This window comes from Scyliorhinus canicula, chromosome 1 (assembly GCF_902713615.1).
Source record: "Scyliorhinus canicula chromosome 1, sScyCan1.1, whole genome shotgun sequence".
Lineage (NCBI taxonomy): Eukaryota > Metazoa > Chordata > Chondrichthyes > Carcharhiniformes > Scyliorhinidae > Scyliorhinus > Scyliorhinus canicula.
The window spans coordinates 301834950-301977174 of record NC_052146.1 but is presented as its reverse complement, the minus strand read 5'-3'; the positions used below and the strand labels follow the sequence as shown (position 1 = coordinate 301977174).

Genomic DNA, 142225 nt, shown 5'->3' with positions numbered 1-142225 from the left:
TGGTACACTTGATTGGATATTACTGTGATGTAAAACACTCTTTGAAACCTCTCACCATATAATTTACGTCAAAGGCAGAAAAGTCAGCCCTCACTTTTACATTGATTCCTTCTTTTTGCCTGCAAAGCTCGGAGGGATGTTTTGCTATGTTAAAGCAATATATTTTGACAAGTTGCTAATTAAAGCCAGGCTGGGGGCAGGTATCATCTTAGATTTGTCCCCCCCCACTTTGGGATGGGAGCAGTTGAATTGGATGCAGAAGTAATCCTGGGTGCAATAATTGCCCTCTAACCCTACACTTGGGCTCGAAACTCAAGAGGGGAGGGTGATTGCTACAGTGTTGGCGGTGATATCTTTCAGATGAGATATTGGACTGAGATCTTGTCTGCCCTCCCAGCTGGGCATAAAAGATCCCCTGGTATTGTTTCAAAGGGGAGGAGGAGAGTTCTCCCCAGTGACCTGGCCAATATTTATCCCTCAATCAACATCAGAAAAACACATGCTGTGGGATTCTCCCTCGGCGGGACCCTCTGCTTCCCGGCAACGCCTCACAGGTTTACTGACGGCGTGGGGTCACTACAGTGGGGAACCCCATTGGCCGGCTGTGTGAATGGAGAATCCCGCTGTCGGTGGGGGCGTGCCGCGCAGGAAAATGGGGCTGGCGGGATGGCGAATCCCGCCCGAGATCCAGAATGTGGCGACTAGGGGCTTTTCACAGTAACTTCATTTGAAGCCTACTTGTGACAATAAGCGATTTTCATTTAATTTAATTTCATGCGCAAAACACTGTTTTGCCGGTAAGCTTCTTTTGGGGAACCGCGCAAGTGCAGCTCCTTTCTCAAGATGGCTGCCAATCAAAATTCCTGATTTCTGTATTTGCAGGTCTACCTTTGCCTCGTGGTATGTATTGGCGCCTCTTTTACTGTTTTTTCTTGTGTCTTCCTCGCATAATTCTTTAAACCTGTACAGGACTGCCTGGAAATCGTTACTGTTTTGCCCTTTGGAGTACTTGAAGGTCTTGAAGATTTCTGCTGCTCTTGCACCCGCGATGGTGAGTAGCAGTTTTATTTTCTCTGCATCCGCCACGCCATCTAGGTTGGACGCTACCAGGTAGCTCTCGAATCTCTGCCTGAACGCACGCCAGTTTGCACTGAGATTTCTGTGGTACCTGAGCTGCTGTGGAAATGGAATCTCGAACATGTTGAATGGGTGCTGTTGCTGGTTGTCACGGATTTGTTGAGTTGAACTATAGGGATTCAACAGGTCACTAACCGGTACCATGTTGTGTTATGCTTCTTCACGTAGCACAAGCTGCTTCCTTGATCTGCCCCTGTCTCTCTGAGTGTCGCCTGAGGAAAGAGAAAGAGCATGCGTGCCCTGTCCTTTGAAATGGGTAGCCCCCTTGTGGTAGTGTCACCTCTGGGTGTGAATTGACTGCCCATTGGTCGTGTCCTATCTTACTGACGTATTGGTTGAATGTCTGTGTGTCATGATGCCTCTGATGCTCCCTCTAGTGTTTACTTAGTCCCAGTGTATTTACATTAACCCCTTGTGTATTTACAGTGTCCTAGTGTATCTACATTAACCCCCCGTGTATCTACAGTGATGCACATCACCACACACGACATTTGTTCCTCTTGATCTCCTCTGTCTAAGTCTCCTTGCTGACTGCAGTTATGTTTCTTTCTGTCTCTCTGTCCCCAGTCTCCTCTTCTCTCTCTCCAACACATCTGTCTCGCCCTGTCACCAGTCTCTACTTCTCTCTCTCCAACATGACAACTGTCTCTCTATTTTTCTCTCACTTCCTAAAAAGTCTATGGAGCATGAAAAAGGATGCATTAAGTGTCATCAGCTGTAATTTTCTTTTTCTCATATACATGCGTACACAGATACAATGATACGCAGTCTCTTCAATAAAGTCTCAATACGAATACATGATGACAAAAAAATAAAAATCTGTCAAGCAGAAAGTACAAGGCAGGAAAGGAAATATTCCTCAGTATTGCCGACTGATCGGACTGATGCATTCTCGGCTCAGTCTGCACAATACTAATTCATCTCACAGCAGCATAGCTGTGGGAATATATTTCATTTCCAAACCCAGGCTTTCAGGTGCGGCTGACGTCTTCAAAATAATAACTATAACCAAGGTACTAAAAGACACACAAAGCAACTCAATGAATACATGGAATCAAATTATTGTGAAATATGTGATTATTTCAACATTTAACGTTGTTTTGATTTTGTTTGCACATCGGGGCGGGATTCACCGATCCCTGACGTCGAAATCGGGTACGCTGCACGCCGTATGCAGGAGGGTAACTGAGGCCCTCCCCTCGATGCTCTGCCCCCGAAGGGCCGAGTTTCTGACAGTGTCGGTCGCGTGTGGTATGTATTTTCACGAACTCGGTGTGGCGGCTGCAGACGAAGACCAGCGCGCCACAGTCGGGGGGTGGGGGAGCCAATCGGCGGGCAGGGGGACTTTTGGGGGGCTGGTGGGGGGCTGGGGGCACTGGTGGGGGGTGTCTGGGCATGGCGAGCCTGGCCAAAGCGGGTCACTATTTGGCAGGCCGGGTCCGTTGATGTTGCACGGCGCAGCCGTTACAGCCCACCGCCATGCGCATGCACAGCACGGACCCGGCAATTCTCCGGGCTTCTCCATAGCTAGAGCTGGGTGCTCTATGTTGCGTGTCTGCTAGCCCCCAATTATGGGAATCCACTGGCCAGATTGCACTGCGATAGTTTATTTACATAGGGAGACACAACAGAAATTCATTCCAAGGAGGAAGAAACATGCACTGGGAGGACAAGGCATCCATGGTTGATGGGGGAATTCAAGGACAGCATAAAAGCTAAAGAAAAAGCATACAGAGTGGCGAGGATTAGTGGGAAGCCAGAGGATTGGGCAGCGTTTAAAAGCGAGCAGAGGACAACCAAAAGAGGAATTAGGAGAAGATGAAGTATGAGTGCAAGTTGCTAGTAATATAAAGAAAGATGGGAAGAGTTTTTTCAATATATAAAAGGTAACATAGAGGCAAAAATAGCCATTAGACCATTGGAAAATGTGGCTGGAGAAGTAATAATAGGAAACAAAAAAATGGCAGACGAACTGAATCGTTACTTTGCATCAATCTTCACGGTGAAGGACACCAATGGGATGCCAAAGCTCCAGGAGAACCAGGGGGCAGAGGTAAGTGCAGTGACCATTACTAAGGAGAAAGTTCTGGGCAAACTGAAAGGTCTGAAGGTGGATAAATCACCTGGACTGGATGGACTACACTCCAGGGTTCTAAAAGAGATAGCTGAGGAGATTTTGGAGACATTGGTGGTGATCTTTCAGGAATCACTGGAGGCAGGAAGGGTCCCGGAGGACCGGAAAGTGGCTAATGTAACCCACCTGTTTAAGAAATGAGAGAGGCAGAAGACAGAAAATTATAGGCCAGCTAGCCTAACTTCGGTCATTGGTAAGATTTTAGAGTCCATTATTAAAGATGAGTTCTCAGAGTACTTGGAAGTGCATGGTAAAATAGGACTGAGTCAGCACGTCTTCGTCAAGGCGAGGTCATGTCTGACAAATCTGTTATTGTTCTTTGAGGAGGTAACAAGGAAGTTAGACAAAGGAGAACCAGTGGACGTGATTCATTTAGATTTCAGGAAGGCCTTTGACAAGGCGCCGCATAGGAGATTGTTAAATAAATTAAGAGCCCATGGTGTTCAGGGTAAGATCCTGGCATAGATAGAGGATTGGATGACTGGCACAAGGCAGAGAGTGGGGATAAAGGGATCTTTTTCAGGATGGCAGCCGGTGACTAGTGGTGTGCCTCAGGGGTTGGTGCTGGGACCACAACTTTTCACAATATACAGTAATGATCTGGAGGAAGGAACTGAAGGCACTGTTGCTAAGTTTGCAGATGATACAAAGATTTGTGGAGGGGCAGGTAGTTTTGAGGAAGCAGGCAGGCTGCAGAAGGCCTTGGACAGGCCAGGAGAGTGGGCAATGAAGTGGCAGATGGAATACAATGTGGAAAAGTGTGAGGTTATGCACTTTGGAAGGAGGAATGGAGGCATAGACTATTTTCTAAATGGGAAGATGCTGAGGAAATAAGAAGCACAAAGGGACTTGGGAGTCCTTGTTCATGATTCTCTTAAGGTTAACGTGCAGGTTCAGTCGGCAGTTAGGAAGGCAGCGAGTTCCAGGCACCCACGACCCTCTGTGTAAAAAACTTGCCTTGTACATCTACTCTAAACCTTGCCCCTCCCACCTTAAACCTATGCCCCCTAGTAATTGACTCCTTTACCCTGGGGAAAAGCCTCTGACTATCCACTCTGTCTATGCCCCTCATAATTTTGTAGACCTATGTCAGGTCGCCCCTCAACCTCTGTCGTTCCAGTGAGAACAAACCCAGTTTATTCAACCTCTCCTCATAGCTAATGCCCTCCATACCAGGCACTATCCTGGTAAATCTCTTCTGCACCCTCTCTAAAGCCTCCACATCCTTCTGGTAGTGTGGCGACCAGAATTGAAAACTATATTCCGTGTGGCCTAACTATGGTTCTATACAGCTGCAACATAACTTACCAATTCTTATACTCAATGCCCCGGCCAATGAAGGCAAGCATGCCGTATGCCTTCTTGACTACCTTCTCCACCTGTTGCCCCTTTCAGTGACCTGTGGACCTGTACACCTAGATCTCTCTGACTGTCGATACTCTTGAGTGTTGCCCCTTTCAGTGCTGAAGGAGGCTATTCAGCCCATCGAGGCTGCACCAGCCCTTGGAAAGAGCACCCTACTTAAGGCCCAAACCTCCACCCTATCCCCTTTACCCCGGTAATCCCACCTAACCATTTTGTTCACTAAGGGGAATTTAGAATGGTCAATCCACCTAACCTGCACATCTTTGGACTGTGGGAGGAAACCGGAGCACCCGGAGGAAACCCACGCACACACGGAGAGAACGTGCAGACTCCGCACAGTTAGTGACCAAGCCAGGAATCGAACCTGGGACCCTGGAACTGTGATACAACCATGCTAACCACTGTGCTACCGTACTGCCCTGTTTAGCTTCCCCAATCAAATTAATTTTGATGGATTTTTAGTTTGCTTACTTTCTGAAAAGTTGACAATTCAGATGGTTTTGTTACAGGCCTACCTTTTGAGGGCAGGTTCTGCCTTCACAATTGAATTAATTTCACTGGATTTTGTGCTCCGCCCAGGGACAGTGATGGAATGCCTCATTTCAAAGCACATATATGTTTTGAGTCGGACCTTAACAGAAAGGGAAGTTGACATTCAGGCTCTGGGGAAACTAATATTGAAACTTCAGGTGTCTGGGGAAACTGATGCTGGTTTAAACCAGATAAAAGACACAAGAGCCACCTGAGCTCAGATCACCCAGTGATACAGTGCAGGCAGGCTCGAGAAAATTAAGGTTGGATCCAGGCCCTGGCACTAGGCAACCCACAGGGCTGGAATGGCTGCTTCTATCATCAAATTCAGCCATACAGTTCACAGGATTGTTACAGAGGGTTCAGATAAAGTTGAGTCTGGTGGATCCACTCCATCAAGACTACCAGGAGCAGAGTTGAGGAGGTTTTGCAGTAATATGCCGTTTTGCTGAGGACCATCCCCATCAAAATCAGGTTGATTGGGAGCTGAACACTGAATCATAGAATTGTTATGGCACTGAAGTTAACCATTTGGCCCAACATGTCTGCACCAGCTCACCAAATGAGCATCATAACTTAGTGTCAGTCCGCTGGCCTATCCCTCTTCCCCTGCACATTACTTGAATAGAAACAATCATTTAATGCGTTCTTGAATGCCATTGATTGATGCCAGAAGAGAACTGGTGACTAAATCATAGATTGAATCTCTACAGTCAGAAGGAGGCTATTCGACCCATCAAGTCTGCGCTCACCCTCTGAAACAGCAGCAGGCTCACTCCCCATCCTTTCTCCATAATCTTTGGATGCTAAGGGATAATTTAGCATCGCCAATTCACCTGACCTGAACATCTTTGGACTGTGGGAGGAAACCGGAGCACCCGGAGGAAACCCACGCAGACACGGGGAGAACGGACAGACTCCTCCACACAGACAGTTGCCCGGGTCACATTGAGATCCAAAAACGACAAGGGGCGGGATTCTCCCCTACCCGGCGGGGCGGGGTGTCCTGGCGTGATGGAGTGGCGTGAACCACTCCGGCATTGGGCCGCCCCAAAGGTGCGGAAGTCTCCGCACCTTTAGGGGCCAAGCCCTAACATTGAGGGGCTAGGCCCGTGCCGGAGTGGTTGGTGCCCTGCCGGCCGGCGGGAACGGCCTTTGGCGCCACGCCAGCCGGGTCCGAAGAGACTTCGCTGGCCGGCGGCTGCTGACGTCATCCCCGCGCATGCGCAGGGGAGGAGGTCACTTCAGCCTCCGCCATCGTGAAGACTATGGCGAAGGCGGAAGGAAAAGAGTGTCCCCACGGCACAGGCCCGACCGCCGATCAGTGGGCCCCGATCGTGGGCCAGGCCACCATGGGGGCACCCCCCGGGGCCAAATCGCTCTGCGCCCCCCCCAGGACCCCGGAGCCCGCCCGCGCCACCTGGTCCCGCCGGTAAGGTAGGCGGTTTGATCCACGCCAGCGGGACCGGCATGACAGCGGCGGGACTTTGGCCCATCGCGGGCCGGAGAATCGCCGGGAAGGGGGGGAGGGGCCACCAACAGCCACGGCGCGATTCCCGCCCCTGCCAAATCTCTGGTGCCGGAGCCTTCGGGACACGGCGGGGGCGGGATTGACGCCGGCCCCCGGCGATTCTCCGACCCGGCGGGGGGTCGGAGAATCCCGCCCCAGGTGTTGGGCACCTTGAAAAATATTAAGGTGGATCAGTCCCCAGGGCCTGATGGGATCTACCCCAGAATACGAAGGAGGCTAGAGAGGAAATTGCTGAGGCCTTGACAGAAATCTTTGGATCCTCACAGTCTTCAGGTGATGTCCCGGAGGACTGGAGAATAGCCAATGTTGTTCCTTTGTTTAAGGAGGGTAGCAAGGATAATCCAGGGAACTACAGGCCAGTGAGCCTTACGTCAGTGGTAGGGAAATTACTGGAGAGAATTTTTCAAGACAGGATCTACTCTCATTTGGAAGCAAATGGACGTATTAGTGAGAGGCAGCATGGTTCTGTGAAGGGGAGGTCGTGTCTCACTAACTTGATAGAGTTTTTCGAGGTCACAAAGATGTTTTTTTTTAATACATTGAGAATACCCAATTCATTTTTCCAATTAAGGGGCAATTTAATGTGGCCTATCCACCTTACCCTGCACATCTTTGGGTTGTGGGAGCGAAACCCACGCAAACACGAGGAGAATGTGGAAACTCCACAGGGACAGTGATCCAGAGCCAGGATTGAACCTGGGACCTCAGCGTCGTGAGGCTGCAGAGCTACCACTGTGCCACCATGCTGCCCCTGTCACAAAGGTGGTTGATGCAGGAAGGGCAGTGGATGTTGTCTATATGGACTTCAATAAGGCCTTTGACAAGGTCCATCATGGTAGACTGGTACAAAAGGTGAAGTCACACGGGATCAGGCGTGAGCTGGCAAGATGGATACAGAACTGGCTTGGTCATAGAAGGCAGAGAGTAGCAATGGAAGGGTGCTTTTCTGATTGGAGGGCTGTGACTAGTGATGTTCCGCAGGGATCAGTGCTGGGACCTTTGCTGTTTGTAGTATATATAAATGATTTGGAGGAAAATGTAACTGGTCTGATTGGTAAGTTTGCGGATGACACAAAGGTTGGTGGAATTGCAGATAACGATGAGGACTGTCAGAGTATATGGCAGGATTTAGATTGTTTGGAGACTTATGCAGGTAGGGAATATGCAGTGAATGGTAGAACCCTCAAGAGTATTGAAAGTCAGAGAGATCTGGGTGTACAGGTCCACAGGTCCCTGAAAGGGGCAAGAGAGGTGGAGTAGGTAGTCAAGAAGGCATACGGCATGCTTGCCTTCATTGGCCGGGGCATTGAGTATAAAAATTGGCAAGTCATGTTAAAGCTGTGTGGAACCTTAGTTAGGCCACACTTGGAGTATAGTGTTCAATTCTGGTCGCCACACTCCCAGAAGGATGTGGAGTCTTTAGGGAGGGTGCAGAAGAGATTTATCAGGATTTTGCCTGGTATGGAGGGCATTAGCTGTGATGAGAGGTTGAATAAACTCGGTTTGCTCTCACTGCAACAACGAAGGTTGAAGTGTGACGTGATAGGGATCTACAAATTTATGAGGGGCATAGACAGAGTGGATGGTCAGAGGCTTTTCCCCAGGATAGAGGGGTCAATACTAGGGGCATAGGTTTAAGGTGTGAGGAGCAAGGTTTAGAGGATACCCAGAGGGTAGTGGGTGCCTGGAACTTGCTGCCAGAGGAGATGGTGGAAGCAGGGACGATAGTGACATTTAAGGGGCATCTTGACAAATACATGAATAGGATGGGAATAGAGGGATACGGACCCAGGAAGTGTGGAAGATTTTAGTTTAGACGGGCAGCATGGTCGACACAGGCTTGGAGGGTCGGAGGGCTGTTCCTGTGCTGTACCTTTCTTGATGTGGAGGTGCCAGCTAATCAGGAAGGAGCAGTGCTCCGAAAGCTCGTGTTTCAAACTAACCTGTTGGAGTTTAACCTGGTGTTGTAAGACTTCTTACTGTACTTTTCTTTGCTCATTGTTCTTCTTTGACTGAGGAGGTCCCTGTCTGGGGAGTTAATGTGATTTTGCAGCCTGCAGAGATATATGTCTTTGAGAGAGTGAGAGAGAGCGAGAGAGAGACAGAGAGAGAGAGAGAGACAGAGAGAGAAATCTGCCTGACTCGGAGTCCAAAGTAGTCTTGCCTGAAGACAAGGGGCTGAAACAATCAATTTCTTTGTTCTTTGAAAGTTATCAAAAGTGAAATCTTGTCCATTTGTTCTTTGTCAGGGTTCATTCGGTAAATTTGGTTCATTGATTTACATGAGAATCAAAACACAATGCAGAAATTGTTCCTTAATCCAGCTGATCTGAAATGAGTTATGTAACTGATTTCTGAAGCTATCCACCCTCAATTTACTTGAACAAGCAGTTATTTTGATCCGATTGGTTCTAAGTGCTGTACAGAAATTATCCCTTAATCTATCAGATCCCAAGAGTGTTTCAAAATTAGTTTTTTTCATCCGGCTAACACCAAGCACACTCCAGAAGCAGTCTTTTAATTCATCTCATCATAAATGCTTTATTGGAGATGATTCTCTAATCTGCAGTGCATTACAGAAATTGCTCCTCATTCCAGCATGCCCCAGGTACTTTGTGAAGCTGAATTAGTTCGCCACCTGTATCTCTATGGTAACATTCTTAACTCTGAGTCAGTGTGTTGTGGGTTCAGATTCTGAGCAAGAGGTTTGAGCATGAAAATCGAAGCTGGGCACATCAGCGTAGGACTGAGGGAGTACAGCTTTGGTAACTGTACAGTCTTGGGAAGAAATGTCAAACAGGGGCACCATCTGTTCTCTCAAGTGGATATAAAAGATTCTCTGGCACTATTGTGAAGATGAACAGCAGAGTTATCTCTAGCATGCTGACCGCCAATTATTGTCAGCACTAAAAGCAGGCTATCACTGCTATATGTGGGACGTGCTGTGCCCAAATTAGTTGCTGCATTGCTGAATGCCACGGCACCCTGGGTTCTTGTGCGGTCAAGTCCAGCTCCTCGTGACCCACAGTCGCAATATAGGTGAAATTAAATTTTATTTAAAATACCCCAAATCCTTGGTGGAGCCCAATAAACTACAGTCACTAGGTTTGTAATTTTAAAACACAAGTAATCTTTTATTATGTACAGTATCATAACTAAATGGAGAGAAAACATAACTGACGATTTACTATCCCTTTCCCAACCCTCTCCTTTCTAACACACCCCACTCTCTCTACACACACACAGACAAACAACACAGAGGGGAAAGGATGGTGGAAAGGGAAGTAAAATATTCATAAAATAAAAGGATAAGGATCTACGATGCTCTGGGATGACTTACGGTCAATGTCTTTCTGAAGTTCAGGCTTTCGTTTTGGTACTTCTTCTTTCTAGGTTTGAGATGTTTTTTCTGGCAAGGTTGGCTACCTTCTCTGCAGACACAGCTTCATTTCAGGTTCACAGCAAAGGATGTGCCAGGTACTCACTGCTTTCAGAACAACAGAGCAGTTGTTACACTTCAGCAAGCAGGAGGGAGAGATAGAGAGAGAGAGAGCATTCCTTTCACTTCCAAGGTCAAAACACTTCTGCCGAATTTTCTCAGAAAGCATCATGCAGCAAACAATCGTTGGCCGTTATCAGGCAGGACACTGTCCCTGGCCAGCCCACCGGTTGCCAGTTAACCAATCAAACCAATTTCCTCCAAAGCCAGTTCCTAAGGTCCAGTCAGTGCCTAAGAGATTGGCTTCGCCTTTCTCAAACACAAAACCTGGGAACACAGTGTCCTGTTCAACTTTGTGTCTTCTACTTAAAGGCACATCCCGATTATGGGTCCACGTACCAAAACAATGAAAGAACAGAAATGGGAACAAAGGAAATAAACAGGAAGAACTCTTACATTTGCACTATGTTATAACAACAAAGACATTCCAAAAATACTTCATTGGCAAGAAGGTGCATTGGGACATCTTCAGCACATGAAAGGCCCTGTATGGATCCAAGTATTTATTGGAGGAAGAACACAGCCTAGCTTTTCTGGATACTGAACACATGTCATAGTCAAGCACAATTGAAACAATTAAGTTAGTAAACTAAAGAACTAACAGGAAAAGAGGGAGAGAAGAAATGGAACCTGCAGGCCAGTTAGACTGACATCAGTGATTGGGAAAATGCTGGAATCTTATTAAGGAAGGTCGTAGAAATGCAATCTGTGTTCAGAGTCTAGATGACCAATACCGAGGAAGATTAACACTGACCTCTTACCAGATATAGGAATGTATGATATATGAACTGTACAATGAAGATGCCATTACACTTTCACTCGAAGTGTCAGCTTTCCTTTCCTGTGCTAGGAAATATATTACAGCCTCAGAACTCACTTATTCATCTGTGCTTAGGAGAGCAAGTCAGAGGCTGGGAGTTCTGTGGCGCGTAACCCACCTTCTGACTCCCAAAGTCAAATACCTCTGTGGCATAAGCCAGGAGTGTAGTGAAATACTTTCCACGTGCTCACTCGAGTGCAGCTCCAAACAATGCTTAAGAAGCCTGACACCATCCAGGACAAAGCAGTCTGCTTGATTCACAGCCCACCTTCTAAATATTCCCTTCCCCTCCCCCCCCCCCCCCCCCCCCCCCCACAACCACCCAGTGCCCAATGTCAGAAGATGCAGTAAGTCGTCAAAATCTCCTTCAAAGACTCTTTCTCTAAGTTTAGATCCAGGAGTCACAGATGACCCAATAAGCATGTCAAAAACCTAAGTGATTTTAAAACGGTATATTAAGAAGGAACAATTGAGATGTGGCATATCATCTAAGTAGGCAGAAAAGGCACTCAACCTGTAATAAATGAGAATGATTTACTAGATCCAGGGGGATATTGATCTCTGTGATTGACTGACTGCACAGTCTCCTCACGCATCAGACAAACAGATGGATGAAGTTGATGTTCGTAGCTGGTGGTGAAATTCTTTGTCTGCTTGAACTTGCCAAAGTTTTACTCGGAAAGCAACATGGAGGACCTGGAAGTCCTTTTCTGCCAAAGTGTTTTTTTTCCCTCTTGTGTGCCAGTTTTGGAAACTTACTTTTAGGAGCATGATGGTTGCCTCATGTCATCAGTTATTCAATTGTCCATTAGCAAGGGTCAGATATTCAAGGTAGTCCTCCTTAAGCCCAACTGAAACCCATGAAGTCAACTCTGCCCTTATCAAATCCACTCCGGTTTTCCTTAATTAAACCACATTTGTCCAGGTGACTGTTACTTTTGTCATGTTTACATGGATCTACAAGCTATCACACCATTAAGGTTAAAATCGGTTTGATTGATTGGCTGGCGTCCAATGAATTTGCCCAACAGGCTGTTCGCCACCCAGTAACAGGTGATGATTGGGTCATGGGACGTGGGCGTCACAGGCTGTGCCAGCATTTATGACCATCCCTTTCCCTTGAGGGGCGCAGTTAAAAGGGCAGCACGGTAGCCTTGTGGATAGCACAATCGCTTCACAGCTCCAGGGTCTCAGGTTCGACTCCGGCTTGGGTCGCTGTCTGTGCGGAGTCTGCACATCCTCCCCGTGTGTGCGTGGGTTTCCTCCGGGAGCTCCGGTTTCCTCCCACAGTCCAAAGATGTGCAGGTTAGGTGGATTGGCCATGCTAAATTGCCCTTAGTATCCAAAATCGCCCTTAGTGTTGGGTGGGGTTACTGGGTAATGGGGATACGGTGGAGGTGTTGATTTCGGATAGGGGGTAGGGTGCTCTTTCCAAGAGCCGGTGCAGACTCAATGGGCCGAATGTCCTCCTTTTGCACTGCAAATTCTATGTAAAAAAAAAAAGTCAACTACATTTCTGTGGGTCTGGAGTCACATGTAAGCCAGACCAGGTAAGGACAGCAGATTTCCTGCCCTGAGAACATCAATGAACCAGATGGGTTTTTATGACAAACGACAATGGTCAACATTAAACTTTTATTTAAATTTCAGATTTTTATTGAATTCAAATTTCACCATCTGCAGTGGTGGGATTTGAACCTGGGTCTGCAGAGCATTACTCTTGGTCTCTGATTTACTAGTCCAGTGACAATACTACTACACCACCGCCTCTCCACTCATGTTTTTCAGAGTCCCAAGGCTTGAGTTTGGTTTCAGTTTTGATGCTAGCAGCCCAATGGAGAGATCTAACAAACTCTCTCCAAAAAGATCCAGCTAATTGGCTACAATGAGGGCTGACTCTCTCTCCAGAAAGTCTAGGTGCTGTACTCTTGAGATTGCAGTGACCTGAAGTCAACCATGAGCGGAAAGCAAAGTTTAATTTGAAATATATTGTCTCTCCAGAAAGATAGAGGCCTGAATGTGAACCGCGAGCTGAAGGTCCAGTCTGATGAGAAATAAGGTGTCTCTCCAGAAAGCCTGCTGCCTGTGAGTACTGTATTTTCTGGACTACAGGGACCCTGAATGAAGGGATCTGCAAAGAAGACAGTTACCAGCTGTAAGCCAGGAACTTTAATCATCAAGCTTGCTGTGAAGAAAGCCTGCTATGAACCACAATCTGGAGCAAAGACTCTTATCTTTTGACCTTCATCCTTATTATTTTACCCCTTTCCACCCTTCTGTGTTTGTCTGTCTTGTGTGTGTGGGGAGAGGATGGGACAGTTAAAGTGTGAAGTAGGTATTAGCTTATCATTAACAAGTTCTAATTACTGCATATTTCACAATAGTTCTTGGTATAAATAAAAAGTAATCATATTTACATTTACAAACCTGGTGATTATAATTATTGGGCACCCAAGAGCCATAGACATTAACTTGTGTATGAGAATCATTCACTTGTGTTGTGACTCTGAGGCATGTGGGGTTGGAGTTGACCACATACTGGCCCAGGGCGTCGTAACTCATTGGATGCATATTGCCTGGCCTTGATGATTTATAAACTTCAAGGACAGAATGGAATTTACCTTTTGAATATTTCCTCTTTGTTAAATTTTTTAGTCCATACAGTATCGCAACTACCTCCTCTTTCACTATAACTGTGGCAGTAGCCTCTTCTTTGGTAAAAACAGGTGGAAAGTAGTTATTTAATACTTCAGTCATGCCCTTTGTCTCCATGTATAAATCTTCATTTAGGTCCCTAATCTGTCCAAACCCTCCTTTTACCACCTTTTTATTGTTTATGTGCATAGAGAAGACTTCTGTGTTACTTTTCTCGTTAGCTCCACTCTCTTCTCATACTCTCTCTTTGTTTCTCATTTCTTATTCACTGCTCCTCTGAACTTTCTGCATTCAGCATAAGAACAAAAGAACAAAGAAAATTACAGCACAGGATCAGGCCCTTCGGCCCTCCCAGCCTGCGCCGATCCAGATCTTTTATCTAAACCTGTTGCCTATTTTCTAAGGATCTACTTCCCTCTGTTCCCCGCCCGTTCATATATCTGTCTAGATGCATCTTAAATGGTGCTATCATGCCCACCTCTACCACCTCCGCTGGCAAAGCGTTCCAGGCACCCACCACCCTCTGCGTAAAAAACTTCCCACGCACATCTCCCTTAAACTTTCCCCCTCTCACCTTGAAATCATGACCCGTTGTAATTGACACCACCACTCTTGGGAAAAGCTTGTTGCTATTCACCCTGTCCATACCTCTCATAATTTTGTAGACCTCAATCAGGTCCCCCCTCAACCTCCGTCTTTCCAACGAAAAAAACCCTAATCTACTCAACCTTTCTTCATAACTAGCACCCTTCATTCCAGGCAACATCCTGGTGAACCTCCTCTGCACCCTCTCCAAAGCATCCACATCCTTCTGGTAATGTGGCGACCAGAACTGCACGCAGTATTCCAAATGTGGTCTAACCAAAGTCCTATACAACTGTAACATGACCTGCCGACTCTTGTACTCAATACCCTGTCCAATGAAGGCAAGCATGCCTTCTTGACCACTCTATCCACCTGCGTTGCCACCTTTAGGGTGCAATGGACCTGAACTCCCAGATCTCTCTGTACATCAATTTTCCCCAGGACTCTTCCGTATAGTTCGCTCTTGAATTAGATCTTCCAAAATGCATCACCTCGCATTTGCCTGGATTGAACTCCATATGCCATTTCTCTGCCCAACTCTCCAATCTATCTATATTTTGCTGTATTCTCTAACAGTCCTCCTCGCTATCTGCAACTCCATCAATCTTAGTATCATCTGCAAACTTGCTAATCAGACCACCTATACCTTCCTCCAGATCATTTATGTAGGGGCTGGTTTAGCTCACTGAGCTAAATCACTGGCTTTTAAAGCCAGACCAAGCAGGCCAGCAGCACGGTTCGATTCCCGTACCAGCCTCCCCGGACAGGCGCCGGAATGTGGCGACTAGGGGCTTTTCACAGTAACTTCATTGAAGCCTACTCGTGACAATAAGTGATTTTCATTTCATTTTCATCACTTCGTATATCACAAACAACAGTGGTCCGAGCACGGATCCCTGTGGAACACCACTAGTCACCTTTCTCCATTTTGAGACACTCCCTTCCACCACTACTCTCTGTCTTCTGTTGCCCAGCCAGTTCTTTATCCATCAAGCTAGTACACCCTGAACCCCATACGACTTCACTTTTTCCATCAACCTGCCATGGGAAACTTTATCAAACGCATAGTTCACACTTGTTCACTCCTTCATGATTTTCTCTCTCTTTGTTGTATCACTGAACTGATCCTCAGCACTGTTTGAACACTGAGACTCAGCACCTGTTTCCATATATCGGAACATTACTAGTCATTTATACACATCCAAGATCAGTTCTGAAATAGTCTGATAAACTTTTCACTGAGAAGTGTAGATAGTGTAGATAGCATCTGCCTATGTAACATTGCATTTGTCTTGTTATGCCAAAAGATCCTGATGGGTTGGTGGTTGCAAACTTTTATTCTTGCAAGTTCCTGATATGTCACTTGCTAAATTCAAAGCGTATTACTGTTCTTGAGAACCCGGCACAATTCCTGCAGTATGGTGATCAAGCTAAGATTGAAAAGGTGAAGGCTTTGTTCAAGGTAAATCAGAACCATTTATACAAGACCTTTCATGGTCTCAAAACAGCTTTGAATGCTTCACAACATTCAATAAAGGACTTTTGAAGTGCAGTCGCTATTGTAACATAGCCAGTTTATGAACAATGGGGTTCCAAAAATAGCAACATGCCAAACGGGTTTTATTGTTGTTCCCACTGCAATATTGGAGTGCCAATTTTTGACGTTGTGAGTTGACACAAGTTTGTTGGCATGGCCTGTTTCTCTGAGTTTTCAATCTCAGCCACACTATAGGCGGCAAGTACCTCAGGGAGGCCAAGAACTTCCTTGAAAAAATAGGAGTAGCACCTTCAGGCAAAAAGAGGTGAACAGCTAGAAGCAAATCCATCCCTCTCAGATAGGCAGGAGGAGCAAGTTCCATTTCGGGAAAGGGCGATAAATCTGTCAAAAGCTTTGGGAGTGAATGGTTGAGTCTGAATCTATAATCGGAATGATTAAATGCCGATCTCTTTCTGTTAGCCATGAGAGAATAAAATCACAGCCCCAAAATAATTTGTCATCATAATCTAAAAATGATATTTATTATTGTCGCAAGTAGGCTTCCATTAACAGTGCAATGACGTCACTGTGCAAATCCCCACGTCGCCACACTTCGGGTACACAGAGGGAGAATTCAGAATGTCCAAATTACCTGACAGGATGTCTTTCGGGACTTGTGGGAGGAAACCGGAGCACCTGGAGCAAACCCACGCCGGCACAGGGAGAACGTGCAGACTCCGCACAGACAGTGACCCAAGCTGGGAATCGAACCCGGGTCCCTGGCGCTGTGAAGCAACAGTGCTAACCAGTGTGCTACCGTTCTGCTAGATGCAGAAAATGGAAACATCAGCATGTGCAAGCCTTGTTTTTGTACTCAACTCATGTTGGTGTCCACCATTTGTGTCATCTTCAGCTTCACTAATGTTCGACTATGATTTCTGATGAAAAGTATCAACATTAAACATGAATTTAAAAAAATTATTCAAGGAATTAACCAAGTCGGTTGATGAAAATGCTTTGGATAACACGGATACAAATCAAAGAAGGGCAACAGGCAGATATTTCTGCAGCGGAGCGCATTGCGCCAGGGTGGTATGTTCCTCCCTGGCACAAGGGTCAATGATGTTATAGAGTGGCTGCAGGACATTCTTTTGGGGCAAGGTGAACAGAGGTCATCGTCTACATTGGTATTAGTTACTTAGGTAGGAAGGGGGATGGAGTGGGGACCGGTAATCAGAATTTAGAGAGCTAGGTAGACAATTAGCAAGCAGGACCTCAAATATAATAACGTCCACACTACTCCCAGTGCCACATGTAAGTGACTACAGAAATAAAAGGACAAGGCAGGTGAATGCGTGTCTGGACGTTTGGTGGAGGCAAGTTCAATCGAATCGTTCAAGAGAGCATTGATGATAATTTGAAAATAAACAATGTGCATGGGGTACGGGGAAAAGGCAAGGAAAGGGCACTAAATTATGATGCTCATTTGGAGATCCGGTTCAGACATGATGGCCGAATGGCCTCTTTCAATGGCGCAGAAATTCTGTGATTCCTTGATGACAGGAATCAACGTTTTATTTCTACACAAAGTATATAGGTTTTCAGAAATAAATTGTACGGTTCAGTCATTGGAACGAGCAGCATAAATAAGTTAAAGGGTCAACTCTCCCAGTGGGCGGCACAGTCGCACAGTGGTTACCACTGCTGCCTCATAGCACCAGGGACCCGGGTTTAATTCTGGCCTCAGGTGACTGTCTATGCGGAGTTTGCACTTCCTTCCCGTGTCTGTGTGTGTTTCCTCCGGGTGCTCCAGTTCCCTCCCACAGTCCAAAGACGTGCAGGTTAGGTGGATTGGCCAGGCTAAATTGCCCTTAGTGTCCTAAAGGTTAGGTCGGGTTACTGGGCTGCAGGGATATGGTTGGGACGAGATAGGGTACTCTTTTCAAGGGTCGGTGCAGGCTCAATGGGCCAAATGGCCTCTTTCTCCACTGTAGAGATTCTATGATTCTCTGGTGACTGAGGAAACTGAGGGATATATTAAAAGGTGAGTTTTTGAGGTTGAGACTGACGGAATGGGTGGCATGGTAGCACAGTGTTCAAAGCGCCAGGGTCCCAGATTCGATTCCCGGCTTGGATCACTGTCTGTGCGGAGTCTGCACGTTCTCTCAATGTCTGCGTGAGTTTCCTCCAGGTGTTCCGGTTTCCTCCCACAAGTCCTGAAAGACGGGCTTGTTAGGTGAATTGGACATTCTGAATTCTCCCTCAGAAGTGTGGCTACTGAGGGATTTTCACAGTAACTTCATTGCAGTGTGAATGTAAGCCTACTTGCGACAATAATGAGGATTATTATTATTATAAATAAATAAGTATATTTTGTCGACATAAACAGACCTAAAGTGCTCCCCATTGACTGGATAACTCAGGGAATGATAGAGGTAAAAACCAAAATGTACTTTGTAGTTTATCATTGCCACAAACCCCTTGCAGACTTAGATAATACTGGGGTTCCACAAGATTGGACATCAAATGAGCGGCTGCCAATATCCAAATCAGAATTGGAAGCCAAAAGGAAGGGAGACTTAATGAACTTGATACTGTTCTTTTTTATTCATATTAAAGAGAATCGCCTTGCCGGCAAGCATGTTTAGCTCATACTGTGAAAAATCCTGCAGGATTACCTTTGTCCAAGTTGTGGCCTGTTACTGAAATCCTCACAACAATCTTGTGCTGTCCCCCTGGTCAATCATTAGGAGACAGGCCGAGGAGCAGCCGCAAATTAAGAATAGGACCAGTTCCTTGCTAACTTCCCTGTTATCCATAACCAGCTATTGATTACTCTGTGCCCTTATTATTCAAAGCCTTTTCTACAATCAACTTTGTTTATTATGCTGAGAGTCTATAAAACCACCGCTTGGTGTCGATACTTCTGAGCAGAAATTATAGCCTACCAGCCCCGCTCCAGCTGAGGGCGGTATTATTGCTACGTTGAGCATGAAGAATGTTAATGAGGGAAGGCTTCCAGTGGCAGGAGGCCCTGTAATCCACAGATTTAAAAGAAGCCCAGACTTTTGGACTTTCAGAGCAAACAGTTGTGATCTGCGAGGCGCTGCATGAAAAGCTGCTGGAAAAAAATTCAATTGTAGTTTTAGAAAAAAAAAACTTTTAAGGGTGGGTGAAGCCGGCTTATGGAAAAAGAGGGAGCAGTGGGGGAAATAATAACTTTTTCGAAGATGCTGGCACTGGTGTTAAGGCTCGAATGGACTCTATCGGTGCTGTAACACTAGTCAGTTGTCCTTAATAACCCCTCATAAAGGATGAGGTTGGGTTGTGGATAATAAATTTGTACAATTACCATTATATTATTATATTATATAAGAATTTAGTTTCCAATGAACACTGAAGAATCCCATCAATAACAGATCGCAAGTTGTTGATGAGGGCTTAGGAAAAGAGAGTTTTGCTCCCAATGATCTCTAAAGGCAGCAGGCTAGGTAGATAAAGTGGTTAGGAAGGCAAAATGGATTGCTTGCCTTTATTAGCAGAGGCACAAAATGTAAGAGCAGGAAGTTATGATGAAGTTGCATAAAACGCTCCTTATGCCACAGCTAGAACACTGTGCAGTTCTGGTTGCCACATTATAGGAAGGATGTGATTGTACTAGAGAGGGTGCAGAGGAGGTTCGCCAGGATGTTACTTGGGTTTGAGCATTACAGCTATGGAGAGACGCCGGATAGGCTGGGGTTGTTCTCCTTAGAGCAGAGAAGGCTGAGAGGTGACTTATTCATAGAATTTACAGTGCAGAAGGAGGCTAGTTGGCCCATCGAGTCTGCACTGACCCCCTGGAAAGAGCACCCTACACAAGCCCTTGCCTTCACCCTATCCCTGAAACCAAACCTTGTGGACACTAAGGGTCAATTTAGCACAGCCAATCAACCTAACTGTGGGATGAAACCAGAGCACCTGAAGGAAACCCACGCAGACATGGGGGGCAAGTGCAAACTCCACACAGACAGTCCCCCAAGGCCGGAATTGAACCCAGGACTCTGGAGCGGTGAGGCAGCAGTGCTAACCACTTGATTGAGTTGGACAAAATTTTGAAGGATATAGATAGGGTGGATAGGAAGGAACTTTTCTCTTTATAATAATAATCTTCATTATTGTCACCTGTAGGCTTACATTAACACTGCAATTACGTTATTGTGAAAATCCCCTCGTCGCCACATTCCGGCGCCTGTTCTGCAACACTGAGGGAGAATTCAGAATGTCCAATTCATGATACAAGCATGTCTTGTTGGAGGAAACCGGAGCACCCGGAGGAAACCCACACAGACATGGTGGGAATGTGCAGACTTCGCACAGACAGTGACCCAAGTGGGAATTGAACCTGGGACCCTGGCGCTATGAAGCAACAGTGCTCACTACTGTGCTACAGTGCTTCCCAGTGAGGAAGATCAACAACATAAGCATAGATTTAAGCCTAGTGGCAGAAAATTTAGAGGGGATTTGAGGAAATCTCTTTACACCCAGAGGGCAGTGGAAACCTAAAACTCGCTGCCTGAGAGGTTGGTAGAAACGGAACCTTCACAGCACTTAAGAAGCATTTAAACCAGCACCTGAAACCCCAGAGCGTACAAAGCTACGGACAAACTGCTGGAAAAGGGATGAGAAGAGATAGGTGTTTGATAGCCGATGCAGAGGGGCCGAAATACCTCTTTCTGTGCTGTAAATCTCCCCAAACGCCATGATTATGGCTCGACCTGTCCAAGTGACCCAGGGTGTATGCACAGAATAAGCAACCAACACCTTGAAGGTACAATGTCTTCCACTGTTATTGTTTTACAATGATTGCCAGATTGAGGGTGAAAATAGAATGATGATTTGGAAGGAAATACTGCCTAGAGATAACCAAAGAGAAAATGCTGGAAAATCTCAGCAGCACTGGCAGCATCTGTAGGGAGACAAAAGGTCTAACGTTTCCACTCCAGATGACAAAGGGTTTCAGATTCCAGCATCCGCAGTAATTTCCTTTTATTACCTAGAGGTATATCGGCAGGCGCTCTCTGTGTGGTGGTTCTGTCAGGAGCAGAACAGCCTCCTAAATGATTGGACGGAGAGCATGAGTGGTAGGGCTCGAATCTTTCGTTCGCTCTTTCTCCCGCGGGGCAGGGGTTTGACACTCCGCAGAATGAGGACATGTGATTCACTCGTTTAGGTGTCTAGGGGGTTGGTGAAGACTGGGATCCTCAATCCCACCCTCCCCTCCATCCATACCGTCCGCATGGTCCAACCCCAAAGAAGCAAGGTCGCTGCCTGCAAAAATCTCCCTTTGAAGTGACCGCGTCTACTGCGGATAGATGCAAATTTGACAAAATACCAATTTTCCTCCGAAATTCAAAGGGGTTCAAGGTGAATTGAAACTGCTGCATAGAACCACGCGTCAATTTAAAAACAAACGCGAATTCTTTTTCTATTTCTCCAGTTCTGGCGAAGAAGTTAACTTGTTTCAAAGAATTCGACTTGCTCTAGATGTTAGTTGGAAGAGTGAGTGTGCGATGAGTATCGATCGGTGTGTGTCTGACCTGAGCCGGTTAATCAGCTGGGGAAAGGCGATTCTCCCAGAACCGGGGTTATAGATTTTAGACACTTTAGTCCCACACAGCTCAAATCAGAAACACTTTTCCTCCCAACACCCCCCGCCCAATGCAGAACAGGAATTGAGCGGGCGATGGTATTGAAGGTATTGAAGAGTTAAACATCCTTTGGAGGAAAAGGACAGAAAATGATGAGATCTCAGCAATAGGTTGGTGATGGTCGAATGACTTGCTGTGTGGGAGCAGACTGCTTATTGTTGGATAGGTGGAGGCGCCCCCCCCCCCCCCCCCCTGAGATTTATCTCATTGGACTCAGCAGTAAATCTCGTCACCCTCCCAGTCACCTAGTCCGCCCTTCGATGAAATGGTCACTTTTTTGTTACGGCAGAAGTAGACAGAACGGGGAGCTCTCCGAGAACTGATGAGTAGGAATTGCGAAAGCACCGTGAGAGAGCAGGCGCAAAACCCCGGGAAGAATCTTCAACAGAGGAATTAAGAGGAAGCATCAAAGGAGAGATCGAAAGAAAGGTAAAGAGGGGGGAGAGAGGGGGGGGGGGGAGAGAGAGGAGGAAGAACATGTGTGAGCGAAAGAGCGAAGATTGCAGGAGTGAAAGATAATTTCAATTGGGTGAGAAGAGAGATTCTTCAACTTAAAGGAAGGGGGACAAAGTGCTGGGGAAGGGGAGAGTCAGGGAAAGAAAACATGGATAAGGAGAAGGTCAGAAGGAATGAGGAGGAAAACCCATCAGGACAGGGAAACCTGCCAGGCTGAGACAGAAAGGATGGGAGTAGCCGATTGAGAAGCAGCGATTTCAGCACCGTGTGTCAGGAACAGCTCCCTTCCCAGTGCTGCTACTGGATACAGCCAACCTCGCAACTCCCGCAGCCCAGACCCATCCGGACTCACCCCCAGGTACTCTCCGACCCCTGACACACTTCTAACTTTTGTCAGAATGTTAGACAGAATATTTAAAAACTTGTGGCTGTTGGTTATCAAGGAGTATCGTTGAGAGTGTGTGTCCGAAATATTGACTGATTTTTTTTTCTTCTGTTCCTCTTTCCATAAAGAAAATGCTGGAAAATCTCAGCAGGTCTGGCAGCATCTGTAGGGAGAGAAAAGAGCGAATGCCTTTGTCTGGACTCGAAACGTTAGCTCTTTTCTCTCCCTACAGATGCTGCCAGACCTGCTGAAATTTTCCAGCATTTTCTCTTTGGTTTCAGATTGCTCAGTAATGTGCTTTTATTCCTCTTTCCATTGTGTCTTTCAGATAACTTGTGAATTGGCCGAAGGAGAAAACTTGGTCAATATCGCGACCAGACATTGCAGTCACTGTCTGTTGGGGAGCAGGTCCTCGCCGGGGGGGTTTGAGGCGGGAGAGGAACGTGCCCTTTTTGCACGTTTGGCTTCCCTCTGGGAAGTTGAGGGGCGCTGGTGCAGGATGGATAGCGGACTGCTGTACAACAGCACCTTGCTCTCCCCAGAGCATGGCGCTCTCACTAACTTCACCGAGGAGATCGTCTACCTTGACACCGTGTTCTTCGTGATCAGATGCATCGTCCCACCCATTTACCTCCTCATCATCACGGTAGGCTTGTTGGGCAACATCACCCTGGTCAAGGTCTTTGTGGCTAACAGCGCGATGAGGAGCGTCCCCAACATTTTCATTTCCAGCTTGGCCGCCGGGGACTTGCTGCTTCTGGTGACCTGCGTGCCCGTGGACGCCGCGAGGTATTACTTTGAGGAGTGGATCTTTGGGATAGTGGCTTGTAAACTCATCCCCCTGATCCAACTCACTTCGGTCGGAGTGTCTGTGTTCACACTAACAGCCCTCAGTGCAGACAGGTAAGAGGGAGCATCCTCCAGACAGTCCCACTGGCATCTATCCAGCCTGTTTGTTGATCGATCTATTGAACCTTCTATCTGTCCATCTCGTTAATATTTCTAGTTCTGATTGATAAAATGAAAACAATTGGATAAAATGTACCATTATCAGCATTGAATATTTAAAATTGAATGAAAGGGCACAGGCAAAAGATGCACAAAAACGACTTGTCTCTTTTGAGGGATTGGGAATTTCAATTTCTTTACAAGGGGTGAAAGAACACTTCTGATAGATAGTGCCCCAAGGAACACAACCATCTTCAGAATCATCACAGTGGGGTCCTTAATGATGAAATAGCACTGCTCCCAAATCCCTGTTATCATGCTCCCTGTTAGAAATAGAAGGCTCTCAGGCCATTTGTGTGATACAATTAGAACAAATCCACCAGACATGAAAAGGCAACTTCAAAATCCTGTGCCAGGCAGCAGCTGTTTTTCCACAATTAACCTTTTCAGTAGGATATGCCTTTGTGGTTTTCAGATATATGTCTAGGATCTTCAATAATCCATGTCAGTAATTAAAATTTAAAACGCGCACTAAGGTGGGACTTCCACTTCACTCATTAGGTGGAATCTGGAAATGAACATGAAGATAAATGCGATTTCATGACGTACAGCCTACATGATCTGGGAAGTGTCGCTCGGACCTGAATGTTTTTAACCCTCTTTTCTTCCACAGGTGCTGGCCGAACTGCTGAGTATTTTCTTTTATCTTTTTCTGTTTTTATTGTCAACCTTCTGATCTGTTCCAAAGCCTTTTCAAACTCTACTCCTGCTTTTGGTCACCTCCTAACTTCATTTAAAAAAAATGCAATTCTAACCCCTGTTGACTATTTTGCGACATTTTACGTCAATCACAGCATAATGTACATGCATAGAAACATGGAAAATAGGAGCAGGAGAAGGCCATTTGGCCCTTTGAGCCCACTCTGCCAGTCATTATGATCATGGCTGATCATCCAACTCAATAACCTAATCTCACTTTCCCCAATATCCTTCGATCCCCTTTGCCCTAAGTGCTATATTTATCTGCTTCTTGAAAATATACAATGTTTTGGCCTCAACTACTTCCTGTGGTAGCGAATTCCACAAGCTGACCACTCTCTGGGTGAAGACATTTCTCCACATCTCTGTCCTAAATGGTCAACCCCATATCCTCAGACTGTGACCCCTGGTTCTGGACACACCCACCATCGGGAACATCCTTCCTGTATCCACCTTGCCTCGTCCTGTTCGAATTTTATAGGTTACTATGAGATCATCCAAATATGTGTATATGTGTAATAAATATTCAACAGGCAACACAATCGGGGCATCAAGTGTATTTGTGCCAATATGTTGTTGTGACATTCCTCCAGCAGCTCTTTGTAACACTCAATATACATTGAAAGATTTCACCTTCGTCCTCTCCTTCTATTCCTTGATGTGTTGACTGATCTGCCAGCTCCTATTGTAGCATTATCCTGCAGGAGCATTAGATTATTTGAATCAGAGGAGGCACAGACCCAACTTGAATCCCACCACACATGAGGGACATTTGCCATTGTACCCAATCTGGCCTATGAGTGACTCCAGACCCATAGCAATGCCGTTGACCACTAACTGACTTCTGAAATTGCCTGAGATTTATTCAGTTGAATTCAAACAAATGAGTTTATTCAAATAAATGAATTTAAACAGTGCATTTGCCTAATTGAACGAAAGGAGGCGCCGGAACCCTGGTTCTTTGGACCATTGTTAACATCCAGCTCCCGAGATTAGACTGTGTCTGGGCTGTAAGAATATTCTATTTCCAGGTTAGGCATTAGCTTTATGGACTAGATGTGCCTGCTGTCAATAACAGTGTCAAATCTTTAGTGCATTTGATGTGATATTCTTTGGATGCATTTAAAGCAAAGAGAGATAAACACGTGAAGGAGCAGGGAAAGATGGATATGCTGATAGGGTTGATGAAGAAGGGCAGGAGCAGAAAAATATTAGCTTTGACCAGCTTTGACAAAGAGTCATCGGACTCAAAACATTAGCTCTTTTCTCTCCCTACAGATGCTGCCAGACCTGCTGAGATTTTCCAGCATTTTCTCTTTCGGCAAGAACAGAAACACCAGTATAGACCAGTTGAGCTAGATGGCCTATTTTGGGCTGTCAATTCCATGATGTTAGATCATTTCAACAGCATCCTTAACCTGTTTTACAAATGGACAGAAACATAAAATTTGACAGCTGTTGATAATATTGTTGGCAACAACCTCCAGCCATATATGCTTCCATTGCATTCCTGATATGAGGTGCGAATGAAACCGAGATACATGCACATGATAATTTACCTGCTCGCAGCCTGGTTTTCTTTTGTTTGATTTGGCTTTATCTTCAATGGCACCAATAACACATTCATTCTTTAATTTTATTTTGCACTTACCTCTTTTGCTGCAAGCATTTTTTGATCCCCCTTTCCATCCAGATTTATCCTTAGTACCTGCCTCTATTACTTAACTATGCTAATATCCTCCTAGCCCACCTTCCAGCTGGTACCTCCTGAAAGCTTGAGGTTATCCAAACCTCTGCTATCTGCACCCTAACTTGCATCAATTCTTATTCACGGAGCACCCTTTTACTCACTGATCTATATTGACTCCTGGTTAATTAGCACCTCAATGTTAAAATTCTCATCAGTCCATGTCTGTCCCCTCCCTATCTCTGTAGTCATCTCCAGCCCCATGGCGATACAGTGGTTAGCACTGCTGACTTATTGCATCAGGGACATGGGATCAATTCCGGCCTTGGGTGACTGTGTGGAGTTTGCACGTTCTCCCCGTGTCTGCGTGTGTTTTATCCGGGTGCTCTGGTTTCATCCCACAGTCCAAAGATGTGCAGGTTAGGTGGGGTTATAGGGTAAGGGCAGGGAGGGTGCTCTTTCAGAGGGTTGGAGCAGACTCAATGGGCCAAATGGCCTCCTTTTATACCATAGTGATTCTATTGCCATTTCTTTGTTCCTTCATTTCTGACATCCCCAATTTTAATACCTCTACTACCATTCACAGCCAATATACCAAGCTCTCTCCCTGTACCCCAATATGCCCAAACCCCTTTCGCATCCCTCACCTTGTTCTACATCATTAAGAAGTCTTACAACACCAGGTTAAAGTCCAACAGGTTTGTTTGGAATCACTAGGTTTCGGAGCGCAGGTGATGAAGCTCCTCCACTATGGTTGGCATATCCACATCATGGCTACATCATTAAGAAACTCCTAGATCTAAAACCGACCTCTTTGACCCATCTTTCAGTCACTTGTCTAGGCTCTCTATAGCTTACTATGTGGCTTGGTGTCAACTATTGCTTTGTAACTCTCCTGCAAAGCACCTTGAGATGTTTAATCACATTAAATGTATTTAATACAAATTGTTGTTGCACTAACTGTGAAAAATCATGTTTACATATTCGCACTGTTAGTTGGATTTGTGTGGCAGTTTGTCACCAGTCACCTGTTGGGTTATGTTGTGACTGGGATATAAATGTGATCTACTGTTTGTGTAAAGGTAAACTCACCATAGTCCTAGATGACCATAGGCTGCTTTTGCCATTGGGGGAGGGGATGGGGGGGGGGGGGGGGAGCTGACTGGTGGTGATTTGATCTGAGGGTCACCACACCTCAGGTGAGGGGCAAGGTTGAGAAGTTGGGTCTTCATGAATAACTTCAGCCGGTATGGGAATTGAACCCATGCTGCTGGCCTTGTTCTGCATCACAAACAAGCTGTCTAGCCAAGTGAGCTGAATCGCCCCCCCCCCCCCCCCCCCCCCCCCCCCCCCCCCCCCCCCCCCACTGCCTTCTCAATCTTGCCCATCACCTGAGGTGTGGTGATCCTCAGGTTATGCCTCCACCAGTCAGCTCTCCCCGTCAATGGCGAAACCAGCCTATGCTCATCTTGGACTATGGCAACTTTACCTTAGGTTTACCTTTATTATTTGTTAGCCCCAGTGTCTCATGGTTTGCAATGATCCCTAGAGCTGTAAAGCATTGTGAATTAGCTGTTTGTTGATTGAATACGTGGTTGGTTTATTTTGGTTTCCTTCTCAACCAAATGATGATCTACAGTGACAACACGTGTAGTAACAGGGTTAACTTCCACACATACACTGTTGAAGTTAAGCTCTACCTCTCAGGATTATTAAAGGATTTAGAAAGGATATTGTTAAACATAGCAAGCGCACAGAAGAGATTTACAAGGATGATTCCAGGAATTGATGGTTATAAGGGCAGGCTGGATAGGCTGGGACTTTTTCCCCTGGAGCGCAGGGGGCTTAGGGGTGATCTTATAGAGGTCTATATGTTAAGGAGGAGCATAGATGAGGTAGAAGTTGACATCTTTTCCCAAAGGTAGCGGAATCTAGAATTAGAGGGCATAGGTTTAAGGTGAGAGATACAACAGAGACCAGAGGGGAAATTGTTTCACCCAGAGGGTGGTGAGCATCTGGAACGAGCTGCCAGAGGGAGCGGTAGAGGCGAGTACGATTTTGTCTTTTGAAAAGCAGTCAGACAGTTACATGGGCAGGTTGGTATAGAGGGATGTGGGCTAAATGCGGGCAAGTGGGACTAGCTTAGTGACAGAAACTGGGTGGCATGGACAAGCTGGGCTGAAGGGCCTGTTTCCATGCTGTAAACATTTATGACTGTATAAAACCGCCTCCAGCTTTGCAGGCTTACCAGCTGCTTCCCACCAAGGTTGTCATGGGCATCTAAACAGTATAAGGATCATAAAAGCAGTGGGGTCCATTTGGGATCAAAAAGGGAATGTACACATGGAGACAGAATGATTAGTTGTGGTATTAAATGAATACATTTCAAAGATAATCATAGACCATAGAACATAGAACAGTACAGCACAGAACAGGCCCTTCGGCCCTTGGTGTTGTGCCGAGCAATGATCACCCTACTCAAACCCACGTATCCACCCTATACCCGTAACCCAACAACCCCCCCCCCCTTAATTAATACACTAGAAGGCTTTAAAACTGAAAAGGAAGAGGTATTGGACAGGCTATCTGAACATAAACTTGATAAGGCACCAGGGCAAGATGAGATGGATACTAAGGAAAGTGAGAGTGAAAATTGCAGAGGCACCGGCTATAATTTTCCAGTCTTCCTTTCATGCATGGGTGGTTCCAGAGAACATGAGAATTGAAATGTTCAAAAAAGGGTGCAAAGATAAGCCCAGCAACTACAGCCCAGTCAATTTAACTTTGGCGGTAGGTAGACCTCGAAAAGTATAGGGTACGATATCCCTCCCCCTCTGCAGCATGTTCTGTAACAGGCACTGATCCCGCCATTATCAACGGGATTTCCCATTGAACGCACCCCTCGCTGCTGTGAAACTGGAAGTGGGGGTATGCCAATGCGAATAGCCAGAAAATCCCCCCCCCCCCGCCCATAATCCAGGACAAAATTGTCATATGGACAAATGGGGGTTAATTAAGTAAAGCCAGCATGGATTTGCTAAGGGAAAATAATTGCTAATCAGCTGGCTCGAATTTTCTGATGTGATAATTGCGAGGGTTGATGAGGGTGATGCTGTTGATGCAGTACACAGGGACTTCCAAAGATATTTAATACAGTGTTGCACAATAGACTTGTGAGAAAAGTTATAACCCATGGAATAAAAGGGATAGTTTTAACATGGATACATGTTTCCGAGGTGACAGGAAATAGAGTGTTGTGGTTAATGGATATTTCAGACTGGAGGAGGTTTATGGTGGAGTTACCCAGGGGTCAATGTTGGGACCCATGCACATTAATGATCTTGACCTTGATGTACATGGCATGATTTCAAAATGCATGGATGATATGAAACTTGGAAGCATTGTGAACTGTGACGAGGATAGTGTAGAACTTCAAACGGACATAGAGAATTTGATGGAATGGGCAGACAAGTGGTAGATGAAGTTTAATGTGGAGAAATGCCAAATGATTCAGTTTAGTAGGAGGAACATGGAGGGACAATATAGAATAATATGCAATGAGGAGGGATTAATTAATGACCTCATAGTTAAGGATTCTTTAGGGAAGAGTGATCATACCATCTTAGAATTTTCAATTCAGTTTGAGGGCAAGAAACTGGAGTTCCACACTCACGTTCTGGAGTTAAACAAAGGTAATTATGTTGGCATGAGGACAGATTTGGCCCTAGTAGACTGGGAAGGAAGACTAAAGGGTGGGACAGTTGATGAACAGTGGCAGTTGTTGAAGGGGATGTTCATTTTAACCCAACTAAAATATATTCCAGAGTGGAAGAAGGAAGAAAGAAAGATTGTAAGTGGAGGAACATCATAGCGAAGCAAGGAAGTTAAAGATCACATAAATACAAAAATGAAGGCATATCATATTGCAATGGCCAGTGGCAGGCTGGTAGATTGGGAAACTTAAAGATCAACAAAGGGTTACTAAAAAAATAATAAAAAGAGCAAATTAAATTATAAAAGAAAACTAAAGCAAAATCTAAAGAATGAGAGCAAAAGCTTCTGTAAGTATATCAAAGAGAAGAGAATAGCTAAAGTGAATGTTGGTCCCGAGATGGATGAGACCGGGGGATTAATCGTGGGGAACGCAGAAATGACGGAGACGCTAAATCAATACGTTGCTTCAATTTTCACGGTGGAGGACACGAGTGCCATCCTAATAGTACCAGGTAATGCAGAGGTAACCGAGGAGGAGATGGTTGACAGCTTCAAATTCCTGGCTGTACACATTACCAACAATCTGTCCTGGTCTACCCACATCGATGCTATGACCAAGAAAGCACAACTGCGCCTATTATTCCTCAGGAAACTAAGGAAATTTGACATGTCCACATTGACTCTTATCAGTTTTGACAGATGTACCATAAAAAGCATTCCATCTGTGATGAACACAGCCCAGTCCATCACGCAAACCCACCTCCCATCCATTGACTTTGTCTACACCTCCTGCTGCCTTGGGAAGGCGGGCAGCATAATCAAAGACCCTTCCCACCTGACTTATTTTCTCTTCCAACCTCTTCCATTGGGCAAAAGTCTGAGAACATGAAGTAACAGATTCAAAAACAGCTTCTTCCCCTCTGTTGCTAAACTCTTGAATGGCCCTCTTATGGACTGAACTGACCTCTCTATGCATCTTCTTTACTGTGGCAGCACTATACTCAATATGCTTTACCCGATATCTATGTATTTAAATTGTGTATTTATCGTATGTCCTATGTTTTTCATGCATGGAACGGTCTGTCTGGACTGTACGCAGAACAATACCTTGTACTGTACCTTGGTACACCTGACAGTAAATCTAAATCTTATTTTTTTAAAAATTTAGAGTATCCAATTATTTTTTCCAATTAAGGGGTAGTTTAGCGCAGCCAATCCACCTACTCTGCACATTTTTGGGTTGTGGGGGCGAAACCCACTCAGACACGGGGAGAATGTGCAAACTCCACACGAACAGTGACCCAGAGCCGGGATCGAACCTGGGACCTCAGCGCCGTGAGGCAGCTGTGCTAACCAGTAGGTCACCGTGCTGCCCTATAAATCTAAATCTAAGGGAAGAACTTAGAAAAATCATCATCGATAGGAAAAAAGTACGAAACAAACCATTGAGAATGAAGGCAGAAAAGTCCCCAAGGCTTGATGGCCTACATCCAAGGGTCTTAAAGGAAATGGCAGTGGAGATGGATCTACTGATTATAATATTCCAAAATTCCCTGGATGCAGGAAAGACTCCAGTGGATTGTAAAAATGCAAATATAATGCCCTTATTCAAAAAGCGAGGGAGGCAGAAATGAGAAAACTATAGACCAGTTACTTTCACATCTGTCATTGGGAAATTGGTTGAATCCATTATGGAGGGAGTAATAACATGACATTTAGAAAGTCAAAGCCTAATCCATCAGAGTCAGGATGGTTTTATGAAGGGTAAATCGTATTTGCCAGAGTTCTTTGAAGATGTAACAAGCAAATGGATAGTGGACATTTGTAGATGTTGTGTATCTGGACTTCCAGAAGGCATTTGATAAGGGTGCCACACAAAAGGTTAATACACATGGATTAGGGGTAATTTATTAGCCTGGATAATAAAGAAGACTGGCTAAGCAACAATAGGCAGAGAGCCGGGATAAATGGGTCCTTATCTTGTTGGTAAGATGTAACTAGAAGGGTTCAGTCCTTGAGCCCCAATAATTTACAATATATAGTAAAGCCTTGGATGTTGGGATAGAAGGTACTAGAAGGTTTGCAAATGACTCTAAAATAGGTGGGATAGTAAGTTGCAATGAGGAAATAAGAAATTTACAAATGGATTTAGATAGGTTAGGTGAGTGGGCCAACCTTGACAGTTGGAGTTTAAATGGATGAAGGCGGTCCACTTTGGAAAAATCTAAAGAGAACTTATTATCTAAATGGAGAGAAACCTCAGATTGCTTTGGTGCAGAGGGATCTGGGTGTCCTTGTGCATGAATCTCAGAAAACAAGTACAATAGGTGATAAGGAAGGCAAGTGGAATTTTGGCCTTTAAAGCGAAAGGAACAGAGTGTGAAAGTGGGGAGGTGTTGCTGTACTTATACAACTATACATGGCAGCACGGTAGCGCAGTGGTTAGCACTGTTGCTTCACAGTACCATAGACCCGGGTTCGATTCCCGGCTTGCATCACAGACTGTGCGGAGTCTGCACGTTCTCCCCGTGTCTGCGTGGGTTTCCCCCGGGTGCTCCGGTTTCCTCCCACAAGTCCCAAAAGATGTACTTGTGAGGTGAACTGGACATTCTGAATTCTCCCTCAGTATACCCGAATAGGTGTCGGAATGTGCCGACTAATGAAGATTATTATTATTACAAGGCTTTGGTGAGACCGCACCTGGAGTATTGGGCACAGTTGTGGAACCCCTTATTTAGAACATAGAACATAGAACATAGAACATAGAACAGTACAGCACAGAACAGGCCCTTCGGCCCTCAATGTTGTGCCGAGCCATGATCACCCTACTCACACCCACGTATCCATCCTATACCCGTAACCCAACAACCCCCCCCCCCCTAACCTTACTTTTATTAGGACACTACGGGCAATTTAGCATGGCCAATCCACCTAACCCGCACATCTTTGGACTGTGGGAGGAAACCGGAGCACCCGGAGGAAACCCACGCACACAGGGGGAGGACGTGCAGACTCCACACAGACAGTGACCCAGCCGGGAATCGAACCTGGGACCCTGGAGCTGTGAAGCATTTATGCTAACCACCATGCTACCCTTGAGGAAAGATGTAGTGGCATTGGAGGCAGTTCAGAGGAGGTTCACCAGATGGATTCCAGAGATGAGGAGTTTGTCTGTTGAGCATTTCAGGTCGATGCTCTCTTGAGTTTAGAAGAATGAAAGGAGACCTAACTGAGATATAAAAGATGATAAAAGGTATTGACAAAGTCGACGTAGAGCGGATGCTTCCCCTTGGGGTAATCTAGAATGAGAGGTCACAGTTTTAGGTTAAGGGGTAGCAGATTTAAAACCGAGATGAGAAGAAGTTACTTCTCTCAAAGGATCGTGAGTCTATAGTATTCACTGCCCCAGAATGCATTGGATGCCGGGATATTGAGTATATTTAAGGAGGAGATAGACAGATTGGGTTGAAGGGTAAACAGACAGGGAAGGGGAGTTGAGGCTGAGAGGAGATAAGCCATGGTCACATTGAGATATAGACATACAACATACAGTGCAGAAGGAGGCCATTCAGCCCATCAAGTCTGCACCGACCCACTTCTGCCCTCACTTGCACCCTATCCCCGTAACTCAATAACCGCTCCAAACCTTTTTGGTCACTAAGGGCAATTTATCATGGCCAATCCACCTCACCTGCACATCTTTGGACTGTGGGAGGAAACCGGAGCACCAGGAAGAAACCCACGCAGGCATGGGGAGAATGTGCAGACTCCGCACAGAGTGACCCAGCGGAGAATCGAACCTGGGACCCTAGTGCTGTGAAGCCACAGTGCTATCCACTTGTGCTACCGTGCTCTCCTAATAAGTATTGAATGGCGGAGTGGGCTCGAGGGGCTGAATTGGCCACTCCTATTCCTAGTTCTTAAGTCCTTCTAAGTTGGTGCTGGAGTAGAAGTGGATATAGGTGCTTAAGATATTGAAGGTGGCAAGACGAGCCTGCACTGTCTCAGACTTAGTAGTGGCTTAGTGCAAGGAGGTAACGCTGAACAAGGTCCGTTTCCCCCCCCCCCCTCCGCCCCCCACATCAGCGTGACGGCCCCTGCCAGAGCCCCCTCCCCCACATCAAAAAGAAAACCACCCCACTCCCAAAGGCCTCCTCACCCTCCAAAACCCCTGTACCCTACATCACATCAAAACCCTCACCAACCTCAACAACCACAGTGCGGGTTAGGTGGATTGGCCATGCTAAATTGCCCGTAGTGTCCTAAAAAAAAGTAAGGTTAAGGGGGGTTGTTGGGTTACGGGTATAGGGTGGATACGTAGGTTTGAGTAGGGTGATCATTGTTTGGCACAACATCGAGGGCCGAAGGGCCTGTTCTGTGCTGTACTGTTCTATGTTCTATGTAACCCTGAGTCTCAAACCACCATGACATCAAATACAGAGTTAACCATGACACCCATACACGAAAAAAAACCCAACCTAAGACAACAAAGAAAAACTCAGTCAGAAACTGGCAAAAGTCCAAATTCAGTCCAGCCCCATGCCCTCTGCCTTCACAAACGCCTCCTCTGCCGTCTCAAAATAATAGTCTCTGCCATTGTGCGTGACCTGCAACTTTGCTAGGCAGGCCATACCAAACTGCACGTTGTGCTTGTACAGCTCAACCAAAGGCCGCCCACCTCCTTGCCAGCTCCACCATCAAGTCCTGGTATAGGCGTATACCCTAGCCTTCCCACGCCACCTTGCGCTTCTGCTTCACCCACCTCAGCCCTTTCTCCTTCACCTGGACATTATGGAAACAGCCAATCACTGCCCTCGGTGGTGCGTTCTTCCTCGGTTTTCGACGGAGCGACCGGCGGGCCCAGTCCAACTCACACTGGGAAGTGACGTGTTGGGTAAGCTGGGTCTGCGAGGACTGCGTTTACTGCAGTAGTGAGAGAGACAGGCTGCCAACACTTGAAGAAATGCAACTCGATTTTATTGAACTCTTAACTATCATACATACTTTAACTGTGGGTTGACACTATGCTGAATTGACTGGAGACCTGAGGCTAACCTGACCAGACTATCTTACTGCCACATGGTGGATGTTCTAGTTGCTGCTCACGGGCTCTGACTGTCTCAGAGGCTGCATCCCGAGAGAGCGGGACAACTAGTGCCCTCTGGCTTTATAGTGGTCGTGTCCTGTCTGATGATTGGCTGCTGTGTTCTGTGTGTTCACTGGTCATCCTGTGTGTCAATCACTGCCTGTCTGTGCACCATCATATACTTGTGTGTATATTATGACAGGAAGCCCCCTCCCCCATCAACTTCGCTAGCATATCGGAAAAGCATTCTGTAGATCTCCGACCCTCCACCCCTTCAGGGCCACCCACGATCCTCAGGTTTATGCCTTTACGATCTGTTCTCCAGGTCTTCCACCTTGTCTCTCTGCCCTCCGTTAATATCTGCCACCCTCCGCAGCTCCTTATCCATTGAGGTAAACTGGTCACTGTGTCACGACAAGGCCTCCTCCATCCCCTTTGTTTACTCCCCTGCTCCAGCACCGCCGTCAAAGTTTTCACCAACTCCCACCCATGCCTTAAGCGAAGCCATCATCACTCTCTGATGCCTTACGTAATGCTTCGAAAACAGCCGTTCGAACTCTCCAGCCATCACCTCCATACTTTCTTCCACCGTGATTGGCGCGGCCCAACCTACCGGGCTATTTCCCGCCATGTTTGCGCCTGCTGCACCTTTCACCCCGCTCAGCAGCGGATTTCTGCTCACTGCTTTCTTCCCTGGATTCTTCTTTTCGGTTTTTGACATTCAATAAATGCCCCAAACCTTCCCACAGCTCTTCACAGATAAATCTTCACAAAAGACTGGGCTAAAAGGGCCAAAGAAGCCAGCACTGGCAGGACCAACCAAGCATGGGATCTCCACCAACATGCCGCAACCGGAAGGCAAGAATGTGCAGGGTTACAGTGGGAAGGTGGGAAAATGGCACCAGGTGAAGTAGTCTATGCCAAAATGCAGCAAAACCTGGACAATATCCATGCCTGCACTGACAAGCGGCAAGTAACATTTGTGCCACACATTGCCAACAATGCAGAATCTAACCATTGCCCTTCACCTTCAATGGCATCACCATTGCTGAATCCCCTCCACTATTAACATCCTAGGGGTTTCCATTGACCACAACTCAACTGGACTAGTCATATAAATACTGTTTAGCTCAGTTGGCTGGGCAACTGGTTTATGATGCAGAGCGAGGCCAGCAGCCCGGGTTCAATTACCGTACCGACTGAGGTTCTTCATGAAGGCCCCGCCGTCTCAACCTTGCCCCTTGCCTGAGGTGTGGTAATCCTCCTTCAAAGATGAAAGCAGCCTATGGTCTTCTGGGACTTTAAAAAAAATTAATTTAAGGGGGCGTGGGCATCACTGGTTAGGCCAGCATTTATTGCCCATCCCTAGTTGCCCTATGGCAACTCGACTTTATAAATACAGTGGCCTCAAGAATAGGTCAAAGGCTAGGTATCCAGTGGTGAATAACTCACCTCCTGACTCCCCAAAGCCTCTCCACCATCTACAAGGCACAAGTCAGGGATGTGATGGAATATTCTACACTTGGCTAGATGACTGCAGCTCGGAAAACCCTCAAGAAGCTCGACACCATCCAAGGCAAAGCAGCCCGCTTGATTCCCCTTGATTCCTCTGCCACCGTGCATGGTAGCAGCCGTGTGTACATTCTACAAGATGCATTGCAGGAACTCACCAAGGCTCCTTTGGCAGCACCTTCAAAACCCACGACCATTACTATCCAGAAGGACAAGAGCAGCAGATATATGGGAACACCACCATCAAGAAGTTTCTTTCCAACCCACCATCCTGATTTGGAAATATATCGCCGTTCCTTCACTATCGCTGGGCCAAAACCCTGGAACTCCCTCTCTAACAGCACTGTGGTTGTACCTACACCACATAGACTGTAGCGGTTCAAAAAGGTGTCTCACCACTACCTTCCCAAGGGCAATTACAGATGGGCAATAAATGCTGACCTGGCCAGCGATGCCCACATTCCTTGAATTATTTTTGTTTTAAACGTTCATAGAGGATCCAGTGCAGACCCAAAGGCCGAATGAGCTCCTCGTGCACTGTAACGATGATGAGATTGCGAAATCAGGAGAATGCTCTGGTAAACTCCCACTCCGCTACTGCAACATCGGTGCAACCCGCACTTCTAGACATAAAATACTGCAAACGTCTTTGTGGAGGGTTTGCTGAACAAATGAATCTGTGTGTTTTAGGAATCAGATTATTGAACTGAGTTGGTGAAAAGATTCTGCACCCATTCAGATAACGTTTTATTTTTGTACCTTCCTTTAATTGTGATGCATTAGTCCATGGAGTCCAGATATGTTTTCTTGTTAATCAATCGAGGTGAAGTTGACCATTTGGCAGCACGATAGCATTGTGGATAGCACAATGGCTTCACAGCTCCAGGGTCCCAGGTTCGATTCTGGCTTGGGTCACTGTCTGTGTGGAGTCTGCACATCCTCCCCGTGTGTGCGTGGGTTTCCTCCGGGTGCTCCGGTTTCCTCCCACAGTCCAAAGATGTGCAGGTTAGGTGGATTGGCCATGGTAAATTGTCCTTAGTGTTGGGTGGGGTTACTGGGTTATGGGGATAGGATAGGGGTGTTGACCTTGGGTAGGGTGCTCTTTCCAAGAGCCGGTGCAGACTCGATGGGCCGAATAGCCTCCTTCTGCATTGTAAATTCTATGATAATCTATGATAATCTATGATGAATTTGATCACCTGGTGTGCTTGGTAGGGCTGCGATTGGTCCATGGGTGACTGCTGAGACCAACCTTCACTGGGAAGGTTCCACCAGGTATAAGGCAGGGCACCACAATTGACTGAGGTTTGGATGAGCTGCTGCTTCAGAATTTCCTTTTGTGTTTTCTCTGCCTGGATATGCACTTGCTTTTTGAAAGAGGCTGCGTCTATTATTTTTGGTTCGCCAGGTGGGAGATCCTGGATGAACATCACCCAGCAATCCAAACCCCAAGGGCAGCCTTCAGAGTGTCCTTGAGCGCCAAGAGAGCCCACCTCAGACTCTAGCGCACTGTAGGAGATTCGCTTGAGTAAGTGACTGTCAGGCATTCCAATTACATGCCCTGCCCTAGTCATTGGTGACCATCTAAATGTGGTGTAGATACTTGGCCTGTCAGCTCACATGCATGCTTCAGTAACTGGACGTTGGTCCAGGAAGAGATCCCAGAGAGAGAGAAAGACTAATATCAGGTTAATTTCCCTCGAGCATGTTCACTCTTGCTCTCAAAGCAGCGAATTTTAACTTTAATCAAGTAAGGACTTTGGAGCAATCTGCCTGTGACAATAAATAGACCGAGGCGTGTTCATCCCCACACCCCACATGTTATTTTTGTAAAAAGCAAATTCATTGTGGAAAAAAAGTCATTAAACGCCAGTTCACAGATCTCTCTGGATAACTGATGAAGCTTTGATTCCCCGCGGAGTATGGAATGTGGACTGCTGCTGTGAGTACCTGCTGGTCTCTGAGAGACTGCAAAAGTGGTGTTATTCTGCCAGATGTCAGCCTGTCATTCTTTCATATTGTTTATAGTTTGCTGATGTCAGTGTGTGTGTGTGTGTGTGTGTGTGCGTGTAGCAGGGTGAACCTAAATTTTAAGGGCTTTAGGTGAGTATGTTTCCCATGGGGGGGGGCAGACCGCACATAAAATGGGGGTGGGCGCCCACAGTCCGGAGGGGTGAATTCTGCAGCCCGTCTGCCATATTGAAATGACCAAATACAGGTCAATTCGGCCTGTTACCAAACCACTGACTCTATCAATACACCATAACATGTCTGCTGCTGGCGGCAGGGCAGGAGAAGGAAGGTTGATTTTTAACCTCGCATTGGGGAGGGATTGCACTTCAGGAACTTCCCTTTGCTGATTGCCGTCTCCTAGACCTTGGACTGAATCCTCCCCACTTTGTTCCTACCCATTCCCTCTCCCGGCCACTGCCCTGCTCCCTAACGCTCCGAAACCTTCCAATTTGAAGACTCCGGATGGAACCGGTCTGGGATCCTAAGCCTTGGCCTCGTCTCTTCAGCTGCATTTTGTCAGCTGCCACCAACACCCTCCTGGCTCTGCCAGGACTGATGGATCAGAGGGCAGGACTTTGGCCCAATGAGCGGGTGGTAGATGCACTCAAATCTCATTAACGAGCCTCACAGCACTCCATTGTCACAGGGCTGCTCAGGGAGGAGTTGGGCCTGTGTGTATGCTGGTGCAAGTATAGGATTAGTGCATGGTGGGTGATGTGTTGGGCACTCTGGATCCGTGAAGCACATACAGGCCACCAACACTGAAGATGGTTCAACACTTTTATTAACTCTTATAAATTGCTAGACATACTATTACTGTGGGTTTGCACGATGCTAGATTAACTAGAGACCTGTGCCTGTCCTAACCAGTTGAATCACTCAGCACGTGGTGAGAGTCTGTACTGTAACTGATAAGCTCTTGTGCTTCTGAGAGGCTGCATCCTGAATGAGTGGGAAAAGTGATGCCCTCTGTCTTTATAGTGAGTGTGTTCTAACTGGTGATTGGCTGCGGTGTGTGTGCATGTTGATTGATCCTAGTGCATGTCCATCAGTGTGTGTGTCTGCACTATGATATACTGGTGTATATTATGACAGTGGGGGGTGTGTGAAATATGTGTCTGTTGTGTTTGGATTTGTGTATGCAAGTGTGAATCAATTAAGATGGATCTCGGCACTCCAAAGAGGTACTGGAGGGGCTTAAAAATGGACAATCCTTATCCCAGGCTGCTGCGTGGTGTGTGTGTGTGTGTGTGTGTTTGTGGAGGGGCGGGGGGGGTGGGGGGGGGGGGGGGGGGGCAGCAAATTGCAGGGGCTCGGCTGAAAGTTTTTAATTCCTCTCTGGCCTTGGGGTGGTGGGTGGGGGGGGGGGGGGGGAGAATCCCAGAGGTCTGGAAAACAGGTAATGTTGTTCCACTTTTCAAGAAGCATGCTGGAGATAAACCAGGGAACTACAGACCGGTGAGTGTCATGTCCGAGGTAGGGAAATTATTGGAGAAAATTCTGAAGCAGGTAATTAATTTGCATTTGGAAAGGCACGGATTGATTAGGGGTAGGCGGCAATGATTTGTCAGAGGGTGGGCATGTCAAGCAGGTTTGATAGAATATTTTAATAAAGTGACCGCGTGTATGGATGCAGTTGATGTGGTTTATATGAATTTTAGCAAAGCCTTTGACAAGGTCCCACATGGAATTCATGCAACCTATCGAGATGGATCAGAAACTGTCTTAGTGATTGGACACAAAGGGTAGCGGTAGAAGGCTGTTTGTGTAACTGGAGGCTGGTGTCCAGCAGTGCACCACAGGGATTAGTGCTGGCTCCATTATTGTTTGTTAAATATATCTGAATGATATGGACAAGAACGTTGGGGGGGAATGATAAGTAAGTTTGCAGATGACACCAAGATTGGTAGGGTGGGTAACAGTGAAGAAAAGGTTGATAGTTTACAGGAAGATATAGATGGGTTGGTCAGATGGGCAGAGCAGTGGCAGATGGTATTTAATCCTGATAAGTGCGAAGTGATGCACTTTGGAAGGAGAAACAGGACAAGGGAGTGTGTAATGAATGGCAGGACACCAAGAAGCTCAGAGAAACAGATGGATATTGGGTTCTTATTCACAATTCTTGATGCTGGCAGAGTGGGTGAATAGAGTAATTAAGAAAGCTTTTGGGACATTTGCCTTTATGAGTCCTTGCATAGAATATAAGGGCAAGGAGGTTATGTTGGAGCTGCACAGGAGATTGGTTAGGCCACAGCTGGAGTACTGTGTGCAGTTCTGGTCACCTCACTATCGGAAGGAGGAAAAATAGGTGATTGCACTGGAGGAGGAACTTCTTCACCCAAAGGGTTATGGAATTCCTTGCCCAGTGGAGCAGTTGAGGCTCCTTCATTAAATGTTTTTAAGATAAAGATAGATCGTTTTTTGAAGAATAAAGGGATTAAGGGTTATGGTGTTCGGGCCAGAAAGTGGAGCTAAGTCCACAAAAGATCAGCCATGATCTCATTGAATGGCGGAGCAGGCTCGAGGGGCCAGATGGCCTACTCCTGCTCCTAGTTCTTATGTTCTTATGTTCTCAAGTTCCCTTGCATCTCAGACACCATCCTGACTTGGATCTGTATCAACTTGCTCTTCACTGTCATGAGATCAGAATTCTGGAACCATCTCCCTCACAGCATAGTAGATGTACCTACACCACCTGGTGTGCAGCGGTTCAAGAAGGCAGCTCACCACCATCGTCTAAAGGACGATTAGGGATGGGCAATAAATGCTGGCCTAGCCAGCACAGTCCACATCCCCTGAAAGAATTAAAAAAATGTCTCATTAGTTGCAAACTTTTCCCCGCAGCCATGGCAATTTTCTTTTTTAATATCTAGTTTGAACTATCTTTCAATGCTACGGGCCCTTTACAAGTGACATCCTTATGTTGTCACATCCAGGCTCTCATTACACTAGTTGGGACCTGTGGCCATGATATCAGTGGGAACATAAATCTATACTCAGAGTAACTCCACATTGCTAGAGACATATCAATGCATACCAGTTGCTGCCAAAGACAAGGACACAATACATCTAAGGATACAAACATAACCTCCTGTATTCATATAGAGCAGAGGCAACTTGGGAACATCGACACACACATTATGACACCCTGGGAAATGTGCAGTCAATTCCAGCCCCATTGAGTCACAACACAAGTTAATTAACCAACAATTCTTCTAAAAATACCCAAAGTTGTTGGCCTGAAGCTGCACAACAATTACAGTCACCAAGTTTGTAAGCTTAAACACAATTACTGTTTATTTATAACAAGAACTACCATGGAAAAGTACTGTATGTACGATAAACTAATACCCACTCTAACTGTTCCACCCTCTACCCCACACAAATAAGGCAGACAAACACAGATGGATGGAAAGTGGTGAAAATAATAAGGATGAAGGTCGATCGAAGGTTTACAGCCGGTGATGGTCTTCTCAGTTGAATCATTAATTCAGGGTCCCCGCATGTTAGAAGATACAGTACTCACAGGCAGAAGGCTTTCTGGGGACACCTTATTGCTCATCAAATTGGGTATTCAGCTCGAGGTTCGCATTAGGGCCTATATTGTTCTGGAGAGGGACTTTATTTTACACCAAACCTTGCTTTTAGCTCATGGTTTGATCTTAGGCCTCTGCAATCAAAAGAGAGCATCACCGAGACATTCTCTCAAACACATTCTCACACACAGATAAATATGTTTCCCTCTCTCACACACATAAACACACACGTCTCCTTCCCTCTCACAAGCATACACACATGTGCCCCTCTTAGAACATAGAACACACAATGCAGAAGGAGGCCAATCGGCCCATCGAGTCTGCACAGCCCCACTTAAGCCCTCATTTCCATCCTATCCCCGTAACCCAATAACCCCTCCTAACATTTTTTTATGGACACTAAGGGCAATTTAGCATGGTCAAGCCACCTAACCTGCACATCTTTGGACTGTGGGAGGAAACCGGAGCACCCGGAGGAAACCCACACATACACGGGGAGAACGTGCAGACTCCGCACAGACAGTGACCCAGCGGGGAATCAAACCTGGGACCCTGGCACTGTGAAGCCCCAGTGCTAGCCACTGTGCTACCGTGCTGCCTCGCACATTCATCCCTTCTCTAACACAGTACCTCCTCACGCACTCACTCCCCACATATTCACCTCTTTTCTCATACACTCAATCCCCCCCACACTCATCTCCCCTCACACGCTCATCTCCCACAGTGATTAACGTGGCTGCCTCACAGCGCCGAGGACCTGGGTTCAATTCCAGCCTTGGCAGACTGTGCAGAGTTTGCACATTTTCCCTGTGTCTGCGTGGGTTACCTCTGGGTGCTGCGGTTTCCTCCCACAGTCCAAGGATGTGCAGGATGGGTGAATTGGCCATGCTAAGTTGGCCCTGGCTGGAGATACGTGGATAGTGTGAAGTTTGGACCTAGGTAGGGTGCTCTTTCAGAGGGCTGGTGTAGATGTTGTAACATTATGTATAATGTCTGGCATATTAAGGGTTAATGTAATATTTTATCCTCCCACCAGATGGAGCTGGGGAGCAGGCCTATATAAAAGGAATGCCTCTCATGCTTCTGGGAGAAGGCGGAGGAGAGCAGAGGACAAGCAGGGATATTGTGTGTGTGAGATAGGTGTTAGTATGGTGTAGATTGTAATTATAGTTGATAATATTGCTAGTTTTAGGAATAGTGTTCGAACTGTATAATAAGTTGTGTAATAACATTTAGCTTTGTTAATTTAACTTAGCTTTGTGATCATTCTGTACACTCCATCCAGAATCCACCCTGGGTATTAGCAACACAAAGAAACCCACGACTTGATGTGCTGAATGGTCTCCTTCAGCACTGTAGGGATTCTATGATAGTCTATGATAACCCTTGCAAGTTTCCTTTCATAATTCCTTTTAGTTGCTCTTATCAGCTGCTTTGTGACCCCTTTCTGGTCTTTGTATCTGTCCCATTCATCCGGATCTGTGCTGTGTTTTGTATTTTTCAAAGCCCTTTGTTCTAGTTTTCTGCTGTCCCTAACCTCATTAGTTGTCCATGGCTGTCTTTTTTGTGAAGTGGAGCCTTTTCCGCTCAGGGGCACACACTTGCCCTGTATCTTGTTAAATGTTTCTTTAAATATTCTCCACTGATCTCCAGTGGCTTGACCCATTAATCCAGAATCTGCTTCACTACCACTGTTATTTGATATGTGATCAATGACACATTGTTTCTTTCTTTGAGTTATTTAATGCCCAATGAGTTTTCCTGACTGTCACATGCCCCACTATTGGTATCTCATGTGCAATCCGTAGTGCCTCCCTTGGACTCTCTGTAAACATGGGTTAAGCTACCACCTACACCCCTGCCAAATCATTCCCCAAAAGTAAGAATCCTTACAATGCAGAAGGAGGCCATTCAGCCCATCGAGTCAACACCGGCCCTCTGAGGGAGTACCCTTTCTAGACTCCCTCCACTGCCCGAGCCCCATAACCCAGTGACCGCACATAACCTTTGAATAATGAATAAATAATCTTTATTGTCACAGTAGGCTTACATTAACACTGCAATGAGGTTACTGTGAAAAGCCCCGAGTCGCCACATTCCGGCACCTGGTCGGGTACACAGAGGGAGAATTCAGAATTCTCAGCTGGTCTGGGAATTGAATCCGCGCGGTATCACAAACCAGCTATCTAGCCCACTGAGCTGAACCAGCCCCCAACCTTTGGACACTAAGGGGCAATTTTAGCATTGCCAATCCGTCTAGCCTGCACCTCTTTGGAGGAAACCGCAGCACTCAGAGGAAATCCACACAGACAGGCAGGAGAACATTGAAATCCAACACAGACAGTCACCCAAGGTCAGAATCCAATCCGGGTCCCTTGCGCTGTGTGGCAGCAGTGCTAACCACTGTGCCACCGTGCCGCCCTATTCCTTCCGCTGGGAGTTCCTTGACCACTCGAAAGCTACTGAACTTGACACTAAACCACACTCCAATTGTACTTTATACAATGGAACTGGGATTATAATTTCCACCTATCCCCTTCACTAATACCTCAGCTTTCATTGAGCTCTCTGGAGGGAAAACCGAATCCTTCTCCAGTAACAGAGTCGAATAGCCTCTGTGTCCCTGAAGAGAGTTATGGAGTTGGCTACATCAGTTGTTAAAAATGGAGTGACCTTCCCCTTAGACATAAATCCGGTGTATCTCCCATCAAACTCATTCCTCACACCTGCTCCCACAGTAGTGTTTACCTCAGGTCCCTGAAGTCCAGTTTAAGCTACAGTCTTCTCTGTAGCATTCTCTAACAATGCCACCCCTCCCCCTCTCTTACCACCTTCCCTGAGCTTACTGAAATATCTAAACCCCGGCACCTGCAACAGCCATTCCTCGCCCTGCTCTATCCATGTCTCCGAAATGGCCACAACATCGAAGTCCCAGGTACTAACCCACCTTATTCCGGATGCTCCTGGCATTGAAGTAGACGCACTTTAGACCACCTTCCTTCCTGCCGGTACACTCCTGCAACTTTGAAACCTTACTCATGACCAGGAAGGAAGGACCCTTACGACATACACTCATACATCCATGCTCATATACACATACAAGCATACACATAGACACACACACATAGTTACTCACAGAGGACAAGCACAAGAAAATAAAAACATTCTTCCATCTTCCATTAGGGCAGCACGGTAGCATTGTGGATAGCACAAATGCTTCACAGCTCCAGGGTCCCAGGTTTGATTCCGACTTGGGTCACTGTCTGTGCGGAGTCTGCACATCCTCCCTGTGTTTGCGTGGGTTTCCTCCGGGTGCTCCGGTTTCCTCCCACAGTCCAAAGATGTGCGGGTTAGGTGGATTGGCCATGATAAATTACCCTTAGTGTCCAAAATTGCCCTTAGTGTTGGGTGGGGTTACTGGGTTATGGGGATAGGGTGGAGGTGTTGACTTTCGGTCGGGTGCTCTTTCCAAGAGTCGGTGCAGACTCGATTGGCCTATTGGCCTCCCTCTGCACTGTAAATTCTATGACCTGCCTCTTGGATCACTAGGAAATCTGAGAGCGCACCTACTCTCCAGTTGGGAATATGGTTTCAACCCTTTCCCCACTGGACCATCTCCGAAAATGAACTGCACCTCTATCCCCATTTCCCCCCAGCCCCACCCGACCAAAGCCCCGACACATAGATCAGCCAAGTGAATTAAATTCCAGACATACTTTACCCAATGTGTGCCTCCCGTGCTGTGCCAACACATTCAAACGTTTATGCTGATGCGGATTATTAGAAAGCAGGTCACTGGGTCCTCTGATGTATTTCCTATCTTGAGCAAAATATAAACTGTTTGTAATAAACTCAGAGAATGCTTGGGATGCACAGTGAGTCTGTCGGTTCCAGGCTGGGTGTGGAACCAAATTCTGATGGAGGGTGTTTGCCAGAGATATCAAACTCTCTTTTCATGTTCTGATCCTCGCTGACTGGCTGTACGACTCCAGGATTTTCTCCCAACATTTCAGATGTCCAGCACCCAACTCTTTTTAAAAACACTCTTATTTGTCTGAATATGAATAATTCATCCTCCATCTCTTCATCGTTATCTTTATTTTAGATTAATTAAATCTTATCTCACCGACAATTTCGGCAACGTCTATTGCACAGAAACAATGCATTTGTTTCAACTTGTTCAGGTCAGTAGTATGTCACACATGGACTGTGCGTGCTGTCTTATTGATCAGTGTGTATTTTATGGAAACAGGTGCCTTCTCTTACCCTGTCTGGATAGATATTCCAATGGGCGGCATGGTAGCACAGTGGTTAGCACTGTTGCTTCACAGCGCCAGGGACCCAGGTTCGATTCCCAACTTGGGTCATTGTCTATACAGAGTCTGCATGTTCTCCCCATGTCTGTATGGGTTTCCTCGAGGCGCCCTGTTTTCCTCCCACAAATCCCGAAAGACGTGGGGCTGGATTCTCTGCACCCCGATGACGAAATCGCGTCCGGCGCCGGAGCGGAGAATCCAGTTTTCTGCATGGAATCGGGACCGACACCAGTTCCCCGATTCTCCGGCCCCCGAAAAGCGGCGTACTCTCCGAGTAGCGCCTACCTGCGGCCATTGCTGCAGATCTGTCCCGCCATTCTACGTCCCCGACCGGCCGAAGTCCTGAAGGCCTGGATCTAATGTGGTCCAGCTGGTCAGGATACTAGCGTGGCGGCTGCGGACTCAGTCCCCGGCCGCCATGGTCGGGACGGCCCCATCGGAGGTCAGGGGGTGACTTAGACGGCACCGCGCTAATTTTGGGCCGGGTCCGGGTCGGGCATGCAGCCGATCGGGGCACTATTTGGAGGGTCCAGCTCTGCGGTCTGAGTCCGCCATGGAGCATTACATGGCTACTGGAGGCCGCTGCTGTGCGTATGCGCTGCCTCTGACCCGGAAATGCGGGGGCCTGTATATGCAGCAAAAGCTGCTAGTCTCACGATGCTTCACTGCTAGCCCCCTACAAGGCTGTGAATATGTGGTCCTTTCACACCATTTGTCTGACGTGAAAGGGCCACAGTGTTTACGACAGCGAGGGGGCATAGTCCCAATAACAGAGAATCCAGCCTGTGCTGAATTGGACATTCTGAATTCTCCCTCTGTGTACCCGAACAGGCACCGGAATGTGGTGACTAGGGGATGTTCACAGTAACTTCATTGCGGTGTTAATGTGAGCCTACTGGTGACAATGAAAAAGATTAAATCATTCAGCAGCAAGATTTTGTAAATTCAAAAATGAAGAAGGGTTATTTATTCTTGGATACTTACATCAAATGAAACGCAACATCAGACATGCACATTCTCATGCAAGCACTTAATATTAGATACAGATTAAGGTCCTGCGCTTCTGCTGGTTACAGTTATCTTAGTGTCTGGTTTACAATCTCTGGTCTCTGCATTGCTAGCATGTCGTTTGTTGAATGGTTTCAAGTTGAAGGGAGGGTTTTGTAAAGCGAACGGCAGGTTCTGCGGTTTCCAGGTTGGAGAAGATACCCTGGCTGCCTGATATCTCTCAGATTGTTCCCCAGTCTGTTTCACAGACTGGCTGAACTGATGTTTCTGGTGATTTGAGTTGAACGGCCTGCACGCAGCTCTTAGCTGACTTTTCAAAGCTGACCATGGTATGGCTGCCTCACCACGTGACTTTCCAAAAGTTCAAGCCCTTTTCTAAATAAGGGCTGGTATTTCTGTTGATTATTGATCCTGTGTTGAGAATTAAAAGCTCGAAGGTGTCAGAGAGAGTGGGTACCTTTCTTTTAGAAAAACCCCATTCAAATCAGATAATGCCCTGATTATTGGTCTCAGGGAAGGGAATCGACCCACATCAGTCTGGAATGTATATTTTGTTCCATCTTGAGAGGGGTAAGTGGTTCTAGTCTACGGAAGAAGTCAAGTTGAGTGGTCATCCTTTTCAAACTTTGCGTCCTGTACTATTAGAATTTAAAATTAATTTGAAATTCAGAACATGACATGCTGGTTTTGGACATTACAGATGAACACCGGAAAATACTGGAAACATTTAGCAGGTCTGGCAACGTCTGTGGAGGGAGAGACAGAGTCATATGTGCTGGAGTTTTCTCCAAAATTAGATTGACTTGGGAGCCCTTTAAAAATGGCAGGGAAGGTCCTGATTCCAGGATTCCTGACCCATTCCCGGGCTGTCTGATTTTTGGGACTGTCTTTAAAGGGAGCGGGCTGGTTCTTGTCAGTAACCTTCAAAGGGCACAACAGACCTCACCAAATCATTGTGTTGCACCCCGCTGCAGGTTTGATGGAGTCGGACCTGGTTTTTAAAGAGTAATTGTTCAACTCATTGGAGGTCTTGTGACAACGTACATGCGTGAGGGGACATTTTGAAAAGGCCCCCCCCCCCCCCCCGCCCACACATGGCCCTATGTCAATTTCTGCCCTTCCACCCACCCCCTCAGGGGCCTCATGTCCCAGTGCCAAGCTCTGCCCATTATGAATCCATGACTGTGAACGCAAACAGCCATTAGAATACTGGAACAGCTGCTCTCAAGAGGAAACGTAATTTGATTGACAGTTCAGGTGCTCTGATCTTTGCAGTTAATCTCATAATACTTGCTGATGAGAGTTAAATAGTTTCAAGGGTTTGTAGTTGATGGCTTTTGAAACCTCAAAGGGCCTGGCTGATTGATACTTTTATTTGCTTAATCCAGGCTTTTGTTCTCAAACATTTTAGAAATTGATCAATGGATTACATTTGTTCAAATATGTTTTTTACATATGCCACTATACACTGTTGCGTTCATTGGTTCTACAATTGCAGGTGGGTGGGGCAGAGCTTGACATTGGGGGCATTAGGGTACATGGGCATGGGTGGCAAATGAGATGGTATGTATGGGGCATAGAGCGTATGTGAACGGTGATGGAGATGTGAGGACCAGAGACCTTTGAGTTTTTATTTTAACTGTGACAAAGACCCACAGCATCAAGGCATCCCTTTAAACAGGCAGTCCCCACACTCGTCAGCCCCTCTGACTGGTTCCACACGTATTCCCAGGTCGGTTGGCTTGACTCGAGCCCGCACCAGACCCTGACAATGAAGATTCTGCCTTGGTGGGCACTTTCTCCTGAGGCAGTCGGGCCAAGCTGGGAATTTTCCTGACCCCCCCCCCCCCCCAACCCGCCTCGAGGATGACCATCCAGGCCAATGTTTCAGGTCAATGACTTGTCATCGGAATTGGTGAAAGTTGTGATGGAAGCTCCTTGACCTGAATTGTAGGGATGAATTCTAACCTTATTGTCATTTGAGTTTCCATTTAAACTCTGCCTGAGCATCAAGAAACCTGACAGCATCGTGGAGACAAAGTCTTGGTGGAATCGGCAGATAAATGCCTTCACATCCCTAGATCCCTAGAGAGAAGTCTTCATGATAGGGCACCCCATGTCGACTTTACCCCTGATTTTGCCCCCCCCCGCCCAACACAAGATGTCTAACCAGTTACCCCTATCCACCACACGCCCCCCCCCCCCCACTCAATGGATCTCCAGACTTCACTTTCTTCCAAACCCCCCCCCCCCCCCAAGCCACCGAACTTTCACCCCACCTGGAATTACTAGCCACCCAACTTCCCCTGTCAATCAACTCCTTTCACATCCCCACCTTGGGTTTGCTGGTGGTAGCCTCCATAGATTGCCTCCCAAATTGACTGAATGTTCTGCCTCTCAGCACCAGGGATCCGGTTCAATTCCGGCCTTGGGTGACTGTTTGTGTGGAGTTTGCACTATCTGCCCGTGTCTCAGTGGGTTTCCTCCCACAGTCCACAGACGTACAGGTGAGGTGGATTGGCCATGATAAATTGTCCCTTAGTGTACAAAGATGTGTAGGCTGGGTGAGATTATGGGGATAGGGCAGGGGGAGTGGGCATAGGTGGGGTGCTCTTTCGAAGGGTCAATGGAGGCTCAATGGGCCGAATGGCCTCCTTGTGCACTGTAGGGTTTCTATGATTCTATGGACAAGGCTAAGAGTCTGGATGGGAAACCAGCCAGTGACCTCAGTGACATGGCTTGGAGTTAAATCTCCAAAACCTTACGGGGGGCATCACGGATTGTGGGCCCCCATGACCTTCCGACTGACCCCACCGGTCAGTAAGTAACAATATCATTCCCCTGCTGCCGACCCCTGTGACTCTGATCTCCCTCCTGACCCGCTAGTTCAGGGGTGGGCAAACTACGGCCCGCGGGCCGCATGCGGCCCGCAAAAGGTCTTTATGTGGCCCACCAAGATCAAATCATTAAAAAAAAAAATTTATTCAAAAAAAAAACATTTAAAAAAAAAAAATTTTATATTTTTTTTATGAGGTTAATGGGGGGGGGGGGCTGTTGGGTTACTGGTATAGGGTGGATACGTTGACTTGAGTAGGGTGATCATTGCTCGGCACAACATCGAGGGCCGAAGGGCCTGTTCTGTGCTGTACTGTTCTATGTTCTATGTTCTATATGAGGCGCCCAGAATCATAACCGGGTGAAGCGCCATTTTTGAAAAGTAGAGAAAAAGAGGGCTAAAGGCAGGATACCGCCGGGGGAAGCGCTGAGGTATATGCCGCACGCTAATTGGTTACAACCGGGACTATTAATTAATATACTATGCGGCCCTTTAAAATTGTGAATTTCTGAATGTGGCCCTTGCACGGAAAAGTTTGCCCACCCCTGCGCTAGTTCCTGTTTTTAATTCGGGTTTCCAGCACCTGCAGCATTTTGCTTCTGAGCATGCCGGTGTTAATGCTCCACCTGGTGCTTCTCCCATTTATCTTCATCCCACCTGATCAGCGTCGCCTTCTATTTCTTTCCCCCTCATACTTGTTAAAACCTCTTGGATGACATCAGTAATTTGAATGACTTTTAATAGATTGGTAACTGTAGGGAAATATCTTGTCAACTGCCTACAATGTTTCAAATTAAATCAGTGCTTAAACTGAAACCCAACAGACTAAAACTAATTAGGGCTGTAAAATCTCGAATATAGGAATCCAGGTTCTCCATTGACGATGGAAGACACAGATCTGCAGATAGGTTTCTATTAAAAGGTGTAAATGGGTCATACTATATTTGGATCCATGTAAGACCCTCAGTTTGGAACATATTGGGGAGCTTTGGAGGAGTGTTAGGTCATGCCATCTCTTATTAACTATTGAAGGTTGTTAGTCGGGCTTGCTATGTGTGCTCGAAGCGACACACATTCATAAGCAGACACCAAGCTTTGCAGGCAAAAGGAACATGTTCACGGATGGTATCCTGTTTTGAATTAAAACAATAAAGTGTGAGGAACAGTTGTACCCTGTTGCATTCTCCATGGTAACATCTCATCCAATCACAGTTGACTTGGCAATCAGTCGGCACAGTTTTCTCATGCAATATAAGTTGTCGCTCCCTTTGAAATTTGGCACTCTCGAGTCTTTCCTGATGAGTACAAAGGAAAAGCTTCAACAGTGTGTTTCGTTTTTTGATGTGGAGATGCCGGCATTGGGCTGGGGTGGGCACAGTAAGAAGTCTCACAACACCAGATTAAAGTCCAACAGGTTTGTTTCCAATCACTAGCTTTCGGAGCACTACTCCTTCCGAGATGTTTTAAGACCTCTTACTTTCTTTTTTTGGCAATTCTCAAGTTCTGTACTATCAAGCGACCATAACTTTGATATGTTCACGGACGAGACATGGGTGTGAGATATGATTGTCACTTAAAAGGTCAACTTTGCCGAGCCTGGGTTGGAAGTGTGCTGAGAAGAATCAAACTGCAACCAAGACGAGGATTGGATTTGTTTATTGTCACGTGTACCGAGGGACAGCGAAAAGTATTTTTCTTCAAGCAGCTCAAACAGATCATTAAGTACATGAAAAGAAAAGGAAATAAAAGAAATACATAACAGGGCAACACAAGGTACACAATGTAATTACATAAGCACTGGCATCGGGTGAAGCATCCAGGGTGTAGTGTTAATGAGGTCAGTCCATACGAGGGTCGTTTAGGAGTCTGGTAACAGCAGAGAAGAAGCTGTTTTTGAGTCTGTTTGTGTGTGTTCTCAGACTTCTGTATCTCCTGCCCGATGAAAGAAGTTAGAAGAGTGAGTAAGCCAGGTGGGAGTTGTCTTTGATTATGCTGCCCGCTTTCCCCAGGCAGCAGGAAGTGTAAATGGAGTCAATGGATGGGAGGCAGGTTCATGTGATGGACTGGGCTGTGTTCACGACTCTCTGAAGTCTCTTGCAGTCCTGGGCCGAGCAGTTGCCATACCAGGCTGTGATGCAGCCCGATAGGATGCTTCCTATGGTGCATCTGTAAAAGTTGGTAAGGGTTAATGTGGACATGCTGAATTTCCTTAGTTTCCTGAGGAAGTATAGGTGCTGTTGTGCTTTCTTGGTGGTAGCGTTGAAGTGGGTGGACCAGACAGATTTTTGGAGATGTGGAGAGCGAGGTTATGGATGGCAGATATTACAGTTATAAGTCAGGTATTGGTCTATTGCAACTTGTTGGGATTGAGGAAGGTGGAATTAAAGGCAGCTGCTTCGGATATGGTCACTGGTCAACAGAATGACTTCAGAGAATTTGAGGGACATGGCTAACCCTCAACGCAGAGAAGTTGATCGCTTGTTGTCCCACAAACAGTCACCATTGGTGAAAGGAAGTCAAGCCGCCAACTCATTCACACGGAGAAGGTCAGATCAGCTCTGGAACATTGCTGGGCAGCTGCACATTGATTCTACTCTATTAAAAAGGCTCCAATCCCAAATTAATCTCACAATTGTAATAACCTCAGTCACTGAGCTCAATTATAATTTAATAACCAATTAACGCAGAGTTGGGTGAAACAGCAAGCTGTCCGTGTAGACTTTGCTATTCAAATTACTGGGTGACCCTGACTATATTTCTATTTGCTAATTATTTCTACATTTGATGTGTTCAGAAATTAATAAACAATTGCAAGTGCTTCAGTGGCTGTGTGAAATCTGGGATGATTTGTTGAGAAATGGTTGATGCGTTCACTGAGAATCTTGTGGGTATCCCATGACGAGGTGAGCAAGGCGATCCTAAATTCAACTTGAACTGGGTGGCATAAGGCTGTATGATGAGTCTAAGTCAGGCAACAATGATGCTTGGACTTAAGCTGTCTGATTATGCATATGCAGGGCAGATACAGTATAATGTGGCTAATTGTGAGTTTAACCGCTTCACTAGCAAAAATAGGAAGGCAGATTATTATTTGAATGGGTGTAAATTGAGAGAGGCGGATACTCAGTGAGACCTTGGTGTCCTCGTGCATCAGTTGCTGAAAGTAAGCGCGCAGGTACAGCAGGCAGGGAAGAAGGCAAATGGTATGTTGGTCATCATAACGAGAGGATTTCAGTATAGGAATCGAGATGTTTTACTGCAGATGTAAAGGGCATTGGTGAGGTCACACCTGGAGTATTGTGTGCAGTTTTGGTGTCCTTATCTGAGGAAGGATATTCTTGTTATGGAGGGAGAGCAGCAAAGGCTTACCAGGCTGATTCCTATGAAGGCAGGACTGTCATATGAGGATAGACTAAATCATTTTGATTGTATTCATTGGAGTTTAGAAGACTGAGAGGGGATCTCATAGAAACGTACAAAATTCTAACAGGGTTAGACAGGATAGATTCAGAAAGAATGTTCCCGATGGTGGGGGAGTCCAGAGATAGGGATCATAGTTTGAGGATGAGGGGTAAATTAGGACTGAGGCGAAGAGAAATTTCTTCACCCAGAGAGTGCCATTCGCGACTACCTAAAGCAGTTGAGGCCAAAACGTTGTGTAATTTCAAGAATAAATTAGATATGGCTTTTGGGGCTGAAGGGATCAAGGGATATGGAGGGGAAGGCGGGATCAGGGTATTGAACTTGATGATCAACCATGATCATAATGAATGGCGGGGCAGGCTCAAAGGGCTGAATGGCCTCCTCCTGTCTATGATTAAACACTAGACGGGCCCCTGACAGGGGTTTAAGATAAAGGATTTCTTTGACTTCTTCACACAGATATTCCGGAATACGGTGCCCAGCATTCTAACAGCTCTTTACTATAAGGAAAGAAAGACTGTGGGCGGGATTCTCCGGAATATTTTTAAGTGTGCTAGCGAGCGGGAATTGCCGTGAGCTTCCCGCCGCTCAGCCCAACGAGGCCGGCAATGCTATTCACCGTTAATTAATCCACTTAACGAGGTCCTCCGGGCTTCTCGCTGCAAATGCCGGCTGGCCAGCTGATCCATCGGGATCGCCATCTCCCCGCTAACAAGGTCGAGCAGCACTTAAGCTGCCCTTGCTCAGCCAACCCCAGTCAGCTCACAACAATGGCGCCGAGGAGACGGGCTCCAATATTCGGGGATGCGGACGTGGGGTGGCTCCCAGACACAGTGGAGGCCAGGAGGGATGTGCTGTTCCTCCGAGGGCCGCGGAGGGTGAACCACAAGGCAGCCAGTGCTGCCTGAGACGTGGTGGAAGTGGCTGTAAGCTCTGGGTGTGTGACCAGGAGTTCTGGCCTCCAGTGCCGGAGAAAGGTCAACGACCGACACCGGGCAGCATGAGTCAGTTGACACCAATAGCAACATCCATGCCCCCCCCCCCCCTCGCCCATAAGACCTTTTCACCCCCAAACTCTCCATGCTGCCCAACCCTCCCTTCAGCCTCCCTTCTCCCTACAACCCTTTCTTCTTCACACCCCCCCTTCTGTGTTCTGTGAACAACGCATCTGTCTAACGATGCCCTCTCTGTGTCTCCTCAGGAAAAGTTCTCCCACAACCCATCAGGAGAGGCCCAAACTGGTGGTGATGTGCCAGACTTAAGGATCCTCACCACCTTCAAGGTAACGGGCCCTGGAGGTGACTGGGGTGGCCTAAAACCGGACACCCACGCAGAGGTTTGTGGAATCCACAGAGATGAGGAGCCACCGGGCTTTACCTGGAGGACCTGTCAAGTGTGAGTTCTTATGCCTTACTGACTGATCCATCCCTCCCACTGACCACGCATCCATTCACATGCAGGTCCTCCAGCCGATGGAGCCGGCCCATCCTGGTTGGCGCCCTCTCCAGCCACCAAGGAGAACCACCTCGGAGGGCAGCTCCGAGGAAGTCACGATCGAGGCATCACAGCTGTCATCCCCACCCTCCACCAGCGCAGATACACGCACTTCGGTGGGAAATGTTAGGGGCCAGGCTTTTGAGGCACAATCTGGTGAGCACCACACAGTTGCTGATGTACATCAGGTGAAGGCAGGAACCCCCAGGCGAGACATCAGTCGGAGGTCTGCTGGATCTCAGCCTGGTGCTGAACCTCTGGGACAGGGTTACCTAGAGCTGAAGGAGACACATTCGGGTCCAGTCAGGACATTCAGAGGGAGATGTCAGAGACACTCCAGCAGGTCCATAGCGATTATGATAAGAATCACAAGTCACAAGTGGGCTTGCATTAACACTGTAATGAAGTTACTGTGAAAAGCCCCCAGTCGCCACATCCCGGCGCCTGTTCGGGTACACAGAGGGAGAATTCAGAATGTCCAATTCATCTAACAAGCAAGTCTTTCGGGACTTGTGGGAGGAAACCAGAGCACCCGGAGGAAACCCACGCAGACACGGGGAGAACGTGCAGAGTCCGCACAGACAGTGACCTAAGCTGGGAATCGAACCTGGGACCCTGGCACTGTGAAGCAACAATGCTAACCACTGTGCTACCGATTGGAGGAATCCGAGAGACTACTGGCACAGGAGATGCCGTCGACATTGGGTGGCACCGAGGCCACACTGCTCGGGTGGCGACCGCAGCGGAGATCCTGGTGCACGACGTTGGCACCATTAGTTACAGGTGTCCAAGGCTTTGCGGTGTTGGTGGCAGCCACGGCTCGGCATAACGTCCGATACGCTGGGAAATATCACCAATACCAGGCTAACCTTGATGAAGTTCTGCGGGACATGTCCCGCTCTCAGATGGGAATGGCCGAGGTGTTGCGGAGCCTGACCCAGTCACTGAGGAGCATCACCAGGGGCGTTGACACGATGGGCTGGCAGAGCCAGATGACACAGCAGCAGTCGGGGCTCGAACCAGCTGCCGCTCCGTTCCAAGGTGACCCGAGGGCTCTATGGGCACCGAGCGGGAAAAGTGAGGGCGCTGAGTGCCAACATGGATGTGTCTCATGGAGTGGCGATGGTAGCCACCAGCTCCCCCGAGTTCCACCTCTCTGATAAAGCTGCATCTCACAGCCAGCACATGGGACAGGGTGGCACAGCTATGCATGTGTAACAGACAAGTGAGCCGGGGCCCTCCAGCCCAGAGCCTCCAGAGGACATCTTGCAGAAGCATCGAAGGCCACGGGATGAGGTAAGCAACCGGCAGCCCCCACTTCTGATGTGTATCCTGGGGACACACCTAGACTTAGCGGTAGAGCTGGGAGGGCCAAGAACATCGAGGATCACTGAGGGCACCGGGGGAGGGGGTAGGTAGGATGTGGGTGGGCGGGGTGAGCTGGGGGTGGCACCATCTGGAGAGTGGGGAATTGTATAACACATTTATGCACAATCAATGACTACTAAAGCGAGGTTGTAGTCCAACTGAAGGCTTTAATAAGCTAGATGTTTCCCCCAGCACCTCAGGTACAGAATGGAAGCTGCTGGGGCGGCACGGGCTCTTATACCCCGCCTTGCAGGGCGGAGCTGCCACACAGGCTCGACCAATAGAAAACATACATTATCTACCAACAGTGTTCCAGCATTACTAGGTACCGTAATACCTCTACACAGACTACCACATTCACTCCCTGTTTAAAAAAAAAGAGTCCGACGGGGGTGGTGGCTTGGTATTACGACATGGTAACGTGGTAGAAGTTATGGTTATGGAGGTACCGTAATGCCTCCATACAGCGTTTTGCCTTATTATCGTAACTATTTACAATTTTACAATTGACTATATACACGTTAAAATTAAGCAATCAGTTGATCGGGGGCCCTGGTCGTCCTCTGTGATCGTTGAAGCTTCGGTGGTGACGCCGGTGGATGTTCAGGCGTCTGCGACTCCGGGAGCGTGGTTTTGATCTCTGTGGCAGCTTCAACACCCCTAGACGGCCTTGGTGGGGGAGCTGATTGACCAGGGAAGGGAGCGTCTGCGGGGTGCGTCGGTGGGATGGTGGGTTGGACTGGTAGCGGGGGTGTGCGCGGGGATCCAGCGGGCGCCAGGTCTCGTAGGGAGACCGTGTCTTGTCGGCCGTCGGGGTACGCCACGTAGACGTACTGGGGGTTAGCATGGAGAAGATGGACCCTCTCGACCAACGGGTCCGACTTCTGCGCCCGCACGTGTTTTCGGAGCAGGGTGGGTCCGGGGGCTGCCAGCCAGGTCGGGAGCGAGGTCCCAGTGGAGGACTTCCTGGGGAAAACAAGTAGACGTTCGTGAGGTGTTTGGTTGGTCGTGGTGCAGAGCAGGATGGATTGGAGGGCATCCGGGAAGACTTCCTGCCAGCGGGAGACTGGGAGATTTCTGGACCGCAGGGCCAGTTGGACGGTCTTCCAGACCGTTCCGTTCTTCCTCTCTACTTGTCCGTTACCCCGGGGGCTGTAACTGGTCGTCCTGCTCGAGGCAATGCCCTTGCTGAGCAGGAATTGACGCAGTTCGTCGCTTATAAAGGAGGACCCCCTATGACTATGTATGTAAGCGGGGAACCCGAACAGTGTAAAGATACTGTGGAGGGCTTTGATGACAGTGGTTGAAGTCATGTCGGGGCAGGGGATGGCGAATGGGAATCGGGAGTACGCGTCAATCAAGTTCAGGAAGTACGTGTTGCGGTCGGTGGAGGGGAGGAGACCTTTGAAGTCCATGCTGAGGCGTTCAAAGGGACGGGAAGCCTTTATCAGGTGCACTTTCTCTGGCCGGTAGAAGTGCGGCTTGCACTCCGCGCAAATTTGGCAATTCCTGGTGGCTGTCCTGACCTCCTCGATGGAGTAGGGCAGGTTGCGGGTCTTGATGAAATGGAAGAATTGAGTGACCCCCGGGTGGCAGAGGTCCTCGTGGAGGGTGCGGAGTCGGTCCGCTTGTGTGTTGGCACATGTGCCGAGGAACAGGGCATCAGGAGGCTTATTTAGCTTCCCGGGACGATACAAGATCTCGTCGTTATAGGTGGAGAGTTCGATCCTCCACCGCAAGATCTTATCGTTTTTTATCTTGCTCCGCTGTGCATTATCGAGCATGAAGGCGATCGACCGTTGGTCAGTGAGGAGAGTGAATCTCCTGTCGGCCAGGTAATGCCTCCAGTGCCGCACAGCTTCTACTATGGCCTGGGCCTCCTTTTCGACTGAGGAGTGGCAGATTTCGGAAGCCTGGAGGGTACATGAGAAGAAGGCCACGGGGCTGCCTGCTTGGTTGAGGGTGGCCGCCAGAGCTACGTCGGACGCGTTGCACTCGACCTTGAAGGGGAGGGACACATCGATGGCGTGCATCGTGGCCTTTGCAATATCTGCTTTGATGCGGCTGAAGGCCTGGCGGGCCTCTATCGACAGGGGAAAGACTGTGGATTGAATCAGAGGACGGGCCTTGTCTGCATAGTTGGGGACCCACTGGGCGCAGTAAGAAAAAAACCTAGGCAACGCTTCAGGGCCTTGGAGCAGTGGGGGAGGGGGAGCTCCGTCAGTGGGCGCATGCGTTCAGGGTCGGGGCCTATAACTCCATTTCGCACTACGTAGCCGAGGATGGCTAGGCGGTCGGTGCTAAACACACATTTATCCTTGCTATTCGTCAGGTTAAGGATTTTCGCCGTCTGGAGGAATTTTCGAAGGTTGGTGTCGTGGTCCTGCTGGTCTTGGCCGCAGATGGTGACATTATTGAGATACGGGAATGTTGCCCGTAAACCGTATCGGTCAACCATTTGGTCCACCTCTCGTTGGAAGACCGAGACCCCGTTAGTAACACCGAAAGGAACCCTTAAAAAGTGGTAGAGTCGCCCATCTGCCTCGAAGGCAGTGTACTTGCGGTCACTCGTGCGGATGGGGAGCTGGTGGTAGGCGGACTTAAGGTCCACCGTGGAGAAGACCTTGTATTGCGCGATCCTGTTTACCAGGTCAGAGATACGGGGGCGAGGATACGCGTCCAGCTGCGTAAACCTGTTGATGATCTGACTAGTCTATGACCATCCTATTCCTCTCCCCGGTCTTTACCACCACTACTTAAGCTCTCCAGGGACTGTTGCTAGCTTCAATGGCTCCTTCCCTCAGTAGCCATTGGACCTCTGACCAAATAAAGATCCGGTCCTGGACACTGTACCGTCTGCTCCTGGTAGCGACGGGTTTGCAATCCGGGGTGAGGTTCGCAAACAGGGAAGGCGGATCGACCTTGAGGGTCGCGAGGCTGCAGACAGTGAGACGGGGTATAGGGCCGCCAAATTTGAAAGTTAGACTTTGGAGGTTGCACGAGAAGTCTAACCCTAGGAGTGTGGCTGCGCAGAGGTGGGGAAGGACGTAGAGACGGTAATTTTTGAACTCCCTTCCCTGGACCGTGAGATCTGCTACACAGAACCCCTTTATCTCTACTGAGTGGGAACCGGAGGCCAGGGAGATTTTTTGATTAACAGGGTGGACGGGGAGAGAACAGCGCCTTACCGTGTCAGGGTGTATGAAGCTCTCCGTGCTCCCAGAGTCGATTAAGCAGGTCGTCTCGTGTCCGTTGATTAGCACCGTTGTAGTAGCAGTTGAGAGCGTTCGAGGCCGAGACTGGTCCAGGGTCACCGAGGCTAATCGTGGCAGCAGCTGGGTGTTCTCGTCGGGCAGTGTGTGGTCATCGGCACTGAGGTCCTGGGAGTCCATCCAAGATGGCGGTGCCCACTGGTCGCACGTGGCTGTGGGTGCACAAAATGGCGGCTCCCATCCATCGCACGCGGAACAAGGTGGCGGTGCCCGGAGGCCGCACGTGGCCCTGGAGGAGGAAGATGGCGGCATTCGATGGCCGCACGGGGCCCGTGGAGAGGCGGTCCGCATTCGCTTCCGGAGACCGCAGCGACCGCCCGGGCCTGGCATACCGCCACGAAATGGCCGTTTTTGCCGCACCCTTTACAGGTGGACGAACAGGCTGGGCAGCGCTGTCGGGGATGTTTGGCTTGCCCGCAAAAATAACAGTGGGGCCCCCCGGGGTTGCTGGGCCGTCTTGCAGCGCAAGCTTGTGGGGGAGTGTGGGGCATTGCCTCGGAGTCGGCTGCAGAGGGTTTTCACGCTGCCCAGGGAGCTGCCGTGCGGTCGGGGGCGTAGGCGCGGGCATTTTGGGAGGCCACATCCAGGGAGCCGGCAAGGGCCCGAGCCTCCTTGAGGCCTAGAGTTTCTTTCTCCAGCAAACGCTGGCGGATTTGAGAGGACAGCATACCCGCAACGAAAGCGTCCCGAATCAACAGTTCAGTGTGGTCGATTGCTGAAACTTGCGAGGAGTTGCAGTATCTCCCCAACTCTAGGAGCGCACGGTAGAATTCTTCCAGTGACTCACCAGGAATTTTTCGCCTCGTTGCTAGTAGATGCCGGGTGTAGACCTGATTCACAGGGCGAATGTAATGTCCTTTCGGCAACCCCATCGTGGCATCGAAGTCGTCCGCGTCCTCGATGAGGGTGTAGACTTCTGGGCTCACCCTCGAGTGCAGGATCTGCAGTTTTTGTTCTCTTGTGGGTATGTTTTCTGCCATTCCGAGGTAGCCGTTGAAGCACGCTAGCCAGTGCTTGAAAGTCGCTGCTGACTTTACTGCGTAGGGGCTGATTCGGAGCTCCATTCTTTAAATCTAGCTTATTAAATTGATGCACAATCAATGACTATTAAAGAAAGGTTGTAGTACAACTGAAGGCTTTAAAAAGCTAGGTGTTTCCCCCAGAAGCTCAGGTACAGAAAGGAAGCTGCTGGGGCGGCACGGGCTCTTATACCCCGCCTTGTAGGGTGGAGCTACCACACAGGCTTGACCAATAGAAAACATACATTATCTACCAACAGTGTTCCAGCATTACTAGGTACCATAACACCTCTACACAGACTACCACACACATTAAACACACTTGAGCACAGGGTTCTTCTGCAAGGTGGGCCGACCTCCGAACCCTTGGCCACCTCTCCAGGAAACTCCCCCCTGGCACACCATGTCAGGGGATGGGTGTGAGTGAGTATTCAGCAGACAGGCAGGCGTCAGACTATGGCATAGATTGAGGAGCACCAGCTGGTTATCAATACTCCCCTGCCCTCGACAGTGACCCGCTGACAGTGCCAACACAGTCCCAGCACCCTGGTGATGTGACACAGATCTGGATGTTCAGGTGTGTGGTGTTGCCTCCTGTGTGTTCAAGCACACAGTGTCCAGGCATCAAGGGGTGATTGGGATGCTGGGGAATGACTCCCCACATGCTACATGGTCCACCCACCCACGGGAATCCACTTGGGATGTGTGAAGTGCTCACTTTTTAAAAGAAATTTAGATTACCCAATTATTTTTTCTATTAAGGGGCAATTTAGCGCGGCCAATCCACCTATTCTGCACATTTTTGGGTTGTGGGGGCGAAACCCACGCAGACACGGGGAGAATGTGCAAACTCCACACGGACAGTGACCCAGAGCCGGGATCGAACCTGGGACCTCGGCTCCGTGAGGCGGTTGTGCTAACCACTAGGCCACCGTGCCGCCCTCCGGTGAAGTGCTCACTTAACCACGATTGCCAATTCCCTATTAGCTATAGCCTTCACTCGCACGCCCAGAGGCCTCGGCAATCGTGAGTGGGGTGTGTGGGGTGGGGTGGAGGGGGTGGTGGGGGGTGGGGGGGGGGGGGGGGGCGCTCATGGGTGGTCGGTGGGGCAGATGGGCAGGGACAAGATTTGCCCCCTGACCGGATTTACGTGTTGGTGCCATGCGCGGTTGCGCACCTCCCGGTTGTCCACCATCCCCAGTGCCTCCCCCCACACTCTCATGGCAGCCCACAATGCGGAGGGCGCAAATGCCCTCCCCACACCATCCCCAGCTGAGGGTCCCCTACCCCCACCGAGCAATGGGGTGGCAATCCCAGCGCCCCTGGGCTCTTAGCCCATGTGAGCAAAGGTGGGCACTCATCTCCTCGACTCCCCACAGAAGCCCCTCTGCCAGGTTCACAGTTTTCAAAAGGATTACTAATCTGGGCCAGCGTCACCACTTGCTGGGGAATGACGGGAGGCTATTGGATATGGGGTCGGTCCCGTTAATTATATGGAAATAGAACTTAAGTGATGATAATTGGTTCCTCGCCACACTATGGCGGGTTCCCGGTTTCACCTACGGGAGCGGGCCGGTTGCATCGCTCGCTGTTTGGCGCCTGTCGTGCTTCTCGTTTTCGGCCTCTCCCGCTATTTATCGGCCTTGTTTGGCTCGAGTGAGAGCGCTAAGAGGCCGGAAAATCGCGCCCTGTAAATTAGCACGCTCTGCTGTTGATGCACAGGCTATTTGGCTCATATCAGCAATGAGGGGGGCTGGCGGTGTAGTGGTATTGTCATCAGTCTAGTAATCCAGAGGCTCAGGCTAGTGCCCTGGGTTTCTGGGCCCAGATCCCATCGTGGCATTTAAACTGTAGTCATAACAAAACTGCATTATTTCAGTCATGGGGAACTCTTGTGGGACAGTCAATAGCATCCTGGCCTCTGAAGCCAGAGGTTTCAGGTTCAAGTCCCACTCGAGGACTTGATGGCAATGAAGGACACAGAGTATTCAAATAATTCAATGGCAAGAACCTGAGTAATAAAATTTACATCTGTGGCGGGCAATGAGAGTGGGAGATTTACTTCTCCACTCACTGAGCTGGTCCAGATTAGGTTCTTCACTTTGAGAGTCCTATCATGGGACAGCCAACTTTGCAAACCTTGTGTCACAACCCCATGGGGGTTTATAGCCAAGAAGGAGGCCATTTGTCCCATTATGTCTATGCCAGCTATTTCTGCTGGACTAGAACCCAATGACCTTCCCTACCCTTTTTCTTCTACCTCCTAATTTTCCCTGGTTCATGGTTCATCCCATGACCGCTTCCTCTGGCAAAGTTTCACTGACAATTCTTTGCATTTCTCTCAACCTCCCTTAAAACATCTTCTCATCAAGTCTCTCCCCTTCCCTTCTTTGGGAGCTCTTGCCTCTCCATTGAGACATGGTTTCATGAACACTGGTTGCCTCCTGGCACTTTGACAATATTAGCAGGCTATTCTACCGTAGAGGCATCACATCACAGCACAGTTTGATGCTATCTGTACTGGATGCCAGTACAAAATGTAATGAAGGGGAGGGATTTGGTTGTTGGATTGAATCTCTGGCATGAACCACGGTGATCTTTTCCCTTCCGTATTCCAGAGATCCTGAGGACAACTGTACCACCCCTACTGTTGCCCGATTGGTACGAGGTAGCCACATATCCAACCTAGGACCTCGCTGGTCTGTACTTTTAACTAACTCAACATGGGCAGCACGGTAGCATAGTGGTTAGCACAAATGCTTCACAGCTCCAGGGTCCCAGGTTCGAACCCCGGCTTGGGTCACTGTCTGTGGAGTCTGCACATTCTCCCAGTGTGTGTGTGGGTTTCCTCCGGATGCTCCGGTTTCCTCCCACAGTCCAAAGATGTGCAGGTTAGGTGAATTGGCCAGGCTAAATTGCCCTCAGGGTCCAAATTGCCCTTAGTGTTAGGTGGGGTTACTGGGTTATGGGGATAGGGTGGGGGTGTGGGCTTGGGTAGGGTGCTCTTTCCAAGAGCCGGTGCAGACTCGATGGGCCGAATGGCCTCCTTCTGCACTGTAAATTCTGTGAAATCTATGAAACAGATGTTAAACCCTTCAGCCACCTGAAGTTTGTTCCTGCAATGTTCACCTTTTGGAACTTGAATTTGCTTCTCGAATTGTAGAATAATTGAATAGGGAAGGAGGGCATTTGGCTCACTGTGATTGTGGTAGCTCTTTAAAGGAGCTAGTCACTCTGCTGCTCATTCACCACTGCCCTGCAACTTCTATTTTCCATTTTCAAGTATTCAGAATGTTTCTATTGACTCTGCTTCAGATGCCAGGGCCCGAAGATGGTGTTGGCAACCATGGACTTCCATTGGATTGGTCAAGCATAATGCTTAGCAAAGCACCGCAGTGCTTTGCCATTGCCTTCTGTTGTGTGGCAACTCTCTTGCTCTTATCACCCACTTTCAAACATATTGGAAGGATTTACAGGCTGAAGATCAACCTTCATTGTTTGACTATATTACGAATGCACCTTCGTGACCATCAAGTCCTGAAGTGGGACTTGAACTCAGAGCTTCTTGTTAAGCTCCGATGGGGGCTGTACAATAAGAACTACGATGTGGAGATGCCGGCCTTGGACTGGGGTGAGCACGGTAAGAAGTCTTACAACGCCAGGTTAAAGTCCAACATGTTTGTTTCAAACACTAGCTTTCGGAGCACTGTCCCTTCCTCAGGTGAAATCACCACCATCGCCTGAGGAAGGAGTAGTGCTCCGAAAGCCAATAATAACGAGGAAACCTTCACTTCTTCGACTCCAAGTTTATTGTGTTCTGTAATTACTTCTCCAACAACAAAACAGTGCCACCTGTATCCCATTTATATATTGTTGCAGTCTATTAAATAATAAGTGCACTCTATTAAAAAAATTGAAATCCCAATTCCAACTTAAGTAGCAGGAAACATTAACTCTTTCCGAACACTTATGCCCCAGAGATGACAGCACCACACTGCCATATTACCGCCTATTTAGGCAGTCCAACTTGCCCCATTAAATAAATCCCCACCACCCCTCAGGTCCTCTTGCCAATTAGTTTCGATCCATGCCCTCTGGTAATTGACCTTCCTCCCTTTGGAACCCCTCCATTATTAGTTACTCCATAAGAATTCCGTTTTGAATTTGAACACCTCTATTTAAGTCTCTTCTGGGCCTTCTTGGCTGAAAGGAGAACACGCCCAGCTCCTTCAGCTTACCACAGAATCATAGAATTTACAGTGCAGAAGGAGGCCATTTGGCCCATCGAATCTGCACTGGCCCTTGGAAAGAGCGCCCTACCCAAGCCCACACCTCTACCCTATCCCTGTAACCCAGTCCCACCTTTTTGGACATGAAGTGCAATTTATCATGGCCAATTCACCCAACCTGCACGTCTTTGGACTGTGGGAGGAAACCGGAGCACCCGGAGGAAACCCACACAGACACGGGGTGAACATGCAGACTCCGCACAGACAGTGACCCAAGCCGGGAATCAAACCTGGGACCCTGGAGCGGTGAAGTAACTGTGCTACCCACTGTGCTACCGTACTGCCCATACAACTGCAGCCGCACGACTGAAGTCCCTCATCTCTGGCAGTGTTTTGCTGTGCTTCTTAACATGTGGTGGCCAGAAATGGACAAGGGGCCTCCAAGGAGCACAAACGGTGGTTTTAAAAAAAAGATTTATTCTTCGCATAACAATTACTGAGGCAGCCTTTCCTCAATCTCACAAAAAAAAAGATTCACACTGCCTAATAAGCAGCGTGCCCCTCAGTGGAGTTTTACCCACCATTTTCGATAGATAGAACAGTACAGCACAGAACAGGCCCTTCGGCCCTCAATGTTGTGCTGAGCCATGATCACCCTACTCAACCCACATATCCACCCTATACCCATAACCCAACAACCCCCCCCTTAACCTTACTTTTATTAGGACACTACGGGCAATTTAGCATGGCCAATCCACCTAACCCGCACATCTTTGGACTGTGGGAGGAAACCGGAGCACCCGGAGGAAACCCACGCACACAGGGGGAGGACGTGCAGACTCCACACAGACAGTGGCCCAGCCGGGAATCGAACCTGGGACCCTGGAGCTGTGAAGCATTTATGCTAACCACCATGCTACCCTGCTGCCCCATTTTATGGAAGGTAGCTCTGGGCTCATTACAAAAGTCTGTTTCTCATTGAGCTTTTTCATTTGCCTGATTACATCTGATGTTCCAACCACCGACTTAACTAACTGCAGGCGGTAAATTGAAATGAGTGGTGAATCAGGCCGTCATGTTTGGGCAGGAGATCATTTTAATTACCCTGCATCTACCACCTGTGTGGCGCGATTGGCTGCAACACATTCACTTTGCCCCAGGAAGTGTGCAAAGAAAGTTCCGTTTATTGAGTGTATATTTATTAACTGCTTCAGTGCCTGGCTGTCTGAACTTACCTTGCAATAGAAAAATTATCAAGAAAGTGTGAATCCCACAGGCTAATAACTTAATAACTCCAGAGACTCTCATAGTTGGAAGGATTAAGGGAGGTGAGGTAAGTTAAAGAATGGGTAGGTAATTCTAAAGCTGGGATCTCGAAGGGCTGCACCAGTTCGATAAGAAGCAGTGCCTTTGAATCACTTTAAGACAGAGAGGGGATAGATTTGTGATAACCAAGGGGGTGATAGGTTATTGGAAGGAGGCAGAGTGCTGATGTGAGGTCACTATCACATCAGCTATGATACTGAATGATGTGGAGATGCCGGCATTGGACTGGGGTGGGCACAGTAAGAAGTCTTACAACACCAGGTTAAAGTCCAACAGGTTTGTTTCAAACACTAGCTTTTGGAGCACTTCTCCTTCCTCAGGTGAATGAAGAGGTAGATTCCAGAAACACATATATAGACAAAGTCAATGATGCAAGACGATACTTTGAATGCGAGTCTTTGCGGGTAATTAAGTCTTTACAGGTCCAGACAGGTGCGACTGGAGGGAGGGATAACCACAGGTTAAAGAGGTGTGAATTGTCTCAAGCTGTCGCACACATGAGTACGGCCTTAATCGGGACCTGGGATTCATGTCGCATTACATTCATCCCCCACCATCTGGCCTGGGCTTGCATACTCCTACCAACTGTCCTGGCTTGAGACAATTCACACCTCTTTAACCTGGGATTACCCCTCTCTCCAGTCGCTCCGTCTGGATCTGTAAAGACTTAATTACCCGCAAAGACTCGCATTCAAAGTATCGTCTTGCATCATTGACTTTGTCTATATATGTGTTTCTGGAACCTACCTCTTCATTCACCTGAGGAATGAGCAGTGCTCCGAAAGCTAGTGATTCGGAACAAACCTGTTGGACTTTAAGCTGGTGTTGTAAGGCTTCTTACCATGATGTTGAACGGCAGGGCAGGCTCGAGGAGCTGAATGATCTCCTCCTGCTCCTTGTTCGTATATTTCACCATCACCTTCTTAAAAAAGCAACTATAGTTGGGCAATAAATTGCCAATATTGTTCCTATCCCAAGGACAAATGTAAGCTTGCAGGTGAAACAGGAAAGCAGCACAAGTATTTCTTAGAACTACAGAATCATGCAGTGGTTACAGCACAGAAGAGGGTAACTTAGCCTGTCAAGCTCCTGCTGGCTTAATTAGTCCCACTTCCCTGTGCTTTCCCTGTAAACCTGCAGTGCCTTTCTCTGCCGATAATTATTCAATTCCCTTTTGAAGGACACAATTGAATCGGCCTTTAAACAGTACACATCAGATCCGAACCAGTCGCGTAAAAAGTATTTTCCTCCTTTGGCTCTATCGCCTTAAATTGCATCCTTTGGCTCAATGGAATGGTGACTAGGTCGTTGTAAAAAGAGAGAGGAGAAAGGGGGGAAGGGAGAGATTAGTAACTGGACAACATGCCAGAGGAAAGCTACCGAGGTGGTTTTGAAATTGTTTAGTTGAGGCACCAGTGACCCAAACTGTGGGGGAATTAATTACTGCCCCCCTCCTGATGACAGTACCACCCCCTCAGAGTTAACTGGCTACAGGCATCCTCTCGTTTGGTGCCAGATCTGACTACTATTCAAACCAGGATCCTTTGATGTTTCTAATATTGCTACACTGACTACACTTCCAAAGTATTTTATAGAATCGTTGAATGGTCAGAGAAGAGAGTCCATTCAGCCTTCCAAATCGGCAAGAGCAGATTAGTTAGTCTCTCTCCCCTGTGCAATTGCTTGTTCCTTTCAATTCCCATTTGAAAGACCTTGATTGAATCTGCTTTCATCGCGCTCTCAGGCAGGGCATTCCCGATCCTGGCCGTAAAAAGGTTTCCCCTCAACTGGTTCTTTTGCGAATCACGCAATCCGTGTCTTCCGGTTCTTGACCCTTCTGCCAGTGGAAACAATGGCCGGAATTCTGTGGATATCGGGATTCGCTGGTGCACTGCCAGTGGGTTTGGATCATGGACGTGGTTTCAATGACAAACCCCATTGACAAGCAGCAAGCAGAGGGAGTAGAGAAGCCCGCCAGCAGCGAACGACGCGCAGATGAGGAAAACGCGGCTGCGGGACCGGAGAATCCCATCCAGTTCTCCCAATAGACTCTCTCCAGACCCCTCACGATTTTGAACGTTTCATTGACTGTAAAACACTTTGCGGCATCTTGATACCATGAAAGGCGCTGAGTAAATGCAAGTCCCTTCCTTTCTTGTTCGAGATTAAGACAGAATGGCTGAAGATGCAGTCACTGGGGTGAAGTGAGTGGGGCGATTGGGCAAGAGCCCCAGAAGTGGTGGGATTTCTGAGATCAGAGGACAGCCAGGCATTACAAGCATGAGATTCGGATCATCAGGTTCCACCGAACTGAACGGGACTTGACTGGGTCACCGCATTCACCACAGGAAAACCCACCGCCGTGGACCCAGAAGGTCCCGGCATTCACCTGAGGACTTAGTTCACTGACACGTTTTGAGTAATTGAAAAGCCAAGTCATTTAAAATTGAAAAGGGGCTGGTTTAGCACAGTGGGCTAAACAGCTGGCTTTGTAATGCAGAACAAGGCCAGCAGCGCGGGTTCAATTCCCGTACCAGCCTCCCCGAACAGGTGCCGGAATGTGGCGCCTGGGGGCTTTTCACAGTAACTTCATTGAAGCTAACTTGCGACAATAAGCGATTATTATTAACCAAAAACTGTTGGATGTTCTTGATCGATGGATTGGTCATTGCGATAACCTTGGCTCAGCAGCTAGGTATGGGGTGAGCCAAAGTTATTCCAACCATCCTACATGCTTTTGTGGGGAAGTTAATTAAGTAAATAGGGTTGCCAACTCTCATTGAACATATATCTGGAGATTTTATCATGTGACCTCCTACTTCCAGCTGCTTTGTCCAATCGAACTGAGGTTTTAACCCATTGCTAATATTTTTATGACGAACAAACAAAAGAGTTCAACAAAAACAAGAAATCGTTCTTTATTTAATGTCTCAAGTTGTATACAGCAACGATAGAACAATAGAACATTACAGCGCATTACAGGCCCTTCGGCCCTCGATGTTGCGCCGACCTGTGAAACCACTCTAAAGCCCATCTACACTATTCCCTTATCACCCATATGCCTATCCAATGACCATTTGAATGCGTTTAGTGTTGGCAAGTCCACTACTGTTGCAGGCAGGGCATTCCACACCCTTACTACTCTCTGAGTAAAGAACCTACCTCTGACATCTGTCCTATATCTATCTCCCCTCAATTTAAAGCTATGTCCCCTCATGCTGGACATCACCATCCGAGGAAAAAGGCTCTCAATGTCTACTCTATCTAATCCTCTGATCATCTTGTATGCCTCAATTAAGTCACCTCCTAACCTTCTTCTCTCTAACGAAAACAGCCTCAAGTCCCTCAGCCTTTCCTCATAAGATCTTCCCTCCACGCCCGGCAACATCCTGGTAAATCGGTAGATATTTAAATCCTGGTATCTCCGGGCCATTGCCGGAGGGCAACCCTGTGTCAGGAGGGATGAAAGAACTGAAGGATATGCAGACTGGGTGAGACAAGATAGTATCAGAGGAGCTTTGTGTGGAGCAATAGAAAACAGCATGAGTCAGGTGAGTGCAATGAGTAATTTCTCAGACGTAAATTCATGTCAGATTATGTAAGGGTCTGATCGGATAGATAAGGAAAAGATATTTCCACTTTGGGCACGGAGGGGAAACTAGAACTAGGGGGCATCCGTATAAGACAGCTATCAATGCATCCAACAAGGAATTCAAGAAGGAATTTCTTTAACCAGAGTGCGATGAGAATGTGGAACTCGCTACCACCAGGAGTGGTTGAGGTGAATTGCATTGATGTATTTAATAATCTTTATTATTGTCACAAGTAGGCTTACATTAACACAATGAAGTTACTGTGAAAATCCCCTAGGCACCACATTGCGGCGCCTGTTCGGGTACACAGAGGGAGAATTCAGAATGTCCAATTCACTTAACAAGCGCATGTTTCGGGCCTTGCGGGAGAAAACGGGAGCACCTGGAGGAAACGCACGCAGGCACGGGGAGAACGTGCAGGCTCCGGGACACTGGTGCCGTGAAGCAACAGTGCTAACCATTGTGCTAAGGGGAAGCTGGACACATGAGGGAGAAAGGAACAGAAGGATATGTTGATGGGGTTAGAAAAAGGGGGGGAATGGGGGGAGGCTTGTGTGGAGTAATAACACTGGCATGGACCATTTGGGCTGAATGGCCTGTTTCTGTGCTATAGAGAATTTGAATAAAGACATTGTTTGTGCATTTATTGCTGTTTCAGGTACAAAGCGATCGTAAACCCGATGGACATTCAGGCATCCAGTGCAGTCGTACACACGTGTCTAAAGGCCATCACCATCTGGATGATCTCCATGATCCTGGCCATTCCTGAGGCTGTGTACTCACAGGTGGTGCAGCATCACAATGGGGAGAATGAAAGTTTCAGTGCCTGCGTCCCGTATCCGCTCTCTGACAAGCTGCACCCTAAAATCCACTCGGTGATGATATTCCTGGTGTACTACCTGATACCGCTCATCATCATCAGCATCTACTACTTCCACATCGCTCAGAGCTTAGTCAAGAGCGCACATGACATGCCTGGAGAAAGCAGTGAGCATGTCAGGCGACAGGTAAGCTAACAGAAAGCTATCAGAAACTACTGCTGTCCACGCATAAAGAGAGGTCTCCTAACCTTCCACTGACAATCCGCGTTCCAGGGGAACAAACAGACCAATTTAGGAGATGGCGGGGGTATGGTAATGCTCCCGAGATATTGGACCTCTCCATGGCAGCTGGGAGAATTTCACTTCAATTAATACTGCTGGAGTACAAAGCTAGCCATGACCATGACAACTATGATTGTTGTAAAACCTCGTCTGTTTCACGAATACATTTAGGGATGGAAATCTGCCACCTTACCTGGTCTGGCCCACATACGACGCCAGACCCACAGCAATGTGGTTCACTGTCCTCTGAAATGACCTCGCAAGCCAATCAGTTCAAGGATTTGGTGGCACAGTGGTTAGCACTGCTGCCTCACAGTGCCAGGGACCCAGGTTCAAGTCCAGCCTCGGGTGACTGTCTGTGCGGAGTATGCACATTCTCCCCGTGTCTGCGTGGGTTTCCTCCGGGTACTCCAATTTCCACCCACGGTCAAAAGTTGAGGGGGTTAGGTGGATTGGCCATGATAAATTGCCCTTAGTGCCCAGACAAATGCAGGTTAGGTTCCGGGGGTAGGTCGGCACAGACTCGATGGACCAAATGGTCTCCTTCTGCACTGTAGGGATCATTTTTGATTCTATAAATTAAAGATGGAAAAGAACTGTAAGAATGAAAAAAAACCTATATACTGCATCCAACAGAGTAAAATGTTCCAAGGCACTTTGCAGGAATGTTCATGACAAAATTTGGCGGAGAGCAACCTGAGGTGTTATGAGTGGTCAAAACCTTAGTTAAAGGTAGGTTTTAAGGAGTGTTTTAATTTGAGGATAGGCAGGTTGCAAGATGGAGGGTTTTATGGAAGGAATTTCAAAGATTAAGGTTTGGTGGCTGAAGGAATGTCTACCGTAGGTGGAGTCATGAAAATTGACACCAGAAATGGATGAGCACAGATATGTTGAAGGAGGTTCCAGTTTGAAACTCTTCCCACAACTAGAGGTGCACAAAGCAGACTTTCATCCATTTCTATCGTTAATAATTCTTGGAACAGGTCACTCATCTGTTGCCAGAGGCTTATAGGCTGAGTGACGCCACTCCTCATCAAGCCTGGCTGCCCAGGAGTCTCTCCCGTTCCCACTACCAGCTATTGGTTTGTTTGGAAGGATTTGCAGGTTGACACACTCAACCTGCTTGGCTGCATTTATGAACGCACCTTCCGTAACCATCAAGGCCTGGGGTGGGAATCAAACTCAATTCCCGGCTTAGGTCACTGTCTGTGTACGGAGTCTGTACGTTCTCCCCGCGTCTACATGGGTTTCCTCCGGGCGCTCCGGTATCCTCCCACAGTCTAAATGTGTGCAAATTAGGTGGATTGGCCATGATAAATTGCTCTTTGTTGTCCAAAAAGGTTACGTGGGATTACGGGGAGGTGTGGGCTTAAGTAGGGTGCTCTTTCCCAGAACCGGTGCAGACTCGATGGACCAAATGGCCCCCCTACTGCACTGCAAATTCAACGATTCTATTACCTCGCAAGGTGGAGTGAAGATCTTTGTCACACCTTGTTTCTTTTTAATTTATTGCTTGGAAGCTTATGTCAAAGTATCTAATGAACAGTTGAAATTGTAATTCAGACAGAGCAGACTGCAGATTGTGCATTCCATTGACACACATCAAGAAGAGATGCTCACTGGACTGGATTATTGCATAAATACAGTAAACTGGGAGCTAGCTGCAAAATTAGTAGAAGTGCCATCAATGTCTCATTGGGTACCACTTCAAATGCCACTCCGGAGATTGTGCACAGACATGATCCAGGCTGGCATTTCCAGTGCAGCAGTGATGGAGAACTGCACTGTTGAAGGTGCCAGCCCCCCATGGAGCCAAGTCAAAGCTCCTGTCTGATCTCAGAGGCACATATCCCTTGACACCACTTGAGGAAGAGTGTGGGAATCCTACCTAACATCCATCCCTCAACCAACATCACTAAAAATGGTCATTTTATCCCATTGCTTTGTGTGGGATCATACTTTGCGCACATTGGCTGCGGCATTTCCTGCACTGCAACGGTGACTGCACAACAAAAGTCCTCCATTGGCCTTTTAAAAATGAGTGTGGCCGTTGCTGGCCGGGCCATCATTTATTGCCGATCCCTAATTGCCCTTGGACTGAGTGGCTTGCTCGGCCACTTCAGAGTCAAACACATTTGTTCAAGGGTCACATGTAGGGCATGTTGTGTTATGCTTCTTCATGTAGCATAAGCTGCTTCCTTGATGTATACTCTGACAAAGGAAGGTTCAGACTTGGAGATAGGTTTAACACATTTATTGAACAGCGAACAATTCTCCTACTTGAGTTTGACTCTCCTGCTAATCTTGCTATAGTAACTCAATCTGACTAACAAGTCTGCTCTAAGCCATGTGGTGGGTGTGATGCTTCCTGATCTGCCCCTGTCTCTCCGAGTGTCGCCTGTGGAAAGAGAAAGAGCATGTGTGCCCTGTCCTTTTATATGGGTAGCCCCCTTGTGGTTGTGTCACCTCTGGGTGTGTCTTGGCTGCCCATTGGTTGTGTCCTATCTTACTGACCTATTGGTTGAATGTCTGTGTGTGATGATGTCTCTGGTGCTCCCTCTAGTGTTTACTCAGTCCTAGTGTATCTACATTAACCCCTTGTGTATTTACAGTGATGCATATCACCAAAGGGCAGACAAGGTAAGGATGACAAATCTCCTTCCCTAAGGGATATTAGTGAACCAGATGGGTTTTTAACGACAATCGACAATGGTTTCATGGTTGTCATTAGACTTTTAATTCCAGAGTTTTCTTGAATTCAAATTTCACCATCTGCTATGGTGGGATTTGAACCCAGATTCCCAGAACATTACTCTGGGTTTTTGGATTATTAGTCTGGTGATAATACCAGCACCCGACTTGGGGGCATCTTAAGATTGAAAAATGTAAATGATTGCAATTTTTTGCAAGATCTTTGTAAAATTGTCCCCCATGAACATCAGGTCATAACTCTATCCACGTGGAAATACAATACTCCGAATTCTTGTAATGCTAACTTGTGAATAAGAGATGGTTTAATTTCCTTATCAAGTAGATGAGTTTATACAGTAAAAGATCAAAACTAAAGAACTCGCTGCTTATTTGATTTAAAAATGCAAAATGGAAGCACTGCAAAAAAAAAACAATACTTCACCAAACGACAAGGCATATCACTCTTCAAAAATGTCTTATCTCTTCAAATCCAATATTGTTCTCCCCACCAAAAAATTGAAAGTGCAAAGTTAAAAACAATTTCTCTTCAAGCATCAGTGGAGATGTTGTAGAGCCAGCTATCCATCCTGTCTTGCTGTCCATTACCAGGGACTCCTTGACATTACGGCTGATTCCTCATCCGTACGGTCCATCGGTGAATGGTATCTCAAAATAATGTCTGCCTGTGGAATTTACAGAATATACAGTGCAGAAGGAGGCCATTCGCCCCATCGAGTCTGCACCGGCTCTTGGAAAGAGCACACTATCCAAGCCCATACCTCCACCCTATCCCCATAACCCAGTAACCCCACCCAATACTAAGGGCAATTTTGGACACTAAGGGCAATTTAGCATGGCCAATCCACCAAACCTGCACACCTTTGGACTGTGGGAGGAAACCGGAGCACCCGGAGGAAACCCACGCACACACAGGGAGAACGTGCGGACTCCGCACAGGCATTGACCCAAGCCGAGACTCGAACCTAGCACCCTGGAGCTGTGAAGCAATTGTGCTAACTGCGCTGCCCAATGTAGTCCATTGTTGTTAGGGTCAGCAACCTGGAGATGCAAGGTGATTACTATTATATTAGTGTTTGGAAGCCCAATAGCTCATGAGGAAAGGTTTGTTTTATATCGAAAGAGAACTCAAATAGGCAGCAAGTCCTTGGAGGGAAGTGGGGGATCTGTGTCCAAATAAATGTTCAAATAAATAACCTTTATTAGTGTCACAAGTAGGCTTACATTAACACTGCAATGAAGCTACTGTGAAAACCCCTATTCGGCACACCCCGGCGCCTGTTTGGTTACACGGAGTGAGAATTCAGAATGTCCAATTCGCTTAACAAGCACGTGTTTCGGGACTTGTGGGAAGAAACCGGAGCACCTGGAGGAAACCCATGCAGACACGGGGAGAACGTGCAGACTCCGTGCAGACAGTGACTCAAGCACGAATCGAACCCGGGACCCTGGCACTGTGAAGTAACAATGCTAACCACTGTGCTACCGTTTCGCCCTTGTACCGTGTCAGTTAATAGTAGAGTTGATGTGATCGAACCTGAGGTTCTTAGTGGGGTCCAAACACTAATATAATAGTAATCACCTTGCGTCTCCAGGTTGCAGACCCTAACAACAATGGATTACATCTTTATGGCACCTTTAACATCGGAGAACATAATGTTTATTAAACATTGAGCCCCAGAGAGATATTACGCCTGAATTTTAATAGGACCCAATATGATTGGTGAAGCCAAAGCCAAGACACAGATTGGTTCTTTATTAAGATTGTTTGTAGACTTTTTCAGTCTTACAGATCTCCTCCCAAACAACCCAGTGCCCCAGCGTTTCCCTATTTATACTCTTATCGCAAACCAAAAACAAGAATTTAAACAAAAATCAGGAACTGAGAGAGAGTGACAACCCCTAATGGGCTTTAAATGAAATGTTAGAAATCAAATTGAAATGTGTTTGGCAGGGGTGACCTATCGGTCTCGGAAGGCCTGAAGCGAGATGATGGACACTGCATGCCAGCCACTGATGTTGCCGCGGTAGAGGGGCAGACAGTCAGGCCGCATGTCCCTTTGACCACCTGTACAGGCCTGGACCTGTTAATGGCCAAATTGGCTGGGCCCAGGAACAGGCTGGCGAGGTGGTCCTCCTCCATCGTTGCCCTCCTCTGCGCTGGGTGACCAAAGATTACGAGCGTGGGAATGAAGCGCGACCACACATGTTGAGGGGCAGCCCCTCGGAATAACTACGAGGGGACTGCAACCTCGGGAAAACTGAATAAACGTCAAACACAAACTCCCCTTGGTCTCAGAAAAGTCATCAGGTCTGGGAGTCCGTGAACCACCTTACTCTACAGTTGCCCTGGCACTGCTGCATGCAACACCCTCCGCGCCGGGTCCCTGATGGAAAAAGGGAGGACTGCCACAAAGAGAGGCCTCCGCTGGGACCTCTCCAGCCGGCAGACAGTAGAACAGAACGCCACGTCCTGGCGTTGGAGGAAGGCAAGGTGGGCGTTCAGCAGCAGGCCCTACAGGAAACCCCTCTGTGCCGAGTGGAACGGTAAGGAAGGAGTTTCTGTCAGACGGATCAAATTGTGGGTCTACGGAGTCCGAAGGAGGTGTCAGGGCGCAGGACCAATGTGGAACGGGGCGTCCCCTATTTCTACGTGCTGAAAGATAATCAATATCCATCACTTGTTTCTTTGAACAATGTAGCTGACATTAAAAGATCTTAACAGTGTACTTATCAAAAAACATCAACACTTTCGTCAGCCACAAGCGAATCTGGACTGAGTTCGGAAAAGCAAAGCAATTATATTTCCAATAATAATAATCTTTTTTGTCACAAGTATGCTTACATTACAATGAAGTTATTGTGAAAAGCCCCGAGTCACCACACTCTGGCGCCTGTTCGGGTACACAGAGGGAGAATTCAGAATGCCCAATTCACCTAACAACACTCCTTTCGGGATTTGTGGGAGGAAACCGGAGCACCCGGATGAAACCCATGCAGACACGGGGAGAACGTGCAGACTCCGCACAGAGAGTTACCCAAGCCGAGAATCGAAACTGAGACCCTGGAGCTGTGAATCCACAGTGCGAACCACTGTGCTACCTTTCTGCCCCCGGGTTTGCTGGGTCTGCTCTGTCAGTCCCACACCTGGCTGACTTTATACTGATCTTAATCATGAATTATCTCGGACTTTGCGAGGGAGCTGGTATTTGGCAAGACTCACGAGGTGACTGATTGCTCCAACCCTGTAGACTATAACAAACACAGATCATCAAAAAGTGTCCAAAGTGAGACAGGATAGAGATGGAGAGGTTTAGGGCACTAATTCCAGAGTTGGGGTCCAGGTAGCTCAAGGCATGGCGAATAATGGTAGAGTCTAGAATTGGAGGGTTGCAGAGAATGAGAAGGGTTGTAGAGTTGGAGGAGATTGCAGAGGTGGAGAATGAAGCGTTGGCTAGTGTAGACTTGTGAGATGAACAGACACTTCCAACACTGATGAAGGTTCAACTCAATTTTTGTAACTACTTCTAACTAACTAACACACGGTGACTGTGGGTCTAAATGATGGTAACTTAAACTAGAGACCTAAGCCTTGTCCAAACCAGTTGATTCTCTCAGCACGTGGTGTAAGTCTGTGCTGGGCTGGATGAGTTCCTGTTACACTGAGAGGCAGCACCCAGAATGAACGGGAACCGTGGTGCCCTCTGCCTTTATAGTGTGTGTATTCTAACTGGTGATTGGCTGCGGTGTTTGTACATGTTGATTTGTCCCTGTGTGTGTCCATCAGTGTGTGTCTGCACCATGATATACTGGTGTATATTCTGACAGAGAAGGGTGAGACCATGGAAGGACTTGAAAACAAGGGTGAGAATTTGAAATTTGAGACCTTGCTGGACCGGGAGCCTATGAAGGCCAGTGAAGACAGGGGGGGTGATACGTGACTGGAGCTGATGTGTGCTACCATTTAAGTAGCAGAGGTTTGGATGCGATTAAGTGCAGGGTAGGTGGAAGATGGACATTTGCCTGGAAGAGAATTGGTAAAGTCAAATCTACATGGACAAATGTATCACAATGTGATTGCCTTGAAAGCCAAATGTGATGGTTGTGCAATGTAGTTACACTTGATGTCGAACCGTTCCTTATTGTAGTTGAACAGTTCTGTATTCCTCTTTCTTTCCTTCTATTATTCCCCTTTTAGTCCACTTTGGCAGGGAGATTTGAAAAATGATTTAAATGGGGAGAAGTTGCATAACTCTGAGGTGCAGAGGGATCTGGGAGTCCTGGTACATGAATCACAAAAGCTTAGAATAAAGATACAGTTATTAGAAAGACAAATGGAAATGTTGTTAAGTACAAGAGGAATGGAATATAAACTAGGAATGTTTTTGGCGTGGCACGATGGCACAGTGGTTAGCACTGCTGCCTCACAGCTCCAGGGTCCCAGGTATGATTCCCGGCTGGGTCACTGTCTGTGTGGAGTCTGCAATTTCTCCCCGTGTCTGCGTGGGTTTCCTCCGGGTGCTCCAGTTTCCTCCTGCAGTCCAAAGATGTGCAGGTGAGGTGGATTGGCCATGCTAAATTGCCCCTTAGTGTCCAAAAGGTTAGGTTGGGTTACGGGGATGGGGTGGAGGCATGAGCTTAGGTAGGGTGCTTTTTACAAGGGTCAGTGCAGACTCAATGGCCTCCTTCTGCACTGTAAATTCTATGATCTATGATTAAAACGCCTTGATCCCAGGTTAGGGGGCAGCATGGTAGCATGGTGGTTAGCAAAAATGCTTCACAGCTCCAGGGTCCCAGGTTCGGTTCCCGGCTGGGTCACTGTCTGTGTGGAGTCTGCACATCCTCCCCGTGTGTGCATGGGTTTCCTCCGGGTGCTCCGGTTTCCTCCCACAGTCCAAAGATGTGCGGGTTAGGTGGATTGGCCATGCTAAATTGCCCATAGTGTCCTAAAAAGTAAGGTTAAGGGGTGGGGGGTTGTTGGGTTACAGGTATAGGGTGGATACGTGGGTTTGAGTAGGGTGATCATGGCTCGGCACAACATCGAGGGCCGAAGGGCCTGTTCTGTGCTGTACTGTTCTATGTTCTATGTATCGGTTGGGTGAACCTTCTCTGAACTGCTACTGATGCATTTATGGCTTTTCTTGAACAAGGAGACCAAAATTGTACACAGTCTAGTTAGCCTGCGGGAAGGCAAATGTCATGTTGGCTTTTATTGCAAGGAGATTGGAGTACAAGGATAAATCAATCTCACTACAGTTCAACAGAGATTTTGTGACACCGCATTATGCGCCGTTTTGGTTTTCACATTTGAGGAAGAATATACTTGCATGAGGGTGGTGAAGCGAAGATTCACTACATTGGTCCCTGGGATGAGGGGGTTGCCCTCTGAGAGGCTGAGAAAATTGTGTCTATATTCTCTGGGGTTTAGAACATAGAACATACAGTGCAGAAGGAGGCCATTCGACCCATCGAATCTGCACCGAACCACTTAGGCCCTCACTTCCACCCTATCCCCGTAACCCAATAACCCCTCCTAACCTTTTTTGGTCACTAAGGGCAATTTATCATGACCAATCCACCTAACCTGCACATCTTTGGACTATGGGAGGAAACCGGAGCACCAGGAGGAAACCCACGCAGACACGGGGAGAATGTGCAGACTCCGCACAAATAGTGACCCAGCCGGGAATCGGACCTGGGACCCTGGCCCTTTAAAAGATTGGGAGGCAACCTCATTGAAACCTACAAATTTCTGTTTGATCAATTTAGTGTACCCAATTCTTTTTTTTCCAATTAAGGGGCAATTTAGCGCGGCCAATCCACCTAACCTGCACATCTTTGGGTTGTGGGGGCGAAACCCACGCAGACACGGGGAGAATGTGAAAACTCCATACGGACAGTGACCCAGGGCCAGGATCAAACCCGGGTCCTCATAGAATTAGAATTATTATAGAATTTACAGTGCAGAAGGACGCCATTCGGCCCATCGAGTCTGCACTGGCCTTTTGAAAGAGCACCCGACTGAAGCCCACACCTCCACCCTATCCCCGTAACCCAGTAACCCCAACCAACTTTTTTGGACACTAAGGGCAATTTAGCATGGCCAATCCACCTAACCTGCACATCTTTGGACTGGGGGAGGAAAACGGAGCACCCGGAGGAAACCCACGCAGACACGGGGAGAACATGCAGACTCCGCACAGACAGTGACCCAAGCCGGGAATCGAACATTTCGGCGCCACTACCTCTACCCAGGAAGCATCAACAACAGGGTTAATGACCACTTAGGACTTGCCCAGCCATCAAGGCACCCGCCCCTTTATTGGTTCAGATCAAATACAGTGATTGGGAACTTCTCAATTAATGAGGTCCAAATCGAAGGACCGCCCAAAAGAGTGTGAAACTCCCCAAGGATAAAGAGAGACACTGCCATGTGTTTGATCTCTCTTGGACCGGGCGCTCCGGCAACGTCAACCTCCAATCGCAGCACCATCAGAAGCAAGTTCAAGTTCAACGCTCGCTACCTGACGGATGAGCTCAGCTGAGCAACAGTTACTTCTCCAGACCCAGTAGATCCAGATTCAAACAAAGGCCACTGTTCCTCTGACCTGAGCCGGGTGCCTGAAGTTAAGTACAGGTTGTCATAGTTGATAGGTGTAGTTTGACTAGTAGTGTTTATGTTGCATGATTAATCTTGTGTTTGGCTAACTGGTGTTTGGCTCTTTGATCGATATCCGGTTGACCATGGAGCTGTGAAGCAACTGTGCTAACCACTGTGCTACGATGCCGCCTCGAAACCTACAAAATTACAGAGGGGTTTGATAGGGTGGACGCTGAGAGGCTGTTCCCGCTGGTCCGGAAATCTAAAACACGGGGGAGCAATCTCAGGATAAGGAGGCCGATTATTTAGGACTGAGATGAGAAGAAATGTCTTCATTCAAAGGGTTGTAAATCTTTGGAATCCTGACCGCAGAGGGGTGTGGATGCTCCTTCGTTGAACACATTTCAGGCTGGGATGGACAGACTTTTGGTCCCTGAGAATTAAGGGAAATGGGGCGTGGACGGGAAATGGAGCCAACATCATATTCAATGGCGGAGCAGGCTTGAAGGGCTGTGTGATCGATTCCTGCTCCTATTTCTTGTGTCCCAGTCCAATAAGTGTAGCTGTGGAAATTATTACTAAAAAGAGTAGATGAAGGAAATAGCATTGATGCATGTAAGGAGAAGCTAGATAAACCCATGGGAGAGAAATGAATAGAAATGTGTAGTGAAAGAGTGAGATGAGATGGAGCTATTTCAGCGTCATACACACTATGTAATATTACATAAGCTTGGTATTGAACATAAATCCAGGTTTAAGTTAAGGCCTAATGCCAAATTTACTCTGAGAAATCTTAGCATTAATATGAAGTGGAAAGTGCTTCACAGCACTTTGTACTATTAATATGTCCCAAAGCTTTGCAATGCAAATGGAGCCTCTCTCTATCTGGCTTTATGACATGGTTTGTATATCCATAGTTTTATTTATGCGCATATTAGACAGGTACAAATGTCCAAACCTGCAGCTTATAATTAAGCTGAATAATATCATATGGCAGCTCCCTGGCTGTCTTTTGCAATGTTTTGAGGGTAGATGGAGTTTTAACAGGGGAGTTATTCATTACAAATATTGGCCTGGAGCATGTATTAATCAAAAAGGAAAGCTTGATGGGATTTTCTAAAGCCAGTTGTCTCTCAAGGGACTGTCGCACAATAAAACATAACACACTGTGTCCAGAATAGTTCTGTATTCAGATATTTAAACACCATGGGCTGGATTCTCCATTTGGGAGACGAAGCCCCCACGCCGGTGTGCAAACGGTGGTATTTAACGGCAGGAACACTGGCCCAAAACGGCCACTGATTCCCCGTTTAGCTGGGGGCTAGCAGGGAGGCAGAGTAGCTGGGGGCTAGCAGGGAGGCAGAGTAGCTGGGGGCTAGCAGGGAGGCAGAGTAGCTGGGGGCTAGCAGGGAGGCAGAGTAGCTGGGGGATAGCAGGGAGGCAGAGTAGCTGGGGGCTAGCAGGGAGGCAGAGTAGCTGGGGGCTAGCAGGGAGGCAGAGTAGCTGGGGGCTAGCAGGGAGGCAGAGTAGAGCTCCCAGCTCTAGCTGCCAATACGACCTGCAGCATTTCCGGGTCCGTGGCTGCACATGTGCACGGCGGAGGCCTGCAGCTGCCGGGTCATGCTTCATAGATAAAACATACAGTGCAGAAGGGGGCCATTCAAGTCTGCACCGATCCACATTATGCCCTCACTTCCACCCTATCCCCCGAACCCAATAATTCCTCCTAACCTTTTGAATGAAAATGAAAATCGCTTATTGTCACGAGTAGGCTTCAATGAAGTTACTGTGAAAAGCCCCTAGTCGCCACATTCCGGCGCCTATCCGGGGAGGCTGGTACGGGAATCGAACCGTGCTGCTGGCCTGCTTGGTCTGCTGTAAAAGCCAGCGATTTAGCCTTGTGAGCTAAACCAGCCCCTTGAGCTAAACCAGCCCCTTTTGGATGCTCAGGACAATTTCTCATGGCCAGTCCACCTAATCTGCATGTCTTTGGACTGTGGGAGGAAACCGGAGCACCCGGAGGAAACCCACGCAGACACGGGGAGGACGCACAGACTCCGCACAGGCAGTGACCCAGCAGGGAATCGAACCTGAGACCCTGGTGCTGTGAAGCCACAGTGCTAACCACTATGCTATCGTGCTGCCCCCATGGCGGACTCAGCCCGCAGACCCGGACCGCAAAAATAGTCACCCCCCTTTGGCCGCCCCGCGCCCCGTACCGCCTGCCCACAGTGCCCCCAGCCCCGAATGAAACCCCCCCCCCGGCCGCGGATCGGCCCTCCCCTGACTGTGGCTGCACCGGACTGAGCCCAAAGCCGCCACCTGAGGTTCCTGAACGGTGTGAGCCCACGTAATCCACGCTGTCGGGAACCCGGCCGGTCGGGGACGGAGCATCGCGGGGTGGCCTCAGGCAATGGCTTGAGGCCTGTGGCACGCGTACTCCGAGAGTACACCGCTTTTCAGGGGGGCGGAGAATCTGAAAGTCGGCGCCGCTCCTGATTTTGTCTTCAAAACGGATTCTCCGCCCCATATGCTTACATTCTGGGTCAGTGATGGCAAGTTTGTGTGGTTGTATATTTCAGTGGGACAGCTATTATAGTTGGGGTGCGTAGCACATTGGTCAATCCAGAGGCTTTGACTGATGACCCGTCAGCTTGAGGTTCAAATCTTACCAAGCCGCTGTGGTGTCATTCAAATGGATGAAATAAATCTGGAGTTCGAAAGCTGGCATCAGAAACATTTGTGTGGTGTTACTGGATCATAAGACATAGGAGCAGAAGTAGGCCACTCGGCCCATTGGATCTGCTCCTCCATTCAATGAGATCTATAAAATAATGAGGAGCATGGATAAGGTAGATAGTCAACATCTTTTCCCAAAGGTAGAGGAGTCTAGAACTAGAGGGCATAGGTTTAAGGTGAGAGGGGAGAGATACAAAAGGGTCCAGGTGGGCAGTTTTCTCACACAGAGGGTGGTGAATGTCAGGAACGAGCTGCCAGAGGCAGTAGTAGAGACGGATACAATTTTGCCTTTTAAAAAGCATTGAGACAGATATATGGGTAAGATGGGTATAGAGGGAAATGGGTCAAATGCGGGCAATTAGTGGTAAAAACCGGGCGGCATGGACAAGCTGGGCCGACGGGTCGGTTTTCATGCTGTCGACCTTTATGACTCTATGATCAGATAATCCTCAATTCCACTTTCCTGCCTGATCCCCATAACCCTTTACTCCCTTACTGATTAAAAATTTGTCTCTCTCAGCCTCGAGCATACTTAATCTCTTCAGCAATCTTCCAGAGGAGGATGTCCCATCTGTGTGGATGATCACATTCGCCACAGTTTCCTTGCAAGTTAAGCAACGTCTGCTGCTAAATGGACACTTCTGATAATGCAAAGATCACAATAATTGAGGCAATCCCTTCTCCCTTTGATTGTACCATCTTGATTTTCTAATCTCCCCGTTCTGGTCAGTGAACAGCCCATGTATTGTGAGCGTCCTTTCGGCTTATTCCCATATTTTCCCTTTCTTTTATTTTGAAATTACATTTTTGATCCATGGATGATAAGTGGGCATGTCTCTTTAAGGCAGGCAGCCTGGATCTTTAATTCAAGCGGAAGAATCCAGAAGGCTTCTGGGAGGGCTTCTCAGTGCTGGTTTAGCACAGTGGGCTAAACAGCTGGCTTGTAATGCAGAACAAGGCCAGCCCGTGCGGGTTCAATTCCCGTACCAGCCTCCCCGAACAGGCGCCGGAATGTGACGACTAGGGGCTTTTCACAGTAACTTCATTGAAGCCTACTTGTGACAATACGTCATTATTATTATTATTATTATTAGAAGTTACATGGGAGATCACTTAGCCAGCATGTGCTGTTTAAATGGAAGTTGCAGAGTTGTCAGCACCAGAAAGAGAGATGGGGTTGGAACTCGGTTTGATTGATTGGCCGGTGGCCAATGAAAGGGCCCATTAGGCTGTACTCTGCCTGGTAACCGGCGGTGATTGATACCTATCCCAGTGGAAGGATTTTCAGAGTCCTAAGGAGTTTCAGTTTTGATTCTGGCAGCATACTAACTCTCTCCAGCATAGCTGCTGTGAGTGCTGTATTTCTGAACTTACAGGGAAAGCATTACAGGCTGCGCAAACAAAGACCAGATCCTGCTATCTCTCTCCACAAACGCTGTGGGTGCTGCATTCTTGAAACTACGGGGAACCTGAATGAATGAATCGACAGTGAAGGCGTTGCAGGCTGCAAACAGAGATGTTAATCTGCAAGATTGCTAAGAAGAAATGTGTGCTAAAACCAGCACCTGAAACAAAGACTCTTTTCCATTTTACTTATGATTTTTACCCCTTTCCATCGCTCTGTGTTTATCTGTCTTGTATGTGTGTGTGGACGGTGGGGACAGGTTGAAGTAGGGATTAGGTAACTTTTTAAAATAAATTTACAGAACCCAATTAATTTTTTCCAATTAAGGGGCAATTTGAAAATGAAATGAAATGAAAATCGCTTATTGTCACGAGTAGGCTTCAATGAAGTTACTGTGAAAAGCCCCTAGTCGCCACATTCCGGCGCCTGTCCGGGGAGGCTGGTACGGGAATCGAACCGTGCTGCTGGCCTGCTTGGTCTGCTTTAAAAGCCAGCGATTAGCCTTGTGAGCTAAACCAGCCCCAATTTAGCGTGGCCCCCTCCCCTGCGCATGCGCGGGGATGACGTCAGCAGCCGCTGACGCTCTGGCGCATGCGCGGACTTCCGCCGGCCGGCAATGTCCCTTCGGCCCTGGCTGGCATGGCGCCAAAGGCCGTTCCAGCCGGCCGGCGGGGTGCCAACCACTCTGCGCGGGCCTAGCCCCTCAAGGTTAGGGCTTGGCCCCTAAAGGTGTGGAGACTTCCGCGGGGTAAGGGAGAATCCCGCCCCTGGTGACTGTAATTATTGGGCAGGTAAGGGCCAAAGACTTTGGGTATTCTTCCAAGAACCGTTGGTTAATTGGCTTGTGTTGTGACTCGGGGACAAGTGGGGCTGGAATTGACCACACACCAGCCCAAGGTGTCGTAACATTACACACAAGGAAAATGTTATTCAATATCCAACCATTATTGCTAAAGTTGTTCTGATGGACTTGTCAACATTCTTGAATGGGTTTTACTCCAGCAACAATCTTGAGTATCCTTTACCCTTGGGGCCGATACATTTTGCTATTCTGTTATTTTTGGTTTTCAGATCCACCCGATATAATATGAGAAAGCACATGCTGACTTGCATTACAATAGCCTAAGCCTAGAATAGCTATAATCTACAATTACTAGGTTGTCTCTCCATTTGACAACTCTCACACACCTTAGTTCAACCTGTTAACATCTATAACATCTGTAATATAATATCATTTGCTTTATTTATGCATAATATAATCTTGATTGGTGTCACAAGGAGGCTTACATTAGCACTCCAGTGAAGAGTCTGTGAAAATCCCCCAGTCGCCACAGTCCGGCGCCGGTTCGGTACACTGAGGGGGAATTCAGAATGTCCAATTCACCTAACAAGCACGTCTTTTGTGACTTGTGGGAGGAAACCGGAGCTCCCGGAGGAAACCCACGCAGACACGGGGAAAACGTGCATACTCCGCACAGACAGTAACCCAAGCCGGGAGTCAAACCCGGGTCCCTGGCGCTGTGAAGCAACTGTGCTAACCGCTGTGCTACCATGCCGGGTTAACTGCATAGCCATGCAAAAGAGCGACTGGTTTTTGGTTTTTGGATGTATGAATGAAAGATATTTGACCTGTGTTAACATTTCCACAGGACGTGGGAACTGATCCAAATGTGGTGGGATAATTGTCCTATTCACTTGGACACAGGACTGCAATGGTCATGATCATTTTCCTCCTTCGGTCACCATGCCCCAATGAAACGTTGCTGACTGCAGAGTTCCATTGATTGGCCCATACCTATGCTTGGCAAAGTACTTAAGTGGTTTGCCGTTGAGTGGTCAGGGCAGTTCAACTTTCACAGAAGCCTGCCAGTCTGCCATTTGCTCATTCCAACCACTTCCTTGGTTAGCATCATTCATGAATCTAATTCATCTGTGTCTGTGTCTCTAAAATGAATCATTTCCTCTCAGCGCACAGCTTGTTTCAAAAGTTCATTTCGAAGCCCAATTGGTTCCCGAGACAGCATGGGAGAACAAGCTTGGTCAATTTCTGATGACTGATCAATTTAAAAGGCAAGCTGAACATTTGTAGCTATTTAATCCTTTAATTTCTGTTAAATTCAGTCCTGCTGCAGGACTGGCTACAATACACACAACCTGTGATTGAATTAGAAAAATACTTGTAACACAAAGCGAGGTTCTGTAAGATTACAGTTTTATTCAACAAAGCGAGGTTTTGTAAGATTAGTTTTATTCTACAAGGTGAGGTTTTGTAAGATTACAGTTTTATTCTACAAAGCAAGGTTTTGTATGATTAGAGTTTTATTCTTTCCACTGTGCTTGTTAAAGGGACAGGAATCCAGAGGCCTGGATTGATAATTCAGTGCTGAAAATTTAGTGGAGATGGTGCCGCAGTGGTAACGTTGGTAACAGTGGGCTGGTAATTCAGAGGCTCCAGGCACACGGGTTCAAGTGGCACATGGTGAAGTTCATATTCCACTAATGCAGCACGGTAGCACAGTGGTTAGCACAGTTGCTTCACAGCGCCAGGGTCCCAGGTTCAATTCCTGGCTTGGGTCACTGCCCGTGCGGAGTCTGCACGTTCTCCCCGTGTCTGCGTGGGTTTCCTTCGGGTGCACCGGTTTCCTCCCACAGTCCAAAGATGTGCAGGCTAGGTGGATTGGCCGAGATAAATAGCCCTTAGTGTCCAAAAAAAAAGATTAGGTGGGGTTACTGGGTTACGGGGTTAGGGTGGAGGCGTGGGCTTAAGTGGGGTACCCTTTCCAAGAGCCAGTGCAGAATCAATGGGCTGAATGGCCTCCTTCTGCACTGTAAATTCTATGAATTTGGAATTGATACCTAATCTTTTGAAACTATCATCAATCGTAAAACCCCACCTGTTTTGCCAACGTTCCTTTAGGGAAGGAAATCTGCCGTCCTTACCCGGTCTGACCTACATGTTACTCTAGACCCACAGCCAATATGGTTGACTCGTAACTGCCCTCTGAAATAGCCCAGCGAGTCACTCCATTCAAGGGCAATTAAGGGATGGCAAATCCTGCCTTTGTTGGTAAGCCCACACCCCATCAAAAACTAATGTCGCCAGATCAGTTTGAGAATTAAAATTCTGTTCAAAATAAATCCTGGAAATAAAATGCTGGTCTCTGTAAAACATGGGAAACTGTGATTCAAGACAAACTCCCAACTGCTTCCTTAACGCCCATTAGGGAGGAAAACCTGCCGCCCTCACCCAGCCAGTCTATATGTCACTCCAGTCTCACAATAATTTGGCTCACTCTGAACTCAGTTATCAGGGTAATTCGTGTTGGGCGAGAACCACAAGGCCAAACTGGGTGTAGATTTTTGTGTGTCCTAAGAGATTGCTGGGGGGAGGGGGTGCGGGGTGACAAGTGTTGGGAGGGGGATACAGGAATTGGATAAATGGTGGTTGAGGTCGCACTTTTACAAAAGAAAATTACTGCGGATGTTGAAAATTGGAAATAAAACAAAGTACTGGAAGCACCCAACAGGCCAGGAAACAGTGTTTGTGTTTCAGGCCAATGGCCTTTTGATCAGAACTGGGAAAAGCTAGTGACCAAATGGGCCTTCTAGCATGTACGAAGATTGGGAACGTGGGGGTAGGAACGGGCAAAGATGAAGTTCTGCGATATAGTGGAAGGCAGGAGCGATTGAAAGGTAAAAGGGATGATGGTTCAAGGCAAAATGAGATGGTTGAGGGTCAAGGAAACAAGTTGGGTCGAGGGATGGTTTGAATGGCAACAGCAGAGTCGGGACTCGTAGCTGTTAACCAACAAACTGCGAGGAGAGCTTCAATCTGAAATTGTTAAACTCAGGACTGGATTTTCTCAGAGTCAAGATCACTTGGGGGTCCTTTATTAATAGTGGGCAGTGGGCAGCATGTGGCGCAGTGGTTAGCACTGGGACTGCGGCCCTGAGGGCCTCTATCTCCTAGCTCTGGGTGACTGACTGTGTGGAGTTTGCACATTCACCCCCACAGCCCAAAGATGTGCTGGTTAGGTGGATTGGCCACGCTAAATTGCCCCTCAATTGAAAAATAAAATTGGCTACTCTAAATTTAAAAAAAAATAATGGTGGGCAGATCCCAATTCTGGGATTCCTGAACCCAATCCTGGACTGTCGGATTTTTTGGAGTTCCTTAAAAAGCGTGGGCTGGTTTCTGTCAAAAGTCCGCATCTAGCAATTCTGACTTGGCTGGTTCCATCGCAGAGGTAGGAATGTTCTACTCCTCTGCAATTTTCATGGATTCGGGCCAGGGTTTTAAAGAGTCATGTTTCACGGCCTCTCAGAGGAGTTGTGAACCATAAGGGGGATCTTTTAAAATGTAACTTCTAAAGGTCCTCCTTATGATCCCTGTGCCAAGCTCTACCAACCCCCCCATGCCCCTATGCAAGCTATGGCACCTCCATGCCCATTACCCACTACACACTGTCCGGAACCAATGAACCTTGTTGTGGCAGTCGTATTGGTCAGCAAAAATATTTTTAAAAAAGAAATTCATTCATAACTATCTCCTGTGTTAAAAAGGTAATTTTAGTACAAGCTACTAAAAGTATCAATCATCCATACCCTTCAACAACAAAACCCACTAACTTTTGAAACCACTTAACCTTGTGTCAACAAACATTGTGAAATTCACAGCAGAAACGAGAGACTCTGAACTGCCAATCAAACTATGTTTTATCTCGGGTGCAAATGTTTAATCAAGAGTCATAGTTTTTTCGACTCTTAGCCAAGCATATATAATTAAACCTGTTTTTTAAGCTTGTTGAAACAGCTGTGCCCCTGGGCAAATATTGCTTGATTCACGGATCAGGCTCTCTGATCTCTGCTGTCAATTCTATAATATTTGTCGACACAATGTTTTTTTTTGTTTTTTTTATAAATTTAGAGTATCAAATTATTTTTTCCAATTAAGGGGCAATTTAGAGTGGCCAATCTACCTATCCTGCACATCTTTGGGTTGTGGCATTGAAACCCATGCAGACACGGGGAGAATGTACAAACTCCACACGGACAGTGACCCAGGGCCGGGATTCAAACCCGGGTCCTCAGCGCCGTAGGCAGCAATGCTAACCACTGCGCCACCGTGCTGCCCCGTCGATACAATGTTAAGTGGTTTCAAAGGTTTGTGTCTCTTGTTATTCATACTTTAAAAGGGTGCGTCTAATTGACACTTCCGCTAACATGTGAAATTACTTTTAATAACATAGAAAATTATGAATTCATTATATTTTGTAAAACTTTTTTGATACTTGCAAAGTGCACTATAAGGTTCATATATTGTGTCAATGGGCATGGAATTTCTATTGCTTGGCACAGGGAGCAGGAGGATCCATGGGAGGGGGGGCATGAGGCCATGGATGTGGGCACAGGCAATATTTGGAGGGTGAGGGATGTGGGGGTGAGGGATGGAGGGCCTTCATTTTCTATTTTAACTGGGAAAAAGGCCCAAAGCCTCAAAGCAGACCTTTTAAACAACCCGCCTCCCACATCTTGCAGCCCCTGGCTTCCCTGGCTGGCTGGCTGGCCTGACAGCAGCCTGCACCCGCTCACCAGAAATGAGGATGTGGGTACTTTTTCCCAAAAGTGGATGGGTCGAGCTGGGAATATTGCCAACTCCCCCTACCCAGCCCAAGGAAGGAATCCCATGTGTGAGACCAGATATGAAAGATGGTGTATGTTTCCCATGATTATATTGAACTCAGTTGGAATATAGTAGGAGGATGAGGTCAGAGAGGTCAGAGTGGGATGGAAAATTACAATAACAAGTGGACAAGGTAGCACCGTTACAAAAACAATTTACTGCAGATACAGGAAATATGAAATAAAGACAGAAAATGCAGGACGTTGTGTTGAATGCAGGAAATTTTCTATATATTGTGTCATGTGTCTGTAGTGATGTTATTAAAAGAGCTCAGGCTGAGGTATCCAGTCTGTAAAATGGTGATTAAGGGCAAGCTGCTCAGGCTGTAATTTTTATTGGTTTTTTCAGTCCTGGCCTGTGTCTGTTGTTTTAAGTTACATTATTAGAATCTGCTCTGGATTTTGAGGTGTTTTTCAGACTGCTTTCTGAAAGCTTCTCTCCCAAGGACTTTCTGTGAGCCACCGAGTGTTAACTTTATTAACAAGTGGCATTTGAGCTGTGTGTGTGGATTTTACTTTGTTGAAATTATAGATGAGATAGGAAAGTAAGCTCAAAGATCTTCCTTAATTTTTTTGTAAGAACGGATTAACTGTTAATTGAAAAGCTGTTTCTTTTTCCTTGACTGTTAATGGGGTAATTCTATGTTAATAATAAAGTTTGTTTACATGTAAAAAATCCCTAGTTGCCAGTGGAATTACTTCTTGATCTAAATTAGGGTCATCATAGTATTTACAGTGTAGAAGGAGGTCATTTGGTCCATCGAGTCTGCACCGGCCCTTGAAAAGAACACCCTACTTCAGCCCACACCTCCACCCCACCCCTATAATCCCACTGATGTGACCATCAATTCATTCGAAGACTCGTGTTGGAGTAAACAGTGGTTTTAATCAGCTTACAACTTTGCCTGCCTTCGACCGGTACAATACTGAAGGCGGTCCCGCAGGTCTGCTGCATGAATGTAACTACTTCCTATAAGGGGCGGAGCCCATACATGCACCACATCTCCCCCTGTGGGTGAAGCCACACAATGGCCCATAGATGGAGCCCACAGGGTTAATAACACAGTATAATGTAATACATACTGGTGAATTAACAGTATTTATACATTCACCACAACCACCTAACCTTGTTGGACACGAAGGACAATTTATCATGGCCAATCCATCTAAACTGCTCATCTTTGGACTGTGGGAGGAAACCGGAGCACCCGGAGGAAACCCATGCAGACACGGGGAGAACGTGCAGACTCCGCACAGACAGTGACCCAAGCCGGGAATCGAACCTGGGACCCTGGAGCTGTGAAGCAACTGTGCTACCACTGTGCTACCGTGCTGGACCAGGTACCGTAACAAAGTATTCACTTGCCCTGTCAGCACCTGTGCAAAAAAAGCAGAATTAATGCTCTCATAAGAATTGGGAATAGGTAAAATCTGATGGGTTCTGAAAAAGCGCAAGGTGGGTGGGGAGAGAGTGGGGAAAACAATATCAGAGAAGACCAGTGATGGTGTGGAAGACAGGAGAGATTAAATGATAAATGAATTAGTAAACAGCAGCCTCTCAAAAGCAAATCAAGAGACAAAAGGAGTTGAAACCAAAACTTGCAAAGGAAGAGGAAGGGGCAGAGGTCACAGTTTAAAATTGTTAAACTCCATGTTGAATCGGGGATGTTTCCCTGTTGTTTGCTGTGGGGATTAAGAGCCGTTGCTTGTCCCTGTTTACGTATGGTTTTGTGACATCAGTGAGGCGGAGAGCAGCCAGGGAAAGATCCTGAAGTCAGGTTGGTGGCTGCAATGTAACTGTGGCTGTGAGCATGATTGATGCCGGTTAAGCGAGGGGTAAGCAGCGCTGGGCAGCTGGTGGTTGCTGTCCGATTCTGCAGCTCGCTTTATAGCTGGGGAACCAATTGAATTGATTCATAGGGAATGGGGAAGACGATTCATTCAAGGAAATATCCACACCGCAACCAATCACCTTCTTCCAACCGAACAGCCGTGCGGAGTTTTCCCAAAATCGGGCAGAGTGTCAGCTTCAGACTGAAAATCGAATTTTGGGAAAATTCTGCCCGGCTACCAGGTTGGCACCTCCAAGAGGCAGTGCCAGGGCATTTCCCAGCTATGTCACCACCCACGGGCTATACTTACTCTGGTGCGCCCACGGCTGGTCGTTACGCCGATTAGGTGGGATGATATGGTGAGAGCGGAAGTAGCGGTGTTAAGCACTATAATTTCATTCATAAGGACGTACGAACTAGGAGCAGGAGTCAGCAATTCAGCCCCTCTAACCCGCTCTGCCATTCATTACGATCATGGCTGATCTCGTAGCCTCAACTTCATCTTCCTGCCCATTTCCCATCACCCTTTGTCCGCTACTAATTACAAAATGTATCCATCTGTTCCTTAAATTTGTTTAGAGTTCTGGGGCGGAATTCTCTGTCACCTGGGAATCGGCGGGGGCGGGAATCGCGCCGCGCCGCTCGGCGGGCCCCCCGCGGCGATTCTCTGGCCCGCGATGGGCCGAAGTCCCGCCGCTGTTGGGCCGTACCCGCCGGCGGGAATCAGAGCACCTCTGGTGCCGGTGGGAGCAGGCGGCACGAGCGGCCCCCAGGGTCTGGGGGGGGGGGGGGCGCGGGTCGATCTGACCCCGGGGGGTGCCCCCACGGTGGCCTGGCCCGCAATCCGAGCCCACGATTGGCGGGCGGGCCTATGCCGTGGGGACACTCTTTTTCTTCCGCCGCCGCCACGGCCTCCACCATGGCAGAGGCGGAAGAGACCGCATCCACCGCGCATGCGCCGGGGTGACGTCAGCGGCTGCTGATGCTCCGGCGCATGCGCGGACTCAGGCCGACCGGCGAAGGCCTTTCGGCCCCGGCTGGCGGGGCGCCAAAGGCCGTTCGCGCCGGTCGGCGGGGTGCCAACCATTCCGGCGCGGGCCTAGCCCCTAAAGGTGCGGTGAATTCCGCACCTTTGGGGAGGCCCGATGCCGGAGTGGTTCTCCCCACTCCGGTATGCTGGGACCCCCCGCCCCACTGGGTTGGGGAGAACCCCGGCACTGATGTCCACTGCACTCTGGGGGAGAGAATTTCACAGATTCACGTCCACTTGAGTGAAATAATTCCTCCTCATTTCTGTTTCAAGTCTGCCACACCTTCGCCTAAAATTATGGCCTCTTGGTCGAGAATATCCAACAAGGGGAAATATCCGCTCTATGTCTAACCTGTCAATTCTCTTTAGCATCTGAGATACCTCTGTTAGATCTCCTCTCACTCTCTTTTTAAAATAAATTTAGAATACCCAATTATTTTTTCCAATGAAGGGGCAACTTAGTGTAGCCAATCCACCTACCCTGCACATCTTTGGGTTGTGGGTGCAAAACCCACGCAGACACGGGGAGAATGTGCAAACTCCACACGGACAGTGACCCAGAACCGGGATCGAACCTGGGCCTCAGCGCCATGTGGCAGCTGTGCTAACCACTGTGCCACTGTGCTGCCCTTCCTCTCTCTCTCTTGAGCATGAACGAGATTGTGTTATCAGAGTGGGGTGGGGAAGATCACGATGCAAAATCCCTCCGGCGCAAATCCCCTTTTGGGCATCTCGTGGGATTTAGTGGCCATTGTGTCTGTGGCTAGCGCGGCCGCTAGATCTCAGCCCAGCTGTTGGATAAATCCATACAGAAGGTTTCACTGGGGTTCCTGATGCTTAACTGGGTAAAGGCCCACTGACCCACAGGCCACACAGACGATAGCGCATTGGCAGGAGAGCTATTTACAGAAAACAGAAAGTTATCCTGATCGACATTTCTTCCTTCCAGCAGCCAATTACAGGAACAACTATTTACTCTGGATGCCAATTCATGATTTGCCTTTTAAAGCCTTAAAATTGCTCCAAAAATAGTTTGATTTATATGCCAAGTAGAAAAATCAAAAGCTGGCCTGCCTGTGGGTGGCCGCCATTTTTAAATGTCACCTGATATGAAGAGTGGGCACGTCCGAAACTCCCACACATCTTATAACACAGGCCATGCTTCATCCCTTACGCCAAGTTATAATGTGGATATGCCGGCGTTGGACTGGGGTGAGCACAGTAAGAAGTCTTACAACACCAGGTTAAAATCCAACAGGTTTGTTTCGAGCTTTCGGAGCACTGCTCCTTCCTCAGGTGAATGGAGAGGTACCTGGTGTTGTAAGACTTCTCACTGTGCCAAGTTATAAGGTATCGGTAAATTAAACATTTATTTGTGAGGGGCAAAACCGAGGCTTTAATGGATGTGAATGTCACTGACAAGGCCAGTCTGTGTTCCAATCCTAATTGTCCTTGAACAGAGTGTCTATCTGGAACATTTCAGCATAAACAACATATCTGCGGGTCTGGAGTCACATGTAGGCCAGACCAGGTGAGGACGGCAGATTTCCTTCCCAAAAGGACAGTCGAGAACCAGATGGGTTTTTACGACAAACAATAATAGTCATCATTGGTCATCATTGCTGAGACTAGTTTTCAATTCCAGAATTTTCTTTTTATAAATTGAAGTTGGGTTGCACTAGCTGCCTTTGTGGAGATTGAACCCTCGTATCCAGAGCTCAGACCTGCTGAGTTTGTACAGCATTTTCTATTTTTGTTTTAGGTTCCAGCATCCGCAGTAATTTGCTTTTATCTCCAGAACATTATCCTACGTCTTGGATCACTGCTCCAGTGACTTTACTACTATGTCATCGCCTCCCCATAAGAAAAGTTGTTTGAATTCTATGCTGAGTATATGCATAAACATCATATGTGTTGTCTTATATGCATGTCAGGATATATGTCGCTATTTACAGTATATGACTTTGTAACATAATAGAACATTGCAAGGTGCTTCTCCTGAGCGTAATCAGAATAAAATTGACACTGAGATATTCAGACAGGTGACAAAATATTTAGTCAAAGGGGTATGATGTGTTGGGTATGCTGGGTCTGCGAGGACTGCGTTTACCATGGCAGTGAGAGAGACAGGCTTCCAACACTTGGAGAAATGCAACTCTATTTTATTGAACTATCAACTGTTAAACATACTTGAACTGTGGGTTGACAATATGCTGAGTTGACTGGAGACCTGAGGCTAACCTGACCAGACTATCTTACTGCCACATGGTGGATGTTTGTGTTGTTGCTACACGGCTCTGACTGTCTCAGAGGCTGCATCCCAAGAGAGCGGGACAACTAGTGCCCTCTGGCTTTATAGTGGCCGTGTCCTGTCTGGTGATTGGCTGCTGTGTTCTGTGTGTTCATTGGTCATCCTGGGTGAAATTCTCCGACCCTGCTAGGCGGGAAGCGGCGTTATTTCCGCTCCCGCAGGTTTGGTAATTCTCCCGCCGGTCATAAACCGGCGTTGTGCAAATCCCGCCGGCAGCCTGTGAAAACAGCTGGCGCCGGCGGGATTTCATTTTTTTTAAACTTACCTCAAATCTCCGGCCCGGATGGGCCGAAGTCCCGCCGCTGGGAGGCCTTCTCCCTCCGCCGAGGTTTAAACCACCTTGGTGGCGGCGGGCTCAGCGGCGCGAGCGGGCCCCCGGGGTCCTGGGGGGGCGGGGGGCGATCAGACCCGGGGGGGTGCCCCCATGGAGGCCTGGCCCACGATCGGGGCCCCCCCCCGCTCACTCCGCGGGGCAGTGCCGTGGGGGCACTCTTTCTCCTTCCGCTCCGCCACGGCCTCCGCCATGGCGGACGCGGAGGAGAACCCCGCATCGCGCATGCGCCGGCAGTGACGTCAGCGGCCAGCTGCCACTGACGTCACTGCCGGCGCATGCGCCGACCGCCGAAAGCCTTTCGGCCAGCCCCGCTTCCGACGGCGCCGGGTGTTTGCGCCAGTCTTCTGGTGCAAACTGCTCCGGCGCGGGGCTGGCCCCCAAAGGTGGGGAGAATTCCCCACCTTTGGGGAGGCGCGACCTCTGAGTGGTTGGCGCCACTCCCCTACGCCGGCACCCTCCGTCACGCCGGGTAGGGGAGAATCCAGCCCCCTGTGTGTCAATCAATGCCTGTCTGTGCACCATCATATACGTGTGTGTATATTATGACAGGGTAGGGGGCATTTTAGAGGAGGGGAGAGAGGTGAAGAAGTTTAGGGATGGAATACCAGCTGGAGGCATGGGCCCTAATGTTAATGTTCAATGTTTAAAATTGAGGATGATTTCCTTTGTTTGAAAGAACAGAATTGGAGAAATCAGAGCCTGGAACTTTTCGGCTGTTCATGGTTCCCCAGTGGTGGCGGTGCATTCAGCGGGAAACCCGGTTGACAATGGCAGGACGTGTTTGCAGCACGTAGGGAGGCCATTCAGCCCATCAGTTTCATATCGACTGCCCGCAGAGCAATGCAGTCAGTCCCACGCCCCGACGCGGTCCCGGGAACACTGCAAGTTTATTTCTTGCACCTGCCCGTCCAATTTCCTTTTGATGCGCAGGTATCCCGGTGGGTTGTGGAGCTGGAGGCAATTCCAGAGCGAGGGAAAGGAACAAGGCCATAGAGGGATTGTGTGACTGTACTTCTTAATGCACTTAAATGGCTACAAAGCATTTTGATACGTAGACTGGTCATGGGAAACATCATGGGCTGGATTCTCCGGAAACCCAGCCGCGTGGTTCCCGCTGTTTGCTGGGGGCAGGATTCTATCTTCCCCTCCCATTGAAGCCACCCCATGCTGCTGGGTGATCCGCGGGTGGAGGTGGACTGCCAGCGGGAAAAATGAATCCTGTCGGCCGAAGAATTCTGGCCCTATATAAATGTTAACACGTCTTTACCCCTTTTGCTGGGTTATCAGGAGCCTACACCTGACCTTAACCGGCGTCAATCATGCTCAAAGTGCAGCTACCAATCTGAGTTCAGCATCTTTCTCAGGCTGCTCTCAGTCTCACTGATGTCACAAAACCATATTGCAAAGGGGCGGCACGGTGGCACAGTGATTAGCACTGTCGCCTCACAGCGCCAGGGACCTGGTTCAATTCCGCCCTCAGAGTCTTTACATTCTCCCCGTGTGTGCGTGGGTTTCCTCCGGGTGCTCAGGTTTCCTCCCACAGTCCAAAGATATGCAAGTTAGGTGGATTGGTCATGATAAATTGCCACTAGGGTGGGGTTGCAGCAATAGGATGGGGGATTCTGCTTGGATAGAGTGGTCTTTCGAAGGGGCGGTGCAGAACCAATAGGCCGAATGTCTTCCTTATGCACTGTACGGATTCTATGAGTCTAACATCATGACTTCAGGAAGCGTAGTACTGTACACACCCCTGTCAGCATCAACGGAGCCGAGGTAGAGATGGTGAGCAGTTTCAAATTCCTAGGGGTGCACATCACCAAAAATCTATCCTGGTCCACTCATGTCGACGCTATCACCAAGAAAGCACAACAGCGCCTTTACTTCCTCAGGAAACTAAGGAAATTTGGCATGTCCACATTAACCCTTACCAACTTTTACAGATGCACTATAGAAAGCATCCTATCGGGCTGCATCACAGCCTGGTATGGCAACTGCTCGGCCCAGGACCGCAAGGAACTTCAGAGAGTCGTGAATACCGCCCAGTCCATCACACGAACCTGCCTCCCATCCATTGATTCCATCTTCACCTCCCGCTGCCGGGGGAAAGCAGGCAGCATAATCAAGGATCCCTCCCACCCGGCTTACTCACTTTTCCAACTTCTTCCATCGGGCAGGAGATTCAGAAGTCTGAGAACACGGACGAACAGACTCAAAAACAGCTTCTTCCCCACTGTCACCAGACTCCTAAATGACCCTTTTATGGACTGACCTCATTAACACTACACCCTGTATGCTTCATCCGATGCCAATTCTTATGTAGTTACAGTGTATATATTGTGTTGCCCTATTATGTATTCTCATGTATTTTCTTGAATTCTGTTCAATTCCCTTTTCTTCCCATGTACTGAATGATCTGTTGAGCTGCTTGCAGAAAAATACATTTCATTGTACCTCGGTACACGTGACAATAAACAAATCCAAAATGTTCCCACTATTGAAGAGGAAGGTGGATCTCCGTGAGCACTCCGAGACTGAATGACGAACCCCCTCCCAGGACCTGCTAATGCTCGTCCCACCCACTGCTCTGGTGTTCCAGGTTGAGGGCAGCCCCCATCCTAAACCCTGGAGGCAGCTCAGGCATTGTTCAGATCAATCCTCCCATCTTCACACCACGTTTCTCCAAACGTTGTATCTCCCACTGGTATCAAGGAGAATCTGGCGGTGGTGGTGGTGGTGCATACCATTAACCCAATTCAACTGAGGGTCACACGCGGGAGATCACGCTGTCATTTCACATCAGGGTGAAGCCAATTTCTGGGCCGCCCGCCATATTCTCCCCGCCAAGGCAGCCGTTGAGCTCCCCAGCAGGGGACTGGGAAATAACCGCCCCCATATTTCCAACGAGGGGAACATCCTCTCAGCATCCACCGTGTCAAGCCCCCTCCGAACCGTAAAAGTTTAATTAAAATCCCCTTTTATCTCCCAAACTTCTGCTGCACAGCTGGCTTTTCTCACCGTATAATAATAATCATCTTTAGTGTCACAAGTAGGCTATTGTTAACACTGCAATGAAGTTACTGTGAAAAGCCCCTAGTCGCCACATTCCAGCACCTGTTCGGGTACACAGAGGGAGAATTCAGAATGTCCAAATCACCTAACAACACGTCTTTTGGGATTTGTGGGAGGGAACCGGAGCACCTGGAGGAAACCCACGCAGACACGGGGAGAACGTGCAGACTCCGCACAGACAGTGGCCCAGTAGGGAATTGAACCTGGGATCCTGGCGCTGTGAAGCAACAGTATTAATGCCCACCACATTGTCCAGCACTTAGAAGAACAAGATCCTGGCAATGTGTCCCACGCTACCACACTGGCACATTGGGCTCTGAGATCAGGCGCTCTTTAAAATGGGTGCCCCGATCTCTGGTACCATAAATGAAGAATCCCTATAGACGCAAGTGGGGACCCACACCCATGAACGCAGGGACGGGACTCTCCCCCCCCCCCCCCCCCCCCCCCCGCCCCAGCCCATCGGACCTCCACCCATGTGACTCCCCAGAGGATCACCTCCAGCACCCTGCTTGGACGTCAGGGGGCAGAGCCAGGGCAGTGCCAATTACTGCTCAGACATGTCCCTCTCCCACCCCCCTCATACAGTGCACCCCCGGCAGGTACCCTCTGCCTGGTTCATGTTTCTTAAAAACCTGTGGGGAAATTCCAATGTGGGGGGAACGATATAGCGGGGAAGGTCACCAACGATAATGAAATGTATTTAAATTAAACCCTGGCTTTTCTGGGCCTGAGTCAATGATCGGGGTGGAGGGTGGGTGGGAGGGGGGGGGAGGGGGGGGGGGGGGGGGGGGGGAGAGACAATCGCACTGCGAGATCCCGTCAGCGAGAATCTCGCTTTTAGCCTCTTGTGGGATTTTGCACCCATGGCAAATACGGGCCCTCATTCCCGGCCTTTGTACCCTCCTCATGACTTGCTTTCCGTCTCACCGATAGTTGGCACTTCATCCAAGTCATTAATATGGACTGTTAATAGTTGAATAAACGGTTCAGTGGAACCACTCTTTAAATGTGCTCATGCAAAATGTTTACTAATTGAAAACTTCTTTGATATCCCGCTCTGCCAGCCCCGTGAGCAGCAACACCAATTTCTCACATGCAATTATGCAGATGCTGAGCAGCGATCTCCATTCCTGTAAATGCCGGTTCTGACACGTCAGCCTCTCAAGTCAACACAAATTTCAAACTGCACAAAACACGCCTGACCTTTGATGTTCCGACAAGAAGTCAATTCACTGTCTTGTAGGCAACCAGCAACAACATTTATCGGTGCTATCAATGGACTAAAACACCCCAAGGCACCTCACAGGAGCATTATCCAACCAGTTTTGACACCAAGTTGCACAAGGAAATATTGGAACGGCTGAGGTAGATTTTATGGGGCACCTTAGAGGAGAGAGAAAACTGGGGAGACGGGAAGGTTGAGGGAGGGAGTTCCAAATCTGGTTTAGAAATTGTTTGTAGCCAGTGTAATTGTTTTTAATCTTCAATCATGAGGTGTTGCATCCTTGGCTAGAGCAGCTTTTGTTGCCCATCCCTAACTCTCTTGGAAAAGGTGGCGGTGAACCACATCTTTGATCCGCTGCAGTCATGTAAGGGCCGGTGCAGATTTGATGGGCCGAATGTTCTCCTTCTGCACTGTAAATTCTGTGATTCTGTGTGGTGTACGTGCACCCACAGTGCTGCCAGGGAGGAATTTCCAGGATTTTGACCCAGCGACAATGAAGGAATGGCCGATGTAGTTCCAAGTTAGGATTGTGAGTGGCTTGGAGGGGAACTTCCAGATGTTGGTTTTCACATGTGTCTGCCGCCCTTGTCTTTCCAGTAGAGGTCATGGGTTTGGAAGGTGCCACTGAAGGAGACTGGCAGAATTTTTGTAGTGCATTTTATAGATGGCACCCATGGCTGCCACTTTTCGCCGATAGTGGGGGGAACGAATGTTTAAGCTGGTGGATAGATGGGATGCCAAATCAAGTGGGCTGCTTTGTCCTGGATGGTGTCGAGCTTCTTTAATGTAGTTGGTGCTGCACTCATCCAGTCATGTGGAGAGCATTCCATCACACTCCTGACTTTTCCTGTGTAGGTGGTTGACCAGCTTTGCGGAGTCATGAGATGAGCTATTTACCACAGATTATCTACCCAAAAACTTGCTCCTGTAGCCACAGTATTTTTGTCGCTGGTGCAGTCCAATTTCTAGTCAATAGTGACCCTGAGGATATTAATGGTGAGGGATTCGGCAATGATAACATAATGAATGGAGATTGTTAGATTCTCACTCTTTGGAGAAGGTCTGACACAGATTATGGTATTTCAGAAGAGAAGTTTGCAGACCATGAAGATACAAAACAAACAAGAGCTTTATTGGGAAGGTGTTGTCACACAGGTTGACATTGTAGACGGACTGATAGGCTTCCCAAACTGCCGATGACATCATCAGTATGTCACGTGACCAAACACTTAAAGTGACCTAGTTCTAACTGGGAACAAATATGAATAAGCAACACTTTCTTTCCCTTTTACATCAAAGGTTAGTGCAATGAAACACAATATAACATTAACAATCATAATTTGCACGACCCAGTGCTGCAGTGGTTAGCACTGCTGCCAACAGCGTTGAGGACCAGGGTTCGATCCCGGATCCAGGTCACTGTCCATGTGGAGTTTGCGCGTTCTTCCCGAGTCTGCATGGGTTTCACCCCCACAACCCAAAGGTGTGCAGGGTAGGTGGATTTTTGGCCATTCTAAATTGCCCCTTAATTGGAAAAAAAATAATTGGGTACTCCAAATTTATTTTTAAAAAATCATAATTTACAATATGAACAATTAACGAACACAACAGTCAACAAGTTAGACATTTCAGAGGATGTTGACTTCTGTGTGGTTATCGGCAAACTTCAGGTGTCTGCTTTTTCGTGTTGACTGTAACGGCTGGTGTTTTCGGTTTAGTTTGGGCATTGCCCATACCAGAGCCGATGTGGTGTTCGCTGGTTGCCTCTGTGCTGAAGTGTCCTCGACTGGGGCACGACCTTCCACAGTTGTTTCTGGTATTGGCAGGTTCCCAGGAATGTCTAGGTCTTCACTTGGCACAGTTTGTTGTGGACTCTCGGTTGATTGTCTTTGGCAAACTAGTTCTAGTTGCTAAAAGTTGATCAGCGTGTCTCCTCCACACAACATCATCCCGAGTCTGAACGGTGTAGGAGACAGGCCTTGTCTGTGCTAAGCAGGTATCCACTTCTCACTGGTGTATAGTCCCTTGCCAAAACTTCCTGACCTTTCTGAAAAACACGGCGCTTAGCCCTGTTGTCACGTTGTAAAACCTGATTTGGCTGCTCTTTCAGAGCTTCTGTGGAATCTATGGAATTCCTTGCCCAGTGAAGCAGTTGAGGCTCCTTCATTAAATGTTTTTAAGGTAAAGATAGATAGTTTTTTGAAGAATAAAGAGATTAAGGGTTATGGTTGATGAGCCATCAATTGCACGTGAGACGAGTTGCTGTACAAAAGTTAGGCTTTAATAAGCTAGAACTTAGCCCTGCGGTCGACTACAATAAATGGATGACCGCCGGGCGTTCTGACTATTTATACCTCGGTATGGAGGCGTGGTTAACTCAGCCTCTCGACCAGTCGGAGAGCCGTCACATGACTGGTCTCAACCAATCGGTCGAGAGGCACATGACCGACCAGGGCCAATGGTAAGCCGGTGTTCTGCACCAATGGCAGACAGCTATGCAAATCATACCACCACAATGATGTTGTGGTGTTGGGGCCGGAAAGTGGAGCTGAGTCCACAAAAGATCAGCCATGATCTCATTGAATGGCGGAGCAGGCTCGAGGGGCCAGATGGCCTACTCCTGCTCCTAGTTCTTATGTTCTTATGTTCTACTTCAAATGCTAATTCTTTAATTCTTGCTCCTGGCTGTCCATCTTTCTTCAGTTCCCAACCGCTGCCCTTCCAGGCTGCATATCAGGGCCTCCTTTACCCGGATCTCGTGGCACAGCCTCCGCAGTGCCTTTTCCAGATTGTGACCTGCCTCCGTTACACTCTACATGTCTCCCCTCGAGGTTTCATTATCGCTGCATCACCCTCGCATTTCAGATCTTGTTTCTGGAACACAACTTCTAAACTATCTGGTTGAAGCCATTGATCCTGAGGATTTCCAGAAGGGCGCTCGTCCTTTAATAATATCTCACGTTTAGCTTTTAGGTTTGGGTTGTTGAGCAAAGTCAGGTTACAGCAATTCTTCTTGCTGTTGATTTGTTCATTGGCTTTCAGATGCTGCTGTGAAATAGGGAAGGAATCTTGGTGTTCAGACTGCACTCCAAGCAGCTCCAACTCTTTTCATTTGGTCTTCTGGAGAAACCCTCCATCCGAACCTCCTTCCTGAGTTTCTGCACAGGCTGTTTTTACTCCTGTTGTTGCCGCTGTTTACCATCATCAATCTTTTTGTTCTCGTTGACCATTGCCGCATGAAGGAAGTCAGAAGCTCTATTTCGAAACTGAATACTCTGTCCAAGGAGCTCGAGAGTTTCCTTGTGGTTAGGAGTTGCAAGAAACGTCTCAATTTCTTGTTCCTTCTGTGGGTCGGATCACAAACAACGATGAATCAGAGTACGGGAGGGAGATTGAGAACCAAGTGGAGTGGTGCAGCGACAACAATCTCTCCCTCAATGCCAGCAAAACTAGAGCTGGTCATTGACTTCAGGAAGCAAAGTACTGTACACACCCCTGTCAGCATCAACGGGGCCGAGGTGGAGATGGTTGACAGCTTCAAATTCCTAGGGGTGCACATCACCAAAAATCTGTCCCAGTCCACCCATCTCGATGCTATGACTAAGAAAGCACCACAGCACCTATACTTCCTCAGGAAACTAAGGAAATTCGGCATGCCCACATTGACTCTTAACAACTTGCACAGATGCACCACAGAAAGCATCCTATCCGGCTGCAACACAGCCTGGTATGGCAACTGCTCGGCCCAAGATCGTAAGAAACTACAGAGGAAGACGTGAAGACAGCCCAGTCTAGCACGCGAACCTGCCTCCCGTCCATTGACTCCATCTACACCTCCCGCTGCCTGGGGAAAGCGGGCAGCATAATCAAAGACCCCTCCCACCCAGCTTACTCACTCTTCCAACTTCTTCCACCAGGCAGGAGATACAGAAGTCTGAGAACACGCACGAACAGATTCAAAAACAACTTCTTCCCCACTGTCACCAGACTCCTAAACGACCCTCTTATGGAGTGAGCTGATCTCTCCACACATCTTCTCCACTGAGTAGTACTAGACTCCATACGCTTCGCCCGCTGTTGGTGCCTATGTATTTACATTGTGTATTTATGTTTGCCCTATGTTTTTTTCACGTATGGAATGATCTGTCTGAACTGTACGCAGAACAATACTTTTCACTGAACCTCGGTAAACGTGACAATAAACAAATCCAATCCAAAATGCATTCCGGTCAACCTCGCCAAATTTTTCAGTGTATGTTTGACCTCAATTTCTTCCAAAGCATTTATGTGCATTTTCAATTAACTCTTCACCCTTTGTTTCTCCGTCCTGGACCACTGTGCTGAGCCTTTGCCATCTTGGTCCACACGCTGCCAACCTGAGCCTTGGCCACAGCTGCTGTTACAGCTGTTTCAGCAGCTGCTGCTTTCTGTCCCTGTCGGTTTTCAGTTGGGGCTTGCTTCAGACTCCGACATGAGATTGACCCCGGCCCAATTTAGCTGCAGCCAGCTTCTCCCCATCACAGCTGGATAGTTACCTTTAACGATGTGTAGGGACGAGTCTGCAGTCTGTCCGTTTAGTTGCACATTTACCGTCAGATGGCCCCTTAACAGAACCCCTTCTGTGGTGTAGATTTTGAGCATTATCTTTGAGGATTTTGAGGTGAGATAAAGGGCTTTACGCTGAAAAACAGCTCACCATGGTGCAGGGTGGCCAATAGAATCCGCTCCCGGGATCTACCTGGCTCACAACGCCTCGCAAGATCTAACACGACCCTGCAAGACGTTGCGATGTCAATCCCGCCCATTGTGGACGGGGTCACTTTTTGCAAATCTGCATTTAAAATGAGACAGCTCGTCTCACTTTAATGTGCAGATTCCAGAGGGACCCGAGGCATGGGGGTTATCTCCTTTGCCTCGCTGACTTTGGGCGAGCGCCATTCAGTACAGATCCCCACGAACAGGAGCAACATGGAACGAGACTCGAGGGATTATCCCAGGGGGTCAGAGACTCCCAGGTGTATGCCCTTTGGGCAGAGTGGTCTTCTAATACTGCTGGTTCCACCTGGGTACCATGGCACTGCCAACCTGGCACCCTGACAGTGCCATCTGGTGCAAGTCTGGCACTGCCGAGGTGTCCAGGAAGCACATGCCAGGTTTGCTCTGCCAAGGGGGGATCCCTCCCATGGTGTATTGAGGCTTGGGGGGGGGGGTGTTGGGGGTTGAGTCAGGGCATTTAAAAATGGCATCCCGATCTCTCGCTGCACTGAGGAGTTCCGGTGAACGGAGTTCCTCAGCGCACTAAACCGGAGCTATGTGTGGCCACGGCTGTGCATTCCCCACTGAGGGCCCCTATTTAATGCGAATGCCATTTTGTAGCATTTTGGTTATGGGCACTGCGAGCGCCTTGAAACACGCAGCTAAACGTGCTCGCTATGGGACTTTATTCCAATTTAGTTAAATCGCACCCATACTTTCTCATAACGAGCAGTTTCTGGTACCAATGAAACGGCTATGCCAGTGTCCACCTCCATTTTCACCGTTTGACGGTCCTGCAAAGGGGTGACCCAGTAAAGGTTTGTTGCTCTCGCAGTGGCCAATCTTTCAATGGCAGTTCATCATCTGACTTTGATTCCAGTCCTCTTTCGTACCCTTTCTGTATCATGTGGGTACTTTTTCCTCTATTTGATATTTCACTTTGTGTATTTTGTTATTGTTTGATTCCTTGTTTGAAACGTGTTTCTTTCTCCAATAAGCACATGTCCCTTGTTACCACAATTCTTGCATCTTTACTCCAGCAATCAATTGCTGTGTGTCCAATTTTGATTGCAATTATCCAGCCTCTGTCGGCGTTTGGGTTTCAGCCAACTTTTTATGGATTTTAAATTTTTGTTCCCAACTAAGGGGCAAATTAGCTTGACCCACGCAGACATGGTTAGAATGTACAAACTCCATACAGTCAGTGTGCCGGGATCGAACCTGGGACCTCGGCACTGTGAGGCAGTGCTAACCACTGCGCCATCATGCTGCCTTTTTTGAATTTTAATGCTTGAACTTTATTGCTGCGCTTTCTTAGTTGCTAACTTCATAGAGACTGAGACTTCTAAAGCCTTCTTTAGTTCTAAGTTGCTTTCTGTTGACAGACTTTACTGAGTAGCTTCACTTTTTAATCCACACATTAGTCTGTCTCTAGTGTCGTTCAAAATATCTCCAAATGCACTACGGCTCGGGGACCGGCCCTTCAGCCCAAACTGGTCCATGCCAGCCAAAAAGCCCATCGAAGCTCTAAACCCACTAAACCCTCTAAACCCACTAAACCCTCTAAACCCTCTAAACCCACCTCTCCATGTATCTGTCCAAATGTCTTTTAAGCATTGTCAATGCCCCTGCCTCAAACACTTCCTCCGGCACCTCATTCTACATACAAACCACCCTCTGTGTAAAAACAAGTTGCTCCTCAGGTTCCCATTAATTCTTTCCCCTCTTAACTTAAACCTAAGCCCTGCAGTTCTCGATTGCCCAACATTGGGAAAAAGACTGAGTGCATTCACCCTATCCATGCCTGTCATGATCTTATTCACCTCGATACGATCATCTCTCAGTCTCCTACGCTCCAAAGAAACAAAGTCTTAGCCTAACCAATCTCTCCCTATAACGCAGTTCCTCAAGCCCTGGCAACATTCTTGTAAATCTCTTCTGCACTGTCTCCAGGTTAGTAACATCTTTCCTGTAGCAAGGCGACCAAATCCGAACACAACACTCTGCGGCATCACCAACATCCTGTATAATTGCAATATTACTTCCCAACTTCGATACTCAATGCCCTGACTGATGAAGACCAGCATGCCAAAAGCCACCGTCACTGTCCTATCTATCAGCGACTCCACCTTTAGAGAACCGTGCACCTGAACTCCAAGGTCCCTCTGTTCCACGATACTCCTTAAGGTCCTATCTACCATTCACCATGAAGGTCCTACCTTAATTTTCCTTTCCAAATGAAACACCTCACATTTATCTGTATTGAACTCCTTTGCCATTTCTCAGCAAACCTCCTCAGCTGATCAAGATCCTGTTGCAATTTTTGATAACCTTCCTCACTGTCTACAATACTACCTATTTTAGTGTCATCTGCAAACTTACTGATCATGGTAAGATGTCTTACAACACCAGGTTAATGTATAACAGGTTTATTTAGAATCACGAGCTTTCGGAGCACTGCTCCTTCCTCAGCTGAATGAAGAGGTAGATTCCAGAAACACATTTATAGACAAAGTCAATGATGCAAGACGATACTTTGAATGCGAGTCTTTGCAGGTAATTAATTCTTTACAGGTCCAGACTGAGCAACTGGAGAGAGAGATAATCCCAGGTTAAAGAGGTGTGAATTGTCTCAAGCCAGGACAGTTGGTGGATTTTGCAAGCCCAGGCCAGATGGTGGGGGATGAATGTAATGCGACATGAATCCAAGGTCCCGGTAGAGGCCGTACTCACGTGTGCGGAACTTGGCTATCAGTTTATGCTCGGCGATTCTGCGTTGTCGCTCGTCCTGAAGGCCGCCTTGGAGAACCCTTACCCAAAGATCAGAGGCTGAATGCCCTTGACTGCTAAAGTCCGTTCATCCGTTGCCGTAGGGTCTGCATGGTCTCGCCAATGTACCACGTCTCGGGACATCCTTTCCTGCAGGGTATAAGGTAGACAATGAAATGAAATGAATGAAAATGAAAATCGCTTATTGTCACGAGTAGGCTTCAATGAAGTTACTGTGAAAAGCCCCTAGTCGCCACATTCCAGCGCCTGTCCGGAGAGGCTGGTACAGGAATCGAACCGTGCTGCTGGCCTGCTTGGTCTGCTTTAAAAGCCAGCGATTTAGCCCAGTGAGCTAAACGAGTGACCAACATTGTAAGACTTTTTACTCTGCCCAACCCAGTCCGACACCGCCATACCCACATCATTACTGATCATGCCTTGTACATTCTGATCCAAATCGTTGATCTAGATAACAAACAGCAATGGGTCCAACACTGATCCCTGAGGCACACCATTCGTCACAAGCCTCCAGTCCCACAAGTGTCCATCCACCATTACCCTCTGCTTCCTCCCATCAAGCCAATTGTATATCCAATTTGCTCTCCATGGATTCCATGTGACCTAACCTTCTAGATCAGCCTACCATGTGGAACTTTATCAAAGGCCTTACTGAAGTCCATATAGACTACATCTACTGCCCTGCCCTCATCTACTTTCCTGGTCACTTCATCAAAGAACTCTAACAAATTTTCAAGACATGATTTCCCATGCACAAAGCCGAGCTGACTGCTCCTGATCAAACCCTGTCTTTCCAGGTGCCGGTGTATCTTATCCCTCAGAATCCACCCTCGTAACTTACCCCCCACAGATCTGAGGCTTACCGGTCTATAATTCCCAGGGTTTTCTTTGCAGCTCTTCTTAAATCAGGGCACAACATTTGCTACCCTCCAGTCTTCTGGTACCTCACCCGTGGATAATGATGATGCAAATATCTCAGCCAGAGCTTCCACTATTTCTTCTCAAGCCTCTTTAAAGTAGCTAGGAATTGTGTGACTGATTCACCACCTTGTTGGTTACAACCTTAACCTCTCGGCGATGACCAAAGGTTTAAATGAGAAGTGGCCCTGGGAGAAGTGGGCTGGTTTAGCACACTGGGCTAAATCGCTGGCCGTGAAAGCAGACCAAGGCAGGCCAGCAGCACGGTTCAATTCCCATACCAGCCTCCCTGAACAGGCGCCAGAATGTGGCGACAAGGGGCTTTTCACAGTAACTTCATTGAAGCCTACTTGTGACAATAAGCGATTTTCATTTCATTTCATTTTTCATACCTCCACAATTTCAGCACAGGTTTTCGAGCCAGGTTTTTCTGGCTGCACTTGACTTCGTAGGAGGTCGAAAGATTTCCCCCGTCGTATTCGACAAAGTCGAGACTACTATGTCCGCCGAAACACTGTTCGCCTGGACAAAGTATTGGAAGCTTTCAGTGTCTGAGCTCCAGTGCTCGATGCTTTCATCACATAGTTCCGTGGTGCCAAAACGCCCGCCATTTTATTCAGGGAAGGCTTGCGTAAGTACAAACCCGTCACAAAGATTTTGGCACAACCTCTCTTTCTTTTCAAACAAGGTAACCCTGAGCTCAGCCCGTTCCTTTCTCCTGCCCTCAATTAATTTGTTACTTTACTTGCTACTTACACCAGAGTGAGCACTCAACTCTCTTTGATGTGGTCCAGGAGCTGTCAATCAAAGCTTGATGTTTGTGAACATTGCCGCGAGTTTCACTACTTCAAAGTCACTCAAGCCTGAAGGGAGATGAAAGGAGCAATGCTGACAGCTGGTGGTGTGTGGAAGCTGTCAATCACAGCCTAGTTAAAACAATATCAAAGATCTGAGGGGGTTTCATAGAATCATAGAATTTACAGCGCAGAAGGAGGCCATTTGGCCCATCCAGTCTGCACCAGCCCTTGGAAAGAGCACCCTACTTAAGCCCCATGCCTCCACCCTATCCCCACAACCCAGTAACTGCACCTAACCTTTTTGACACTAAGGGCAATTTAGCATGGCCTAAACTGCACGGACTTTGGGAGGAAACTGGAACATACGGAAGAAACCCACGCAGACGGTGGGGGGAAGGGAAAACTCCACTCAGACAGTCACCCGAGGCTGGAATTGAACCCGGGACCCTGGAGCTGTGGGGCAGCAGTACAAAGTACTGTGCCACCGTTTAAACCCAGCTGACTCGTTGTCTCTTCCTAGAATTGACAGGTGCTGCTTCCTCTGCCTGAGCCGGAAGGTGTATTTCTCAGGTGAGTGTTAAAGCAGTGATCTGTCTGGACTGCTCTCAAGCTTCCAGACTGCGGCCTCTCTTCTGGGGGAACTCTTATAGTGTTCTCTTCAATTAGGGAGTCTCTGGTGGGGGTCTCTTTAATTGGGCATCTCTGGTGGAGTGTTTCTTTAATTGTGGGGTATCTGGTGGGGTGGGCAGGTCTTGCATTGTGGAGGGGAGGCTGCCCTCCAATGGACTTTGGGGGCAACTCCCTCAAAGGGCTAGCGCCTTTGCCCACCGCGAGGTCCACCGCGCCAGTACACGCCTGTCAAGACCCATGCCAATTCTCACTCACATGATTTCCGGCCCAGAGGACCAGAGAAGCACAAGTGCCCGGGGATAGGGTTTCCCAACCCGTTAATAGGATGTAGGTGGGTCTCAATGACCCATTTGCACCCTCCCGTAGTTGGGGGGCACCAATCCCGTTTTATTCCCCGACACTGGACTCTCCGCCGCATGGGAACTCTGTTATTGATAATGAATGGCAGAGAATCCAGCCCGTTGTGTTTAACGTTCAGCAATTAGGTTATAGGATTTGAGTGGGCTGACGATGATGTAGGAATGAGAGGGGTCAGCTCTGTAGCTGTCAGTTTGCAGTTAGCTCTCTGGAAGCTGTGAGCTGATGAACAGTGTCTGCGGAAGGCTGTCCGAGTTTCAGCAGGATCCGCCCTTCTCTTCAAGCAGTGTCTCAAAAGATCTTTCTATCGAAGATAGGTAAGCAAGCCTGTGTTTGCTAACTTTATTTAAAAGTAGGTTTTGACCTGTGATGGGTCTTGTTTGATTGGAGGTTAAGAAGGTAGCAGTTAAAAGTTAAAGGGCGTGAATTAATGGGGAAAAAACAGTCCAGTTTGGGTAGGGTGTTTCTTGGTGCCTGTAACGCCAAGAATGACTCCACTGTTAAACGGGACTCTGGGTTTTTTGGGGCTGAGGCCGCACTTACATTCCTTTCCTGCAGTGACGGGTTCAGGTCTGCAGTGCAGGAAGAGATCAGGGTCCCAGTTTTAAATGTCACCCCGATCTCTTGAACCCCCCCCCCCCCCCCCAACGTGGCTCCAAACCCTCCCCACCTCCCAACGCCACAACTTACTGATCAGGGAATCCTCGAGCCCCACCACCCCTCATCCCACCTCATAAGGGCAGAGCCCAATTCCTGGCGTGGACAACCTGCCAGCCTGGAGCTCTGGCAATGCCACCTGGGCACTCTGGCCGGGATGACACTGCTAGGGTGGTCTTGTGTCACTGCCAGGGTGTCTAGGTGGCATCAGGAGTGCCTGGGCACTGCCCTGCCCTGAGCCTGACCACCTGAGGGTCCAATCTCCTGGGAGACCCCACAGATGCCGTTGTGCCTGGTCCACATTTATGTGGGCGCGGACGTTTGATCCTGGGCCTTGGCAGACTCTGGCGCGAACATATGTAAGTGATCTTAACTGTGCACCTAAATATGCAAATCTGGACCCCACCCATTGACGGCGAGATCCAGATCGTGACTTCTCGCAAAATCTCGTTAGATCTGTGAGGCGTTCTTAGTGTCGTAAATCTCACGAGAAGCATTGTTTAACTGGTAATTGTAAATTAGATTTCCGTATTGTTAAAAGGAGTTTAATACTGTGTTAATAATAGCTGTTTTAGTCGACCCGATCCCATAAATCTGTGTGTAGAATTACTCCTGGAGTGAAGTATCTTACCCTCACAGTCATACAAGGTTTTAAAAAAAGTGATTGGGGTTCCAGCCCGGTATCCTCGCAAATGTTGGGATCGAGTCGCGACCATGATAAACTTAATTTGCGACTTATGAGCCCATGTCTGAATTTTCAACAGGTTTTGCAGCCTCCGTGCATGGACCTCCTGACACACCGAGATGGTAGTAGTGATGAATCCCTGGGATAGCAATGTGCCGTGATGGTGTGGAGGATGGAGACATGGGGGTTTTACGGCTCGATAGGCTGGGCGACCTTCCATACACGTACCTGCGCTACAATCTTACCATATGAAATTGGAGCCTAGGAAGGAGAGAGGGAGAGGGAGACTTGTAAAAATTGGCAGCAGCTTGATTCAACAAATGGTAGTAGCAGGTTCGGGAACATGAAGGGTGCAGTCATTGGAGGAGAGCTGATCGAGGAAATGATCTTGTTGGGATGAATAGTATTTTTGTGATTTCAACATCAGATGGCAGAACAAAGCTGCTACAAGCAAACAGAAAAAAACAACAGATTAATAAACGTGCCCGCTGTGTCATGATGCATGAAAGCCACTTCCCTTTAGTATTTGATTAATTGATGTTTAATGTCTGATATATATGAAATAGATTCATATTCCACTTGTAGCATTGCTCATGCAACAGTGCATCCTTCAGTTTAAAACTTGTTTATTTGTTCTCTTGTCCACTTAATCATTGACTATTGATAGTATAATCTGAGGGAAACTGTGTTAATTATAATGGAGTTGAAGTAACTTTGTGTTATGGTATGCAGTGATTGTTTAAAAAAAATTTAATTTAGAATACCCAATTCATTTTTTCCAATTAAGAGGCAATTTAGTGTGGCTTATCCACCTAGCCTGCACATCTAGGGCAGCACGGTAGCATTGTGGATAGCACAATTGCTTCACAGCTCCAGGGTCCCAGGTTCGATTCCTGCCTTGGGTCACTGTCTGTGCGGAGTCTGCACATCCTCCCCGTGTGCGCGTGGGTTTCCTCCGGGTGCTCCGGTTTCCTCCCACAGTCCAAAGATGTGCAGGTTAGGTGGATTGGCCATGATAAATTGCCCTTAGTGTCCAAAAATTGCCCTTAGCGTTGGGTGGGGTTACTGGGTTCTGGGGATAGGGTGGAGATGTTGACCTCGGGTAGGGTACTCTTTCTAAGAGCTGGTGCAGACTCAATGGGCCGAGTGGCCTCCTTCTGCACTGTAAATTCTATGATCATCTTTGGGTTGTGGGGGCGAAACCCACGCAAACACGGGGAGAATGTGCAAACTCCACACGGACCCAGAGCCGGATCGAACCGGAGACCTCAGCGCCGTGAGGCAGCAGTGCTAACCCACTGCGCCACCGTGCTGCCCGTGGTACGCAGTGATGATAATTTGGCTTTCTTACATGAATGGAATAGGTGGGCTTTGTTATCCACTGCCTTTGGCGATAGAGAGACAACAGGGAATGCTTGAGGTGCGCAGTGTGTGGGTTAGCTGCCCGGAAAAGACCATTCAGATGGGGCTCTGTGCTTCATTGTAAAGGAATACGATTCTGTACAGAAATGGATTTATCCTTTGGACACTTTGACAGGGGAAATGGTGGTGTCGCAGTAATGTCACTGGACTAGTCGCCCCGAGGCCCTAATTCTCTGAGTCACGGGTTCAAATCGCACCATGGCCACTGGTGAAATTTAAATTCAGTTAATAGATCCGGAATGAAAAGCGAGTCTCAGTAATGACAATAATGAAACCATCATCGATTATCGCAAAAATTCATCTGGTTTGCCAATGCCCTTTAGGGAAGGAAAGCTTCCAACCTTACCTGGTCTGGCCGACGTGTGACTCCAGACCGACAACAATGCGATTGACTCTTAAATGGCCGAGCAGACGATTCAGCTGAGGGGCAATTAGGGATGGGCAACAATTGCACACATTGAATGAGAAACTTTGGGATGCCCATTATCCCTGCGCCCTGCTAAAGTTGAAATGCTTGGAGCTGGAGAAGCCATTTGGATTGACGGAGGGGGCAAGGGGTGACATAATTGTTGGCATCTCATGGCATCATTTGATTCTGCCCACTGATTTCACCTTCCCCTGCGTTACTCTTTCTCTTTCTCTCCTCTGTTTCTCTTTCCAGATGGAAACCCGGAAACGTCTGGCGAAGATTGTGTTGGTGTTTGTCGGCTTGTTTGCCCTGTGCTGGTTCCCCAACCACGTCCTGTATATGTACCGCTCCTTCCACTATGGTGAGATTGACCCGTCCCTGGGGCACCTCATGGTCACTGTCCTGGGCCGTGTGTTGAGCTTCTCTAACTCCTGCGTGAACCCCTTCGCCTTGTACCTCCTGAGCGAGAGTTTTCGAAGGCATTTCAACAGCCACCTCAGGTGCCAGAGGCGCCAACCCTCAATATCCAACAGCTATTTCCAGAGCACCTCCGCCATGCGCATGACGTCCGTGAGAAGCAGCAACAGGAATACCATCAGCAATGGCCACAGCATCAAGCAGGAGTCAGTGGCGTGAAGCTTAATTCAGCGAGACATTATCTTTTATTTTACTTCATCTCTATGTAACCTTGTGCTATCTCATCCACCTCCCCCCCATGCCCCGACTCCACTTGACTCCAGTTCCATCTGCACAACCCAAACACCAGTTGACCTTTCTGCAACAAGAAAGGTCGCAATGATGCATTGAATCGGCATCCTTAAGACCATAAGATATAGGAGCAGAATTAGGCTATTCGGCCCATCCAGTCTGCTCTGCCATTCAATTGTGGCTGATATGTTTCCCATTCCCATTCACCTGTCTTCCCCCCCATAACCCTTGATCCCCTTATTAATCAAGAACCTATCTATCTCTGTCTGAAAGACACTCAGTGATTTAGACTCCAAAGCCTTCTGCGGCAAAGAGTTCCATAGATTCACCACACTCTGGCTGAATATATTCGTCCTCATCTCTGTTTTAAAGGATCATCTCTTCAGTCTGAGATTGTATTCTCTGGTTCTATTTTCTCCCACTCGAGGAAACATCCTCTTCCGTCCACTCTATCCAGGCCTCGCAGTATCCTGTAAGTTTCAATAAGATCCCCCCCCCCCCCATCCTTCTAAACTCCATTGAGTACCGACCCAGAGTCCTCAACTGTTCCTCAAAAGACAAGCTCTTCATTCCAGGGACCATTCGTATGAACCTCCTCTAGACCCCTCCAGGGCCAGCACATCCTTCCTTAGAGACTGGGCCCAAAACTGCTCACACCATTCCAAAATATTCCCTTTTAACCCATGAATCCTGACAATCTCCCCTTCTCTGCTTGTGAACTTCATTTGCGTGTCCCTTTCCGTCTCTGTCCATGTCACAGAGATACTCAGAATTCAACTCTCGCTGACATAAAAATGATCAGCCTGTGAATTTTGTTTGGAGATGAATTTCCTGGCCTGAGCCTGAAAATTTCCTTGCAATAGTTTGAACGTGTGCTCAATTGTCCTGCTGTCACAGTTTGGTTGGAATTAATGGCTTTGCTGCACCTTTTCTCTATTACATGTTCGGTAACGTATGTAGATCAACTGTATCCCCTTTAGGCTGTTGTTTTGAAGGGTGGAATAATCTATGTTTCTCTGATCTTTCCTCATAACTGAGTCCTCGGAACTCAAGAAATAATCTCCTGACCTCCCCCCCCCCCCCCCCCCCCCCCCCCCGCACCACTTTTCAGGGCTGAATGTCTCTCTTGTGACTTGGTGACCAAAGAATTATATATCGCACCTTTCACAACCTCATAACATTGCTTTACAACAAACTGTAGTGCAGTCATTGTCAAAATGCAGCAGTGAATGTGTACACAGCAAGCTCCCACCAACAGCGATGTGACAGTAATGAAATCATCTGTTGTAATGATGTTAGTTGTAGGATAGATATTGGCCAGGGCACTGAGGAGGTTTCTTCCACTCTTACACAAACACCGCAGTGGAATCTTTTAATGGCCACTTCAGAGGGCAGAACGGGCCTTGGCTTAATGTGTCTTCAGAAAGACAGCACCTCCGAAAGTAGCCTATTGCCTCAGTACTGCACTAGAGTGTCCATGTGGATTGAGGCTTTAAGTTCAAATCATGAGAGTGAACTTTGTTTGAACTGAAGATAAATCAGAACCATTATTACCTAAGAGAATAAGAAGAGTCCCTTCTCAAATCTACTCAGTGCACAATGGAAATTGGTTAATGGATGGATCCCAAATCTTGGTCTTTTAAATGGTGTCATTATGCCACATACTGAGGCCATTCGGCCATCGAGTCGATGTTGGCTCTTTATAGAACATTCTAGTCAGTCCCATTCCTGCTGCTTAATCCTATAACCTGGATGTTTTTATCCTTAATGTGTTACATGTATAAGAATAAAAACGAGTGCAGTGCAATTAGCATTCATTTAATCTGACTTGGACTGTGCTGTTTTTTTTGGCAGAGGACAGTGAGAGGCAAAGTCTAATAAGGCTTTGTCCCATGAAAGTTCTGGATGTAAATGGGAAAGAAACTGGATAATGGATACGGAGAGTGGTGGGGCGCAAGAGGAATACTATCATCATTCTGGGAAGGAGGAGAAGGAGTCAGAGCAGAATTGTTTGAAATAGATTGGATACAGTGAGGACTTGTCAAGCACACTAGCAGGAAAACCTTCATTGTAAAAAAAAAGACGTATTGGAAGTTTTAGTCTGGAAGGATACATTCCTGTAAAGATACGATGGAGAGTGAGAAACAGGGAGGATGGAATGGATGCATTGTGTCATCCTTTGTTATTTCTACCTCCTCCAGATTAAGGCACCCACTAAACTCATCTCCTCTCGGTCTCCCTTTTCAGCATTCTGAGGAGACCGTTTCCTCCGTAATATCCTGCTCCACTGCTCACTCTCCTCCCAACACCATCTCCCTTCCCTGTGGCATCTTTCCATGCACAAGCATCTGTCCCCTTAATCCCTCTCCTCACACCATCCAAGATCCCAAACACTCAGTTCCAAGTGAAACAGTGATTTACTTGTAATTATTTCAATTTAGTATTCTGTATTCACGGTAAGATGCGATTTCATAGAATTTCGTAGAATTTACAGTGCAGAAGGAGGCCATTCGGCCCATCGAGTCTGCACCGGCCCTTACAAAGAGCAGCCCACTCAAGCCCACGTATCTACCCTAACCCAGCAACCCCCACTTAGCCTTTTTGGACACGAAGGGCAATTTACCATGGCCAATCCACCTAACCAGCACATCTCTGGACTATGGGAGGAAACCGGAGCTCCCGGAGGAAACCCACGCAGACATGGGGAGAACGTGCAGACTCTGCACAGACAGTGTCCCAGCTGGGAATTGAACCTGAGACCCTGGAGCTGTGAAGCATTTGTGTTAACCACTATGCTACCGTGCTGCCCACATTAAGAAGACAAAATCCTTCACATTAAGGAGACAAAATGCAGACTGGGGGGCAGCTTTATGGAACATCTCCATTCAGTCCATAAGCATGAGTATAATTTGGAGAAATGCGAGGTTATCCACTTTGATAACAAAAACGAGAAGGCAGGCTACTATCTGAATGGCCATAAATTGGGAGAAGGGAATATGCAGCAAGACCTGGGTGTCCTCGTACACCAGTCACTGAAATGAGCATATAGGTACAGCAGACGGTAAAGAAGGCAAATGGTATGTTGGCCTTCACAGCGAGAGGATTCGCGTACAGGAGCAATGGTGCCTTGCCGCAATTACATCAGCGCCATGGTGAGGTCACACCTGGAATATTGTGTGCAGTTTTTGGATCCTTATCTGAGGGAGGTTGTTCTAGCCATGAGGGGAGTGCAGCAAAGGTTTACTAGATTGATATTTGGGGTGGGCGGGACTGACGTATGAGTAGAGATTGAATCGGTAAGGATTGTATTTGCTGGAGTTCAGAAGAATGAGGGGGGTTTTCATAGAAACCTATAAAATTCTAACGGGGCTAGACAGGGTAGTTCTTGATGGTGGGTGTGTCCAGAACCAGGGGTCACAGTCAGAGGATACGGGGTAGACTATTTAGGACAGAGATGAGGAGAGATTTCTTCACCCAAAGAGCGGTCGGCCTGTGAATTCATTACCACAGGAAGAGGTTGAGGCCAAAACATTGCATGTGTTCAAGAAGCAGTTGGATCTCGCACTTAGGGCAAAGGGGATCAAAGGATAACAGGATGTGGGGGATCAGGCTATTGAGTTGGATGATCAGCCATGATGATAATGAATGGTGGAGCAGGCTCGAAGCGCCGAATGGCTTCCTCCTACTCCAATTTTCTATGTTTCTATGACCCTGCACTTCCTGTTGCTTGTCATTTGAATTCTCCACCTTGCTGCCACTCTGACCTCTCTGTCCTTGACCTGTTGCAGTGCTCCAATGAAACTCAACGCAAGCTCAAGGGACAGCAGCTCGTTTTTTGACTCAGTATTCTACAGTCTTCAACATTGAGTCCAACAACTTTAGATCACAACTCCTGCCTTTGTTTTGTTTAATGCTTTGTATTGATGGCTTAATTTTATCTCGTTTCTTTCTTGACTCTTTATTTACTATGCCCATTACCACTCCGCATGGCTTTTGTACCATCCAAACATTTGTCATTTGTTCTCTCCCGCCCTCTACTCTACCTCACACCTCTTCTTTTGTTTTTCCTCCTCTCCCCTTTTTCACTTGCTCAAAACAAATTACATTTCTCCCTTGTGCCAGTTCGGAAGAAGGGTCATCGACCCGAAATGCTTGACTCTGTTCCTCTCCGCAGGTACTGCCTGACCCGCCAAGCATTTCCAGCATTTTCTGTTTTTATTTTATAAACCGCTATTTTGCGATATGTGGGAGCTTGCTGTCTGTGTATTGGTGACTGTGTTTCCTGTCTTGTAACAGCAATTACATTTTCTAAAGTACTTAAGTGGTCGTAAATTGCTTTAGGACTCACTGACGATTTGAAAGGCTTCTTTCTATTCCCTTTTCACAATGATACCCATAGCCCTTTTAAGGTGATAAACTGCGTCTCTTGAAGTGCGGTGGCGTTATTAAGGCTGATTAGCTGCCATCTATGTGCTAATGAGACGATTGCGCGCGCAGTGGGAGGGCTTGAGCAGATTTGCACAGTTTCAGAGTGAGAAGCCTTTGGAATCCATCAGCAGCACAATTGGAGAGAGCTGTCTCAACGTTGGTGCTTATGCATTTAATTCCTCATTGCCTCAAGTAATTTAGATCAGGCAGTAACTGCTGTTGTCAAAGGTCTTCATGAACTCTCAGACATAAAGGTCTTTGTTTGTATTAAACCACTGGGACCCCCAAGGTGATGTGAACAAGCGGAGGCCAATATAACAAGTTCAAATACTACTCGCCAATCAGAAATTAACTTTTCAGTTCAAATGAAACCAAATTGAGCAAATTAAGGAATTGTAAGAGGGCTGCAAATTCTGTTTGGACCCTCCTTCAATGTATGCTATTTTCCTATCAGCCCCATATTCATTTATAACTGAGAGACTCCAAAAAATTCACATTTGGGAAATAAAACTGATAGTCTGTAACCCTGCACCTGCTTGTTATTTTGCTGAGCACTGTTCCTCAGTAAGAATGCCGGCGTGGTGGCACAGTGGTTAGCACTGCTGCCTCAGAGCACCTGGGACCTGGGTTCGATTCTGACCTCGGGTGACTGCCTGTGCGGAGTCTGCACATCCTCCCCGTGTCTGCGTGGGTTTCCTCCGGGTGCTCCGGTTTCCTCCCACAGTCCAAAGATGTGCAGGTTAGTAGGACTGGCCATGATAAATTGCTCCTTAGTGTCCAAAGGTTTCGTGGGGTTACGGGGATGGACATTGGTGTGGGGGGGGGGGGGGGGGGGGGGGGAGGGGGAGAGTGGGACTGGGTAGGGTTCTCCCTCGCGTCGTCAGTGCAGATGCGACAGGCCAAATAGCCTCCTTTTGCACTGTAGGGATTCTGTGATTCTGTGAAAACCACAAAGAAGGGACGTCAGAGCAGTTTGGTAGAACAATGGTCAGCACTGTTGCTTCACAGCGCCAGCGACCCGCGTTCAATTCCTGGCTTGGGTCACTGTATGTGCGGAGTCTGCACCTTCTCCCCATGTCTGCGTGGATTTCCTCCGGGTGCTCCGGTTTCCTCCCACAAGTCCTGAAAGACGTGCTCTTGGGTGAATTGGACATTCTGAATTCTCCTTCCGTGTACCCGAACAGGCGCCGGAATGTGGCGACTAGGGGATTTTCACGGTAACTTCATTGCAGTGATAATGTAAGCTGACTTGTGACAATAATATCGATTATTATTACTTGCATTTGTATCACACAACCACAGAATGACCCAGGTGCCCCATTGAACTGTAGTCACCGTTGTCTTGTCGGACATATGGCAGCAACCTCCGCACGGCAAGATCTCACAAGCAGCAATTGATTAAATGAATGTTTTCAGTGTTTTTCCAATGCCGTTGGCTGCGGTATAAATATCTTTCAGGAAACTGGAGAGGACAGCCCTGGTCTTCTTCAACAAATGTCATGGAATCTGTAAAATTACAGTCGAAAAATTGTGACAGCAAATAATAATAATTTATTCAATCAATAAATGAATAACATATTTGCACCACAGCAGTTTACAAATGAAATTGATATATCTTTTGTTTCCGTGAAAATTTGTCTTAATTAATTCTTACTCATTAAAGTTCTGATGTGGAGATGCCGGCGTTGGACTGGGGTGAGCACAGTAAGAAGTCTTACAACACCAGGTTAAAGTCCAACAGGTTTGTTTCAAACACGAGCTTTCGGAGCACGGCTCCTTCTTCAGGTGAATGGAAAGGCTTGTTCCAGAAATGTTTATATAGACACAGTCAGAGATGCCCCGGAATGCGAGCACCTGCAGGCAATCAAATCATCAAAGATGCAGAGAGAGAGGTAACTCCAGGTTAAAGAGGTGTGAATTGTCCCAAGCCAGTTCAGTCGGTAGGCCTCTGCAAGTCCAGGCTTGTTGGTGGGGGCCGAATGTAATGCGACATGAATCCCAGATCCCGGTTGAGTCCGCATTCATGCGTGCGGAACTTAGCTATAAGTTTTTGCTCAGCAATTTTGCGTTGTCGCGTCTCCTGAAGGCCTCCTTGTAGAATGCTGACCCGGAGATCAGAGGCTGAATGTCCTTGACTGCTGAAGTGTTCCCCAACTGGAAGGGAACAGTCCTGCCTGTTGATAGTCGCACGATGCCCGTTTATTCGTTGTCGCAGTGTCTGCATGGTCTCGCCAATGTACCACGCTTCGGGACATCCTTTCCTGCAGCGTATGAGGTAGACTACATTGGTCGAGTCGCACGAGTATGCGCCGCGTACCTGGTGGGTGGTGTTTCCACGTGTAATGGTGGTGTCCATGTCGATGATCTGGCATGTCTTGCAGAGATTACCCTGGCAGGGTTTTGTGGTGTTGTGGTTGCTGTTCTGAAGGCTGGGTAATTTGCTGCAAACAATGGTTTGTTTGAGGTTTGCGCGGTTGTTTGAAGGCCAGTAGTGGGGGTGTGGGGATGACCTTGGCAAGATGTCCATCCTCGCTGATGATGTGTTGGAGGCTGCGAAGAAGATGTCGTAGTTTCTCCGCCCCAGGAAAGTACTGGACGACGAAGGGTACTCTGTCAGTGGTGTCCCGTGTTTGTCTTCTGAGGAGGTCGGTGCGGTTTTTTGCTGTGGCGCGGTGGAACTGTCGATCAATGAGTCGAGCGCCATATCCCGTTCGTACGAGGGCATCTTTCAGCATCTGTAGGTGTCTGTTGCGCTCCTCCTTGTCTGAGCAGATCCTGTGTATACGGAGGGCTTGTCCATAGGGGGTGGCTTCTTTAATGTGTTTCGGGTGAAAGCTGGAGAAGTGGAGCATCGTGAGATTATCTGTGGGCTTGCGGTAAAGCGAGGTGCTGAGGTGACCGTCCTTGATGGAGACGAGTGTGTCCAAGAATGGAACTGAATTCGGAGAATAGTCCATGGTGAGTTTGATGGTGGGATGGAACTTATTGATGTCATCGTGTAGTCGTTTCAGTGATGTCTCGCCGTGGGTCCAAAGGAAAAAAATGTCATCGATGTATCTGGTGTATAGCATCGGTTGAAAGTCCTGTGTGGTGAGGAAGTCCTGTTCAAACTTGTGCATGAAGATGTTGGCATATTGAGGTGCAAATTTGGTCCCCATGGCTGTTCCGTGCGTCTGGATGAAGAATTTGTTGTCGAAGGTGAAGACGTTGTGGTCTAGAATGAAACGGATATTAAAGTTCTGACTATTCAATCTGAAGAAGTAACATATTTCAAATGTGCGGATGACTTATTTTAATTCCGGACAGTAGTAAGCATTTACAGTTCCCATTTGATTGAAAAAGATGAATGTGATGTGCACTTGATCATCTGAATCTGTTCTACATGTAGAAAAGGGACAAATGACTATAACAGATTGGATTTATTCAATGAAGTTTTCTGCTCCATATTTCCCTGCCCTTGCAGAATTACAATTCGGATCGATTTGAGTTAAAATGTGGGACAAGGGAGATTGCAGATCAAAACCGATCCAATGAAATGCAAATGGCAGGTTAGGCCCCAGGGGCTGGGTGACCTGCTCCTGATTCTAACGCTACAGCGTTACACCACTGATAGTGCTCACTCTGCCACAGATACAAGTGACCGAGTGGAAGGTGAAAGACTGATCCTCCCATTGCGCTGACTCCATATACGAGGAGTCAGTTGTTTGCAAAGAGCTATCTTCCTCGCACAGAAAAGGACAACTCTATCGCCCTCTCGTACGAACGATGCCCGCCGACTCAACCATCGTGTTCACTTACGACTCAAGATGCTTACTCCAAGGGCGGGACTTTCTGGCCATTCCCGCCGGCGGGACTTTTGCAGTCCAGCTGACAGCAAAGCCCCGCCGCGGGTTCCCTGGCGGTGAAGGGTTCGAACAATGGGAAACCCCATTGCCGGAAGCGAGATCAGAAGAACCGAAGCCGGCCAATGACGGGTCTCATCCTCCACCACTAAATATGCTGGCTGGTATGGGCTCCAAATACTGGCCCAGCCAGTGACACCCACATCCCAAGACTGAATAACGCCCCCCCACTCCCACCTCCCAGTTATTTTGAGTCAGCTGTGTCATGTTGCCATTCCACTGCAGTACTGCGAGGGGGCTGCTCTGTTGAGGTGCAGTCTTCCGGATGAAACCTTAAACCACGGCTCTAACTCTACCCTCCGGCTGAATGTAAAGGATCCCAAAGTCCTACTTCAAAACCAAGTCATATATCCCTCAACCAACATCAACGAAACCTCATTAATTGGTCATCTAACACATGGCTGTTTGTGGAATCTTGCTGTGTACATACTGGCTGCTGTGTTTCTTAAATGCTGACAGTGACCACACTGCGAAAGGTACTTCTTCATTTTATAAACGGCGCTCGGACATCCTGAAGTTGTGAGGGGTGCTACATAAATGTAATTCCTTCTCTGCTTCATTTTGGGTCCATTTTTCAGTGAGGAATTTCACAACAAACTTCAAACAGAAACATTGTTATTTCCATTGAACCCCGTTCACATTAATTACATTAATTGCTGTGTCACCTGAAAATTCTAAAGGCTCGATTTAACAGGCCCATTATCCACTGGCACAAAACCCACCATGGCAGCTAAATATCACAAGGTCAAAAGTGAGATCTCGGTTTACGATCATCCCCACCCCTCAATATGATGCGATCGCATTCACATGGGAACACAGGAACGTAGGAATTGGGAGCAGAAGTCGGCAATTCAATGCTTCCCGCCTGCTCCGTCATTCAATCAGATCATGGCCAACCACTTCCAGGTCTCAAATCCACCTCCTTACTTGTTCCCCATTTCCCTTTATCCTGTTTTTAATTTCTCTATCTCCTTCTTGAAACTATTTCATGACTCAGATTCTGGCGTACTATGGGCAGTGAGTTCACCACCCTCTTCAAGAGGTAGTTCCTCCTCATCTCAGTTTTAAATCTACCGCCTCTCAACCTTTAACCGTGACTTCTTGTTCTAGATTGCCCCACAAGGGTAATTTGGTCTTCGTTTACTTTATCAATCCCTTTTAGCATTTTATACACCTCAATCAGATCCCCTCTCATCCTTCTAAACTCCCGAAAGAGTGTGAAGCACCCTGTTCAGATACATGCCCCCACTATATCCCCGTAACCCAGTAACCCAACCTCACCTTTTTGGACACTAAGGGGCAATTTATCATGGCCAATGAAGTGTGTAAACTCAAAGGAGCTGAGTGGTACGGGTGTGGGAGAGGGAGCCCCCATCACAGTCGTGCTGATAGTAAATGGCCGGCCACTAAAAATGAGGTGCACATGGAGGCATCAGCTACTGTTATAAACGAACGTGCCTACCGGTCTTAGAAAGAAAGAAGTCAACCCCTAACGTTGCTGAGCACTGCAGCAAAATTTGCCACGTGTACCAGAGGCTATAAAGGTAGTAGGAACAATGACAACCCTGTGAGTTACGGACAGCAGTCAGCACAGTTTCCACTGATGTGGTGTCAGGCCAGGGACTGAGCTTGATGGGACGTGATTGGCTCTGGGAGATAAAATTAAGCTGGCTGGAGAACCTAATGATTAAAGAAAGGGCCTGAGTGAGTCTTAACGATGGAGTAAGAAGTATTCCAAGAAGAATTTGGAAAGATTAAAGTTAGGATCGACGTAGATCCGAACGCTACACCAAGGTTTTTAGGGCAAGGCCTGTGACTTATGCGTTAGTGGAAAAGCCCTGGTCTTTTATTGGGGCTGATTTATTGGGGCTGGTTTAGCACACTGGGCTAAATCACTGGCTTTTTAAAGCAGACCAAGCAGGCCAGCAGCACGGGTCGATTCACGTACCAGCCTCCCCGGACAGGCGCGGAATGTGGCGACTGGGGCTTTTCACAGTAACTTCATTGAAGCCTACTCGTGACAATAAGCAATTTTGAATCTTTTCATTTCATTTTCATTTTCAAAAAGTTGAAATAGAATTGCGGTGATTGGAAAATCTGGGCTTCAGCAAACTGTACAATTTTCTGAGTGGGCAGCACCTATCGTACCGGTATGTAAACCCGACAAGATAATCAGAATTTGTGCAGATCATAAGTTAAAGGTGATTCAAGCTGTGGAGTTGGACTTGTACCCCATACCCAAAATAGCGGACCTATGCAAAGTTAGCTGGGGATCTGACATATACTAATTTGGACACTAGCCACGCCAATCAACAATTGGAACTAGATGAGGTGTTGAGAACTTATTTCACCATAAAGGTCTTCATGAACTCTCAGACATAAACCCCTTTGGGGTTTCGTCAGTTTGTACCATCTTCCAGTGGATTATGGAGAGTTTACTGCAAAGGGAGCCCAAAGGTATTGTTTACTGAGAAGATGTCCTGATTCCAGGGTCCACTGAGGAGGTTCCAGGAAACAGGAATGCGCCTGAAGGGAGAAAAGTGCACCTTTTGGGTGAATGTGGTGGTTTACCTTGTATACAGGGCGGATGCTCAAGAGCCGCACCCAATGGAGATAAAGTGAGAGCCATTAAAGAAGCACCAACCTCGAAGAACATCTCTGAGCTCAGGTCTTTCCTGGGAATGGTTAACTGCTACAGACGGTTCCTCCCTCACCTATCAACATGGCACACTCTGTTATATGTGTTGTTGAAGAAGCGCCAAAAATGGAACTGGAAAAATCCACAAAAAGAAGCTTTCAGCCCAGTGAAGCAAGTGCTTCAATCTTCACGTTTATTAGCATATTTTGATTCAAAGAAAAATATAATGCTTACATGTGATGTGTCACCGTATGGAGTTGGGGCTGCATTACCCCATGTAATGGAGGATGGATCTGAGAGACCTATCGGATATGTATCAAAAACTTAATCTGATGTGGAACCGGAATGTTCACAGACAGAAAAGAAAGGCTTGGCCATTGTCATGGAAATGATAATAAAGACAAATTCTTCGAGGCTTCGATTCAGAAAATTTATTTAACACAAATATTTGCGGAGAGGCCCACAGTCTGGCTAAGTAGCCATTCCACAGTACTCTGAATTATAAAGTTAAAAAACATTATATTTATAGTGTGAAATAAACAACTTTAAAGAGATAAACCTTGGGAACAAGCAAGCGGAAATACAAATGTTTTGCCCTTGGTTTAAAAACAACTCGAGTTTGCATTTTGTTGTCCTTTGGACGAACAACTTATTATCATAATAAGGCCGAGTACAAAATACTAAGCAGTATTTTGTTTACATTACCTGACCTACTTATTTTAATTCAAAAGCAGTGTTAACATATGGACAATATTCCCAGCATGCTTCTCAGTGGGCAACTCATTAATTTCCCTTCCACAGTTATCATTTATGGCATTAAGAAATTTCACCAATGTGTATACAGCCACCACTTCACCATTATTGCAGATCATAAGCTGGAGGAGGAGCTTAGGTGCAAGCATGGTGTCATCCTTTGGGGATCGAGAGCGGTCATCCCAAAACCAGGAAGACAGTTGAACCAAGAAGACTGACATAGTGTTCATCCGGGCATATCAAAGGTGAAAATGTTAGCGAGGAGTTATGTCTGGTGGCCTGGGGTTGATGCAGGCTTAGAACAGATGGTAAACAGTGTGACCAGTGCCAACTACAACACAAATTACTTGTTGCTGCTCCCTTACAACCTTGGAGATGGCCAGGTCGGCCATGGCTGAGAGTCCACGTTGATTACGTTGGCCCATTTATGGCCACAATGCTCATGTTGCTGCTGGATGCCCATTCAAAATGAATCGAGGTTTTCAAAAACAGGTCCACAATGTCCCACGTTCCACTTGAGAAGTTGCAACCCATAGGGAACCCAAGGTTCACGAGATTGATTCCAGAGTTGAGTTGAGGCCTATACTTTCTAGAGTTTAGAAGAATGGGAGGAGATCTAATTGAGGTTTTTTTCGATGACAAAATGCATTAACAAAGTAGATGCAGAGTTGATGCTTCCTCTTGGGGGGGTCATCTAGAATGAGAGGTCATAGTTTTCGGATAAAGGGGAGCAGATTTAAAACAGAGATGAGGAGAAATTACTTCTTTCAAAGAGTTGTGAATCTGTGGAATTCACTACCCCAGAGTGTGGTGGATGCCGGGGCAGTGAGTAAATTTAAGGAGGTGATAGATTTTTAGTTAGCAACGGGTTGAAGGGTTCTGGAAAATGGGCAGGAAAGTGGCAATGAGGTCGAGATGAGATCAGCCACGATCGTGTTGAAAAGCGGAGGGGGCTCGAGGGGCTGAGTTGTCGACTTCTGCTCCTAGTTCTTAGTCCTGATGGTATGCCGGAGGTGTTAGTTTCAAGAAACAGCACACTGTTTACTGCTGCCGAGTTCCAATGATTGACAGATTTCAATGGCACTAAACACATTCACACGACATCATACCACCCCTCATCGAATGGATTAGCTGAACGTGCTGTCCAAATGTACAAGGCTCACATGAAAAAAACAGTCACCTGTTCCATTGGAGACTAAAGTGGCAGGTTTCCTCCTGGTTCGCAGAACCACCCGCACGCTACGACGCGAAAAACATCAACCGAGCTGTTACTGATCTGTCAGTTAACAACCAGATTAAACCTCGCAATTCTGAATTTTGTGGGGAGGGTGGAAACAAGGCAGAGTAACCACGATTCTTCGAAAATGGAGAGGGCGTTTGAGATTGGCGACCCAGTCTTCATGGAAAATTTTGGAATTGGTCCAATTGGATTCCTGGAGTAGTGTTGGTCAGAACGGAGCCACTTTCGTATGAGGTGTAAGTGCAAGACAAGTTTGTGAAAAAAGCACGTGGACCATTTGAGAAGGCGGGAACCATCCCAAGAGGCAGTGCTGCTCCCTAATCCAGTTGTGCCTGAACTCAGTGCACAGGTTTTCCCCCCCAGACTGAATCCCCACCCTGGATTGAGTACCGTAGGGGCCAGGTCTGTTGGTCAAGGACTGAAATGTCCTGATGGGATATCATCCTGGAGTTTGTAGAGGGAGAGCCTAGGCATTGTGGGGCATGTGGACACATAAGCCGCAGGAAGCGTAAGGCACAAGTCAGTTGGCTACTTGAGCACCCCAGTAGAGACCAGCGCTAACCAAGGCTCGCACCTTCCACCTGGGCCAGAGGAGGAGTGCATGCAGTTGAATTGCATCATCGCACCTCGAGTGGCCCCAATCAAGATAACCGTGCAAGTTAATGGCCATTCATTGGACATGGAATGGGACATGGGAACAGTGGCTTCGGTTATCGGGAAATAAACTTCGACAGGATAAAGAAGCGGGTGCAACAGTTAGATTTGTGAGATACAGAAGCAAGGTTAGCGATGTACACTGACGAACCGTTAGCCATTGCGGGAACTACAATCACCCTGATAGATTACGGGCACCAGGCGGTGCGACTCTCGTTAATCGTAGTCAAAGGGCACGACCTCAGCCTGCAAGGCCGCGATTGGCCAAAGTGCCGACACCTGAACTGGCAGCAGATTTTCCGAGTGGGATCCAGGGGCTGTATGAAGGGTTAAGGAAATACCCTGAGGTTTTCCAGCCCGGACAGGGGAAAATAAATGGGCAATGACAGAAGTCCAGGTAGAGTCAGCCACACAACAGAGGTAGTTTAGTGCTCGCTCAGTCCCTTATGCCCTGTTTGCAAACGTCGAGGCTGAACTGAGCTGGCCCAAAAGCCTTGGGATCATTAAACCAGTCTGCTTCACCGACTGGGCGACGCCGGTGGTCCAGTGCTCAAACCAGATCAGACGGTCAGACTGTGTGGGGACTATAAGATGGTCAACAGGGGCCTCCCAACTGGAGTGTTACCTGATGCCTCACGTTAAGGATCTATGCGCAAAACTGGACACTCATTTATGAAGCTCGATATTAGCCACACGTACTTGCAGTTAGAATTGGACTCTGCCTCACATCGCTACATCACTATGAACACACATAGAGGCCAGACTACCCATTGGAGGATTGCCACAGTGGCAGTATATCTGGATGACATGTTAGTCACATGGGCAACAGAACAGGAACATTTAAGTAATCTGGATGAGGTTCTCCATTGTTTCTCCACCTGCGGAGAGAAAAATGCCACGCCAGGGACAAAATGTACGTAGGCTAGTGAGTAGACTGTGAGGGGCTACACCCAGTCACGGAGAACGTACGGGCAGATCAGCAAGCCCCTACATCTGAAAACACCACAAAGCTGCAGTCTTTGTTGGGATTAGTGAATTATAACAGAAAAAAGAACAAAGAACAAAGAAAAGTACAGCACAGGAACAGGCCCTTCGGCCCTCCAAGCCCGTGCCGACCATGCTGCCCGTCTAAACTAAAATCTTCTACACTTCCAAGGTCCGTATCCCTCTATTCCCATCCTATTCATGTATTTGTCAAGATACCCCTTAAATGTCACTATTATCCCTGCTTGCACCTCCTCCGGCAGCGAGTTCCAGGCACCCACTACTCTCCGTGGAAAATTAATTCCCGGCTTCCATGTTAGCTGTACCCCCACACCTCCTCTCGGAAAAGAACCAGGAATGGGTGTGGAAAAAGCAACAGGAAGAAGCATTGACAGAAGAACAAAAACAATTGACTTTCTCGGGCTTGTTACCGCATTACCATCCCTCAAAACAACTAATAGCCACATAGGCCGCGTCCCCGGACAGCATTGCCGACGTTTTATCACACCACATGGAAGATGGCAGTGAGAGGCCGATCGCTTTTGCCTCCGAGACACTGCTTGTGGCCGAGCACAATTATGCGCAAATTGAGAGAGAGGGTCTGGCAGTTGTCTGCAGCATGTAGAAATTCCAGCAGTATGCGTACAGTCGATGATCCGTGATTATCACAGACCACAAACCGCTGCTGGGTCTTTTCAAAGAAGACAAAATGATTCCGCCCATCGCCTCCGCTGCACAGGATACAGCGATGGGCTCTCCTGCTGGCCGCCTACGAGTACTCATTTCAACATCATCCAGGTACCCAGATCTCCAACGCAGATGCGTCAAGCCGACTGCCTTTGCTGACGCGCCCTCCTTCTCCTCCCAGACTGATGAGGTAGTGGCCACACTAAACTTTATGGATTAATTTCCTGTTACAGGATCCCAAATCCATGAGTGGACACAGACTGACCCGGTCCTTTCGAACATTCGACACATAGCCCTGTTTGGGGGTCAGCGTAGAAGACTGCCTGACGAGTTGCCGGTATTCTCGATGAAAATAGTCGGGTTTAGTGTGGAAGATGGCATCCTTTTGTGGGGGACGGGTGTTGTCTTCCCAGGTGAGGGCAAAGACCTGATCTTGAGGGACCTGCACAATGGGCACTGGGGAGTCCAGATTGAAAATGCTCCCCACTCCCTCAGCTGTGTTTGATGGCCAGGCTTGGACGCAGACACACAAAGGGTAGACAAGCTGTGTGGCATTTGCCGGGAACAACAGAAGCTTCAACCTTCAATCATGGGAATGGCCAGAGCGGCCGTGGTGCGGTCAGACGCCAACTTTGCCAGTCCCTTTCAACGCTCGATGTTCATTCTCCTGCTAGATGCCCACTCTAAGTGATTGGAAGTCCATCGAATATCGTCGACCACCTCGAAGGCGGGCATTGAGAAATCGCGCCTGTCCTTCAGTACACACGGCGTCCCAGAGGTGTTGGTCACCGACAATGGAACATCCTTCACCAGTGTGGAACTCATGGGGTTCACAAAGACAGATGGGGTAAAGCACATCCGTACGGCACCGTATCGTCCGTCTTCCAACAGGCTGGTGGAAAGGACAGTGCAGACATTCAAGCGAGGTTGAATAAGCAGACCTCGGGGTCAATGAAGACGTGACTGGCCAGATTCTTGTTCTGCTATCGGGCCTCTCCGCATGCTGCGACCGGGGTAGCACGGCTGAATTGCTAAAGGCCGAAGGCTTCGAACCCGTCCAAGCCTGTATCCCCCTGTAATTGGCGGGAAACGCCACAGCAAGGAGCAGCGGGGGCAATGCCCTGTTGGAAGAAAGCGGCTCAGACTGTTTGCACCAGGTGACGCAGTCTATGTTCGGAACTTTGCAGACAGCTCCCAGTGGATCTCAGGAACAATCGCCCGCCACACAGGGCCGGTATCTTTTCAAACTCAAGCACAGGGCCGGTCATGAAAAAAATCACGTCGATCACAGGGCCAGGCGAGCAGTCTTCGAAAGATTCCTCGGGTGAGGAAAATCACAGTCAAAACAAATCCGATTCCAGTGGAGACGAGAGCATTTTCCCAAGAGGGTCAAGACGCTGGAATGAGAGAGGTCGTAGATACGGATTCGGACATGGCGACACAGGCGTCGGTAATCTCTGACAGGGAGCAAGCAGTACAGCAGCCTCAGGCAGTGCATCCACCACGGCGTTCCGAACGGAAGCGCTCTTCGCCATCCAGATGTTCGCTGCCTAATCCAGCCCCGCAGGAAGTACAGCCACGGGCGGAGAGAGTCCAACACCCTCTTACTCCGCGGTCGTCGGAAGAATCTTCGGACGTTCGGGTGGGGGGTGGGGGTGGTGGATCTACGGGGTTGGAGCAATCAGTCTCCCCGTGAGTCTCACCAAATACGAGCTCCCCCACTAAGGACACGTTTGCGGTCGACAAAATAGTGATAACATCGTGAAGGGCTCTGTGTAAATACCGTTTTGAAATAAACTGTTGTAATTCATTGTGCATACCGACTGGTAGTCGCCAATCCTTCCTTCACTACCAGCATTTAAAAGCAGAAATCAACAAATTGTTTTTTACTGTTGAATTGAAGGAAAAATCACCTTTGGGGAAACACTGATTAGCTTGTGCAGAGGATATCGAGGTCCTTAGAGTGGGCGCAGAGAAGGTTATGGAACCAGGGATGTAGAGACATTGGAGAAGCTGGGATTGTTCTCCTCGGAGCAGAGACCTGGCAGAGCTCTTCAAAATAACGAGGGAGAAAACAGGGAGAAATTGGTTTCTCTGACAAGTGAGCCTGTAACCGGAGACCGTGGATTTGAAATGATTGGGTAAAGCACTCGAGAGGAAACAAGCAGCAATTGTTCCATTCAGTGGGTTGCGAAGTTCCGGAATGCACCATCTGAAGCAATGATGAAATCAAATTGTACAAGTGCTTTGACGAAGCAACTGGACATCACAGATAATCACAGAATGGTTGCAGCGCAGAGGGCGATGGTTTGCCTCATCTGTCTGCATCGGATCTTCAAATGAGTAACTCATTCGCTGCCACTCGCCGACCTTCTCTCCATAGCCCTGCACGTTCCATCTTTTCAAATAATGATCAAATTCCCTCTTGAATGCTTCGTTCGAAACTGCCTCCACCACACTCTCAGACAGTGCATTCCAGATCCTAACCACTCGCTATGTGAATCTGCCTCCACCACACTCTCAGACAGTGCATTCCAGATCCTAACCACTCACTGTCTGAATCTGTCTCCACCACACTCTCAGACAGTGCATTCCAGATCCTAACCACTCGCTGTGTGAATCTGCCTCCACCACACTCTCAGACAGTGCATTCCAGATCCTAACCACTTGCTGTGTGAATCTGTCTCCACCACACTCTCAGACAGTGCATTCCAGATCCTAACCACTCGCTGTGTGAATCTGCCTCCACCACACTCTCAGACAGTGCATTCCAGATCCTAACCACTTGCTGTGTGAATCTGTCTCCACCACACTCACAGACAGTGCATTCCAGATCCTAACCACTCACTGTGTGAATCTGTCTCCACCACACTCTCAGACAGTACATTCCCGATCCTAACCACTCACTGTGTGAATCTGCCTCCACCACACTCTCAGACAGTGCATTCCAGATCCTAACCACTCGCTGTGTGAATCTGCCTCCACCACACTCTCAGACAGTGCATTCCAGATCCTAACCACTTGCTGTGTGAATCTGTCTCCACCACACTCTCAGACAGTGCATTCCAGATCCTAACCACTCGCTGTGTGAATCTGCCTCCACCACACTCTCAGAAAGTACATTCCAGATCCTAACCACTCACTGTGTGAATCAGGTTTTGTTCATGTTGCCCTTGTTCCTTTTGCCAATCGTGTTTAATCTGTGCTCTCACATTATTGATCCTTCCACCAATGGGAACAGTTTCTCTCCAGTGACTCTGTCTAGATCCCTCGTGGTTTTGAACGTCCCTATCAAATCTCCTCTCAACCTTCTCTTCTCCCAGGAGAACAGTCCCAGCTTCTGCAATCCAGCCACATAAGCTGCAGTTTCTTATCCCTGGAACCGATCTAATGAATCTTTTCCGTATGCATTTGAAGCGGACTGGCTAATTTGGGGGAAAAAAATCTGTGGTGGGCAAGTAAACTTGAAACCTCTTTCAAAGATCAAGCCAAGATAGAGTTGACAAGCTGGATTGCTTCACTCTAGGTATGAATTTTTTGTGATTCTATGATTTCTCTGTTGTAATCAAATAAGCTGAGGCTCATTTCTACAAGAAGGAGAAATGCAATAAAAATGTTAATAACTACGTTTCCAGTAGGTAATTTGAACAGCCTTAACACATTCTCATCTCTTCCCCTACACACCACAGCGCTTAATCTTTTCAGTGTCTTCATCATGTCCTGCTGGGACACTAAAGCTGTGTCTCACAGTTGGCTGGGAGGATGGACTGTGAGGAGGATGCAGAGATGTTTCAGTGTGGTTTGGACAAGTTGAGTACGTGGGCAATTTCATGGCAAATGCAGTATAACGTGGATAAATGTGAGGTTATCCGCTTTGTAGCAAAAACAGGAAGGCAGATTATTATCTGAATGGCTATAAATTGAGAGGAGGGAATGTACAACGGGACCTGGGTGTCCTCATACACCAGTCCCTGAAGATAAGCATGCAGGTGCAGCAGGTGGTGAAGAAGGCCTTCATAGGGAGAGGATTCGAGTGCTGTTTTGGTCTCTTTATCTGAGGAACAATGTTCTTGCTATCGAGGGAGTTTATCGGACTGATTCCTGGGATGGCAGGACTGACGGATGAGGAGAGATTGAGTCGGTAGGATATTAGCTGGAGTTCAGGAGAATGAGGGGGGAATCTCATCGAAACGAATAAACTTAGAACAGAACAAGACAGTGTAGGTGCAGGATAGATGCTCCCAATGCTGGGTTTGTCCAGAACTAGGGATCGTAGTCTAAGGTTTTGAGGTAAACCTTTTAGGACTGAGATGAGGAGACATTTCTTCACCCAGAGAGTGGTGTGCCTGTGGGATTCACTGCCAAAACATAATCAGCGGAATTTAATGGAAACATTTCTAAGTTCATTTGTGGCGGCTTATGACGAGTTTCTCACTGCTTTCGCCCACACTTTGAATTATTTTCAGCACTGGGGAGCTGAACTCAAAGATCGGGCTGTCATTTTGAAAGGGTGCCCCGATCTCTAAGTGAGCTTGTGGGTCCCCCACACCCCCACCCATGGGCAATGTCACCACCCACACACATGGGCACTACCGCACACCCCCCAAGTGAGGAAACCCCTTCTCAGGGGTCTCTGGGGGCCTCCCCTCTTCAGGCTCCCCCACGCCCCCTTACAGGCCCTGCCCTTCAGGACCCCCAACCATTACCACCCAACCTCCCAGAGGCCCCCACTTTTGTTTTGAATATTCCAATCAAGGGACAATTTAGTGTGGCCAATCCACCCGCCCTGCATGTCTTTGGGTTGTGGGGGTGTGATCCACGCAGACACGGGGAGCATGTGCAAACCCCACAGAGACCCTTACTTACCTGCCCCTGCACCCTCCCACCCTTCCAACCCTCCCTCCACCCTCCTTTCATGGGCATGTCCCCTCTCAGGATCTGAGCCTTGGCAGTGCCACCCTGGCACCTGGTCACCTTTACGCTGTCATCCTGGCACTGCTCTTGCCAGCTTGGCAGTGCTAACTGGGCACCGCCTTGTCCGCATTTGTGTGAAACAGTACTGAACGGTGCTATGATCTAATTGAATGGCAGAAAAATACCAAGGTGCTGAATGGCCTCATCCTGTTCCTATCTTACTTGAAAACCCTTACCACTGTTTTTGGGATGCTGGAGAAAGAGCTTGAGTTGAGTAACTCGCGCCTATTGGATGCTCTTGGAGGCTCTTTGCCATTACAGTGTAAGCATCCAAGTCTTCGGTTTTTGCTCTGAGGCAACGCCAGTGTGCAATGATGCACCTTTAGAGCTGGTGTAAAAGTTGCAGGTTAAATTCAGGCCAAGAAACCTGGCCTGATCCTGGATCCCTGTTGGTCACGCAGTCCGGATGCGCTCCTGGGAAACTGGACAAGCGCACTAAGAAATAGAAGGATATGGTGATGGGGTTAGATAGTGAGAGGTGGGAGGGAGATCGCGTGGAGTCAGCCAGCAGGCCTGAACAGTCTGTATCTGTACTGTAAATGGATTCTAAACCAATGACTCCTCTCAAAGCGAACTTTGCCCTGAGAATGCAACTATAGAATATCAAAGTGTAGCAATTTCAGACTGATTCTCAAAGAATGAGTCAGAGGAATGAAGCTATCTGAGTGGAGGCGTACGGGTCATTCCATTCCAAGGCATGAAGAAAAGTACTGAAATATAAATATATTGCATGTTATCCGATGATGTGTGTCATCAATGCTGCTTTATAACGTGCTGGTGGTGTGGATTCCACTTATTGGCCATGTAAACATGATCATTTGAACTCGCTGTACATTTGTCAGAAAGAATGAGCTGCCTGTTCTGGGTTGACACCCCAGTGTAATACTGAGGGAGTGCTCCTTTGCTGGACATGCCTGCATCTGTATGTAGCTTGAAACCGAGGCCCCATCTGCCCTCACAGGCGGATGTGAAAGATGCCCACAGCTGCCACTTCGAAGAAGAAGAGCAGGGGAGTTCTGAGTTTTGTGCCCTGGCCAATATTCACCCCTCTGACCGATATTATGTCACTTCTGATTGCAGGATCTTGCTCCGCGTAAACTGGCGATCGCATTTCTGATGTCTCTCTGTGTGCGGGCAAATGCGATTTGACCTCACGTCCCCTTCAGTACTGCTTCCTGTGCTTTCCAATGTATACCCGGTGCAAACATTGTGCGATATCTCCTGTGGGCTTCCTGTTACAATGGCCAATGCCACCGCGTCACTTTGAGCTTGGGTTTATTTCTCACTGTTATGCCATGTGGAAATGTGTTAGATTGCATTCAGTAAAAACTGCTCGATTGTATAAAACGTCGCCAATTTGAATAAAAAGATGAATTATTCAATTATTTCTCAGGCTGTCCCTTAACTGCTTATTTTGAACAATGTGATGAGATTTTCCAATTTCTTCTTGACACACTTTATTAGAAAATGAACTCTCATTTCTTTCCTCAGGACTGTGCTATGACTGCCGATTTTGAAATTATGTGCCTTGAAATAAAGCATTAGCAATATTCACCGATGGATACACAATGCATTAGGATGGAAATCTGTTAACAGGGGGTTGATCTAATTACCTAAAAAAAAGCTTTTAAAAAAATAGACCGTTCTTTTGGATGTGTCCATCTCTTCTTGTTCTCGAGAAGGTGAACCGCTCCCCGTGGATGGTGCAAGTGTTTCCACAGTACTGTTGTCGAAGGAGCCTTGGTGAGTTGCTATGGTGCAACTTGTAGGTGATGCATGCGGCTGCCACTGAGCGTCAGTGCTGGACGGAGTGGATGTTTGCAACAAGTGGGGTGTGGAGCAAGTGGAAGGTGTGCGGCTAAATGTGTAATCGTTTAACAGGTCAAACCAACCAACAAACACAAGATCATAAAACACTGGATTGCTGTGACATCTATAGGGGATGGACAGTATCAATTTCACTGGACTAGAAATCAAGAGACTGGGGCCACGGGTTTAAAGCCCACCACAGCAAATTATGGAATTAAAAGGATTCAATTCATTTTTTAAAAATCTGCAATTGACAGCTAATCGCAGGAATGTTGACCACGAATCTCTCATCGATTGTTGCAAAAATCCATTTGGTTCACAATACAGGGGAGGAAATCTGTCATCCTTACCTACATATTACCCACAGCAATTAGACAATTCTTAACTGCCCACTGAGGTGCCCCTTGCAAGGGCAATTAGGGATGGGCAACAGATTCTGTCCTTGCCAGCGACGCCCACATCCTGTTAAAGAACAAAGAAAAGAATGAACATAAGAACATAAGAAAATAAGAACTAGGAGCAGGAGTAGGCCATCTGGCCCCTCGAGCCTGCTCCGTCATTCAATGAGATCATGGCTGATCTTTTGTGGACTCAGCTCCACTTTCCGGCCCGAACACCAAAACCCTTAATCCCTTTATTCTTCAAAAAACTATCCATCTTTATCTTTAAAACAATTAATGAAGGAGCCTCTACCATTTCACTGGATAAGGAATTCCATAGATTCTCAACCCTTTGGGTGAAGAAGTTCCTCCGAAACTCAGTCCTAAATCTACTTCCCCTTATTTTGAGGCTATGCTCCCTAGTTCTGCTTTCACCCGCCAGTGGAAACAACCTGCCCGCATCTATCCTCTCTATTCCCTTCATAATTTTATGTTTCTATAAGATCCCCCCCCCACACCGCATCCTTCTAAATTCCAACGAGTACAGTCCCAGTCTACTCAACCTCTCCTCATAATCCAACTGCTTCAGCTCTGGGATTAACCTAGTGAATCTCCTCTGCACACCCTCCAGTGCCAGTACGTCCTTTCTCAGGTAAGGAGACCAAAACTGAACACAATACTCCAGGTGTGGCCTCACTAACACCTTATACAATTGCAGCATAACCTGCAGGATAGTCCCCAGAGTGCCAGGGATTGCAGGCAGAATTCAGAGTCACACACTCTCTTCCTACTTTCATTCCTGTTTAGGGCTTTTAACTCTGAGCTAGGAGGTCACGTGATCAATTCTTACTCCAGAGACCAGCATAAAAGCCAGGTTGACGCTTTGATGTAATGCTGAGAATGTTGTTGAGGAAAAGAAGTCGTCAGTAACTTTCACAAGCTGAAGATAACCCAAGGCACTTCACAGCCATTGAAGCTGTACTTCCCTCGAAGCGCGCTGATCATTGTAATGAAGGGAAATGGGGACCCCCAATTGGCACACGTAAACGTTACAATGAGATTAAGGGCTAAACAATTTGATTTAGGGATATCTTATGTCCCCATAAGACAACAGCCAGTGGGCTACCTGGATGGGGGAGGAGGGTTGTGGGCCCTCTTGGTGGGGTGCTCTTTTGAAGGGTCAGTACAGACTCGATGGGCCGAATGGCCTCCTCCTGCACTGTAGGGATTCTCCTCAATGAGGGCGGCGTTTTCTGGCTCCCCCGTGGTGGTGAAAGCGTGACCCTATTGGTCGGCAGTGGGATCTTCCAAGCGTTGTTGCGTGGCTCACCCCCTTGCTGCTCCGGGGAACCCTCCCCGGAGTGTCGCCTTCGACAGCAATGGAAAACCCCGCTGGCGAGAAAGGCCAGAAAATCTCGTCCGACGGCTGCATAGAAAGTTGGCACCTCTGACAGTACGGCACTCCTTCTGTAATGCCCACGCGCGTCAGCCTGGTTCAAGAGGCTGCAATACGGCTTGAACCTGCACCTTCAGATTCAGAGGGAAGGCACATAACAACTGGGTAAGGGTTACACTAATGACTGTGTGGATATATGAATACTAATAATGCTAATCTGATTTCAACTTCCAGCTCATCCAGGCAGCTCCTGCTCTTAAGTGACAGTGCAACACATTAAAAACCATATTATGTCCCAGAATATCTTTGTGTAATGCAGATGAGCTTTTAATATGCTTTCTGAGATAATTGTTGAAATCTATGTTGCAGCAGCCTTTGTACCTGTGAGGCAGAGGTTTTCTTTCAACAGTGACAAGCGAGAGGCAGCAGGGAATCTAGATGCATCAATCACCGAAGTTCAAGGCTTTGGCGATGGACTAACTCTCCTCACTCAGGAAGTGAAACAATAGGGAGCAGATCCCTTTCAGTCTCAGCAAAACAGCGGGTTCAGTGATGCTTGAAGAGATTTACAGATTACTGCCGCAGTGGAGGCCCCAAGAGTTAGCGGTGGAGTGGACTGCCTGGTGCCAACTTTGATAGCTTTATTCTTTTGGGTCACTTGGATGACTGAAAGCAGTGGGAAGCCATGCGAGCAGGGGTTCTGCAACCGAGGGTCGACAATAGGCACAGCCCTACCCAATATCAGCTTCTCAGGACCCAGGATCAACTGGCACATTCAAGTCCTGAAAAATAGATTGGGGGGAGGGTGTATCTTAAAGTAGCACAACAAATTTTACTTCCATTAATTTAAATGGATAAAACTTCTGGCAACCTCCATTATCTGTATGTGTGCATGTGTAAGTGCATGTGTGTCTGTATCTTTGTGTGCGCATGTATATGCATGTGTCTCTCTGTGTGTTTAAGCGTGCGTCTGAGTGTGTGCATGTATGTGTGTGTCTGTGTGTGTGTCCCTGTGCCTATGTATGTCTTTGCGTGTATGTGTTACTGTGTGTGTGCATTTCTGTCTGTATGCGTGTGTGTGTGTGTATGTATGTCTGTGTGTGTGTCTATGTGCATATGTGTATGTGTGTACATGTGTGTGTATGAGTGTGTGTCTGTGTGTGACTATGTGCGTGTGTGACTGTGAGCGAGCGTTTGTGTGTGTATGTGCGTATGTGTGTACATGTGTGTGTATGAGTGTGTCTGTGCCTGTGTGTGTGTGAGTGTTATGTGTGTTTGTCTGTGTGCGTATGTGTGTGTGTGTGTGTGTCTGTGTGTGAGTGGGTGTTGTGTGTGTGTCAGTGTGCGTATGTATGTGTCTGTGTGTGTCTGTGCATGTGCGCGCGAGTGTGTATGAGTGAGTGTGCATGTGTGCTGTGTGTCTGTGTCTGTGCGTGTTTGAGTGTGTGTCTGTGCATGTGTGTGTGTCTGTGTGAGTGTGTCTGTGCATGTGTGTGTGAGTGTGTGTGTCTCTGTATATGTGTGTGTCAGTGCGTGTGTCTGTGCATGTGTGTACAGATGTATGTGCGTGTGGGTGTGTGTGTGTGGGTGTGTCTGTGTGTGTCTCTGTGTGTGTGTGTGTGTGTGTCTGTGTGTCTGTGTGAGTGTGTGTGTGTGTGTGTGAGTGTGAGTGTGTGTGTGGCTGTGTGAGTGTGTGTGTGTGTGTGTGTGTGTCTGTGTGTGTGTGTGTCTGTGTGTGTCTGTGTGTCTGTGTGTGTGTGTGTGTGTGTGTGTCTGTGTGAGTGTGTGTGTGTGTGAGTGTGAGTGTGAGTGTGTCTGTGTGAGTGTGAGTCTGTGTCTCTGTGTGTGGGCTCAGCACCATGAGGTTAAGTGTAGAGAGGGTACTCACCTGTTTTCTCCCCTTCAGTGTCCCTGGCACCAGTCCCCCACTCTTATGGACCAGTAGCGATTTGCGGTGGACAGGAATATTTGGCCCATTAGGCAGTGAAAGAAAGGGATGAAAGGCAGGATGTGATAGTTACAGGATTATTGTAAAGCATCACTGTTGGTTTATGGAACTCCAGGATCCAATTTTGAACTTTCCTGTCAGGTTACATGTGACCGAAGTTCAATTGCAAAGGGTGCTGGGATGTCAATACGAATATATCAATTGTTGACCGTGGCGGCAATTGTCCCTCATTTTGCGGATGACTTCGACTGATGGTTGTGAGTTTCTGCCATGGATCTTCACGTGACCAATCCGGCTTATTCTCCCGCCACCTGCAGATCTCTGGACACATGAGGCAGGATGTCCTGTGAGGTAAGTCCTGCGCACTTGTGTGCTTGCAGTTGTTCTGAGATCCCAAGAGCCATCAGGAGTCCCCACAGCTGAAGCAGCCACTGTCGTTCCAGCCTTTTGAATGTTTAATCTGAAAATGTAAAGGAAAAGGTTCCTGATCGTCACCAGGTATCACGCTTGTGCCTGTTTAGTTAGCCACCTTACTATAACTCATATCCACTCCCCAACTATCTCAAATTCCTGAAGCTACTGCAAATCGTGTTCCACTTGCAGTTACTTGTAAAGTAAAACACAAAAGATTCATTCTGCTTGGGACAGAGTGGGTTTAACTAATCTGAATATATCTTACAACACCAGGTTAAAGTCCAACAGGTTTGTTTCAATCACTAGCTTTCGGAGCACTGCTCCTTCCTCGGGTGAATGAAGAGGTATGTTTCTGGAACATACCTCTTCATTCACCTGAGGAAGGAGCAGTGCTCCGAAAGCTAGTGATTGAAACAAACATGTTGGACTTTAATCTGGTGTTGTAAGACTTCTTACTGTGCCCACCCCAGTCCAAGGCTGGCATCTCCACATCATGAATATATCTGACAACTCAAAACTTCAGGTTTATAATTCCCAATTCAAAATACATCTTCAGCTGTTTTTTTTAAAAATTACTTTGTCAGGGTTACAAACCCAGAGCTCAGAGTGTGGACAGGGGCAAACCCCTAATCCAGCTCCTTGCCTGCTCCAAAAACCAATTCAAATTGAATCCAATTCATGGTCGCCACAAGAGAGACATACCAGATGCAGGCATTAACAAACAAGGGTCAATTCTCTGCTGGTCTGAAAAGGGGTGGAGTAAGAGTTCTCTACCAGAAGTCATTTTGTCACCACCCTTCTTTTGTTTAAACAAGAAACATGATCATGGACATATTTTATTTACCCATCTGTCTTTTACACTTCCTTCTGCAATCTCAGAATTATTCCTTCTGCGTTGTGTCAGGGAAGCTTTAATCCTGGACTAATCCAACACCAGATTGGCCATATGCATTTCAACTATCCCAACTTCCAATGAACCTATCAAACTAATATTTTCTTATTCTTACATGTGTGGATTTGTATCCTGATTAAAATTATTGGTGCATCAAAATTACCCAGGAAACATGGACCTAGGTTGATAACTTTTGAAAAGAAAAATTTGTTAATTACATTTCAGTTTGTAATTGGTTTGACTCAAACCACTCAAATTATGATTTCAAAATCACAGTATCAAACGACACACAAATATCACCACACTCACAAGGGAAACTAAGCACTTCAGTGCATTGACCAAAATTAATTAGGTAAACATCCTTATGGTTCCTATTCTAAACATCCAAATGATACACTCTAGGTCTCAGAAGATATATGAACATGCACAAATCAAACACACATTCTCACAGCTCGCAAATATCACAGTTAACTTAGTCCTCTCTCATGGCTACAGATTCTGGGCAGCACGGTGGCCTAGTGGTTAGCACAACCGCCTCACGGCGCTGAGGTCCCAGGTTCGATCCCGGCTCTGGGTCACTGTCCGTGTGGAGTTTGCATATTCTCCCCGTGTCTGCGTGGGTTTCGCCCCCACAACCCAAAAATGTGCAGAGTAGGTGGATTGGCCATGTTAAATTGCCCCTTAATTGGAAAAAATAATTGGTTAATCTAAATTTAAAAAAAAAAAAATGGCTACAGATTCTCAAAGAGACAGCAATTTCACAATCGCTTAATTAAAATACTGAACAAAATCCTCCGTTCACCTTCATCATAAAACTTTATTTACTTTATTCCATTGAAGTCAATTTCCAATGATTGATTTTAGAGGCACATCAGGGACCACTTCTGTCCCCACTCGAGCTCTATATTTTTACTTGTCATGACTGGGTGGGACGAGGACCATCAGGAATCTCCTCTCAGAGGTCCGCTTTTAACTCGAGCGCAACTTGTAGTAGACACATCTGTTGGCTTGCTGTCGGATCACAAATCATTCACTTACTTATCACACATCTATAAGCAATTTCAGACAATACCTGACAGCGCCTACATCCCTTCACGAACTACCCACCACCGTTTGACTGCTGGCCAGACCCTGTTCACAGGTTCAGAATTCGTCAGCCGCCAATTACCGTCCGGTCCCCGGGATAAGTTTACTCACCCGGGTCTCTGACGATATCGGTCGACTGAAGAATCTCAGCCACTGCACCAAACTGTTAGCTGAAGAGGATCTCAAAGAAATCACTCCACGCCCGTGGCCCTCGCATCAAACGGTTTATATCGCCAGCGTGGAGATGGCATCTGTTAAAGTCCCAGACCATCTCTCCACCGAACAAAGAAAACATCCATTCTTATATTTTTCAAAACAGCCACACAGCCCAGCCGCACCTTGTCCAATAATACTGATTATAGATTACATACATTAGACATATATCCAATTAAATTTGACATTACGTTAAGTGGGTTGTTGTCTTATCAGCCCCTAACTTCATGAAGAAGTCACTCAAAACTAACTTAA

At 47.6% G+C, this 142225-nt stretch overlaps 1 protein-coding gene across 4 annotated transcripts; it reads left to right on the top strand.

The window, feature by feature from the left end:
• Positions 1 to 20788: 20788 nt before the first annotated feature.
• nmbr (neuromedin B receptor) lies at positions 20789 to 113803 on the top strand. 4 transcript variants are annotated; one of them, XM_038816578.1, is made up of 4 exons: positions 20789 to 20857; positions 22594 to 23168; positions 70063 to 70411; positions 113117 to 113803. In XM_038816578.1, the coding sequence occupies exons 2-4, from the start codon at positions 22765 to 22767 to the stop codon at positions 113498 to 113500; spliced, it is 1137 nt and encodes a 378-aa protein (XP_038672506.1). In that variant the 5' UTR covers positions 20789 to 20857; positions 22594 to 22764; the 3' UTR covers positions 113501 to 113803. The 4 variants fall into 4 exon arrangements, with proteins under 4 accessions (XP_038672506.1, XP_038672500.1, XP_038672480.1 ...); XM_038816572.1 differs by lacking the exon at positions 20789 to 20857 and adding an exon at positions 20902 to 21140; XM_038816552.1 differs by lacking the exon at positions 20789 to 20857 and adding an exon at positions 21625 to 21853.
• Positions 113804 to 142225: the final 28422 nt, after the last annotated feature.

Excerpts from the sequence above, each read along its gene's own strand:
- nmbr (XM_038816578.1), top strand. The coding sequence starts at position 22,765 with ATGGATAGCGGACTGCTGTACAACAGCACCTTGCTCTCCCCAGAGCAT. Across the intron at positions 23,169-70,062 it reads ACAGCCCTCAGTGCAGACAG|GTACAAAGCGATCGTAAACC; the intron begins GTAAGAGGGAGC and ends TTGCTGTTTCAG. Across the intron at positions 70,412-113,116 it reads GTGAGCATGTCAGGCGACAG|ATGGAAACCCGGAAACGTCT; the intron begins GTAAGCTAACAG and ends TTCTCTTTCCAG.